General features: G+C 37.7%; 2 protein-coding genes across 6 annotated transcripts; both read right to left on the reverse strand.

Moving 5' to 3' along the window:
* Positions 1-5110: 5110 nt before the first annotated feature.
* Positions 5111-63345, reverse strand: LOC141518376 (solute carrier family 15 member 2-like). Of its 5 annotated transcripts, none has more exons than XM_074230348.1 (22): positions 56953-63345; positions 56604-56688; positions 50505-50643; positions 47537-47626; positions 47161-47260; positions 45822-45912; positions 43905-43979; positions 41816-41898; positions 41267-41353; positions 40523-40609; positions 37465-37509; positions 29471-29503; positions 28798-28886; positions 28540-28621; positions 27476-27610; positions 20356-20517; positions 20139-20185; positions 11522-11629; positions 11122-11218; positions 10866-11009; positions 10543-10647; positions 5111-8928 (listed from the first exon to the last, which is right to left on the reverse strand). In XM_074230348.1, exons 1-22 carry the CDS (start codon positions 57004-57006, stop codon positions 8839-8841), a joined length of 2028 nt encoding a protein of 675 aa, XP_074086449.1. In that variant the 5' UTR covers positions 57007-63345; the 3' UTR covers positions 5111-8838. The 5 variants fall into 5 exon arrangements, 4 of the variants coding, with proteins under 4 accessions (XP_074086449.1, XP_074086448.1, XP_074086451.1 ...); XM_074230347.1 differs by having other exon boundaries at positions 40523-40612; XM_074230349.1 differs by having other exon boundaries at positions 8844-9870; positions 40523-40612.
* A 148-nt stretch (positions 63346-63493) lies between these two features.
* Positions 63494-70580, reverse strand: EIF3F (eukaryotic translation initiation factor 3 subunit F). Its single transcript, XM_074230353.1, has 8 exons — positions 70222-70580; positions 68183-68253; positions 67843-67922; positions 66724-66861; positions 65840-65931; positions 64781-64917; positions 64481-64594; positions 63494-63746 (listed from the first exon to the last, which is right to left on the reverse strand). Exons 1-8 carry the CDS (start codon positions 70547-70549, stop codon positions 63669-63671), a joined length of 1038 nt encoding a protein of 345 aa, XP_074086454.1. The 5' UTR covers positions 70550-70580; the 3' UTR covers positions 63494-63668.
* Positions 70581-144179: the final 73599 nt, after the last annotated feature.

Here is a 144179-nt window from a genome sequence, read left to right on the forward strand (position 1 = left end):
AATGTCATTGTGATCATAATAAATTTATTTTGATATAGCAAGCATTCATATTCCCCATAATTAACAAAAAAGCACAGCAAAACCTTAAGAATGGCATTTTGAAATGAATAGTCATTGAGTTTGTAATAATAGAACTTGGAATGGGGAGGGGGGAAGTATTTTTCCCATCACCATGATTTTTTACCCTTCCTTTTCTGTTCGCCTGTTGTAGGAATAGTTACCTAGAATAAAAATGTAACTCAATACTCTTTTATAAGATTTAAATAGAAGCGTTATTGAGTGCCTTTTGTTTGTAAACCAAAAAGATTAATAAACAAATCCCTATATTTGTTGTTATAGTATTCATTGCATTTTTGCCTGTTGTAAAAGTGGTAACTCTTCTTGTACTCCTTCACTTTCCTATCGGTATATTCATTTATTTTTCTTTTCAGATTTTTGGGATTGCATATTTTTGATGAGAGCATTTCATAATGAATTAAGAGCCAACCTCTTTCCTTTCAAGGGTTCCATCATTCTTCCAGTATTCATAAACTGAGTTGTCATTGGCCATCTCCCTCCCTGAATATTCATTCATCAATTACCTTTTTTTCCCCAATTTTACTTTTTACAATTTTACTGACAATATTTTTCACAACTAGGGCAACTTTGATGGTGCAGCGGATAGAACACCAGGCCTGGAGTCAAATGTGCCCTCAGACATTTATTAGCTGTGTGACCCTGGGCAAGTCACTAAATTCTGTTTATTTGTGTTTCTTCATCTGTAAAATGTGCTGGAAAAGGAAATGGTAAAACATTCTAGTATCTTTGCCAAGAGAACCCCAAATGGGATCACGAAATTAGGTACAAATGAAATGACTGATTAATACCAAATACAACATCTTTTTCACTCACAAGACTATTTATTCTATTTTCAAATTCAAAACCAGGGCTTATGGCAATATCCTCCTAACTGATCTCATCACTTCCTGTCTTTCCCTTTTCTAGTGCATCCCACATATAGCTGCAAAAACAATTTTACAGGTTACACATCTGATACAATCCCTTGTTTAAAATTCTAAGATTTTAAGCCTCTAGGTAGTCTGTCTTTTTAAAACAATCTATTAATTTGGCTTTCCTGCCTTCTTTTAAATTACTGTTTTTAATCAAGCATTTTTTTTCTTAATTTCTACCCTCCTTCTTATACCCCACCCCAAAAAAAAACCCTGGACAAAAGTGCATAGTCAAACAAAACAAATTACCCTGTTGACCTGTGTGTATATTTAGTACTATTCAGAATTGATCCACTGGAATTGTTTATTATGGTGATCAAAATTTTTAAATAGATTTTTACAAAGTTATCCTTTACAATATTCTTCTTGTAGTTGTTTTTTTTTTTATCTTTAATTTCTGGGATTCAGCCTGTTATTTAAACCTTTTACATTCTGGCTCCTCCATTTCTAGATATAGTTCATATGACTCCCCTTTAATGCCCACTATATTTAACCAAACTGACCTTAGCTTAGCTTGCCGACTTCCACCTCTCTGTATCTGCCCAGACTTTCCTTAGGACCTCCTTTCTCCTCCTCTTTTTTAGGTATTGCCTGTAACCCAGACCTTTATCTCTCCCCAGTAGCTGATGTTCTTTCCCTCTTGTTACTTTGTCTTTGATTATCTTGACACATGTGATATGCTGCCCTTGGGCTGCCCCAGTACAGTGAAAGGTATTTAAGAATATAGATTTTTATTTTTGTCTGTCTCATATGCACATTGTAGGCACTTAATTGCCCATTTGCTGAATAATTGGATGCTCTTCAGACTCATGACATAAAATGATTATGTTGCCTTCCTGGTATTGTCATGCCTTGGTGGAATTATATTAAAAAGTCAACAGTGGTAGCAGTTCTTTTAGGTTTTTCCTTTCTAATGTTCTTAATTTTTCAGAAAGTTAGTTACATTTTTTAGTTAAAATTTTTAGAGTCAATTCCTTTGGTAGCTAAGATTTTTCAGAGTCCTTCTGAGGAAAGATGAGAATTAGCCAGAAGGATTACTGTCAAGCACCAATATGCAGAATTATGATTATTCCTTAAGCCTTGAATTTTGAACATTGCAGATATAAATTCTTAAAATCAGTGGTTAAATCTGTATTAATAACAGACATGAGTATTACTATGCCATTTAACATTTGATTTTTGTACAGTTGCTCTGAACTGCTAGTGAGTTCTCATTTGCCTTGAAAATAAAACTTACTTCTGGGGTGGCTAGGTGGCACAGTGGATAGAGCACTGGCCCCGCATTCAGGAGTACCTGAGTTGAAAATATGGCCTCAGACACTTAATAATTACCTAGCTGTGGGCTTTGGGAAAGAAAGAAAGAAAGAAAGAAAGAAAGAAAGAAAGAAAGAATTGGTTTGTAAGCACCTTTATCCTTCCCTCCCTCCTAAAAAAAATTCACTCTCATCCAGAAGGATGGAATGCTTTCTTAAGTTAATAAAATGCTTTGGAAGCATTTTATTAGGATACAGTGTTCCTCTCTTTTATATTGTTAGCCACCTTGTTAAAACAGCCTAAGGTACTAAAGTAAAAAAAACCAACCAAAAAAGATCATTAAATGATAACTGAATACTTGTCATACTAAGAAAAAATTAACTAGTATCAATTTTGACTATATTGTACCTTTTCCAAAATTTACAGCTGTAGAAAACATTTGTTGAAAGAGACTAAGAGGGAAAAGTGGTAAAACTAATAAAAGCCATCCCCACTGTGGTCAATGTCTAACTTTCAAGACTTATGCCAGTTGGTTAGAACATTGTTCTTTATTTGTCATGTCTAAAGCTCTCTTTGATTTTTGCAAATAACTTTAAGAATAGTGGTTTGAGGGCCCCTAGATAAGAGTAGTAGTTATTAAGATGAAAATTGTATTTTTATATACTCATGTTCCAAGGGTCTTACCAAGCCCCAGTCACAAGAATCTTACAAAATCATGTCTCTTTCAGTGACTGCATTAGTCATAGTTTGTAACTGTTCAGTTTGATAAGTGCCTATTGATGGGCAAGATAGTTTTTGGAGAAAGTGAATAACTGGGAGAGAAGTGTGGTGTATCATTTAGAGAGCTAGAGGCAGAAAGACCCCGGTAAAAGACTTGCCTCTAATACGCATTGCTCAGCATGTTGCCTAACCTCTCTGAAGTTAACCTAGTCAAGTTTCTTAAGCCCATAAGTTAGAGTCCTCATTTGGGAAAACAGTGACTCACAGGTCTAGCCCTTATCCTTGTCTTAAAATATTAAGTCCCTTCTTCCATTTGTTCACCATCCAACTGTGCATTTTAGCATTCAATTCCAGAAGAATTTCTACTATAAAGTCTTAACTCCTCCTTTAGATAGAGATGTCAGACCAAAGGAACAAAAATTTTCTTATGTCTGTTTAGGACTATAAGAAAATGTAAATAAAAAAGAAAATTAAAAAAGTTAATTCTCTACTCATACGTAAACTTTTATGGGTTTTCTTTATATAGATTGCTATATTCCTCAGTATTGGTTTATATATTTTATATATATCTCAAACTGAGCAGTGTGAATCAAGGCCATGATAATTGTATCTTAAAATGATTGAAAGACAGCTAAGAGGTCAAACTAGTAATGTCCACAACTAGAATATTTAAGATAATCCAGGCTATTCCCAGCTCTGTTGACTCCTCATTTTGCATATTAAGATTGTGAATCTCAGATGAGGAAATGTCCTTGTCCAAGGACATAGCTAAGATTGCCCTAAATTATAATTGTTCTCTCCAGTATCCCTAGAACATATCCATATAACTTCTGCGGAGTATCTGTGGTCTCCAAGAACTCTCTACCAGTCCCAAACCATCCATTAAACAATTACAAACATGTCCAGCATGGCTTATGTTTGCATGACTGCAGTCGATAGAATTTTTCCTTATTTTTGACCACAATTCAACTCTTTATAACTTCAGTATTTTCTTACTAGTTATGCTCTAAATCCAAGCAGAAATTTGGTTCCTCTTTTCTGTGAAACTCCTATTCACCATTCATTAAATCCTATTGTGTGCCTTGCTCTAGGCTAGAGTCTATAAGGGATACCATGATCAAAGTAAAACAGCCTCTCCCTTCAAGAGTAAGATTCCAGAGCACCAGCCCTGGAGTCGGGAGATCACGAGTTCAAATGTGAACTCAGACTCTTAATAATTACCTGTGTGGCCTTGGGCAAGCCACTTAACCCCATTGCCTTACCAAAAAAAGTAAGATTCCTGGTTTCATATCCTAATAATAATTTTAATATTTATATTAATGATGCTGGCTGTCCACAATGACTTTTAGAAAGTTTCTTATTAAAAGGTTTTAAGGAGTGCCTGAGAAGATGAGTAATGTGGCTATTTGGCCAGTCGTGATCTATTGGAAGGAGCATTTGATTTGTATAAAATGCAAGTACATTACCTGGGTGCACTTGGACAAGTTACCTCACCACTGACCTCAATTTCCTCATCCATACAAGAAAGGGACTGGACTAGCTAACCCCATAGTACATTTAGATCTCTAAATCTGTGGTCTTACGATTCTATGCCAAGAATAAATTGAGTAGAGGGAGATTGGGATTATTCAATTTGCAAAAGAATTAATATGCATAGATCAATCTCTAAGCCCTAATAAGTTGTTTTCTAGTCATAGTCCAGTTTATATTTCTGTCCAAATACTGTGCATGGTGGAGATCTTAGACCTCTGCACCATAGGGTGGAGGCGGGAGGGATAAACCTTAGAATGCTATATTCATTCTAGCAATTAATGAAGCTTTTTGTCCTATGTAACTACAAGATTCAATTTGGACCAGTATTTATGTTGCCAGCAGTACGTCTGTTTTGAAACTTGAACTCACTTGTTATGTCAGATTCCCAGTCTCTGGCAAGGTGAGGGATTCTATATTTTAGAGCTTCATCTAATTCCTTCATTAATTTACAGATGAATAACTACCTGGTGCAAGGTATAAGATTGGCTACTCTCCATCTGAGATCCTCAAGACTCCTAGAGACACCCACCCTTCACCCCCACCTACTCAGTAGTATCAAGGACTCTTCTCAGAGTCTCTGAAAGTAGAGAAAACCCTTCCTCATTCCTCATCACTCTTCCCTCAGATATGGCACTCCACAGCAACAGAGGGTCAGTTATCATCTAATAAAGGGACATTACAAGGTACAGGAAAGGAACCTGGGTTTGAAGTCAGAAGATTGGGTTTAAATCCTGGTACTGCCACTAGCTGTGTTAACTATACAGCTTAAAAAACAGTAAAGTAGCTACTATACTGTGTTTATATAAATGCTAGCTATTGTTAACTATGTTCTGAGACGATCTGAGAAGAGTGGCCATAGCATAAAAGCATAAAACTGAGTTGTTTTCCCCCCAGTTTAAAAAAAAATGAATTCCGGGAATATTGATAACACTTTAAAATAGCAGTTGCATGCAAAGGAACAGTAGGTAGAGGGAGCTCTTAGCTTTGTGTTTGGTAGCTTGGTGTTTCTAAGACAGAAGGAACATAAGCTAGAGTGAGAATCCTTAAGCTGTGGTTGGCTTAGTAAGGTCGATAATAAATTAAATTCTCTCAGGCATGGGAAAATAGAACCATAGTAGGTACTCAAAGTACGAAAGGGAGATGCTCAGGAAGTTACTGCTAATCTCTAATCTCATAAATAACTTAAACTCAACATGTTCAAAACTAAACTCATATTTCTTCCCAAGATCTCTGTCTCACTTCCCTATTCAATTCGTTTTCAAGCTGGTGCCTTTCCTCTCAACTTTATTCTACATATAGTCGTTGGGATGCTGTCTCATTAAGCCAGGGGGTTCCTTGAGGAGGATATCTTTGGCTTCCTTTGAACTCCTCACCCTTAGACAAGATCTTGATGCATAACCGGCACTTACACTAGTTGGCTGATGGACTTGTGGGGTTGCCATCTTCCTTGAAGTGGATGGCTCTCAAAAGGAAGGCATGTTCTAATGGGGGTCAGAAGTTTCCTAATGTACTTGGGTCAAGTTTTACAACTGACTTAGTGCCAAGAGTCTACCCTATAGATTGGGGGGGGGTCTTTCCTAGTCCTTGACTGGGGTTACCTCTGCCCTGCATTCTGACCACAGGTTTCAGGTAATGCTCAGGCTGGAGTTTATGCCAGACCCTGACCTGATCAGACTCTCTCCCTTAGACTAAGACTCTTTCAGGGACTACTGCACTGAACCCACATGAAAGGAATTCCCCAAGGCTGCACCCTGGGTAAGCAAGCATAGGTTTGGGTGGGGCAGCAACCCAGGCTTGGGTAGGGAATGCCAAGCTGGTCTTGGCTGGGCTGCTGCTAAGCTCAGGTAGGGTGTGATCAGATTTCCCAAAGGCTCCAGGGCAACTGTCTGAAAATTGTTAATATCCCTTGACCATTGATCATTTGGGGGATCCATATTGTTTGGAAAACTCAGTGTGGAGTACGTTTCTGTTCAAGCTAGGAGTCAGTTGTGCCTTTGCCCTGTCTGGCTTGTAGATTGTGAAAGATCTTTTAAGGCTAAAGAAGCGGATATTTGGTAAACCTGGTAAAAGGCTTTTTGCTGACTTATTTGAGGAACTTCATGAAATGTTCCGTTAGGTGACTTCAAAAGTTTTTATTGGGAGACATTTCACCCATCCATTTGGGATATGGCCAATGATGCTTGAGAATTTACTGTAAGGCACTAGGGAAACAAGTAAATGGAAGTTGCATATGACTTCTTAGAGACCCTAGAGAACCATTCTGCATTTGGGATGAGTGCTAGAAATCACCCCTGCAATCGAGGGAATTCCATTAGCAGGGACTGGAGCCAATGGCAGGACCCCTCAAATTCTCTTAAGGGTACCAGAGAATCTGAGGACAGAGTAAAAGAAAGATAACAAACTTGGCCTTCAGACAGTGAGGTCAGGGTGGTCTGTGTTATATGAGTAATGTCACTTATTTTTACTTAGGGTCACAGTGTAAGGGGGATAGGAAGCTAAGTGGTGGTGGTAGGAATACAGAGTAAAGGAAAACCAATCCTCTGCATTTGGCCAAGCTTCTATCTAAGTTTTAACACATTTTACATAATATTCAAGCTAACCACAAAGGCTGGTCAGGAACAAATTGATACACTTGAGAATGTGGACCAGCACATTCTATTGAGGTATGGGAAAAAGTCACACCCTTTTTGTGTGATGATCTACTGGGGGTGAAGTCTTTCTAGAGTTAAAAATATTTTTACTAGTCAAGAGGCACATGGTTGAGAACCATTCTTGCTTTTTCATGCTGGACAGGAGTGTCACAACCATTTCTTTCCGATTCTCAAACAATGTGATTCTATGAAAATAATCTTTCCTCTCCCTGCCCCCTCCTCTCCTTCCCCCCTGGAAGGTGCAGCATGTAGTCACAAATAACTAACCTGGCAAAAAAGGAGGAAATGGCAATGTTGGAAATGAGAGTGATTGGAGAAGGTGGAGCTTCCATGGGCAATGGCTATGGAGTTAGAGGAATCGGCAGCAAGGGTGATACCCAAGAGGCTTGAAGATGAGAAGCTAGGATGAAGGTGGAGGCATAGTAGATTGCCAGGAAAAAAAAAAAAAGAGGACTAAAAAGTTTTCCACTCAGGGTGAATTGTCCAGGGAGTGCTCCTCCCTTCATCTGGCATGGGAGTCTAGGAGATGATATCCACATTGTGTATGGGGAAGCATAATACTGATTTGCTACTATGGCCCAATATGTTAAGGTTTTAGTCATATTTAAATCACAGGATGATCTCAACCAACTAATATTGACCTTCGAGTCTCTCTAGAGTCAAATAGAATCTATGTTTGTTTTAAGTTAGCAAGTACCTGAGACAGGATATTCCAGGAATGATGGCTATATGAGATGGTCCTTTTGGTGTACCTTCATTGGGGCCATCTATGAGGGAATGAATGCATCTCAGAACAGAGATTCATACCTCTAAAGTGATGTTGATCTGGTATTGGTCATTAGAATTCTAGTCAAGGCAGAAGATGAATTGCATCATTTTGCTGTTGCTGAATGAAATGAAGACGATCTAGGAATGATATTGTGTATCAAGGAAACTTGAGGGAGTCTTTGCACCTACCCCCCTGCATAGTATTTGACCTAAATTGAGCATCTTCCCCTGCCACCTTTTTACCTTAATTCCATCCAAGTGGACAAATGTCCCCAGCCACTCATCTTGGAGAACCAAGAGTCTAGGTGACTTGTTCATGGTTGCACAAGCTAGTGTGTATTGGGGGCAAGGCATCTTTGTGACTATCCATTGGCCCCTATTTTACAGCCTCTTTTCTTTCACTTCATATATATGTGTATATATTTCCTGCCCTTCCCATCCCCAATTGCAAGTTTAAAAAAAAAATTAAGGAAGCAGAGCTTTTCAACTTAGTTTGTCTCCATGGGTTTATTGTGATGTAGGAAATAGCTCCCTTACACTGATCTTGGGAACCAATCATAGAGCCTCTTCCCCAAATATCCTCCACACATACACTATCTTTTACTAAGCTGGGCAGACATGAGTACAAGGTAACTTAATGATCACTGAAGCTTTCTCCCGATTGTCCTCATCTTGTTTCTTTTCTCTCCTTCCCTTCCTTACCCTGCCCTGCAACTTCTCAGCTCCTAGAACACACACAGTGTGACCCACAGTTAAATGAAAACAGCTGTAGCTACTATGTAGCACTACCCAAGAAAATGACCATAGGAAAGTTGAAAAGGAAATGGACTGGGTTGGGGATGATGGGCCAGGGCCAAATGTACAGTTTCTCCATCTGTTCTCTAAGCATGGTTGAAGATCTGAGTTCAGGATAAAGTCTGAATCTACAGAGTTTCTTGGTAGTAATAGCTTATGATGAGGAAACAAATGATCACAAGCAGGAGGAGGTTAGAAAGTAAGAAGTATTCAGTCCACTGTAGAAAGAAACAGACACAGAATCAGGATGGATTTTTTTTTTCCTCTGGAAATCTATAAAAGGTTTATGGAACTATAGAATCGCAGATCCATATACAACATCACATCTCTCTGCTTTTGTATACTATCCAGCATGTTGGGAAATTATGTTTCTCTTCATTGCCTCTTAGAGTCCCTAGCTTCTGTCAAAACTTAGCTCCATTTACATGAGCTTTTTTTTTTTGATACTCCCAGGGGCTAGTACCTCTCTCAAATTATTTCACTGTTGGATTTTTTCCCCTACTATTTTGCAAATGTGTAAATTTTACTTCCCCAAAAAGAATGCAAACTGATTAAAGATAGGGATTGCTTTGTTTTTTTCTTTAATGATTATTCCTAACATGTACCACAATGTCTGATTGCTAGTAACAGGTTTGGGATTTGTTTCGTGAATAAAACTGCCATTAGAAATCACAGTGTAACTCCAATTTACAGAGGAAACTGAGACCTAAAGAAAGGACTTGACCAAGGTCCTCTGACTCCCAGTCCAGTGATCTCTTTTTTCCCCATTTCTTGCCTAATCTGGAGTCAAGGAGAGGATTGTAAGGTCCTGGCTATGTGCTACTTTGACCTGAATCCAAAGGAATGAATGGAGCTTGAAGGGATAAAGATCTTTCTCTTCCAGACACCACACATGGGCAACAAGGAAAGAGTTTGGAATTCCCCATGAATAAAAGAATATAAGGACACAGGGGTCTTCCTGCTTCCTTCAGCCCTTCTTATCCAGTTATAGGTACTTGTCTCCATATAGCATGAGCCCATCCAAGTGGACAAATGTCCCCAGCCACTCATCTTGGAGAGAACCAAGAGTCTAGGTGATTCATTCATGGTTGCACAAGCTAGTGTGTATTGGGGTCAAGGCATCTTCATGACTATCCATCCTTAACTTGAAACCACCTCCTCTAGAAAAAAAAACCCCATAAAAATTACTTCTTTGAGAAGTACCCACAGATCTAGGACTAGCCTACTTTCTGTGTTTGGACGAGTGAATAAAGACAGGATGAAGACATCTGAGAGGATTCTAGCGAGACATCTCCTTGAACTTGACTGCTTTGACTCCTGCTCTAGGGGAACTCCAAGAAAACCACTTGTTTTTCATCTAAGGTTAGCCCATGTTCCAGAGGCAAAAGCAAGGGGCCTCAGGACCCCCAGTAGGTGATAACAGGATGGGGTAACTTATTAACCGCAGTGTCCCAAACTTGTCTAGGAATGGGCTCTTCTTGACCTCATTGAGACCAGCCTAAGGTTGCCTTCCTTGAGGGAAGATGAATCACAGAATTTGAGAAGTGGAGAAGACCTCAGTGACGATATCATCTAACCTATAGTGGTCTCCAACAGTAGCCAAAAGAAATAGCCCCTGCTGTAGTTACCAGTGTTTATGGTGAGATTTCTTACAGTATTTGGATTTTTTCCTTATTGAGGGTCAGTTGTGGAGGGGCGGGTATCAAGGGCTGGAATTGGGGGCAGCAGGGACTAGGAGAAGGGCAAGTCCCTAGAGAAACTAGAAAGAGGTTATGCCTGGGCTGGGGCACCTTGTCTTTCAAAGGGCAATATAAGAAGAAGGTAATCTATACCTCAGGCAGGAGGGAGATGTAGGTCACAAAAGACAGAATCAGAGAACTGCTGAAAAGGGTGCTTAGCCACAAAGCCTGCATGGTAACCTTCATGCCTCTTGGGGCCTAGGACACAAAGCTTGGCTTAGTCAATCCTCCCAAGATCCAGTTACTGGCACATTTTTGAAGTGTAAATGTAATCTCTCACTCCTTCCCACCCATTTTTCCTTATCATTTCCCCCAGCCCCCAATACACCCCCTTCATCCCTTCTCCCCACTCCTTATCTATCTTCTTCACCATTCCCCTTCCATTGTATTATCTCTGATCCTGAGCAATCTCTGACCTTGTAGTAGAAATACTCTGAGCAGGAAACAATGAGCAAATATTTTCCGAGCCCCATTATAAAGAACTGTACGAACTGCCACCCAATGGAAATGTTCTTCATTTCAAGCAGCTGTATTTTCCAGATTTCCAGTTCTGGGATGTCCTGAGGAACCAAGAAAAGACCAGAGAATATTTGGAAGTAGAGAAGGAAGAGTAGAGGTTATGATTGGGGAATAGAGATAGACATCTTGGCTGGCTCAACCTTGGTAACTTACCTGAATGATAAAAATCAGGTAAGAGGCTCCAACACTTAGCGGACCCAGGTTTATTAGATGATTCTTGTTCTCCACTTTACAAAGTAGATTTATGTTTCTGGTGAGAGTCAATTAAATGCCTACTTTGTGGGAAGCACTGTGCTTCAGTGCTGGGGATACAAGAAAGGCAAAAGACAATCCCTGCTCTCAAGGAGTTCAGGGTGTAATAGGGAAGACAACATGTAAACAACATAAAAATTTAGATTTGGAAAGGATAAATTGGAGATAATCAGAAGAGGGAAAGCATAAACATTTAGTGGGATCAGAACAGGGAAGTTTTGGGGCTTATATTAAGTGGTGGTGGGGCCCAGGTTACCCATTTCCCCAAATTGGCTATAGGGCTGATGGGGAGATAATTTACTTTTTTATCTTAACTCTTAGCTCTGGAGAAGTCCCATTGAATTTCTCGAGGTCCAAGGCTTTCAAAGACAAGATGATAAAAACATCTCTTTTCAAGGTATTGATAATCCTGTGAATAAGAACCAAGCTTGAGTCTGAGAGCCAAAGGCATGCATTGCAACTATCCCCAAGTCATAGCCTTGCTTCCAAAAGTCCTAATTCTGTTCTGCTCTTTGCAAGTATGACCCCATCTTTCCACCAAGCCTTTTGGGTGCATTGTTCTCCCTCTGTCATCTAACACAGAATACCAGATTGGAGAGGTTTTTAGGTTTCTGGCATCTAGAGATCTCTGTGTCACATCCATTGTCCTTACTACCCTGGTCAAGTGTGATGATGCCTAGGGGTATAACCTAGGCAGTCACCTTGGTGCCCCATTTATATGGCACTGGATCTAGGGAGTTATTGGGTAAGATCAATCCTTGAGGTCAAAGTGAAGATAGAACAGCAGCCACATTTTCAGATGCCAAGTCAAGACTGAAAATCCTATAAACAAAGAAAACTGTTGGGAGCCATGAATTTCTTCTGGATTTCTGTGGTGGTTACTGTCAAATGTCCATAGTAAAAAAGACAAAGAAAAGACATGCTTCATTTATTCATCTGGACTCTATAAATTTAGGTGTCTGAAGTGAGATTTAAATCCATCTTCTACTTGCAAGTCCAGTGACTTTTACGTAGGCATCAACAAAAAGGGAGTTTAGCTAAAAATAAACTACAAACTCCTGAAGAAGACAACAATGTGAAAATACAACCAAAAGCTCAAAGAAAAATGCTAATTGAATCCAAGTCCAACAAGAATTCCTGGAAGAGTTAAAGAAATACATGAGTGGTGGAGGAAAAATTAAGAAAGAAATGTGATGTGAGAAAATTAGGAAAAGAATAAAAAGTTTGGCAAAAGAGTCACAAAAACACTGAAGAAGATACCAGCTTTAAAAAGTGAATTGATATTAATGGTAAAAGAAGCACAGGATGGCGACAAGAGTGGATCAGATGGTGACAGGAGCAGATTGTGTCTTAGGCGTTCTCTCATAAATCTTTGAAACTAAAGACTAAATTTTCGAGAGACAGTACCCACAGAGGGACCCAGTGAGGCAGTTCTCCTACTCAAGGCAACCTGGAAAAGAGCAGAAAGGCTCTGCTCACTGGGGTTGGAGGGGCAGCCCACCAGAACAAAAGAACTTCAGCCTCCTGGAGGCAGACCCAGGGTGCTGGGAGCCGTGACTCACAGCAGCGAGGAAGTTTCCTGAGCTACGTCCCAGGGAGCACCAGGCACAAATTGGAGGAACAGTGGGGGACCTCTGCCAGAGCAAGCATGTGAAACCCAGCCCTCAGAGCACCATGGACACTGCAGCCCAGATCTAGGAACAGAAGCAGGCAGAACCAGTAAGCAGGAGCCCCGAGGGCATGAACCCATTGAACCTAGGGAGGGGAGTGAAGAGAGACTGTAGAGCTCTGTCCCTGGAACAGGACTCTGGGGCTCTGAACACATTCAGATCCTGATCGCAGTCTAGCCCCCCCAATAGAACAGCAAGGGCCCTCCCACATCAGCCCCGTGGCAGAGGGGGGCGCTTATGGTCATTCACAGACCAGGAGGGAGGACAGAGCCTCACACACTGAGACCATTGTGGGAGTTTCCCAAAAGCTCAGGAAGCACCCCCAAAACAGGCTTAGGCTGGAAAAATGAGCAAGCAGAGAAAAAAGAGGAACACCATTGAGAAATACATTATCTATGATCCCAAGAAGGATCAATATACTCAGTCTGAAGATGAGGAAGCACAAGCTCCTGCATCTAAAGACCCCAAGAAAAACAGAAATTGGGATCAGGCTAAGAGCTCAAAAAAAAAAAAAGACTCTGAAAATCAAATGAGGGAGCTAGAAGAAAAACTGGGAAAAGAAATGAGAGAGATGCAGGAAAAACATGAAAATGAAGTCAGCAGCTTAGTCAAGGAAATCCAAAAAAATGCTGAAGAAAATAGCATGCTAAAATCCAGCTTAGGGCAAATGGATAAAACAGTTCAAAAAGTTACTGAGGATTAAAAAGCAAAATTGGCCAGATGGAAAAAGAGATAAGAAAACTCTCTGAGGAAAACAAATCCTTCAGACAAAGAATAGAACTCAGGGAGATTGATGAATTTACGAGAAATCAGGACTCATTACTTCAAAACCAAAAAAAAAAAAAATGAAAAATTAGAAGAAAATGTGAAACATTGAAAAAAACAACTGATATGGAAAACGGACTTAGGAAAGATAATTTAAAAATTATTGGAATACCTGAAAGTCATGATTAGGAAAAGAGCCTTGACATCATTTTCAAAGAATTACTACAGGAAAATTGCCCTGATATCCTAGAAGCAGAGGGCAAAATAGAAATGGAGAGAATCCACTGATCCCCCCAAGAAAGAGATCCCAAAAAACCAACCCCTAGGAATATTATAGCCAAGTTCCAGAACTCCCAAGTCAAAGAGAAAATATTACAAGCAGCCAGAAGGACACAATTCAAATATCGTGGAGCTGCAGTCAGGATCACACATGACTTAGCAGCAACTACATTAAAAGCTCATAGGGCTTGGAATATAATATTCTGGAAGGCAAAAGAGCTTAGAATGCAACCGAGAATCAACTACCCACCAAAACTGAATGTCCTCTTCCAGGGAAAAAGATAGACTTTCAGTGAACCAGGGGAATTTCAAATGTTCCTGTTGGAATGGCCAGAGCTGAACAGAAGGTTTGATCTTCAAATGCAGGACTCGGGTGAAGCATAGAGATTGGAGAAGGGGAAAATATGAGGGACTTAATGAGGATGAACTGCATGTATTCCTATATAGAAAAATGACACTGATAATACTCATATGAATCTTCTCAGTTAATAGAGCAGGTAGAAGGAACTTTTATAGTTGAAGCACAGGAGAAAGCTGAATTTGAAGATAAAACATGGTGTGAAAATGGAGTCAATAGAAAAAAGGTAAATGTCATGGGGGAAAGAAAAAGTAGAGTGGGAATAGGCCAAGATATTTCATATAATAAGATTTTTCTTTATTACAATGAGCTATTGCAATGATATGGTAGGGGAGAAGGCAAGGAGGAATGAGGGAATCTTCCCTCTTATCAGGTGGCTAGGAGAGGAAACAGCATATATACTCAATGGGGTATAGGCATCTGGAGTAAGAAGGGGGGGGACAGGGGGAAGGGGGGGATGTGAGTGATGGAGGAGAGGATGGACCATGGGGGGAGTGTGGTTGGATATAACACATTTTCTTTTTTACTTCTTGCAAGGGGCTGGGATTGGATGGCCTGTCCGGGACCATAGGGCCAGGTGGATGCTGGGCCTAAGGGGTGGTAGGGGGGCTCGGGGCCTCTTGGCCCCAGGACCAGGGATCTGTCTCCTGTGCCACTCAGCTACTCTACAGCAGAGTCAGAGTGAAAGGAGAGAGAAAATATAGTACATGGTAGTGGAGAAATACAAAAGGAAGGAGTTGCGAGCAGCAATGGGAACAGGGGAAAAATATGGAAGTAACTTTTGCAATGGATTTATCATAAAGAATGTGATCCACCCACGACAGAGTTGTTGGTGTTGGAACAAAGACTGAAGCACATTTTTTATTATTATTAGTATTTGGGGAGGTGCAGGGCAAATGGGGCTGGTTGGCCTGCCTGGGGCCGCATAGCAGGGTGATCGTTGAGTGTTTGAGGACAGATTTGGACCCGGGTGTTCCTGGCTCAAGGGCTAATGCTCTGTCCTCCACCCAGCCACCTCTACTATTATTACTATTTTATTTTCTTTTGGGTCTTTTTTTGCCTCTTTTTTTTGGTTTTTGCAGGGCAGTGGGGTTGGGGTGGTTTGCATATCACACGACTGGGTGATTGTTGGTTGTATGGGGCCGGACATGGGCTCAGGTGCTCTTGGGTCCAGGGCTGGTGCTTTGTCCACCATGCCACCTGGCCATACCTACAATTATTACTATTATTTTTTAATTTTAATTTTTTTCTCTCTCCCCTTTACTTTATCACTCAAGCGAGTCTATATTTTTTGGGGGGAGGGGGTGTTTTGTTTACTCTTAAAGAAGAATATTTTATTAATGTATAAAAACATTATTTTACAAAATGAGAATAAATAAATATTAAATATTAAAAAAAGGAAGCACAGAACTTTGCTAAAACTGCTGAGCAAAAAAAATTGAATCCTAAACTTTGAAAAAAAAATCCTAGGAAGAAAGCAAGAGTGTGATCAAAACCAGTTTTATCATTTCAGAACTTATAGCTAAACATTTAGAGTTTTTTAGTGAAGGTGACTTTCTGAAGCCACTGAAATTCTTTGTGCTTAAAAAGTTAAAACTTTTCAGAATATTTCATTATCAGTAATTCTGTGGAAAGAATCGACAAGATTGCCACTGATAAGAGTGGAAAACAAATAAAAACGGGCAAATTTTTAATTGCAGTTTATCAAAGTATTGATATTAATGAACTGTTTAAGTAGCCTTATTTTCCCATGCAATAAAAAATATTACTATGAGTAAAGAATTATTTAATCTTATTTTTCTAAATTACACTAAATTTCTAAATTACTATATTAGAACAGGTGAGGATATTTTAAGGAAGTATATGAACTTTTAGAAAAATATAATCTTCCATTATCAGAACTAGTGACTACAAATGATGCAAATAGTAATGACAGGGAAGACAAATGAATTTGTCATTAAATTAATTGGTTAAACAGAATGAAATTGCTCCTAATGATTTCATTGTGTTCACTCCATTATACATCAGAAAATTTGTGCTCAGAAATATTGAAAATGGAACATGTGCTGGTGTTTGTTAAGAAAACAATGAGTTTTATTTATTTATGAGAATTGAATTGATGACAGTTTTACTTCTCTTGGAAATTGAAAGTGAAGAGAAAGATTTACTTGATTATACAGAAATTTGCTGGCTTCCCTGGCATGTGGTTTTGAAGAGATTTTGACAGCTTTTGCCATGAAATCAAAATGTTGAAGAAATGACAGGCATCACCAGAAAAGCTTAATAAAAAGAATTGGCTTCAGGATTTGACTTTCAATGTAAAGGTTACAGGGTATTTAAATGAGTTGAATGTAAAACAACAGGGTCGAAATCAGATTTTAAAATTTATGTACAACTGAATTAAAACATTTAAGATAAACCTTGGTCTTTGAGAATGACAGATAAAAATTTTGATTTGACTCTTTCCTACATGTAAAAATGATGAAGAGTCATTTGGATTTTGTAATTTCAACAAGTATGCCCCAAAGATCCAGGAATTACTATTTGAATTTGAAAGAAGACTTGAAGGATTCAAATTGTGTGAAAACAAATTTTTTTTTTACTATTTAGCACTCCACTTTCTTTTGATGTTGAGAGATCAAAAATTGTGAGATAGAACTTGTTCAGTGTAACAGTGCAAAAATAAAAATATACTAAGGGCTCCAAATTTTTATTTTTACTAGGCAAGAAATTTTGTTCATGTGCATGTTTGTTGCAAGAATTTTAGCAATATTTGCAAGTGCACACCCATGTGAGCATTTGTTTTCATTCCTGAAGACCATTAAAAGTTCTCATAGGGTAAGATTAACAAAAGAGCATTTATCATACATACTGAAGACTGCATTATCACAAAACCTATAGCCAACATTGATAAAAATAGGTTCTGGCAAAAGGTGCCATGTTTCTAGTAAACAATATTAATTTTGAATCTTATACTGAAATGTTTTATAATGATTTTGAATCTATTTAATATTAAAATGTAAAATTTTATGCATCTTTTTTTGCCAATAACTGGTTCCTATCTGATTTGCATGCATGAATGTATTAGATACACACATAAATACTGAAAACACATTGTCACATTTATATTTCTTTTAAATATATTAGTTATATCTAATTCTTATCTGATTTTTATGATATATTAATAGAAAGAAAGATGTGGTTTTTCTAAGTTAGTACGTGGCCCACAGGGTTTCTAATGAACAGTGAAATGGCTCCCATTTCTATTTGATTTTGACACCAGTGCTACAGAATACTTGGATCTGAGCAGAAGATGAGCATCTCAGACATTCAGTGGTTGTTTTATAAATAATAAAGATATGTGTATACATATTATATCTATGTTTTATATGTTATCTTATTATGCATTATATATTTATGTAATTAGAACATAGATATTTTTTTTCCTTCTGCTTCTATGACTAAGAATTCCATACAATTTCCTGGGCTTGTGTGAATAACTACATGAAGCCTTGAAGAGGGCCAGGTTTCCCCATGGATAGGGGCACCATGAGCCCCTGAAGTCTAGATAGGTAAAACCAAGTAGGCAAAGATTAAAGAGGTAAAGGCTACCTCCCACAAAAGATGTAAAACTACAGCAGAGACTTTACCAGACTAGTCTCCATAATCTATGGTATCAGAGGCATGGAATGGAACCAGAAGCTTATAAACAACCTTCAAATTTGTAGGCCTGGCCAGAATATGAGGTACAGAGACCCCACCCACCCACCCCCACCCGTAGGCTCTTCCATCTGTGGATTCCCCTTTCATTACAGGCTGTCCTTGATCTTTGTCTTTGATCTTACTTATTATCCTTTTTGTATTTCTTACTCTCACTTCTCTGAATGATGTAGGATTGTTTACTATCAATGATTTCTATCAAGGCAAATGTCCTTTTTACAAAACATGGTCTCTATCAAATTCAAATACTACTGATTCTTCTCAGTGAGAAGAAACCCTAATCTGCTAATCCTAAATTCTTGACTCTAGAACAAATATAGTATCATAGGTTTAGGATGAGAAGGGACTTTCAAGGCTAATGTCTTCATTTTAAAAATGAAGACACTAAGACCGATAGAGTAAGTGCTTGAGGTGAGATTTGAATAAATCCAGATCTTCTTGATTCCAAGTTAAGTGCCCAGGTGGTATCTTTGGTAGGAGGCTAAGGATTTAAGTATCAAATATAGGACCCCTCCTTGGTGTCCACATCTCACTCATGGAATTCCACTGGTGTTATCCTAGCATGCTTTAGATTTAGCCCTAGGGAGAACTACAAATATGATTTGAGGTATTATACCATGGATACTATGAAAGGTTTAGTCGAATTGAAGAGAATCACATTTTCTTAGGCTATGGACATACTTTTTCTACATCTAGGGGAAAGTCTCAAATGTGAGAGGTTAAGGGACTGTCCTGAAAGACACACAGCTAATAAACAAAACTCAACTCTAGGCCTCATGTCTCAAACTCCAGTACTCTTTCCAGTACTCTTTTTATTAAATGGTTACTGTGAGCACAGCACTGGTCCTTAGCACTGGAGTTGATGGAGACTTACTTACAATACAGACTAGAATAAAATTTGTTTATAAAATGCGGACATGTTGTCCTGTAAGGTCTGAAAATGATGTTTATGCTTGCATTAGGTAGGGCTTAGGAAGGAGTCTGCTAAATATTAACCAAAGGCATCTGGGTCTGCCTTAATTAGGGTTTCTAGACCCTAAATCTGAGCTGTACAAAAGGAAGATGGCCAGGGATCACCATGCCCAACCAGTAGAAGACAATAATGGTCCCAGAAGTAGTCCTAGAAGAAAGAGATGGCACACCTCATGGCTGCGTTTTGTTTTGTTTTTCCAGTGGCCTATTGGATAGCCTCATGTTCCCTCCAAGATCAGGAGCAAAATAGAGGGTGAGGTCAAAATTTGTTGCTAATTTTATTTATTCCTTACTATTTTCATACTAATTTAAAATTTCTTTTGTATTACTTTGATGTCATGAATTTAAATCTGGCTGACATAGGGAGGTGTCAGAAAGGAAAGTTGGGGCTTGAGTGGTGATTTTTTGAAAAAAACCTTGAGCCCAAATGGGGGGCAGGGAAGAAGTATTTCATAAATAACTTCTAACTGACTGAAGAGGGAGATGTAAACTTATGCTCAATATAAGGAAAAACTTTCTAACAATTAAGGAACTGCTTGTCAGGAGACAGTGAATCCAATCTCATTAGAAGTCTTCAAGAGAAGCTTGGATAACCACTATTTTGAAGTAGAGAATTCTTATTCCCATATAGACCAGCAAGATGGTCTCTGGCTCCTTTCCAGCCCTGAGAGTCCAGGAATGAAGGTACATACTTGAATGGTGGCAGTAGGAATAGAGAGAAGGCAGAAACCAATGTATTGGTAGTTAGAATAATTAGTTATTGATAATACTTATCACTATTATGTGAAGTTATTATGATTATATTTTTATATTTTTTCTATTTCTTTAAATCTCCTTAAAGTGTGATTTTAAAAAATTATATCACTCTTTGTCAATGTCACTCTGTTAATTTTGCAATTAATTGCTTTATCTTTATGGAAGCAATATAATTAGAGAACCATGTAAGGACAGCTCCTTTAAGGGCTCCCCATCTGAAATATGTACTTGAGATAAACAGGCAGATGAAGAGGTATGGACAAATACAATAGGCCTTCATGTGGGAAAACATAAATATTTTTCCTAAGCCCACAGGGTGTGAACATTCTCAGGATATGCTACCTTCCACCTGCCCCCCAAAGGTACCTTTCCTTGGTTGAAAACTGAATCACACATACCTCACAAAAGCATATGCATTTCTTGATTTGTCAGTTCTGTCCTGGAACTAAAGCAAAGAAAGAAATCATCATGGACAACCCTCCAGATGGCTCTAATTCTGTTCAGACAGTGTCATCTTCCTTTCTTACCTCCTTCATCCTTCTCTCGTCTCCCCACCTTTCTCTCCTTCCCACCCCCCAGAGCTGTCCTGGCTCTTCCCATCCAGTCCCCACTCACCAGCAAGACTGAGTAGAACTTTGTGGTTCCAGTCAGAATCATTGCATATGTCTTCTCCTGCTCCAGGAGAATTGTTTCTTCTTTAACCATTTTTGGGGAAAATAGGATTATCTGGAAATACTGATGGTCTGAGTCCAAGGATATTTTCATATAATCAGTTATCTTTTAGAAGAAAGCATGGGTCAATTTATGTGCCTTAAATGACTAAGAAAATGTCAAATAGGATTGCTCCTACTGCCCAGATGTTAATAATGGATCTCCCCTTTTTTAATCTGTAGTTTTAGGAATATAGCTGGGCCCTTGGCTTTTATCAGTTTCTTATTTCTAGAGATAGTACATTGCTCCTCCTTAAAGAACAAGATGAATTTTTACTCTAAGGTGAGAAATCTCAGGATAGAAATTTTGAACCACTGGAAAAATAATAGGTATGCAATTGTCTGTCTGGCTCAGCCTGGGTTTGACTTCTGACCTTAGTTCTGTTCCCAGATCAGTCCAGTTCAGCACAGTTGACCCAGTAATTTTAGCCTCAATCCTTGAAAAGGGGGGGGGGGACCCAAACAGTCCAACAAGGGCCCAATCTGCTCACTGCTCTCCCACCCCAAACTTGGTCTCTGGTCACCATACTCTACTGAGTTCTTATCTTGTTCTAGATTTTATGATTAACTGAGTTTTCTAAATTCTCACTTGGCATTATTCTATCATTTTTCTAAGCCAAAAGAGAACATCTCTTTTCTTGGATTATTTTTATTTAATATTTTTCTGCCTTTTGGCCACATCACCAACCCTAGACTACCAGCTTTATTACTGTACTATCATATGTGGACATTGCCAGAAACAGGGTAGAAGAGGCAGCACAGAATAATGGAAATGGTTCCAGATTTGGAGCCAGAGACTCTTAGGTTGAATGTTGGTTCAGGTGCTTACTACCTGTGTAACTCTGGGCAAGTAAAGGAGAGAGCTATAGTTATGCCCTTTGAAGAGAAAGTACCTACATGTTTGTCAAATACCGATGATTTGAATCCATAAGTGTCTCCATGTGAGCAATCATCCAGTAAAAGTGAGAAAGAAATTAGTCATGTGATTGGTAACCACCTGATGAAGGGTAAAGAAGCATTTGTTTGTTAACCTAATGATAATAGTAACTGGTCCAATAATGCCCAAAGGCTTGTGTTCTGGATGCAGCATTAAATCTCCCAGAATTCTCAAAAATGGTTGCATTCTGCCCTTCTCTGCTAATTCATATGGCAAAACTTGATACTGCCAAAAAGGAATCAGGAAGCATTGCTACGGATTATGAAGTTTTGGGCAAGAACCTGAAGATTTTAGGAACAGGTATTATCTCCATGATCGCTAGTGATAAAAGACGATGGTTTCAGGAGAGAAAGGTAGAGCAAAGAGATAATAATAATCTTTGAAACTGAAATTTGGATTTCTGACCCATGGCTTAAAATACAGCCATAACAAATTCCTGGCCATGGATAGAATGCTTAATAATGGATGGCAAGACTGAGCTGCCAAGAGTCTTATGATGTTTAAAAAGAGCTTCATCTGAAAAAGAAGAGGGATGAATTTATTTATGCCCAAATCCTCAAGGGCTACCAGCTTGACCCACCTAGCAATAATAGAGATTCAGACTGATACATCCATCAGCAATGTTGCTTTTGAAAGTGAATTTGATGAAGGTGAATGTTTTGTAGTAAATGCTTTATATTTGAACCATCTCTCACTCATGAACTTAGTGGTATTAGGGGAGATTGTGCACTTAGATGATTAGAGAAAATGTTTGTAATCTCTTTTCTTGCTCTGTGTTATTAGTCCCTTTCTAATACTTTTATGATAAATATTTGAGTAAAATACCTTTAAAACCTATGACAGGGCTTTCATAGTTTAAAGGATAGATGCTCCATTCCTGGATGCATCCAGGGGAATTATGCAGAGAGATTGTAGTGTGTCAACAGAAAAGTAAACTTTCTGTCCAGACCCTCCAACACTCACAGGATTGTTAGCATTGGTTCTAATTCTAGGCTTTTCAGAATTCTAGCAAGATATTGCAAACCTGAATACTTTGATTATTCCTGCTCACTGCCTAGAGGCTTACAAAATGAGAAAATTACAGGGAACTTCACAGAACCCCAAGTGTTCACCCTCTGAGCTGGATCCTGAGGGGTTTGACTTTGGGGATACCCCTACCGCACAATGAGAGTAAAAGAATAGGTTGAAGTTGAAACTCAGTAAGAGGATGTGGGTTGTTCTCGTTGCATGAAATGTACTCAGGGTGCAACCCACAGAATCCAATTCCCTGTTTGAGACCATTCAAAAAAAAAAGCTTGAAGGTTCCTAGATCTATGAAGGAAGATGTTCAAAATCTGGTTTGAAAACCAAAACTTGGTTTGGAAACCAGTTCAAAGTTAATGGCATCATCACAGAATCCATGCATCATAAAAAGAATGTGTGATGATCAAATCTTGAACAAATGGGCTAAAATAGTTTCATACACTGTGCCAGGGTGACAAGATACCTTGGATTGTCTGCTGGACAGCCCATGGTTATCTGTCTTGGACTTATGTACTGGATACTCTGAGAGTCTTTTGTAGAAGACAAGGAAAAGACTGCTTTCATCTATCCAGAGTACAAAGTGTGCACTATCAGTCCTATTCACTGCAACCACCTACTGTCCATAAGAAAAGTTACTTGGATTTTCTAATGAACAGGTGGAGAGAACTGATAGACATTTACCTAGGCAAAGACTGAGAAAAAGACATTGTCTACCAATTGCACAGACTTTCTGATCCAGTTATGGGCATTGGAAGTGTTGTATTTAGTGAAGGAGACTGCGTATTAATACAGTTCAGGAGACTAGAGTTTCCTGCCCCAAACTGCTCGAGACACTAGTAGGGTACAGATTCAATCCACAGAGCTCAAAAATACTGATGCCCAACTTGGAATGATTGCCAGCCCAGGTGCAGATGAACAAGTCTATAATGATCCTGATGGTCAGCTTATACTAACTGCTAGTTCTGAGATAGGAGCAGAGAGATCAGTCAATAACAAGAGAATTAGGCCTTTTAAACCCATAACTAGGCTAACTTATGTAGAGGTAATGAAGAAATAGACTTAGGTGACAATTCTAGAGATTATGTGATGGAATTGCATATATTTATTGCTGTATATGTAAATTGGAGCCATTGATAGAGCCCTAGGTTTAGGATTAGGAAGACCTGAGCTCAAATCTGGCCTCCGATCCTTATTACCTGTATGACCCTGACCAAATCATTTAACCCTGTTTGTCTCAGTTTCTTCATCTGTAAAAAGAGCTGGAGAAGGAAATGTTTGCTAATGCAAATTACTTCATGTTTGAGTATGTTTGTTTTTTATTTTTGATATTATGTTCACTTGACTATTTTATGTTCATCCTATAGCAATGGCTGTTTGTTAATTGTTTTACTTGTGGATTATGGTTTGTAGTTAAGTTATATTTTATGGGGAGGGCTATTGATTGTGATATTGCTATAGCTAGACAGCTTTATTGGTTCTGATTGGTTGCTCTGTATGATGGATATGCACATGCTTTTGAAATGTATACAAGCTATATTCTGGATGTAGTTAGGCATATTGTTACTGTGTTATCTAGTGCTAAATCTACTGCATGTATTCTTGGTTTTTTGGTTTGTTTTTGCAAGGCAATGGAGTTAGGTGACTTGCCCAAGGTGACAGGTAATTAATAAGTATCTGAGGCTGGATTTGAATTCAGGTCCTCCTGACTCCAGAGCTAGTGCTCTATCTACTGTTCTACCTAACTGCCCCTGCATGTATTCTTTTTTTTTTTTTTTAAATATTTTTACAAGGCAATGGGGTTAAGTGGTTTGCCCAGGGCCACACGGCTAGGTAAGTATTCAGTGTCTGAGGCCGGATTTCAACTCAGGTCCTCCTGACTCCAGGGCCAGTGCTCTATCCACTGTACTACCTAGCCACCTCTCCTGCCTGTATTCTTAATGTACATTGATTTTATTTCAATTTCAGCAGAACTGGAGTGGTCACAAGCCTTTTTGTTTTAAAGTGCTGATGCTTGTTTCATACTGTAGAGTTGTAGGTTTTAGTATTGCCCCAGATGATTGTAAAAAAGTTGGAATGGAACCAAGTCCAACAGTATAGAACTCTCTACTCAATTGGTGAAGATCAATGTCCTGTGCCTTTGAGAAGGATGGGCAGTTGATGAGAAACAGGAGGTTCCTTCTCTCCTCCTCAGTGATTAAAGCTATTTAGTCTCTTGACTTCTTCAGTTTCTTTTGTCTCTGCAGTTACTTCTGGCACCTCTGGCTTCCAGCCTTGAGAGGAAAGATGGGTGTTGAGAACTCCACTTCAGGGTTTTGGAGAACATGGAAGTCTACATTATTTCCCCATCCTCAGCTTGTTACATTACAGCCTTTGGGAAATTTCTCCTTGGGTGAGATTTGAGCCTCTCTCAATTGAGCTGAATTACCTCACTCCCAATGGGAGAGTTTCTTTACTGTGATTTCATGTATACTTCTATGTATACTTTTTCTGATTTGTTTTGTTATCTAATAGAGTAGATGGGCTTCTTTAATCACTGCTGTGTGTGGGCAGCTAGATGGTACAGTAGGTAGGTAGAACACCAGGTCTGAAGTCATGAGACTCATCTTCCTGAGTTTAAATCTGCTATCACTCACTAGCTGAGTGACGCTGGGCAAGTCACTTCACCCTATTTACTTCAGTTTCCTCATCTGTAAAATGAACTGGAGGAAGAAATGATAAACCATTCCAGTATCTCTGCCAAGAAAACCCCAAATGGGGTTACAAAGGTTGGATATGAATGAACAATGTGTTCGTTGTGGAACTAGTGGGGATTAATGGGGAGTTAAGCCTTAGATATTACATATAGGGCCTCTTTTCTTCATCAGTGGTGATGGGAAGTTAGCTTGAACCTGAAAACAGACACCCTAGATTAATATTTTTAAAAACCATATAGATATAATTTTAGCCTGGTGTCCCCTTCTCTCTCTGAGGATAGTTGAGTAGTCAAGTTTCTGACTCCAACTTCCTGCTTCCCCTCCTGGGGAATCAGGAGTAATATTGTCATTAGAGTACACTATAGGCCATTCAGATAGTAGAAGGAACTGGATTAGGAGTTTGGAAAACAAACCAGAGAAACCTGGAATAGAAGTAGCATAAAATAGTGATTCAGTTATTGCTGAATACTGCCAGAATACTGCTTTTTCCAAAATAAAACAGTATCTCAGATATATTTGTCAAATTTATCCCAGATGCCTTAAAAAGGGTAACAAGAGTTAACTTTGGTTTAGTAACTTTCTACTTTTTAATATTGAGCAAGTATTAAATAGAGATATGTTATTTGAAAGTGTCATAGAGTATTATCCAGAAGAGCCCCTATCAAAGAGGGATTTCCTGTGGATGAAGAGTTCCTCCAGATGTTCCTGTTAGTGGATGACATTGTGTTAATTCCATCAAGCCCCAGGAAATGGCAAAGTTTTTGAAATGAGACCCCATAATCATAGAGGAGAGTTTAGCCTGACTATCCACAAAGAAAAAACCTAGCAGCTGAAGAATATATTTTGTGTAGACTAGGATGTGAAGTTAGATAATATGTGGAATTTGGGATCCAGTATAAAACATTCATCAGTGTGTCACTGCACATAAACACACATACATGCATGTAATTATAACTATGTATGTGTATGCATACATATATAGTATATTGTAAAATATATATTCATATGTAAAATTGTGTGTATATGTATATAGGTAAGATTATAAACTTGGACAGACCATGAAATGGTCTTAACCTAATGGAAAGATCTTAGCCTAAACTGAACACAAAGAGAGAAGACTAGATTGTCTTTTTGGGAAATTGCAAAGTTTTCATGATCTCTATCTTCTCCCTGAAACCAAAGGCCATCTTTTCAACACCAGTGTTTTCCCAATTATGCTGTAAACTACCAAGAACTAGTTTCAGGAGAACTGGAGCTTAGGATCTAGTTTCAGGGGAATTGAAGCTTAGGATTAGCCAAAAGGCAATGGAGTGGTACAAATAAGGTGCAAAGATATAAATGAGGCATTGCATAGGAGAGGCAACATAGAGGATCAGAAAAATGACTTAGAAAAATAAAAATCCTCCCCCCCTAAAACCCAGGTTGGTCATATTCCAAGAAGGTGGAGATTCCTACAGTCAACCCTCTTTTTCACTGTCATCTAAGCAATGGCAAGAGATAGAGGAGGGCTCTTGGCATGTTAATCCTCTCTAGAAGATTGATAGGAGGGCATATGAGAAGACTCAAGCAGGTTGGGGTAAATGTGGATGGGCTATGATTCTTCTTGTAAAGACTCTCCATATTGATGAAATTACAAAGCCATTGAAACACTTAAGAAAACTGGTCTCTTAGATCCAGCTCTTCCAGCTACTGAATCTAATTCTATGACCTAGTGACCTTAATATTTTACTGTTGTCTATTGAATCCAAGATAGAAAAGAGAAATGTTAAGGCCATAACTTGTCTATCAGTCCATTTCATTCTCTCCTCTCTCTGGTCTATGCTGCTTAGTCTTGGCTGTTTAGGAATCTAATTTAGAGACTACCTATTGCCTCCAGAATAAGATACAAACTCTTCATCTTGACATTTGAAGTCCTTCACAATATAGCTCCAGACTCTTTCCAAACATTTCATAAGATTCCACTTCACTTACCCTCCATTCTAGCCTTATTAGTTCTTTACTATTCTCCCATATTGGGATCTTGAAATAGGTTGTTCTAGGCCCAGCCTAGAACAGAATCATCATACTGGATCACAAGGCTCAACTCAAGTGTCACTTGTTACCAAAAACTTTTTCCTGATCCTTCTAGGGGTTCTATGTTCTCTCCTATTCCAACTGATCTTGCATTTTTCTTGGCTGTATATATCTTGTGGTTAGATAAAAAAAAACTTCACAGGGTTTAAAAGTTACCAGATGAGACAAAGGGGCAGGTGGCCTAATCCAAGCTCAGAGTCCAGTATAGAAACACAAATGTACAAAAACACACTAGAAATGTACAAAGAATAAAGTCACTCTCAGGAATACAAATACACATACACAAGATAGATACTTACCTCAAAAGATGAGGCCATTGTGGAGTAGGCATTATGGCTTTTGTTTTGATAAAAAGTCACATTAAATGAAGAGTCAGCAACATTAATGATTCTCAATAAACTCTCCTTGGAGCCAGCCCTGAAGTTGGGAGCATTCTGAAGGAACCAAGATCAACCAGAGCTTTACTATAGCTCTACTCTGTTCCCACTGATCAACCCCCACAGCAATCTAATGTATATAAGTGTCCCTGGACCCATTTCTCCATGTCCCTACCATATATACCAAACTTCTTCACAGTTCTCATCACACCACACCCTCATATGCATGTATGAATATGTCCATGGATGATAGCATCTCCTTCCCTTTCCAAATGGCAGAATCTCTATCTGAACCCAGGTCATAGAATTCCAAATCTGGTACTCTTCCCATCAAATACCTTGGATGGGGAGGAAGAGCCTAACAGGCTACCTTTCTTCCAAGCATCCTTACTTCCACATATGCCCCGTATCCACATTCACCTCACTATGTCTCTTTTGTACACCTCTTATCCCCTCCTATCAGGGTGGAGGTGGTAATAAGATTTGGCCCTGGCCCTGAATTCTTTCGCTAAGTTAACAGCGAACCATATATGGTGAGTCAGTGGCTACAATCCTTTGGCCAATTCTGAATCCATGTAATTATGTGCTCCATTTTGTCTATAAGGATAGTATTAGGAAATGTGCTCTAATCCAAGCATTCCCCTGATTTGCCTGCCAGGAACTCCCACTTTGTCCAAAAAACATCTTTACCTTCCCACATCCCCTCCTCCTCTCTCATGCATTATCTCCCTCCAATCATTCTTCCAATTACCCTTTGACCCTTATTGATTAGGAGATCCCTTCCCAAACTTGTATTAGCCTCCAGCTATCATAATGGAAAGACTTTGCTGTGGAAAGCTCTATGAGACCTTCCATGACCTGTGTACTTGTGTCTATGGGGGGGGATGATGGCCCCCTTCATGTCTGTCACCACTGAGCACCTTCCCTGATCCCACTCAGAAAACTCCTTTAGAGATCCCTTGCTACCCTCCCCCACTCCCTTTCACCTCGATCTGTAGTTCCAGGAAGAATGATATTAGGCTTGAGAGGTAAATAAGGACCATCCCTAATAAAATTTTCTTTATTAATCTAGAAGGAGAGAGGGGAAAATAAAGTGAATTACCCAGGCAGAGGAAAGTAAGGGCCATACCTGCCATGGTGGACAGGGTGAGGTTATGAAATACATATAGAGTTTTTCACATTTAGGAACAAAGACCCCTTCCACTCTCCCCCAGGGAAGCCCAACTCAAGAGAGAGACACCTACGAGAAGTTTAATCCAGGCCTCTGTAGGAAGGGGATGAAAAACAGTTCCATTAAAATGAAGATGATTATGAGGACAGCCGAAAAAATTATCTGGAGCAGTAAAGAAAGAAGGTCAGTGCATCCCTTAGTGTTCTTCTCTCCTCACCCCCTCCACAATCCTCTTTGTCTGGATGATTGTGGCCCCTCCCCACATCAGCCTACAATGAGCGAGCATAAATATCTCTTAATAAAGAATTTACTCTTCAGGAAAGGAAGTGACTGGTGGGAGGATAAAAGGTGTAAAAGAAAAAAGAGGCAAGGAGAGGAAAGAAGCAAAAGGATAGTGGAAGAAAGGTTGATGATGAGGAAGGAGGGGAGTAAAGAGGAGGATGTATGCAGCAGGAGATGGAGGGCTGAACCTGGAGTCAGGAAGACCTGAGTTGAAATTCTGCCTCTAAGTCTGAGTAGCTGTGTGACTCTAGGCAAGTCTTTTAATGACTGTACCTCAGGTCTCTCATCTATAAAATGAGGGGTTAGATTCAAGTCCCTTCCAGTTCTGGACTTAGGATCTTATAATGCTATGTTCCTATGAACAAATGAGGGTGATGGGTATTAGGGGAGAAGGGTTGGGTAACAAAGGTAGGGTAGGGATGAGGTGAGGTAGAGGAAAGGAGATAGAGTAACATCTTTCATACCTGCAAGTCCCTAATTTCCCAAGATTTTCCAGCCTGAAACAAAATAAAAACAAAAAAAAAATAAGGATTGTAGGATAGTCATTTTTCGATTTATTAAGATCTAAGCAGGCATCTGGGACTTCTGGAAAAGATTCCAAGAATCATAGGACAAGGGACAATGATCACTGGTAGGTAGGCCTGGGGGAAACCCTAGGACTTATCCTCTAGATCCTAGAAGCAGCAAACAATGATCAAAGCCAGAGCTCTCTTAGCAGCTAGCCTTCAGAAGGAAGCAGCTAGGTGCTGTAGGGACTGGAGCATTAGTAGAGATGATCTGGGATGACAGACAAATCATATAACTTTTTGGAGTCTCAGTTTCTTCATCTATAAAAGAGTCCAATCTCTCTCTAAACCTCTAATTCTTTGTTTTAATTTTTGTTCTTTTTTCTTCTTTGTTGCTTTAACTAGCATAGAAATTATTTTTTATCTTTGCCAATTTTCTTTTTTAATTTATTTTTCTAATTATTTGTAAAGATAATTTTCAACATTAATTTTTGTAGTTTTTTTTCCTCTCCCACCCTTTCCTCCTTCTCTTGTCTCTCCTCCTTCCCTCCCCTCACCTCCCCACCCAGGATAGCAAGTAATCTGATAAAGCCTAAACCTATAATTCTTTATTTGGGGGAGGGAGGTGGAAATGTGGAAAGACCACTTTCTGCATATGTTTTTTCTCATGTGGGTCTCCAGGCCTTAACAATCTCCCTTATTCTCATCCCTGCCCAACTCGCCCTCTCTTGGTCTACTCTATCTATACCCATTCATTTAATAGCCTATTAGCTCTTTCCTTTAGGTCCTCACAAATTTGTCTCTCATGCAAACTCTTTTAACTTTCTACTATTTCCACCAATGTTATTTCATGATTGCTTCTCTTTTGATGATATCAATTCCAGGGTAGGCTATACTTTCTCCAACTCCAAGCAAATAGAGGAAGAATTTATCAACTCCAAGTTTTTCATTGCTTATTGCATACCACAGTTCCAGGACCATCACTCCTTACTGCTATTTCTTAAGTAATACATTGTGCACTTATACCACACTTTTCTACATCTTCATTGTTATATTCCAGAAAACTTTTCACATTTACTCACATGTTCCTTGATGACCTCAGGACTTGATTACTTTTTACTTCATTCCCTGCCATCAGCAATACTGACTTCAACAATCACACTAAAGACTGGGAGTGGTCTGGGAAGATGATGGACTAGGTCAGAAATTTCTAAGCTCTCCAGATTTGCTCCACAGATAGCCAAAAAGACCTCTCTGTCTTGACCATCATTATCCTCTTTCCTACTTCCATGTGACTTAGTACTCAATTCTACATGCCTCAGTTTTTTCCTTTCTAAAATGTAGTTGTTTGGGAGGAGGGGAGTTAGATAAACTTTAAGGTCTCTTCTACCTCTTAACATGATTCTATGATATCTTCTCTACTGTCTCTTTATCAGCACAACCATATCTTTGACTATATTATCTCTTACAGTTATTCTAGATGATAGATAGGTAGAGAGCTTAACAGCTAGTATTTATTATTCACTTATTGAATACTAGGGACAGGCAAACTAGACAGTCCCTGCCTCAAGAATGTCTTCCTCCATACCAATAAAGGAAGATAACACAAAAAAAGGATGTGGAAAGAAGGAGGGAGGGGGCCACCAACAGAGGATGGTGTGGAGATGGCCAGCAGTTGCATGGAAGCATAATTCCAGGCAGCAGAATATGAAAGTATCCTAGAGTCATGGTCTTACCTATCTGGTGGGGGTTGGGGATGGGAGAAATGGGGAAGATAGCTGAAGGGCAGGAGCCATAATATGGAAATACCTTGGAAGTGAGCTACCTCCAATAATTTGAACTTGTAGTTCTCATCTTTCAATAAACTCATCTTATTAGGAGGAAATTTCTTCTATTTAATTTATTCTTTGTATTCATAACCTCCATTCTTCAGTCTTCATGCTCCTAGTTCATTGTCACCTTCTGGTTTTGGCATACTATCCATTTCAAATTCTCCTTGTCTCTTATTCTAGAGTCCCATGTCTCTTGCCTTTCAGCCATGTTTAATATATGAATTTGCCATCCTGAGTTACTTCCATCATGCATTTTCTGGGTCACTAAGTTTTATGAATTCATATAATCTAATCTTATCTGAGCCCTGTCTGCTTTTCAAAAATCCTTATCTTCATCTCCAGTTCACTCCATTTTCATTCCCCAAAGAGGTTGTTCTGATCTTTTTTCATTTTTCCAAATCTAAATCCCACTTTTTTAACTTTTTGCAAGGCATAGGGTTAAGGTCACACAGCTAAGTAATTATTAAGTGTTTGAGGACAGATTTGAACTCAGATCCTTCTGAGTTCACTCAGAAACCCCACTTTTCTCACCTACTTAACTGAATTCAAGGCCATTTGATAAGAACTCCCTTAGGTTCCTTCCTCCTTATTTCAAAATTTATTCTTTCTGAATAAGAGATGAATTTCCTTCTTTCCAAAGAGAATTCAAACCTCTACTTCCCCTTGGTTTTTCTCCATCTAAAATTCTTTTTCTCTTATGTATGCTCAGCCTCTTCCTCTTCACTGTTTACTTCTCCCATCTGCCTAATATGTTCAGTTCTCCCTCAATCCTTCAAGGAAAAAAAAATAAAGAAAACTTTCCTCCAAATTTCCAGTCCTTCAAACTACTTTTTTGTCTGTTTTGCCTTTCCCTGTCAAATTTAGGGGGTGAAGAGGGGGAAGTGGTTGCTATTTGCTTCCTTCACTTTTTCACCATTCACTCATTAATTCTTTGTATTATCATTATCATCATTCACATCTGTTTTCCTAAATACAGTGGACTTTTAGTCATCCTCATTCTCCTTTGGCCTCTCTGTAGCATTGGACACTTGCTATTCTACCATTCAAACAGCTTGGAAATTTTAAGCTTGTCTTTTGATTCCTCCTTCTTCATGAACTATATATATTTCCTGACCACCAAGATCTTCACAATGCTTCTGACCTACACACATTCCTCTCTGTTTTCACCTCTACCATGCTTATTTAGGTACTTTGCAGATTTTGCTGGGACTACTCAAGTGCCCTCATAAGTAGGTGCCCAAGTCTTCAGTCTCTCTCTCTGCTTCAATTTATCTTGCATACCACAATCCAATGAGTCTTTCTAGTGAACAAAGGACTAGAAAAGACTAAGAATTCCATAATTTAAATTTACCATTTCTAAATGTAGGGCCATTGTGAAGTGATCCACAAAGAAGTACACAATTGTAGGAATGGAATAATATCAATCATGATGTTTTTACTATAAACCAAACCAGAAGACAAAGGGAGATAATAGTTAAATAAGATGATACCAAGGCTCTTCTTGGAGAGCAATATAATTGAATCTCTATATTAATGGACAGAAAATGATTCATTTTTGATATGGGGGTCATTCATGAATCAGTCTGCATAATAATAACAACAGCAATATAACTAACATTGATTTAGCACTTTAAGGTCTGCTTTTATGTATATTTATCTGATCATTACAACAATCCCATGAGGTAGGTGCCATTATTTATTCTCACTTTGTAGGTAAAGAAACTGAGACTGAAAGGTTAAATAAATTACCCAGAGTTATACAGCTAATAATTGTCTGAGGTGGGATATGAATATCTGACTTTCTGATTCCAAGTTCAGTTTGCTGTGCCAAATTATACAGTCCCACTGCTGAACTATTAAGAGATCAAAATCTTAAATCTAGAACAACAACAAAATGGGGGAAAATATGGTATTGAAATAAAAATAACTTCAAACTGGCCTGTTTAAACATTTATTGATGCTCCCAAATGGGAGATGGAGAAAAAACATCAACACTGATTATGGCAATTTTGTGCAAAACTTTAATCAATGTAAATCAATTGACATTAAAAAGATGACTTAAAAAGTCTAAAAATTAGCTAAGTCAGAAAATAGTCAATCTCCTTGCCACATAAAGACATGTGGCAGTTAAGGGCAATACTAGATTAGAATATAAAATTAGAAATGCATTTTAAAACTCTTATGAAGATGAATGGGAAAGATTATGAGTAGTATTGTTTCATGAAAGCAGCTGGGTAGCACAGTGGATAGAAGATCAGGCCTAGAGTCAAGAAGACATATCTTCCTGAATTCAAATTTTACTTATTAGCTGTGAGATCCCAGGCAAGTCACTTCCCAATTTGCTTCGGTTTCCTCATTTGTAAAATGAGTCAAGAGAAGGAAATGGTAAATCCCTTTAGTATCTTTGCCATGAAAACTCCAAATAGGTCATGAAAAAATCATATATGACTGAAACAACTAAACAACACTCATATCATGAAACAGAGAAAAGCAGAAGGAAGAAAACAGTTTAAAGAAAGCTTGGCAAGAAACCCAGCTAAGTAAAATTAGCTCCAAAAAATAGAAGAATTAATCAATCAATTAACAAGCATTTATTAACAGTGTTCCAGGACCTGAACACTGAGATGGCCTCTTACCTCAAAGAGTTACTACCTACCCACCCCCCTCCACCTTAATAGAAGATACAAGAAATTTGGAGAGAAGTATATGTATAAAATCGATGCAGAGCAATACAATAAGAGAACAAAAAACAGATGACAATGGAAAAGACCAATAAAGATGTTTATAACAAATTCTTTTCACCATGATTCAAGGACAATGAAGCCACTATATTTGAATTCTAACATTGTGATCCCCAGGAAAAAAACATGGAAATAGCCTTCAAGAAAAAAAAAACTTAGAAGGGATGTTGGAGAAAACAAAGATGAGAGAAGCAGTTTGCCTAGTCAAAGCATACACAGAGAAGGTTGGAGCTGGAGGTGACACAGTTTTGAAAGTGTTCAGGGATCGATTCTCAAAGAAAGAGAAGAAAATATTAAAGAGGTGGGAAAATATCTTAGACTAAGCTATTATTATCCTCTTTCCCTCAAAGGCTATGAACTCATAAAATCCATTTTTTCCCATCCATATTTATGTTTTATGAAAATAAGCTACATATGAATTGAGGGCATTCTTGCTGTCTAATTGGAATGAATAAATGTACATACAGGCTTACAAAAGTCTTAGTGTAATTTTAATAGTGCAGTTTTCAACTACTCTAAGACTTTTGGGACAAGCAATATTTGCCATCACTCAACTAATTGAAAGAGGAAGAGAAAACAAGAGCCCAATGTTTATTGATTATTTTTAGAAAGCATTTCCAGAGAGCAAAATGTTGTCTTCCTTCAAAATGGTGTCTCCCAAACACATGTAAGAATAATCGAAGATTCCTCAAGAGATATAACAACAGAGATGTCATTGTTCAGGGAACCTCAGATTAGTAATCTCAAATAAGGTGAAAAATGGAGGCAGATTCTTGAAAAAGTATCACTTTCATGAAGGAGATCCAGAAGAGTACATTTTGAAGAGGAATTCTTCATAGATAGATATTGAGACTGGCCAGTTAGTAATATGTACAATGACATGTGACAGAAATGGAAGAAAGTCAGCTGGAATGCTTTTGGGAAATTGTCAACACTTAAGAATAGAAGAGATTTAATAAGTTTCAAAACTTTCAATGATTCTCAAACTTCTCCTTGGAGTTATCTTTTTAAACAAAAAAGTTCTTCCTTTGAATCATGAAAGACTCTAAAGAGTCAAGTCTTGTTCTGTCTTTTCCCCAAAGGCAATGGAGAGATACAGGATGATTGTTAAGGAAGCTCCAACAAATTATGAATGATGAATTGTAAATACTGAGAAAATTACCTTGATTCTGGACCATTTTTTGTTAGTCCTGTAAACTGTCTAAGTCATAGTTCTTTGTCTCTAAATTTATTTTAGAAATTCAGCTGATGAGTAATGAGTTAAGTTTAGAAACCTATTTCTCCTACTAATCATGATTCTTCCATTCTTGCCTCAAGGAAATCTGTTGTCCTTAAGGGATACAAGTATTATCTCTAACCTTGTAGGTGGACTCAAAACAGTCAAAATATTTTAGTCACAGAAGATCAGCTATCCCTTATAACTTCAGCTCCTAAAAAACTACATGACATCTGTTTGTTATCTTTGAAGGTCTCCAGTGGATAAAGCACTGGCCTCAGAGTCAGGAGGATGGGAGTTTGAATCCAGCCTTAGACATTTACTAGCTGTGAAATCTTGGACAAGTCACTTAATCCTGATTGCCTCACTTCCAGGGTCATCTCCAGTTATCCTAATTCATATTAGGTCACTAGACCCTCATGGCTCTAGAGGAGAAAGTGAGACTGGTGACTTAACAGAGTATCCCCCTCACTCAAATCCAATTCACATGCTTCTCATGGCATCACCTCCCTGATGTTGTGGTCTTCTTTGGGAATGAAGTACAAATATTGGTCATCCTTACCTATCTTTGCTCATTTAAGGGTGAGGGGACAGAGAGGAATTTTAATTCCCTCTTAGGGGCCAAGGAGTCTGCTCTCTCTGGTCCACTATCAATAACTGCAGGATGCAAGAGGGGTTCCCATAAATCAAACATTCCTGTAAGGCAGAGAGGGTATTTACTGGCTCCACATGAGTGTTGACCCACTCTTCTTAATTTGGCCAATCGTGTCCTACCCCAAGGATGCTGTGTTGTTTTCCCCACCTTTCCAGTTCTGTTCTTTGAGCTGAATTTATATAAATAAGTTGTACTATTTCTTTGGGTCTTTTGGCCTAATTGAGGTAGCCACTTGACCCACTTTATTAACAGGTTAATGCCTTACTAATAAATCAATAGAAGTGCACAATTCTGCCCCTCAATTTACCTTTATTAACTCCTATTGAGACAACACAAACCAGTGAAAAAGACACCTGAGATAAGTATGCTTAGGAGAAGAACTGGATCCTAGAGATCCCAGACTCACAGTCCCCATGCTTCTATGGTATGTAGGTGAATACTTGAGTGGAAAGATTCTAGCACATTGGGATGCTTGTGGAGGATTTAATAGAGAACATGAACAAGGAGCCCAGAGGAGGAATGGGTGTGAATAGGTTGCGCATCAAGTTCAAAGATGGATGAGAAAGCAACAAGAATGGGAAAGTTGGGAAACTATATCATCAGAGGAATGGTTGTGGTCAGGATTGCCAGGGCAAAAGCATATACAAATCACATACACATTTAAAAAACCAAAAAACAGCTCATAGGCCAATGGGATACATTCTGTGAGAAAGTCCATTCTGGGAGGTGTTGAGAATCCCTCCATGCTTGATAGTGATGGTCTCATGCCAGCATTGAGGGAAGATCAGTGACCTCAAGGAGGCAGAGTGTAGTGAGGTAAGTTCAAAGTGTCTTTCTAGGAGAAGATCTAGGGGAGTGAAACAGGAAAAATAGTCTGAAAGAACCAACTAAGGCTATTGAAGGTCTTTTCCTTTTGGACATTTTCTTACAAAGAATATATATATATATATATATGTATATATATATATGTATATATATACATATATATATACACATTTATGAATATCCAAATGTATTAATATATGTATACACATATATGTGTGTGTGTGTGTGTGTGTGTGTGTGTGTGTGTGTGTATGTGTATGTGTGAATAGTCCCACTGTGGATTTAGCACCATAGTTTTCCCAATCTTCTATTTCCTGATATGTTTGCATTAATTGGTGGCTTCTGAAAACATCCTTAACACCACTTCTTGCCCTGGAATATCTCCAAAATCTGTTTCAATCAACCACTCCTAAAGACATTTGACTATGGATTACCTTCTTATAGCACCAAGAGTTCTCCATACTCCTAACATGCAGTGAAAAACCTTTTTTCTGTACCGTCTTTGCATTCATGTCTTTCCAGGACCTATTTCATTCCCATCCCTTTATGGTTTCTGGTTATGGGTAGGAGTGGAGATGGGAGTAGGGAGAGAGAAAACAAGGAACAAGACAAACAAGATAAATGAAAAAGATGAAAACACACAAGGGAAAGAGGAGAGAAGGACAAAGTCATTTAGTACTGACCACAGTAAGATTCATCTTCTTAGCTTGTAAATTCCAAAACATTTCCTGAGGAATAAAAAGAATGGATTTCATCATAGGCTCTTTAAGAACCATCAATTTTCCATGCTGAAGACCTCAGATTCATCTTTTATTTCTTCCTCTCCTTGCCCTCCCACATAAATCCCAGAATTCCAGAATCTCTGAAATCCAGAGTCAGAGTTTAAGAGCCCACATAGAGTTCCTTTGAGGTAGGAGCAGCAGTAGGTTTGTGGAGCTGTGACATCTCTTATGGCCACTCTGTCTAGCCATACTAGCCCTTAGCTCAGACCTGGCTGGTGTTTTCCACTTAATGAATTTCATTATAAAAAGGATTAGCCTGGAGATAGGGAAACCAACTTATTTCATGAATTCCAACTACTTACAACTTTTAATTTATTTGCTTCATGTTTATTGAATTGAATTGCCTGCTTTTGGATTATCTCTGCTATTCATTTTAACTTGATTTCACCTGGATATGAATAGAAGTGGGGAATATACAAAATGGTGGAAGAGGTTATTTACCCTTGGTCCCACCATGCCTAATGAAGCTGTAATGGCCTGATTTCATTTTCTCCAGCTTTTCTGGTTTACAGAGAAGTAGAAGTACCTAGAATTGGACTCGAAGCTCATGAATGTGCATGAATTTAAGAATTTACCATTCTTAGCTCACAGATTATACAAAAAGAAAAAAGTCAGCTGAATTTGGGTTACCTATACTTTGCTGACTTCTGGTCTAGCCCCCATCCTTTAACAATCTAATTATTTTCCAGTGATTTCCAAAACTATTTCCCAATTAGTATCCAATTTATCAAGGCCCTTCATAAAATAACTGAACACAATCTTCCCAATGAGGTCTAATGAGGGAAGAGTGAAATAGGACTCTGACTTCCCTAGGTCTACTCTGTGTCCCTCAATATAACTAGAGTCTGATTGGCATTTTTGATTGCCATGTCCCATTACTGGCTTATTTACTGCAGTCTACTAAAAACTTCAGATTTTTCAGATTAATAACTGCCTTGCCATCCCTTCACCATCTCATATTTGTGAAGTTGTTTTTGGTCCTTTTGAAATTTAATCTAATTAAATTTAGTTCAGTGTTTGAACTAAAGTATCTACTAGTATTCTGTCATTCAACATACAGCAAGCTAGCTCTCCCAGTGTCATGCCATCTGCAAATGAGATAAGTATGTCATCTATGACAATATCATGTCACAATAAACTGCCCTGAGATGATCTACTTTTAAACTGACATTGAATCATTAATTTTTACATTAATATAATTAAGGTTGAGCCCAGCCAGTCAAATGGTCTTGAAACCACCTAATCATTCTATTATAAAGCTCATGGAATCATCACTGCCCATTTTTTTTTGGATAGCTTGCAATCTAAGAATGGTTTTTACATTTAAAATACAATATAGCTTTTATTTAACAGTGAAAAAACTCGTTCTTAGCTCACAGATTATACAAAAAAAAGCCAGCCGAATATGGGTCACTTATACTTTGTTGACTTCCGGTCTAGCCCCCAACTCTCCATCCTGACTCCAAGGATAAAATGTTGATATCATTTCCTAAAATTGAGATAAACCACATCAAAAGCATTTCCCTGGTTGATCAATCTAGAAATAAGGCTTCTCTGCTATGACTAGTTATGAATGAAATTTTCCATCACCACTTCCTTTGGGAGATGTAGGCTGCCTCTTTCAAAATGCATTCTAGAGTGCTAGAGAACTTAGTCAAGTTTTAGTCTCCTCTGCAATATCTTTTAAGAGCAAGCTCCTGCAAGGCAGTCTGCTGCATTTCTCTCCTTGCATCCCCTGGGTCCCTTAAAGCACTTAGCACTTAGTAGCCACTTATTAAAGACTTAGTGAATAATCATTAGAAAATTTCCATGAGTTTAACTTCTATCTTTCCAACTTTTCCCTTCTCTAATCCTGTAGGACTTTTCCCATACAGTAACTTATTTCCTAATTGCTATTTGCCAATTCTTTCAGTGCCCTAGGATGGTGTTCTTCTGGGCCTGGTGACTTGAGTGACAGCTGAGTGTTTTCTTACTATCATCTAAACTTCTACTGAATATCAACTACCTCTTAGCCATTTTTACTTTCCATTTCATTTCAGAAGTTATTAGTTTCCGTTCTTTCTTGTCTTGTAATGTTTCCTGAATCCATTCCCTCTTCTCTATTTCCATTTCTCCCATCTTGGTTGAGGGGTTTGGACTCACTTAGGCTATTGAAAAAGTCTCCTAGCTACTTGCCTCACTTTCAGTCTCTCTCTACTCTGATATACCCTTCGTTGCCCAATTAATCTTGTCAAGCATAGCTTTGGTCTTGTCAAGTACTACCTCCCCACCTTGCTCAAAAAGTTTTGATGGCTCCCTATTACTTAATAAATCAAATCTAAACTTCTTTACATAGGCCCATAAGAGGCTGGAATAAGATTCCAGCCTTATATTCCCATTACTTCAGATCTACCCTAACATCCCACCAAACTCAGCTAACTGATCTTCCCCAAGCTTCCTGTCTCTCTACTTTTGTTCCTGCTATTCCCTTCCTCTAGTATGGCCTCTCCCAGTCTCCAGCTCTACTTGTCAAATTCCTAACCATATTTCAGGTCCTATTTCAAATGTCAGCTCTATGAAGCCTTCCCTGATACCCCCATTTGTAAGTTATTTCTCTCTACTCTGAATTAACATAGAACTAAATACTTATTTTAAGTGTACTTTCACCTTCTACTTCATGCATTTATTCATATTTGCTTTTGGGTAGGACATGAGCTTCTTGGAGAAAGTGTTATGAATGCACTTTTGGCTATACAGTGAGCTCTTTGGGGTCAGAGACTATCTCTCCTTTTCTCTCATACTGCACATATGACAGAAGCTTAATAAATATAGGCATCACATCCTCCTTCTTCCCCCAGTATCACTCTTACCCCCTATTATCCCCTTCTGCCCTTATATGGCTCTATACTGACTCCTATCTACTTTTCAACCTTATTCCCATCAGCCCATCAAACACAGCTTCACTTGTAGAATCTCCTACCTGTTTTTCAACCAAGGCCCAGAAAATTGGAAAGGGTGAGATGAAGATCAACATCCGAAAGAAAAGCTTTACTTCATGAATATGACTCTTCTGGAGGGAACCAACAACTAGTGAATAGGGTTTTAGCCACTGAAAGGGGAAAAGGTAGATCTATTCATAGAGGGTGGATAAATAGATGAGGTAAGACCACTGAATTGGTAGTTAGGCAGAAACTGTCATTGTCACCATGATGATTATTATAGAAGGAAAGATGAATGGAACAATATATAAGGGATCATGAGGCATGGATGGGGGAAGATGGGAAGATAGGGCAAAACAAGTGTGGGATGGGAAGATGAATAGGTAGGTGAGAAATAGAAGTTGTGAATAGTAGTAGGATGGGACTGGAAAGGAGATAGGGATAGGCAAAGGGATGGGGTTTATTGAAGGAGACTGAAATAAGGATAGGTATGACTTAGAAAGAGACTAGGGAGAAAAGATAAGTGAATGAGGGAAAGGCAAATTAATAGGGACAAAGGTCAGAGAATGGATAGAATGGAATGGACACAGAGTAAAAGGAAGGCAGAAGATAGGTGAAGGGGAGGATAGATGAGTGCCCTGAAAAATGGAATGCTCTTATCCAGAGCCTACACTCAGTGGAGCATATACTATACACAGAGGTGATACACAGTGGAGTATCCCTCTTTATCCCTGTCTCCATGTATCTTCTCTTGCTGGGGAAGTCTGGGGCAATTTTCCACTTACTGAGAACTTCTCTGATGCCCAGTCCAGCCAATGATCCCTCCTAGGAATCTTCCAAGAACAGTACCTTAGATGATTTTTAATTGCAAACTATATTGGAAAAATCAAGAAAAAAAAACAGGAAAACCCACTTCATGCACACTCAAATCCATCCCATCTCCCCTGCACAAACTAGATCATGTTCTAAGCTCTTCCAAACTGTTAGACTTCTCCTGCCATACCACATGGCCAGCACATGTCTGTTTTACCTCACTCCATTTCAGAGAGAGAGACAAAGAGAAACAGACAGACAGAGACAGATAGAGAGCAAGAGAGAGACAGAGACAGATAAAGAGAAAAAGGAGAGGAGAAAGCAGAAATGAAAGGGACCAAAGGAGGAAGAAGTCTTTCATAGCAGTTTCAGTTATTTTGGACAGAGGAAGCCCAGTTCCTAAGGCTTGAGGATCCTAACTCTCCATCCCAGATTCAGGTCCCATCCAGGGAGCCTTTGGGAATTCAGGGACTCATGTCCATTCACATGGTTGGATGTAGGCACAAATAAACTCCACTCACCTGGATACATTTGAGGATTTTCAATAGGCTGCTCCCTTCGGGTGTTTCTATGAAGAAGAATTTCTTGGAAAATATTAATGTCACTGAAAATAACACAGAGAATTTCAAGATTTTAATCCCATATGACCACAGAGATGTAGTGGGACCATATGGCTCTACAAATTTAAGGCTCTGCATAAATGGAAAAAAAAACCCAAACAACAAAACAAAACAGTTTCACTAAAGAGATCCTGCTCTCAGATTTCTATAAGAGGTAGTTTGTAAAGGACATGTGGTCTCTAATCTTCTCCCTCTCTGAATGCTTACCTCAATCTAGTTTTGTCATCTTGTTCATTTATTAGTTACTTGCATGCCATGGCATCACCCCCCCCCAATGTCATGGTCTTCAAGAATGAAAGACAAACCACATCCATTATAAAGAATTCAATCATCATTTTATGTTAAAGATTCTCAGATTTACTTATCTAGTTCTAACCTCTCTGCTGAACCAAGTCTTTCATCTTCAATTACTTATTAAGACATTTCAAACAGGATATTCTGTAGACTTCCAACACTCCCAAGTCACTAAGGCTCATAATCTTGGGGTCATTCTTCATTCCTCATTCTCTTACCCCCCCCAGTTCTGTTTTTTCCACTTTTTCAACATCTCTCAAATATCCCCTTTTTTTTCTCTTCTGAGGCTGCCATCATTCTATTGCCAGCCCTCATCAGCCTATTTCCCCAAGTTTCTCTCCCATCTCTAGCCCATGCTCTGCTCAGCTAACAACTCAATCTTCCTAAAATGAAGGTCTGATGCTATCTAACCTCCCTATTTAGTAAACTCTAGTGGCTCCCTATCACCTCAAGGATAAAACATAGCCAGCAAGTCACAAATTTGACAACTTTCCTGTTCTAGTGATTGTAATCAATGAGTCTTATATTGGATAAACTGAAATTAATCTTGCTTGTTCCCTGTTTCTATCAAAGTGATGCTGGGACACAAATGTATTATTAGTATGACTGGACATTTTCTATTATTATCTAGGGAAATTAATATATCATTCTCTATTCACATTTTTCACATTGTTATTAAAAATACTCTTTTAGAGTTGAGGTAAAATCAAGATGATAGTTTAGAAGTAGCGAGAACAGTTGAGTTCTTACTGATACCTCCTCCACAAAGATCAAACCAAATACTAATGGGGAAGTCCAAGGGGAAAAAATGAGAGTGGGTCATTTTTTTCCATCCCTGGTCAGTATCAGGATATAGATGTATACTGTGGATGGGGTCTGACCAAGAGCATCCCTGCCCAGGTAGAGGTGGGGTAAGGAGGAGTTCCACAGTCATCCAGAGGATCCAGGTTTGTTGTTCACTAACATAGATCCTGGGCAGACTGAGGAGGGGACCTGGGCTTAAGGGTGATGTTCCAGTAGTTTCAAGAGTTTGTTAAGCCTAAACTCTATACTGAATTAGGAAAAAGTTAAAGAACAAGGAGGTTTTCTTGAGAGTAGTGTCCTTCGAAGGAACAGAAAAGGTGATTACTGGAAGGGAGAAGGAAGGCACTTTGAGGAGCTTTCTTGAGTAATCAAAGGCCTCCAGATGACCAGGTTTGGTGGGTTGAAGGAGAACTTCAAGGCAGCTAAGTGGTGCAATGGATAGATAGAAAAGTGGTCTTGGAGTCAGCAGGATCCAAGTTCAAACCCAGTCTCAGAGAATTAACTAGCTGCATGACCCTGGGCAAGTTATTTAACTTTTGTCTAGCTCAATTTCCCTAAATCATTTTAAGTGCCTCAATAAGGGTTGTTGGGAGGATAAAATGAGATAATGATATTTGTAAAATACTTGGTAGGTGCTCTATAATTACTAGTTATTATAATTAATGTTATTATTAGTCTCATTCCATAGCATGTTATTTGTTCATGACCAAATGGAGGGAGAGCCTTAACTACCCAGAGGTAGACCAGGTGTAGGCTACTCCAGAACTTTACAATGGCATAACCCATACTTGGTTTTAGTCCATGGTCCCAGAGGCATCCCTGGCCATGTTTGCTGCCAGAGCAGTTCATATTCTCTGTTCCCTACCCTCTTATCTATGTCAGCCCAGCCTACCTAAGTTAAAAGTCACAATGCCAGCTGGGATGCCAAAGTACATCATGTAGCAGTCTCTGTAGGAACACTTTTTATCTGTGGAATGGAAGAGATGGCAAGTTACCCAGAGCTCAGACTCACTTTGGTCACCTCATTACCCCCAGGATCATCTACCTTGCTCCTCTCTCCCTGAAGGGGAGTACTTGCTTCCTGTATCACAGCACTCAAAGCACACACAGTCATTATAACAGGATCTCCTAGTGGGATGGGAGAGATAAAGAGATTTGGTTCCCACTGTCCTGTCCTGTCCATGCCATCAGTGTATGGAGTTAAGGATAAATGAATGCAGGAAGTAAGGGACTGCCATCCTTTGGGAAGAAAAACAAACTTAAGAAATAGGTGACAAGCCAGTGATCTCTGACAAGCATCCTTGATCTACCCAAAGACTCACCATTGGCTCTTTGGACACCCCTCTCTTTCCAAAAGGGAAGGAGGAGGAAAAAAGAGCAGGTGGGATGCTTCCTTAAGATATTTAGCTTTGGGATTGCAATAGATATAAAGGAGTTGGTCCTGAATTATATCAACATAAAGTAAGATAAACAGAGCTAAAAAAGATCTACTTTTAATCCCCCCTAACATCCCACGGAATACCGAAAATAATACTTTGTGAGATCTTTAAGGCTTCTTGAAATTCTACTCTTCCCCATGAATAAAAAAGGCATCCTGTCAATTTTCCCACTGGTAAGAAAATATTCTAGAAGAATCCTTAGAAAACTTTGAAGGGTGGGGTGGGTCCTTTGCAGGGACAGCAAAGGAGTGAAGAATCAAACTGTGTTTTAATTCTGTAGAAATGCAAGAGGGAATTTTGGCTGGAAGTTCCAGGAAATTGTAGCCAGTTTCCTAGGGCCGTGCCTCTTCCCTTTAGCCTTAGACTGTAGAATTTGATCACCCTTGTTGAGTCACTGCCTAGGATTCTGCTATCATCATCCCACCCCTTGTCTGAGGTTTGGCTCGTATCCCTTTATTGCTTCTTTCCTACTCTTCTACTTCTTTCTGGTAGCTGGGAGGTCAGGGGCTCTTGTTGGCCATTCTGTGGATATACTGTTTGGGAATTGGGATACCCTCTCTTCCATATATATGTATGTATATATATATACATACATACATACATACATACATATATATGTATATGTAGCTGGGTCACATGTTCTTTGGGCCCTGACCTTGTTGCATTGTTTTAGGAGTTATGGCCAGCACCTTTCCTTGGGGCATTTCTAGAAGTAAAAATCATGTTGATGCCTACAGACCTGAAGTGGGATTCTGAGACTTTGCTATTCTTCAGGTGAGCTCATCCCACCTTCAAATGAATTTGCTTTGAGTGCCAAAAATTCCTAGTTATAACACTAAAGCCACAGACAGAAATTTTAGCTTCATTTTTGTGCTTTTCTAAGCCTCAGTTTCCCAATTTGTAAATTGAGAAAGCTGGTTTAGATGTTTTCTAAGGTCCCTACCAACTATATAACACCACATGATCTTTAAAAAAGAGAAGATTCTACAGGGAGCTGACCCAGGACTGAGAAATGGAGACTAGTGACCTGCATGCATTACCCTTCTTTCTTCTGTGGTTCTTGCACACTCAAGGATCAGGTGACTAAGGAAGATGGGGAATCATTTATTCTACACACATCAAGTGGGGAAAATACCTATATAATAGAATGTAGTTCCTTTGCCATCTCTGCTTCACTTTCCAAGTCTGTAAAATGTGGGCAATCCCTACTTAACCTCCATCCTTTATGAATTGTAGTCAGACATAAATTCTTTTTACTTAAAAAATATTCATTATTTTCCAACACTGGGTGTTACATGGAAGAAAAGGAAAGAATTATAGTATGTTATTATCTGTGCCCCACCTCTACAATCCTCAGAATAACCACTGACCTAATATCGAGGGTATGGAGATGTTGGTAAAGAAGATTCCAAAGGATATAGACAGGTATAAGAAGCTGAATATCTTTCTCCTTTCCTTTACCTGAAATCAATAAAGTAAATCATGCTCAAAGACTCTAGAAAGCACTCAGTTTTCAGTAGTTTTTAATCTCACTTCCTAGAATGTTATGACAATTTCGTAGCTCAACCAGGGTTTTAGTGTATCTCCCTGCTTACAACCCTGCCAACCTTTGCTGCATTCATCTTTTTAACATCTTTGCCAAGTTAAAGGGCATATGATGAAATCTTTAAATTGTTATTTTAGTATTAGTGATTTGAAGCATTTTTTCCATACTGTTGGTTGATTGTGAGTTCTCTTTCACAAAGTATTCATTGCCTTTGACCATTTATTTACTGGGGAATGAACATATAGTCTTCTCCACTTGTGTCCATTTCTACTATCTTCAATATTAAACATTTTTTTAAGTTTTTTTTTTTTTTTTTGCAAGGCAATAGGGTTAAGTGGCTTGCCCAAGGCCCCACAGCTAGGTAATTATTAAGTGTCTGAGACTGGATTTGAACTCAGGTCCTCCTGACTCCAGGGCCAGTGCTCTATCCACTGTGCCATCTATTCGCCCGCAATATTAAACTTTTTCTGGAAGAGTTGATGCAAAGATTATTTTTCCCCCTACCCTCTGTAATTCTGTTTGACTCAAGCTAATTTAACTTGATTTAAATTCACTTCAACCTAACATTTTACAGATCATCTACCATGTGCGGAGTCCTGTGTGGTGGTGGGGGAGGCATAGAGTTTAGATAAGATGTAGATCCTACCTAATCAAGCTCACAGTCAAGAAGAGGCCTATGACCCAAACAGACAAGTATAACAGATTACCGTTAGACTACTTACAGAGTTGGTATCCTCTGAGCAGAGTCATGCAGTCAGGGGAATACTGGTTAAAGATTAAAAACTTGGGGTGGCTAGGTGGCACAGTGGATAAAGCACTGGCCCTGGAGTCAGGAGTACCTGGGTTCAAATCCAGTCTCAGACACTTCATAATTACCTAGCTGTGTGGCCTTGGGGAAGCCACTTAACCCCATTTGCCTTGTAAAAAAAAAAACAACTAAAAAAAAATAAAGATTAAAAACTCTTTGGGGCAGGTAGGTGATGGAGTGTATAAAACATCAGCCCTGGAGACAGAATGATGTATGTTCAAATGTGATCTCAGGCACTTATTAGTTATGTGACCTTGGGCAAGTCACTTAGCCCAGATTGCCTCAAAAACTCCAATCCCTTGGAAAATGGGGTGGAAGAATAAACAAGAGACATCCAACTCCTCTGCACACTTACCTGGTGCTCTGGAAACTGGTCTGCAACTAAGCACAACATACAGGGTATGTCAATACTGCTGGCAACAGTCACGACAACTATACCCAAAATGACTAAGAACCTGGAGGGAAGAAGAGGACAGAAGTGCTCATTGTGAACTCCCTCATGCGCACATTTATGCTAAAGGAACACAAAACATCCCTGCTATGGACAGACTTAAATTCAGAGATGCTATCACTGAAGAATTCCCCATCCCTGCAGATGGAGAGAGAGAGAAAAAAGGCTGAGATCCCGGCTCCCCATTCTCTCTGTCTCTAATTGACTGAAAAGCAAATTCTAGAGCTTGCTCTTCCAACTCCCACAGACCTGTGTGGACAGGTGAAGGGCGATGACTCACCTAGACAGGATCAAGTCTTCTGTTATGGTTTCTTTGATTATGACAATGATGTGGCCAACCAATAAGAGTACGGTGCTTCCGATGAAGGTACTAGAGGAAAAGAGACTCTTTAAGGGACTGACCAAAAAGAGAGTGAGCATTGAGCATGAGAGTCTAAGAGAATTCACATGAAGAACAAGGAAAGGAAAAGGGAGAAAGAAAAAGAGAAAGGGAGAACAGTGGAATCAAACAAGCCTAACCTTCTTCCCCTAAAAGAGAATATATATATATATATATATATATATATATATATATATATATATATATCATATATAATTATGTATAATGTATAATTATCACTAAGATGATTCTTATCTCATAGTTCTTTTTTGTTTATAGAGTTGGTAGAAACAGTTTGAGGAGAAGACACTATTTTAAACTTATATATTTAATCTGTGGTTGTGATTGCTTTTCCTAATTGAATAAAAATATTGGCATGTGTTAGCTCATCTTCTTTAGGATCACTGAAAGAATCCTTATGGATAACTCCTGAAGCAGATAGGACAGCAGGTGTAACATGTATCTTGTGTCATTCCCACATGATTTTTTCCCCACATGATTTTATTTGTGGTTGTTGTTATTACTATTACTATTCAAGAGTCTCATCTGATAAAATGTTTTTTAACAAGCTCTTATTCCTGCTACTCCTGTAAAGATGGTTTGTCTTCTTGTCTTTTGGTATCAAAAGAGCTGTGAATTACAGAATAACATAATCTGTAAATTGAGGCCATCTAATAGACAATAGCTAACCAAGAATTCTTTCTAAAACAAGTGGTCATATGACCTATGTGTCTGTAATGGGGGTCCACCATTAGTTTGTCTGTAGGTATAGTTCTGGGACTGAGACTGGAAGCTCAGTCCCTCTCCTTCCTTAGAAAGAAAAAGTAGGATATACCTAGACTTTGGGGATGATGAAGAGAGGAGAGGGAGAAAAAGAGAAAGGTTGTGGAAGGAAGTAAAGTATAGGAAGTCAGGAAAAGGAGGAAATGGTTAGGTTGTAAAGGACTTGGGAAAAAAGAGGGCTTTATATTTGATCCTGGAGGAAAAAGGGAGTAATGGACAGATTGAGTAAGGAGGTCACTTGAGGAAGACTATGTTGGTACAGAAGGGAGAATGGACAGTGACAGTAAGTCATGTGAGTTGAGTTAAGGAGTCATATACAGGGGCTGGTGTGAAAGTAGAAACAAGGGGCGGCTAGGTGGCACAGTGGATAGAGCACTGGCCTTGGAGTCAGGAGTACCTGGGTTCAAATCTGACCTCAGACACTTAATAATTAACCTAGCTGTATGGCCTTGGGCAAGCCACTTAACCCCATTGCCTTGAAAAATCTAAAAATAAATAAATAAATAAGAAAGTAGAAACAAGCCTGGTGACAGACTGGATATATGGGGTGAAGGAAAGTGAGGAGTCCAGGACAATCACAGTTATAGCATTGGGTGGTTGGGAGGATGATGCCCTCAACAGTAATGGTAATATTTGGAAATAGGGAGAATTTGGAGGGAATAATAATGTTTTGGACATGCTGAATTAGCAATGTTTAAAAGCAACCAGTTTGAGATGTTCAATAGGCAATTGGTGATGTGAGAGTAGAAGTCAGGAGAGATGTGAGCAATGTCAGGCCTCTGAAGGAAGGAGATGAGAGCCTCCAGAGGTCAAGCTAAAGTGGGATTGCCAACTAAGCCTGGCAGAGAGTATTAGTAAAAGAGAAGATGAGATTATAGATAGGGTGACAGGGGTGGGGAGATGGGAATAAGATTTAATACAGTTTACATCCTAGTACATAGACTGTCATTGTCTCACACCTGGACCATTGTAACAACCTCTTGCTTGGTCTCCCTGCCTTAATAGCTCTCTCCCAACTCCAATCCATTCTTTCTTCAGCTGCTAAAGACATCTTCCTAAAGTGACAACATCACCCCTTATTCAGTCACAAACCACACCTCAAAGGACTCTTCTAATCATACATTCTTGCTCTGCCATAGCTTGGTCTTGGTTTCTTTTGGCCCCACAGAAGCCCTGTAGCTTCCTGGTAGGCTTGTTTCCCTGTCTCCCTATCTTTCCGTATAGCTCTCTATCTAGATGTCCTCTCCTACACTCTGTCTTTTTTTGATATCCTTGACTGGGAATCCTGATTCAGCTGTCTGAGCAAGATTAATAAGTACTCTTGGTTTAAATATATACACACACAGAGGCTTGTGGATACACATAGAGACAGGTCCATGGAGATACAAACAAGTTCACAGACATCCTTATGGCAACTTAAAAGCATGGGATAATGAAAGACTGACTCAGCATGAACATATCCATAGTTCCCAGACACAAAGGCTTACATACTCACACAAAGAATTAAACATGTAGATACACATAAAATCTATTATAAACATATACAGAGGTTCATAAATACACATAGTTGGAGGAAACAGCTTCATCTATCATTGGTTCCTTAGCACATTAATTGTGGCTGTTTCAATAAAAAAATCTTCTCATATTCTCAATTTCACTACCCTCATCACCAAGAGAAACATATAAACATAGACCCAAACATAAGAAACTTGCATGCATGGATATACATAGAGGTTCACGGACATACATGAACAAAATGCATTATAAAGACTTACCCTCATAAAAATACACAGCCACACATAGATTTTCACATGGTCATAAATCCAGATTCACAAACACATGAAGATGCATAGTGACAGTTTCAGACCTGAATGTAGGGGTAATAATCTCAATACACTTAACTAAGTTCTATAATACACACACATGCCACAGTTTGATCATTAAACAATATGAGGCAGGGAACCAAGAGACTGAATGTTAAAATTCATATGGACCCTAAGCAATAACTTCCTCATTAGTCTAGTTTTTGATTTCTTCCTAAGAGACCCTCACCTCTAATGGGAAGAGAAGAAAATATTTTCCTTACTTGAATTTTCCAAGCCAGGAGTCTGTAATGGTGGCACTAATAAAGGCCAGGATGATGGTAAAAGTTTTGAAGATTTGATACCCCACACTTTCATGGTTGAATAAGGAAAAGCTAGAAATAAAATAAAAAATGAGGAAACCTGGGGAGAAAGAGAGAAAGAGAAAGAGAAAGAAAGTTGAGGCACTTTCATAAACTCAGTGTGGGATGTAAGTGAAAGGAGGAGAAAATACTAATGAGAAACAGCCTAAAGGGAGCAAAAAGTTCTTGGAAACTACTGTGGATATAGGGTCTTTGTCCATGGAATCAGTATGTGTATGTGGCCAAAGGACCCACAGATTGTCTATAGGGTAAGAGTGGGTATGGGAGTACATAAAGGACCTTTTGATTTCTTTTTTAGATATAATAACATAAAACAATTTTTCTGTTTTGGTTTAAAGTCCTTGGTCTCACTTGAATGAATGATCTAATAAGTCTTCCATTAAAAAAAATCCAGTCACATTCAAGGGAGACTAGGATTTTCTGAAACTAAGATTAGGGAAAGAGAATGTCCCTTTGATAATCAAGGGAGGTCTTCTTCATTTTTGTTTGATCTGGAGCCCATCTTGGCTTTTCAGGAAGTCTTCTTTCCCAGGGTAGGGGGGATACCTTACAGCATTAATATTCCCAGGATAGTTGGTGGGTAAAAACCTTAAAACTGAAATTTGCAATTCTTGTTTTATCTCACCTTGTCTTTATCTCATGACCACTGTACAATTGTAAGAAAATGTTTCTGGCAGGGACATTTTTGAAGCAGATTGCTTCTCTGTCCTTTAATATTTCTCTCTAGGTAGAGATTTTTGGATTTTAGATAATTAATTTGTCTTAGTACCCCCTCTCCTACCAATCTCTGAGCTTCTTCATCAGGAATACAAGCAAATTCACTTATTTCTGGGGCCCGCTGAGGAAACCCTTTCTTCTGTTGTGAGGACCCTGCTGAAACTCTCTACCATCTGCCCCCATAGGTGAAGAGGAAGGTGTATTTGTGGGAGTGGGGGTGGGGGCAGTGGGGGAGGTAGAGGATTGATAGTTTGCTGCTTTCTGGCTGGAGAATGGCTCTAGATTAAGAACCCTGGATTCAGAGGCTTTGGGTATAACACTTTCCTCACCTTTTCTCAGCCCTAAGAGGAAAATGCCTCTCAGGGACCAATTGTGGGAATAAAGAAAGGACTTAAACTGAATCAGGAGAAGAAAAATATGTAGGACAAGTCAAGTCAATAAACATTGATTAAGTAGCTACTATATATCTAATATGATTCAAAGAAAGGCTAACACCATCTGTTCTCGAGAGGCTTACATTCTAACAGGGAGACAACATGTGATGTTTGTCCTTCATTCTTGAATAAGACTATGACATCAGGGAGGAGATGCCATGACAAGCACATGAATTGGATATGAGTGAGGGGGTGCCAGGCTAAGTCACCAGTCTCACTTTCTCCTCGGGAGCCATCTGGGTCCAGTGACCAGGTATGGATCAGGACTACTGGAGAAGGTCTTGGAGGTGAAGCAATCAGGGTTAAGTGACTTGCCCCAAGGCCACATAGCAAGTAAGTGTCAGAGGTTGGATTCAAACTCTAAGGCCAGTTTTCCAACCACTGCACCACCTAGCTGCCCTTTCAGGGTCATCTCCAGTTGTCCTGATCCATATCTAGCCAATGAACCCAGATGGCTCTGGAGGAGAAAATAAGGGTGAGGACTTAGCATAGACCCCCTAACTCAAATCCAATTTATGGCTTGTCATGACATCACCTCCCCTGATGAAGCTAGAGACACACAAATAACTAGTAAATACAAACTATAGAAAGTTGATGAAAGGCAAACTCAGAAAAGATAAGGATAAGGTAGTTAAGTAAGAAAGGCTAAATAGAATACTTGGAGGGTTAATTAAATGGGTCAAATGATGGTTGGGTGGGGTAAATTACTGAAGGAGTGATAGGTATGGTTTGTGAAACAGTTGACTAAAAGAAAAAATACGAATGGGAGTTTCAATTTAAGAGATGGTAATTGGCTCTAAAAGTGCTTAAGGTTAAGGCATGCTATATTATAGAGCCATTTCAGTCTTGTTTGACTCTCTGTGACCCCATTTTGCAGTTTTCTTGGCAAAAATAATAGAGTGGTCTGCCATCTTCTCTAGTTCATTTTACAAATGAGGATTTGTTCATATTCATATCTGAGCCACAGTCTTGGTCCCAGTCTCACAGAAAGGAGCAGAAACACAACACAGCTTATTGCCACAGTGAAGCAGGGACCCTCCTCACATTTCCAGGGCAGAAAGGTGTCCTTGTGGTCACCCGCAGACTAGAGCACAGGCCAGGAGAGAGGTACAAACCTCTCCTTAGATAATAAGACCTTGGAGAAATTAAAAACTTATAGATCCCTGAAAGTAGCAGCAAAAATCCCCAAAAGCTTGGTACAGGACACTCCTCACACTGGAAGCAGAACCCCACCTTAACAAAGAGTTAAAATCAAGTTATGTCTGAGGGAAATAAGCAAACAGCAGAAGAAAACAAATCTGACCACAGTTACTATGGTAATGAGGAAACAAAATACACACTTAGAAGAAGATAACAAAATCAAAGCTTCTATAATCTAAAACCTCCAAAAAGATATAAAATAATCTTAGGCCATGGCAGAGTTCAAAAAGGATTTTGAAAATCAAGTAAGGTATGTTGAGGAAAAATTGGGAAATGAGAATGATTCAGGAAAATCATGAAAGTCAAGTCAGCAACTTAGTGAAGGAGATACAAAAAAAATACTGAAGAAAATAAAATCTTAAAAACCAGAGTAGGCCAAATGGAAAAAGAGGTCCAAAAAAACCAATGAGGAAAAGAATACTTTAAAAAGCAGAATTATCCAAATGGAAAAGAAGATACTAAAGCTCACTGAAGAAAATAATTCCTTAAAATGCACAACTGAGCAAAGGGAAGGTGATGACTTTGTGAGAAATCAAGAAACAATATAACAAAACCAAAAGAATGAAAAATTAGAAGAAAATGTGAAATATCTTATCGAAAAAAAACAACTGACCTGGAAAATAGATCCAGAAGAGATAACTTAAAAATTTTTGGACTAAGGGGCAGTAAGGTGCACAGTGAATACAGCACTGGCCCTGAAGTCAGGAGGACCTGAGTTCAAATTCAGCCTCAGATGCTTAATAGTTACCAAGCTTTATGACTTTGGGCAAGTCTCTTAAACCCTATTGCCTTGCAAAAAACCAAAAAAAAAATTATTGGACTATCTGAAAGCCAGGTTCAAAAAAAGAGCCTAGACATAATCTTTCAAGAAATTATCAAGGAAAACTGCTCTGATATTCTAAAAGCAGAGGGTAAAATAGCAATTAAAAGATCTACTGATTACCTCCTGAAAGAGATCCCCAAATGAGAACTATCAGGAATATTATAGTCAAATTTCAGAGCTCCTAAGTCAAGGAGAAAATATTACAAGTAACCAGAAAGAAACAATTCAAATATCTTGGGGCCACAATCAAGATAACACAAGATTTAGGGGCAGCTAGGTGGCACAGTGGTCCTGGAGTCAGGAGTACCTGAGTTCAAATCTAACCTCAGACATTTAATAATTACCTAGTTGTGTGTCCTTGGGCTAGCCACTTAACCCCATTGCCTTGCAAAAACCTTAAAAAAAAAAACTCCACAAGATTTATCAGCTTCTACATTAAGAGATCATAGGGCTCAAAATATAATATTCTGGTAGGCAAAAGAGCTTGGATTACAACAAAGAATTATCCAACAAATTAATTATCCAACAAATTATCCAACAAATCAATTATCCATACTCTTTCAGGGGAAAAGATGGCCATTCAATAAAATAGTAGATGTTCAAACTTTTCTGATGAAAAGACCAGAGCAGAACAGAAAATTCTGTCTTCAAAAATGAGACTTAAGTGAAGCATCGAAAGGTAAATAGGAAAGGCAAAATCATAAGAAATTTAATGATTTTTCCTACATGGGAAGATGATACTCATAACTCATATAAACTTTTTCAGTTATTTGAAATGATTCATTTATTTTCATTTATTATTATTATTATTATTATTATTAGAAGGGGAATATATAAACAAAGTACAGGTGGGAGTTGAATATGAATGGATAATATATTTAAAAAGATGGAGTTAAGGGTGAGAGAGAGGAGGGAGAATGGGAAAGAGGGGAATAAGAATGGGATAAGTTATTTTACTAAAAAAGGTAAGGAAAAAGCTTTTTCAGTGGAGTGGGGGGGGAGTTGAGGGTGAGTGAGCAAACTTTACTCTCATTGAATATAATTCAGAGACAGAATAACATACACACTTGGGTATAGAAGTCTGTCTTACCCTAGAAGAAAGTAGAAGAAGATGATGGGAAAAGGGGGGGAATGATGGATGGGAGAAGATAATAGGAGGGAGTAAGATGTAAAACACTTTTGAGGAGGGCCAGTATGAAAAAAAATAAACTTAATTTAAAAAAAGAGGGACAGTATATAAAATAAATGGGGATGGAAGAAATAAGATGGAGGGAAATACAGTTAGAAATAGTAGCTATGGATGAAAATATTGAAGCAATTTTTCAGATAAAGATCTCATTTCTCAAATACAGAGAACTGAGTCAAATTTATAAAAAATAAGAGCCATTGCTCAATTGATAATGGTCAAAAGATATGAACAGTTTTCAGATGAGGTTATCATTGATATCTATGGTCATATTTTAAAAAAATATCCTAATATTTGAAGGGATGTAGGGAAAATTAGACATTAATACATTATTGGAGAAGATGTGGAATGATTCCACAGTTCTTTAGAGCAATTTAGAATTATACCCAAAGGGCTTTACAACCATACCTACCCTTTGACCTAGCAATGCCACTACCAGGTCTATATTCCAGAAGAGAGGAAAAATAAGGAAGGAAAAGGACTTATATGTATGTATAAGGATATTTATAGCAGCTCTTTTCTAGGTGGTAAAATAAACTGGAAATTGGGGGATACTCATCAATTGGGGAAATGGATGAAATAATGTCCTAATATAAGAAATGATGATCAGGATGTTTTAGCAAAACTTGGAAAGACTCACATGAACAGATACTATGGGAAATGTGTGATATTCAAAATAACAGCAATATTGCAGGATGATCAGCTGTAAAGGACTTTCCTTTTCCCAGCAATGCTGTGACCCAAGACATCTCTGAGGGACCTATGATAATGAATACTATCATCCCCAAATGATGGATGTCTGATGGTGTCTGACTACAGATTAAAGCATACTTTTTTTTAACCTTATTTTTCTTGAGGTTCCTCTTTTGGGGGGGGGGGTTCCTGTTTTCTTTCACATCATGATTATTATGATATTGTTTTGTATGACTACACATTTTTAACACTTACCATATAACTTGCTTTTCAATGAGGGGGAGTGGGTTGGGAAGAAGAGAGAGAATTTGGGAATTCAAAGTTTAAAAGATGAATGGTAAAACTTGTTTTTAACATGTAATTGGGGGAAAATAAAATGAAGTATAAAGAAAAAATGAGAATACCTAATCACTTCTTGATTTGCCTTAGTGATAATTTCATCCAATGTGGACAACTCATCAAAGGTGGAAATTCTATTCTGGAACCCACTAAAGGAGAATTGGTTACTAGGTGTGTTGGGATTGAAATTACAGTAAACTGAGCTTTAAAGGACTGAGCAAATTCAATTTATTGATAAAACTAAGACCATGCAATGGGTCCAACAACACTTTTTATGGTTTTTAGAAAGCACAGAGAAAAAAAAAGAATTGGGGAAGTAGGAAGACAATGAGATTCCTTAACAGGTAGAGAGTTATGGGGGTGGGGACAAAATTGGGTGCACCAAGTAAAGTGGACTAGAATCCAAGTGGGACTACTACTTTCCTTTATCATTAAGGATTGCTGATTAATTTATGGGATCCATTTGTATTTAAAGACATCTAGAAAGGATTGTTAAGGAGATAACAGCTTAATGGTGCAAGGACAATTTAGAATAATATAATCTTAGAGCTTGCTTCAGGATTTAGAGATAAGTCTTGGTAGGAGAAGTGGAGTTGGGCAGTACATACCATGTATTCCACTAAAACTGACACCTTCTATCCACTTTAGGATCAGCATGATTACCACAGATACTGGATACTTATTTCTGGTCTTCTGTGGGGACCAAGGTTTCAATGAGAGATGAAAAATATGCTTGGAGTCAGTTCAGGGAGAATGATTTGGAGAAGGGATATTCAGGGGTTGGGGTAGGTTGCATAATTTAGAAGAATGAAATAAGGAGAACAATTTGGGGAGCTGGTAAAATTTGTAATGGGAAATATGGTTTAAGATGTTGGTCTGGGGTAAAGACCTGGGAGGGTAGTTGGGGGATGGTCATGGGAATGGGAACCTTACTGCAAGGTGGGAAATCCATCATACCTTGAGCTTTAATAAGTCATCATCTTTACATTTCTCATCACATGAAATTTCCATTTTAGTTATAACTCCCAACGACCTTCAATAGAACCCTGACCTCCAGAGGTCATGGAATCCAGGTAAAGTTCTAGGGGTCATTCCCTCCATCTTGGCTAGGTAGTATGTTGGTCTCTAGTTCTCATACCTTCATCTTGTATTTTATTCTTCTCATTCTAGCTGAGTAAGGACAAGTAGTGTTGACTTCAAAGAAATAATTCTAATAACTGTCAATAGTGCTACCTATACTCTCTCCCCTACCCAACTGAATCTGAACACTATTGTATTAATCTTCCTGTATCATATCACTGCTCTACTGAGGAACTTATAACCATCCCTTTCCCACTTTCAGGTGAAAGCTCTCAGCCTTCAAATCCCAGTCCCATTCTAGCTATTGAACTCTAACTTCCACTGCTTTGGGACATAGATTTCCTTTAGTTTCTTCCATTTCTCCCAATATCAGGGACACTTTTCCTCACTTTTCCCACAATCCAAATGCTTTCTCCCAATCACTATCTAAATCCTGTCCATCCTTTAAGAAAGCTCAGCCAAACACCTATAACTCTTCTGTGTAGCTTTTTCCACCTACTTCAGTTTAATTTCCCCACATCGTAGTCAAAACTGTCTTGTTATTCTCTTGTGTATATAAAGTTGACTTTAAGCCACTTGAGCAGGGGCTCTATCTCTTGTGCCAGTCTTTAGAGGCTTTTATGCACAAAGGTTTTTGCTCCTGGAGTTGTGTGGAAGTCAAAATCTATTGCCAAAGTGTTCTCTTGGAAATCAGAAATAACATCTAAGCTGCAAGTAACAATGAGATGTGCCAAATGAAGGGAAACATCGCTTTCCATGCCAGAGTAGCTCATGGTTTTTGTTTTTTGTTAAAAAGCCGCATTTCTGGGGTGGCTAGGTGATGCAGTGGATAGAGCACCGGTCCTGGAGTCAGGAGTACTTGAGTTCAAATCTGACCTCAGACACTTAATAATTATCTAGCTGTGTGGCCTTGGGCAAGCCACTTAACCCCATTGCCTTGCAAAAACTAAAAAAAAAAAAAAAAAAGCCATATTTATACGGTTTTCCTTAGATTATGCCTCTATTTTTAGAAAACTTTTGAATTAGAATGGTGATTTATAGCATTGACCTCACATTTGTCCTACTTTATCTCCATTTCACAACTACCATCCCTAAAAATTGACCCTTTTGTTGGTCAGAGAAGTTGTAAATGTGTAAAAGGAGGACTGCCCTCAAATTGTCTGCTAGAGAATCCCTACAATAACACATCTGATAAGTGTCCATTCACTAATCTGAAGACTTCTAGGGAGGGGAGAGCCCACTACTTCTGAAGGTAATCAATTCCCCTTTTGTACAACTCTGAGTAAGACTTAGAAAAATAACTAACAAAGCACATAAGAATTTGTCTACCCCTTTCTGCAATAGTGGACCTAATTAAACAGTTTGAATTGACAACGTGGTATGTGTTCTTTCGGTTGCCCTTCCTTGGCGAGTGTCAAGGGAATTGCAGTGGTTGTGACTCTTTACCATTATTATTTTGGGTCATGTTGTGCTCAGCCTGGGAGCTGATGCTTTTTTGAAGATTGATCAGAAGTGATTGGTTCAACACATCCTTCCTGCCTAAAAAAAATATGCTTTGGGCCCTTCCCCACCACCCTCCCCAGAGGCTTGTATCTTGGTTGGCTACTGGTCCTTTCAAGGCTTAAATTCTAGGGCACCAGCTTTGGCTTCAGTCCTTGTCCATGATAGTTGTTGCCTCTGCCAGCCAAAAGGTCAAGCCACCTGTATCATTAGAATGGCATCATATGGTCTCGTCTCTGGCAGCTTTCACTCATCTCTAAACTGACCAGTCTTATGCCTCTGCCTTGGAGGGCACTATGGCTAGCCCCTGAGCACTAAAGGAAGATCCTATGATGGACGACAAGTTTTCCTGCCATAGGAAACACAACATGCCACTGAAATTCTAGAGGGACAGATCATGCCCGATACTTGTGTCCAATAAGGGAAGACTTCATAAAACTGCATCTTGAAGGTGAGTTGGAGAAGGTAAGTAGTGAACAGGCCAGTTTGGCTGAATGATGGGGTCCAGGGAAGGAACTGGGAGTAAGACTAGAAAGGTCATGGGATCACTGGCTAGACTTCCCCTAAAATAGCTTTTTCATTCCCTGGACCAGAATCTACAAGGGTTCCTTAAGGACTGCCTCCTGGTTGAAGGCTACTGGTCAGAGGCTTTGTCCAACATCCTCTATGCTTTTATTCCCAAACAAAGCAGCCTGGTAGTGGAGGGTTGGACTTATTGCTAACAAGACTTGGGCTCCAATCTCACGTGTTATACTTAGGATACACCAAGCCACCTACCTCCTCAGTTTGTTTCTCAAGGGTAGATGGGGAAGTGCCCTGCTCCCAAGGGCTGTTCCGAGGCTCCAGTAGAATGATGTATGTAAAGTAGCTCTCAAATAAAGTGAAGTGATGCTAGTGTAGGAGCCACCATGCTAAGCACCTTTTTAAGAGACAATGAGGACCTTCAGGGCTATGAAAATAGGACCCACATGAAGATGCAGCTTCTTGCCTAAATGAAATGGCTAGTGCAGAAGTGAGGAAAGAATACTTGAAAAGTAGCCTGGCATCCTGGTGGCTAGAATACCAGGCCCAAGTTAAAAGAACCATATTTAAATCCTAACTCACTTTGGGAATGTCACAATTCTGAGACCCTTTTCTCATGTTAGATCACAGAGTCATCATAAGCCTAAAGGAGACTACTGACGGCACTTTTCAGATGTGCTAGATAAGAGTGATTATTCCTTTCCTCTGCCCTATCTCTAGGTTCTCTAGATTGTATTCCTATCAGCATCATGTATCCTCATCAAAGGGGTGGATAATTCAGTAGAATTCACACAGAATCAGGATATTCTTGAGGACAAAATAGAATTTGTTCACAAGGGATTCTTAATGGATGGTAAAATTCTGCATACTCCTGTCTGTATAGGTACATTGCTCATAGCACTAAGTCTTAAAATACTGCTCAACCTTCTGGAAGAGATGTCATAGCCCAAAAGCAGATGAGAAGAATGGGTACTGCCTACAAACTGGACTGACAATTGGGTCTAATTTGAGAAGATTGGCCATCTGCATCTGGAAGAAGCATAAGAGGTTCAATGGCCTTCAGAAAAATGCAATGACCCCAAACTTCTTTTAGGAACAATGGTCCATCTTTTTAAGAATATTCTACTAGTAGTATTGGATGGTTAAGAGAACTTAGAACAGTCAAGAAGGACCCAAAATGAATCACTGAGGGCAATGGGAGATGACTTCATGGTCAATGGGAGAAGGCTGAAACAAAGAACCAATGAAGACTATAAGATTTCATCAGGGAAATGTATGACCGAAAATAAAGGTGGGCTGGTCATGGAATAAAGGACAACAGAGAGATGGCATTCCACTAGTCTCCTCCACACAATGTAAACACCTAAAGCATCCTGCATGAATGTTCTGTAGTCTATTGGGATGGGCAGGTGGGAAAAAGATCAAGTCAAGGAGACTAAGAGATCCACTAGAGTACCAGCTTTACAACAGCAATCTAACTCTGAGAATAATTTGGACAAATTCCTGAGGTCATAAAAAATTACCCATGCTTTAAAGTCTCAGAAATAGGCAAAAATTCCTTTAGTAGTTGGACACTTGAATCAGGACAATGCAGAGATACTAGATAGAAGGAAACAATGGTTACATTTTAAATGTACTTAAAATTCATCTTCCATTTAATCTTCATAATCCTGTCACATATGCAGGCCATTTTTATACTTTAATATTTCCAATCTGGTGACAAGCCTCTCTGATTAAACTAGGCTGGTCCTCAAATAATAAAGATGCATATGAGAACCAGGAGCTTTCTCAGACCACCAGATCTTAGAATAAAAACTTAAAGGAGGTAAACATTTTTTCTGCTTGTAAGAGGTGAGAAGCTAAGGTAGAAAAGACTTGCTTAAGCTAGTAAATGATTTAAACTCAGATCTTCTAAACTCCAAAACCAAATAAACCTTCAAAAGATCAGAGAAAAAAAAGGTGACAAACAAGTAGATTCCATTATTCCAAAAGCCCCAGGTCCAACTTATCCAATTCTAAAACCAGCTCACCATAGCAGAGTTCAGAATTCTCTTTTGTTCACAAGAATATCCTGATTGTCAAATATCTTTCTGAAATTCAGGTATAAATTTAAGAGAACTTTCGTGCTGTCAATCACATAGCAGGCCTTGTTTTCAGAGGCACACATTTCCTTCAAATTTTGTGTCATTTGCTCTTTCTGGGGCTGTTTTTCTATCTAAAATAAGGGAGCTGGAAACTAAAAAAAATCCCCTCAATTTAAATCCTTGATTGCCCTGTTCACCCTAAAACAACTATGAACCTCAAACTCAACGGTATCTCAGATTCACCCTTTTTGAAAACCAGGATATTTGCTCATCTCCATTCAATCCTGTAGGATCTTTCCTATGCTCCCAATAATCCTATATTTCAGAGACCAGTTAGAATCACAACTCTCCAACCTCTCAATTGTTAGAATTTTTATGAGAGAATCCCCAACTAGATTTTTAAGCTCCTTGGGGACAGGAATCAGCCATCATTGCATTTTTATTTGGAGGTTAGGACAGTGCTTTACGCACTTGTAGACATTTACAGGATTAGAGTTGAAAAGGCCCAGAGGTCACTGAGTGTCCCCTTCATTTTACATGTGAGGAAATTGGTGCCAAAAGAGGAAGGTTCTGCCCAAAGTTAAAATGTAGTTAATGGTGGACCTAGGATTTCAATATAACTGCTACCATTTAACATAAAATTTACTAAAATTATTTCTAAAAGATCAGATTACCTGTATTTGTTAATAATTTTAACTAGATTGAATAGGCTTCTTTATGATGGACTAAATTCCTTTCCATAGTAAGGTTTAAGTAAGACAATCTTAAGAGACCTATTACAATTCTAATTCCCTCCATGATCCTTTTATTTTAAGGTTTTTGCAAGGCAAATGGGGTTAAGTGGCTTGCCCAAGACCACACAACTAGGTAATTATTAAGTGTCTGAGACCGGATTTGAACCTAGGTACTCCTGACTCCAGAGCCAGTGCTCTATCCACTGTGCCACCTAGCTGCCCTCTCCATATCTTGCCACCAATGTAACTTTTTTTTTGCCCAATACTATTGATCCTTTAAGGTTTAACTCTACATACTTACTACATTATACATTACAATATGTACTAAGTGTCATCTGGACACTAAGTTCTATTGATGTCTTTTTTTGGGGGGGGGGTCTATTCCATGCACATGGTTCACAAGCTTGTAGAATTCCTTATCTTCCCTCTCTCCAACAGAAATGAAATATATGCCCAAGGAACGGGAGAGGACACAACCATCTGAACTTTCCTTCTCTCTCAGCATCTACTGCAGACTTCCATCTCACTTCAGTATTAGATACTTCATGTACAAGTATACTGCTGGTCTAGATCTGAGACCCTGAAAAACCTCAACTCTGGAACTAGCTTGTGAAATGTTAGAGAACAGCAAGTGCCAGAATCACAAGCCTGGTCTTGGCATAATGTTTTTTAAAATGATTCTTTATGTACATCAATGGTTTTGTTTCTGCTTTTGTGTCCCTAGCATCTAGGAGAGTGCCTTTGTAAACAGTGAGAACTTAAAGGAATTTCATCTAATTCACTCAACACCCACCACAACGCTTTATATAAAGAAGTTAGTTAATACATGCTTGGTGTAGGTGGGCAGGATCTGCTCAGGAAGAACACGCTTTATAAAGACCTTTTCTGAAAAACACTATTGTTACTTAATGGTCGCTAAGACCCAAAAAGAAAAAAGAAAAGGAAGCCTCTGATTGAAGCAGAGATTTCCTAGTCTACATAAGAAGATCTCCAAGGAGTTAACAGGGACAAACCTTCAGCAACAAATACAAGGAAAGGTACACTTATGACCTGTGAGACCCTTGGATGATTCATTCAGCCTCTGTTTGCTCATCTTAAAAATAAGGTTGGGAAGCTGATTTAAGAGATCAGTGTCGCCAGTATTGTCTAATCTTCCTTACTTGTCCTGAAGGATGGATAAGAATGCGGTCAAAGGCAAGGAGGTAGCATATATGTGGCAATGGATCCTACCAGTGGCAGGAGAATCAGAAGTGGAAAGATTGCTGTGGTTCTCTGATTTTACTCATCTCTATAACATCAACGAGGCAATGATATTAACAGGCTGCTTTGGCAGACCAACTCAGCCCTCAACTAAATGATGTTGGCTGAACATGGTTTGGGGTGGGGGTAGGGGATGGGAGGAAGAGATATGACTTCCCCAGCAGGGGGAGATCAGGATTTTGAAGAGCTTCCCAGGGTCCAGAAAATCCTTCTTTGCTCAATACTTCCAAAAGTACTCCAACTTGATTTTAAGACAGTCTCTAAGTTAGTATCTCCCTCCCCCAAGGGAAAGGTCAAAATCAATCCCTTACCCAGGGGGAAAAGGGATGTCTGTGGTTTATTTGGAGTTATAAACAGCTCATCTACAGAAACAGGTCACTTAAAGATGATAATTAAAGAAGAATCCACTTTTCTTCTGCTCTACCTCACATGTTGGGCCCAGGGAGACCCACACAAGGTAGAGTTGCTGGCTGTAGCTGCTCATTGACTTTCCTCACAGGCTCACAAGTTTCTCATTGAGAGCAATTTGTGACTGGGTTAGGTTGGCAAGATACGTCACCATCAACAGGTCCTAGTGAGGAAAGACAATGTAATTAGAAGGAAGAAAAAAAGCAAACAGGGCGCAAATATATTCTTTATGAAATGATGTGCATTAACCACTGTGCATGTGAGATGATGAGGGGGAGCTGGGCTAAGAAGCACTCTCTGGTGGGGAAGGAGCCAAAGGGACTGAATGAAGAATAATCTGGACCAAGAGAATCAGCTTCTGGTTCAGCTCATGGGACTGGAAACATTCAATGACATTGATTAAGGTTAATAATAGGAATGTTGGGGTAGCTAGATGGTAGAGTGGACAGAACACTATGGAGTCAGGAGGACCTGAGTTCAAATCCGACCTCAGGCAATTAAGAATTACCTGATTGTATGACCTTAGGCAAATCCCTTAATCCCATTGCCTTAAAAAAATAAAATTATAAAAAAATACGAATGTTTCCAAAGTCACACCACCTTCTTTGGACCCTAATTGCCTGCCTTGATAAACTGCTTTCTTAGCTATCCTAATGGTCTGAGAACAGAAAGGAGACTTAATTAAGGACAGTCATATTTCATATTGTGTTTAAAGGTCTGAAGTCTTATTTTGGCTTATAGGGTTGGTTCAGGACTTTACTCTTTACCCTGCATCCTCAAGGGTGGCAGAAGCTATTCTCATTGTCACTCCTTAAGCAACCACCTCTGGCCCATTAGAAACATCCCTTCCAATGTGACTAAGGACAGGTAGTTCACAAGACTTAGGGATGCTCTTACATTGATGTTACTGTTCAGCATGGTCTCGAAGTCCTCAGGGGCAATTTTGGGAACTTGGTTAACCAGGCCCATCAGGAAGCGGCCCACAGTGTTGTCAGCTGACACTTTCCCAGACTGCATACCAAAATGAGATTTCATTATAACAGAAAACATGTAGTTTTTTAACTATGAAAAGCAGGAATAACTCAGAGGGTCTGGTCTCCTTCACCCTGGCTGCCCCCCACCGCCCTCTCCTACCCACGCTACTCTCCTGGGATCTGCCTCCCAACTTCACCATGCATTTTGTCCTCTCCTCCTTACCAGCACATCCTCAGCGTATTGCAACACTGTGCTGAGAGCATCCTGTATCCGAGCTGATGCTCCACCAACTTGTTGTAGATCACTTGAAAGGCCAATCACACGGTTGGGGCTGAAACATGTCTTCATAATCAGGTCAACTGTGCGTTGGGGGAAGGAAATGTTGACCTAGATATGGTCACCTCTGTGGCTACTAAAAGTCCTAAAAGGCTTTTCTACTTGTCCTTCCAGCTAGGTCCCTCACAATGTCCTACAGGAAAATAGCACAGAAATCCAGCCTCCATGAAAACATACAGTTAATTGCAAAACTCAAAGACTAGAAAAGGAGGACAGAGGGCAACAGAAAGGCCAATGAGGACAAAAGCAAAGAGGGCTCACTGCCTTCTACCTCCCTCTGACAGTCAACCACCCCAAACTAGTGGGGAGTCAACTGCTAACTAGACAAACAAGCCCAGATATGCTCAGCACTTATGTCTGACTGGTTTATATTTCTATTCCTTTAGTGTGATCTAAAGGAGGATCACAGTTAGGGAATGTTAAGGAAAGGATAAAGTGAGGAAGACTAAATTAAAGAGGAAAAAATAGGGACACAAAGGCTTCTCAGTAGAGTTTGGTGTCAGAAAGCTTTTCCCTTCAGCATAGTCTACTTCCACAATAATGGAATAGCTGCAGCAGAACTGCCAAATACATGAAATTACAACACAGATGCTTTACTCAGGGGCTGTCTACTCAGATTTAGATCAGGGGTGACCAATCTTTTAGCCCTTTTGGGACATAGCCATATGCAGAATTCACTACCCCACACCAAGAAGCACAACAACAAATTGATTACTACTGCCCCTTGGTTTAGATGGAGCCACTGTGGTTCTTATTCAAGGAAACAGCTGCCAATGCATTCTCTAGTACATCAGACAACAATCCCCAATAATGCTGGGTGGTCAGCTCAAGGTTCCACTGACACACCACAGAAAGGCACAGCCAGATCGAATGTCTGGGTCTGTTACAAACCCTGTGTCCACACACTCAAGGGCTCTACAGGGAGAGAGAAGGAAAGTTACTCACTTCCAATTCGCTCAGTATCATAATAGACATATTTCACTGTCAGTGGAGTGAACATCACACCCATTGTTTTTCCAGGAACACCCATGGAAGCACTGGGAAGAGAAAATATCAATATTTTCAATATACCCACTGAACTGAGTTCAATCAAGTAGACTCTGGATAGGGGTTCCCACAACTACAATATGATCCTGGGGCAACCAGCAACACCAGAGTAATGGAGAAGTTGGGGTAGGAATGGCATCAAGGTTTAAGCAAGCCTGCAGTAGCAGTCAAGCTTTCCCTGCCAAGACTCAAAGAAGTTTTTGGACTTGTTTTAACACACCAAACCTGTTATAACGATTTTTGGTAGCAATGATCTTCCCTTTGAGACTATGTTGATATGTACAGTCATTCATGATCTTCCTGGGCAGGGCAAGGAAGTATATCTTCCCCATCTCTTTCCTTTTAGCCTTCACTAGTTTCTAGGATGCCCAAATGTAAAGTAATACATCTGCTCAAACTAGGATGAGCTGGGACTCATCACCAGCAGACCTTATTTTCTGTCCTGCTCCATGCCCTCTACAACCCTGGGAGCTGTCATTTAACCTGTCCTTTCCCTCCATCTCAAGGTGGGAGCTCCTAGACCCAAGGCTGTCTGGCTTTGCCTATTTGTATTTTCAGCATTTAGCATAGTGCTTAGTACACTCATTCAAGAAGCTGTTTGTTAAATCTGGGGAGCAGATTTCAATGGCCAGAAGGATCAAGAACCCATGTGGCTCTGCCAACAACTGTGTGAGCAAGTTAAAGAGCAGATGCATGCTCGTCCAGCTGATGCATACTGTCTATGCCTGTGGTCATCGTTTAATAGTACGTTGTCAGGACTATCATCCTTCCACGGATCACACCTGACATAGGCTTTGATGCTCATTCGTCCATTCTGGAGGCTGGTGTCCACTGTGAGATGAATGGGGCTATGGGCCTCCCGGCTGTAATACTCGTGAATCAGCACCGAGTGTTCTGTGATGTCATGGCCTGTGGCATACCTAGAAAACACAAGACAAGACTGAATAATTCAACAAGCGCATGTGGCACCTGTGATGGGCCAGACACTAGGGGATAAATATAATTAAAAAACCAAAAACATACTGAGGGTTGGAAGGAACTTCAGCTGCCCACCCTGAAATCTATGGAGGAACAACTTGCAGAGAGAAATCAAGTGACTGGCCTAAGGCCAAAAAGGTAGGAAATAATCCTTTTTAAAGAATGGATACTGAGCATAGACGTGCAGTATAACTTTTGTTTTGCTAATCCTCCAGTGGAATTTTATCTCTGCTGTGGCCACCATTGAGAAACTCTAAAGTAACTAGATTCTCTTGACCTGTTGGTATTTCCAGATATGTCTAAAGTTCATTTTGTGTTTAACACCATTCATCTTCAGTCCAATTTTGCCAGCCTCTTCCACAACTGTGCCCAAACAGAACCTACCCTCAATGATACAAAGAAACTAGAACCATTCCAAGTTGGAGGTTCTGTGAGGACAGGCTGGATGAGAGATGACTCTTACCTACACAATCATTAGTATTTCAAAGGAACTCTCAAAGTGGAATCCACAGAACTTTGGGAGGTTATTGAGACTTCAGGAGGTCTGACAAGTCAAGAGTATTTTTATAATGCTACTAAGACATTATTTGCTTATGAAAATACTCTCCCCTTTCCCTACAACTTATCTTGGCACAACTGGCTTTTCTTCATATCCAAAACAATATACCATAAGACACTGAATGCAAAAGTAGATATGAAAAATTCAAAAATTTTCTATTAAGTCTGTATTAAAGAAATTTACTAAAAAAAAGTAAAAATGCTACTCTTCTAAGTTTTTTGTTTAAGAAAAACCATTTTTCATAAAGTTAACATGTAATGAGTTTTTTACTTTTAAATGAATATTATAAAAATGTATACTTTTGATTTCAAATGAGGAAAATATCAAAAGCTATAACCCACCAAAGTTGTCTGGCCTCACTTACCAGCCCAGAATAAGCTCATTTGGAGAGACTTTCTTGTGTAATTCATACATATTCTTAGCAAATTCCATGTCCACAGCAACCTATAGAGGAGAACATAAAATTCATGAACATAAATTCAAGCAACTGATCCCTGGATGATGAAACTTGGAAGACAGGAGAATAAAGGACATTGAGATAATCTTTATTCCATACATGGTAATATTGGATTCATGACTAAAATTCTAGCAGTTCTAATCTTGTGTCCTGTTACAGGGAAGGTAAAGGTACCAGCTTCCTGTGGGCATCCTGGTTAAAGACCAGACAATCTCTCGTACACAATACTTCCAAAACACCCACTCACCTCATCCTCAGACTCATTATGTGGTACTGAAAAGCAGTTGGTGACTTCTACTGAGTGTTTGTCAACTGTTCCTACAAGAGAAATAAAAACAGCAACATGTCAAAACAATTATTTAAAAGGCCTATTATGCAGATGTCCACAGACTTCATCTCCATGGGGCAAAGGATCAATGGAGCATCTGCTACACTATGTTAAGTATCAGGAGGGGGAAGGATCATGAATCATTATCCTGGCCCCAAGGAGTTTATGGTCTATTTGAGAAGAGGAAGCCAAAATAAAAATCACTAGTTTTACAAGGCATTTTAAGGTCCTTTACTTAGGCTATCTCATTTTATTCTCATAGCCCTTGAAAAGGAGCTATTATTATCTCAATTTAGAGATGAAAAACTGAAGCTGAGAAAAGTTAATCAACTGCCTAGGATCACAGAACAAATAAGTACTTAAGGTATCATGTTAAAAGAATCAGCAGTTATGGAAGCAAGTTATCCAAACTGAAGGTGCTTCAATTCTTGCAGAACTGTACCCTACTGAAGGGGGCAGTTTAATGAATAAGTGGGTGAAACTCCTATTCAGATTTTTCTGGATCTTGACTCCACTGCTTATTACAACAGCTTTCAAATGATTGTGAAACTTTTTCAAGAATTTATTTCTGGGGTGGCTAGGTGGCGCAGTAGATAAAGAGTGCTGGCCCTGGAGTCAGGAGGAACTGAATTCAAATTTGACCTCAGACACTTAATAATTACTTAGCTGTGTGGCCTTGGGTAGCCACTTAACCCCACTGCCTTGCAAAAAGAAAAAGTCATATGAAAGAAGGATCAGAGAGAAAAGGGATAAAGCAGGGTGGCCAATTAGGCTATTGCATTAGTTTAAAGGTGGTGGCTGGGAGGATGTGGAAATAAAAGTGACAAGATATGGCAACTACCTGAATAAAGGGATGAGGCTGAAGACGACACTGAGATATTGATAACTGGACAGATAGTGGTATCTGTGTGACAGTAATAGTAATTTGGAAGAGGGATGGGTTTAGGGGTAAAGACAATACATTGAGACCTGTGAGCTGTCACAACTCATTCATACCTGCTCATCCCCTAGGAGAAATTAAGAGCCTCCCCCCACCCACCCAGGAGCTTGCTAGAGTTGCGAGGTGATGAGGGCGGGCCAGGGACTGGTGTGTGGAATTTTCTCAATAGTATCTCTGTGCCTGTCCAAACTGTCCTGTGAACAGAGGAGGAGGTAGAGTGATTGTACTTGCACAGGCCACTCTTGAACTGAGTTGACTGATCATAAATTTCTTGGATCAGGTTCCCATTTTGGAAATCACCGACGTAATGCTGTCTTCCTCAAATTTGTATCACACAGGGAACTTAATAAATAAGCCATCTCTGCCTTTACTACATCCCTGGGGGAAAAATAAAATCAAACTCACGGACAAGAGGGGGAACTTCTGAGATCCTCCCCTGGAGCTTGAGCTTCCAATTTGACAATGAATCATTCGTTAATAATTATTCTTTGGATTTAGTCATTCAACAAAAAGTTTCAAATTTTATCCCACAAAAAAAAAAACCTGTCAAAAACTCGAATAGGGCCATCCAAATTCAAGCGAGGATTTATTAAGCAGCTGCCATAGACGTGTGAAGACTCCTCTCAATAAGCTTGAGATGTACACAACCAAATCCAAGAAAAAAGAAAGAAAATTGATTCAACCCAGTTATCAGTGGAGCCATTCTTTTTTTCCCACCTCTACACTGAGTCTTTTTTTTTTGCAAGGCAATGGGGTTAAGTGGCTTGCCCAAGGCCACACAGCTAGGTCATCATTAAGTGTCTGAGTCCGCATTTGAACCCAGGTCCTCCTGACTCCAGGGCCGGTGCTCTATCCACTGCGCCACCCTAGCCGCACCTACACTGAGTCTTCTAATCGGCTCAGACGCTGCGCTTTGCCATTCAGGCTGAGCCACGTCTCGGGGAGCCCCTGGCCGCAGCCGGGGGAGGGGGCGCGCGCTCGGGAAGGGGAGCTCCGAAGGGGGGCTCCGGCCGCTTACCCAGCAGCGTGCCGATGACGCGGCCCGCGCCCTCGTTGCGGCGCTCGTAGCTGTCCACGATGGAGGCGAGGATGACCGGGTGCAGCCGGACCACGCGGCCTCCGGGGAACGGCCCGGGAAGCCCAGGCCCGAGAGGGGCCGGCGCCGGCGCCGGGGTCGGGGCGGCCGGAGGAGGCGCCGGCGCCGGGGCCTGCCCCTGGGCCTGCGGCGGGGCCGGAGCGGCGGCTGGGGCGGAGGCCGGCGCGGGATCCGGGGCGGACGCCGGGGCAGGGGTCGGGGCCGGGGTCGGAGGCGGGGAAGAGCCCGAGGCGGCCGTCACAGCCGCCATGTTGCCGAAGCGTGAAAGGAAGGAAGAAGAGGCGGAAGTAAAGAAGGAAGGCGGGGCTAGGGAAGGGGGGCCTCGCTATAGGTCCAGCCTTAGGCGCGAAACTTCCTTCTCGGCGTTTATTGGCTACCGGTCGGTCTCGGGAAATGGGGGACGGGCCTGGGGCACGGGAACTTCCGGTTTTCTCCTCAATTCCGTCGAGAACTTGCGCTGCCGCACAGGAAGTTCCGGTGCACAAAGGACCGGGAGTCTCCAAAATGTAACCCCATAGGCTTGTTCTCTTGACAGACAAAGCTTAGCAGTGGGGAGTTCTGCAAGACCCATATCTGACCCTTACATTGAAATATTTCCCCCCAAAGGGATGAAAGTTCACAAACTTTTGCTTGCATTCACAAACCAGACATATATTAAGAACCCACTCTTATATACTATGAAATAATACAGAAGTGGAGTCAACAAAGCATACTATTTTCACTTTATTAAATTTGTTTTTTTCTCCTGCTTTTCCCTGTTTGTTCTGATTCTTCTTTAACAACATGACTAATATGGAAATTGTGCACGAATAAGCTATATCAGATCACTTGCTCTGTCTTGGGGGGGAGGAAGGGAGAAAAATTAGGAATTCAAAATCTTACAAAAAAAAGGAATTATCTTTACATGTCATTGGAAAAATTAACTGGGGGGGACTTCACTGACTGGTAAAAATTAACTGGGAGAGGGGAGAAGGAGTCAGAGCAAGTATGGACTTCACATGGAGACACTGGGGTTTGCCTGCTTGACCTTGTAAGAATGAATTCACATTGCTGAGGAGTGAGGATCTGCAAGGAAGAGTTAGGGTGCAATTCAGAAAGTGAAGGAAGAGAAATTCAAAAAGGACAACGATTTGAAATGATGATTTCAGGGACATATCAGCTATGGGAGTGAGTGGGATATTCCTTCTTAAGAGTTAATATTCCTATTGAAGTCCTCTCAGGGCTAAAAATCATTAAAACAAGGACAGACTATTACTCTTAGACTATTCTTAGAAGAGAGAGGGAGAGAGACCTTGCATTCCCAGCCAGTCACCCTCCCTACTTTGTTGGAGGGGGAAACAGTGGACTATTTCCAGTGAGAACTTGCATTTTTAGTTAGTCACCTATTTGATGATAAAACTTTTTTTTTTGTTTTTGTTTTTTTTAGGATTTTGGAAGGCAAATGGGTCTAAGTGGCTTACCCAAGGCCATACAGCTAGGCACTAAATAGGTGTCTGAAGCTGGATTTGAACTCAGGTACTCCTGACTTCAGGACAGGTACTCTTTCCACTGTGCCACCTAGCCGCCCCATGATAAAACTGTCTTAACTGGGAGAACAGTAGACTGTTCCCATGAGAAAAATCTTGCATTCCAACGAAGCTCATAGATGATGATAAGTAGACTATTCTAGACAAGTTACATTACTTCAATAAAATAGTTACAATTCTGAAGGTTAGTCTCACCATCTGGATGGGGGGGTATACTATTTTATGAAAACATTTCATTCTTTTCTTTGTTGCTGGGGTAGATTTTCACAAGTAGAATGTAACTCTGAAGACTAACCAATAAATAGAGAGGGAAGATAGGAAGGAGGAGGGAATCACATTAGGCCAAGTAATCTTGCTTGACTGTCAATTTGGGGCAGCTCCTTGATCTTTACTACCTTTGTGAGACTTGGAGAGTGCCCTTTTCTTGAGAAAAGCCAAAATAAACTTTTTTTTTTTGCTCAGGAGTCTCTATATTTTTTTTAAGTGGATTTTTATCCCACACAGGAGTATCCAGCAATATAAATAAATGAACAAGCCTTAGCCCATCAATTGATTATATGTAAGCAGAAGATTAGGATAGTTGTACAGAAAACAATGCAATCCCCTAGTGAGTTCTGGGAATTAGGGAAAAGGTAGAGAACCTGCCACCCTATTGTTAGGCAAAGGACTGATCAATTTATCCTAGGAATCTTTATGCATTCCTTCTCCCTTTCTATTCCCTCCACACCTGGGCTTGATAAGAAAGCTTGGCTGTTTCCTGTCATCATTCCTAACTTTTCAATGTGGTGGAACAGATAAACTAAACCTAGTCTAAACTGGATGACACTTAATTCCCATCCTGGGCCATCTCCAATTAATGACCTGATTCCTATCTGGACACTGGACCCAGATGGCTCTGGAGGAGAAAGTGAGGCTGGTGATTTCGCACTGTACTCCCTCACTCATCCAATTCATGTGCTTGTCATGGCATTGAAAATGAAGAATAAATATTATTAACAGTTTGGGATTATTGACCTCACCATTTTCACCCCCCCCCCCGAACTCTATTAGAAAGACTTCAGATTTGTTCTCTGTCCAGAAAGACTTCAAATTCTGGGATTAAGAATTTTGTAAATTTTGAATCTTATTTCTTAATATATGAGTAGGTTCTTAATATATATCTGTTCTGTGAATGTAAGCAAAAGTGAGTTCCTTTCACTTAGAAAAGAGACTAGGATATGCCAACTATGCATCCAAGGTTATTTGGATTCTTCCTCATCTTGTCATGTTTTGGTGAGCCAAGAAATGAAGGAGGTTTCTTTTCCTGAAATACCACCTACCTTGATGACATTATGTTGATTGGGCCAGAAGAGTTTTAGTGAGAATAAGTTTCAATCTTAATAAGAGAATAGGTATAGACTTTTCAACTTTACACAACTAATTCCATTTTGTTTGAAGTTTCTATTTTGTGATTGAGGTGTTTTGAGTAACTTGTTTTTCTGTAAGTTGTTTTTTCAATAATAAGCACATATATGGTATGATGTAGTAAACAACATGTATATTCTTAAACAGTTAATAAACAAAAATATGGACCCTGTGATAAAACAGATTATTAATGAAAAATTATAAACAGCATTATCAATTATTTATGTAGAAAACTACCAATCAAATTATATGGCAACCAGCTGAGGAATACCCATATTAGAACTATATGTATTTTTTTAAAAAAACCGTTAAACTATTGGAGGTCATAACCAATCAGCTGAGTCCTAGAACTGACTTCTGCATTTCCTGGACTTGAGATACAAGGATCTGCATGTTCTTTGTGAGGAGATTTGTTCCTCTAATTGATTGGAGACTTGATAAATTACCTGGGAAGAAGACACTCCTAGACAGGGAAGGAACTTTTAAATTACCTGGGAAGAAGACACATAGCTTCTCCTAGACAGGGAAGGAACTTTGTCATGGTCCAATATAAAAGAAGCTTGCTGGATTTCTGGATCATGTGGGCAACAAGACTGTAGACTAGACATTTTCTCCATTCCCCACAATCTCCTAAAAATAGAAATTATGTGCCAAAGATAAAGTAACTTCAACCGTTTCCATGATCGAGGTTATCCAGTATCCAAAAGAAGGTTAAGCTGTTCCTCCTGTACCTCAGAGACTCACTGACCCTGAGCTCACTCAGCATCACCTCTCATGCTATGGGTAGCAAAGCAGCTTTACCATAGCCCTTCAGGAACAAAATTCTATACAGTGGAAACCTCCCAACAATTCTATCTTAATTGGGAGAACAGTAGACTGTTTCCATGAGAAAACCTTGCATTCCAATGAAGCTCATAAATGATGGTTTTGGAGGTTGGGCACTGTCTTCCAGACATGACTCCAGGATCCAAGGAAATCTCATTGCATATTCTCACAGTCTTCTCTGTCCAGAAAGACTTCAAATTCTAGGATGGAGACCTTATAAATCTTGAAAACAAAATAAAACCCTCTGGTTCTTTGACATAAAGCTTTGCAGGTATTTCAATCATATTGTTTGAAATCTTCTCAGCCTTAATTATCTCATACATTCATTCTTTGCAAGTTGGGAAATGGCAAGAAGCACAGAGTGCTGAAAACTCTTTTAGAGCCTTGATGCTTTTTAGAAATCTCTTTGCTGGAAAATTGAAGAAGAGATAAAGAAAAGCATATTAACTAAGAACTATGTACCTTCTTATTCCTTGGACCTCCTTCATACTCCTTGACTTTGGGATTCTTCTCTAAAGACATCTATTATTGCATACTACAAGAAGCATGATATCTAATTGGTTTCTGAATCTCCTTACCATAAGGTATACAAAAGACCATTGAAGACAAATGAATATTTTGTGACTCAGAGGATAACTAATCAGACTAGATGCTACTGAGGCTCAGAGACTTGTGGCATGTTCACATCAATTCTTAATCTTCAAATCACAGAGAACAATAAATTTTGGGAGGTCATTGTATTTTCATCATAAACAAGTACAATATTTGTAAGTCATCCTCCTCAAATATGCTTGCTTCATTAAGTAATCTAATCAAAATTTATATGCCCAAGTGTCAAGGGTAACTGCAGGATCTTCTGGTGCAAATCCTTCAGCTCAATAGGATCTATGTGCCATAGCCTTGAAACTAGGTTCACATATTTACAAGCTCATTCCAGAACTAAGGAACAACTTCATCTGAGTGTTCTAGGTACTTGAACCAAGATTAAAATTCAAGCATGTTGGGTGTGAGAGTACCAATGGTATCCTGATGAATCTTCCCCCACCCAGCTACAGCTTCTCTCTCCCATGCAACCGGATTGGCCCCAAATATAATCCAAAGGCTAAATTTATTGAAAAGGAGCCATTCTGACTTGGTGGTTGGTTGTCCTCTGTGCTCAAAAAGGATCAAAATGACATCTCTATGTTGGAATCTAGTTACAGCAGTCCAACTGTGACTGATCAGACTAATATAAGTTTGGAAGGTTCTATTGCAGTAAGGTAAAAATAGTCCATTTGAACAACTGACGTGGAGATGTGTCTAAATTTGGACATCTCATGCTTCTTTTGAGTTATTGCAATTTTGCTTTGTTCATTGAGCACAGCACCTTCTTTGAGGGGACATACTATATTGGATGGTCCTGTGCCAGTATCTTCCCTGTCTTACAATGGACTCCAAAGTTCTTTAGGGAGCCCTTGAAAGTGTCCTTGTATTGCTTCTTCTGACTACTTCTTGTGACTCTGTTAGGCAAGCATATGGTTGGCATTTAAGCAAGGTGGCCAACCTATAAGAGTTATATTTTCTACAGAAGAGTTTGGATGCTTGCCAGTTCAACTCTAGGAAGGGTCTTAGTGTTTCATACCTTATCTTGCCAGATGATCTTCAGAACATTCCTAAGATAATTCAAACAGAAGCGATTCAGTTTCCTGGCATGCTGCTGGTTGACTGTTCAGTTTTCACAGGCATACAGCAATGGGATCAGAACAACACATCTGTGGACCTTTAGTCTCAGGCACCCTAATAAACCTCTTCTTTCCCACTTTCCTTGGGAGCCTTCCAAACATTAAGCTAGCTTTGGCAATGCTTGTTTCAACTCATCAATAATTAGATCCTTGGAAGGTAGTTTTGTTGTCGTTCAGTTATTTTTCAGTTTTATCTGACTCTTTGTGACCTCATTTGGGGAATTCTTTGAAAAGATATGACATTGGTTTGATGCTTTCCCTTTACAGATTAGAAAAATGAGGCAAACAGAAATAAATGACTTGAAGATGAGTCTTCCTAATTCCAGATCTGGTGCTCTATCCACTTTCTACCCATCTTCCCTCCTGTATAGTATACTGCCAAGGTAAGTGAACTTATCCTCTGCATTCACCATTTCTCCATTTGCTGCAGCTGATGGTTCCTTATGTGTATGGCATGGCACTGGCTGGTGGAGAACTTTTGTTTTCTTAGTGGTATTTGTTAGTTCAAAATAAGCACTTTGAAGCAGAGAGTTGCTCCAATTTTTGCTTGCTGCAGAGGCATTGAATGCACAGTTATTTGCAAATAAAAAGTCACAAACCAGTCTACCTCCACCCTGATTGCTTTTTCAAGTGAAACAATTTATTGTCAGTGGGATAGTTGACCTTGAAGCTGCTTTCCTCCTTATTGAAGGCATCTGACAACATCATTGAAAACATCTTGCTAAAAAGTATTGGGAACAAGAACACAAACCTGCTTTATTAGAGTATCATCCACAATCCAAAACCTATGCAAACATGCCATATTGGAATTAGTGAATAATCTGATGAACTTCTTGGGCAATCAAATTCTACTATAATTTTCTACAAACCCTCATTACTGACAAGTTCAAAGGCCTTAGTTAGATCAACAATTGTATGCTTCTGTTCTCAGCATTTCTCCTAGAGTTGATGGTAAAAACATATTAGCCATTCCTCAGTCATTTCTGAAACCCCTTGGTTCTTAGGTAAGTGATTATCATTTAGGTGAAGGATTAGCTTATTAAGGAGGACTCATACAAGAATCTTGTCAGCAATGACAGAGAGAGAGAGAGAGAGAGAGAGAGAGAGACCCTTCCTCACCTCACCCCAACCCCCATGATTGTCACAGGACAATCCATTTCCCTTTCCTTTATAGAGATGGACAATAGAAGCATGCTTGAATTCCTTGGGGATAGCTTCCTCTTGCCATATAACTTAGATTATTTCAGGCAGTTTTTGTATGAGCAGTGGACTCCTTACCTTGTAAATAAATTTCTGTTGGAATAGAATCAGTATCAGGGGCTTGGCTAAATTTGAGGAGCCAAGTGGCATTCAAAACCTCTTCATTTGGAAGATGGAGAAGAAATGACTTCAGCCTGATGTTTAAGGTCAATGACTTCGGCATTGATTGATGACAGTCTATTGAAAATACTATGAAAGTGTAGCAACCTATATCTCAAATTGTCAATGTGGTTAGCTCTTGTCCTTTATTATTGAAGATCAAAATGACTTCACTGTGTTTGAGACAAATGATAGTGTGTCCCACTGTAGCTGCTCAGACCAATATGAGCTCAGAATGCTCTACCACAGATTGGGCATAAATAGTCCATGTGAACATCTGGGGTGGGTATTCTAAACTTATGTTTGTCATGTTTCCTTTTGAATTGCTTCAATTCTGTCTTCCTCAAAGAGTGTAACACCCACTTTGTTGAGGGCACCCCATGCTGAATAGTTCTGTGCCAGTGTCTCTCATACTGTACAATCAATTCCAAAGTTCTTAAAGGGAGAACTTAAGGATGCCCCTGGTATTGCCTCTTTTTACCCCCTTGTAAATGCTTGCCCTACATGAGTTCTCCATAAAATTGTCTTTTTGACAAGCATGCTTTTGGCATTCTAACAGCATGCCCAACACATTGTAGTTTTACTTTCTGTAGTAATGTTGGAATGTTTGGCAATTCAGTTTGAGAAAGGACCTCAGTGTCTGGTATCTTCTTTTGCCAGGTGATCTTCAGAATCTTCCCAAGACAATTTAAATGGCAGTGATTCAATTTCCTGATCTGGCACTGGCAGACTGTCTAGGTTTCGCAGGCATATAGCAGTGAAGTCAGCACAATGGCTCCATAGACCCTCAGTTTGTTAATAAGTCTAATACCTCTTCTTTCCCACACTTTCTTTTGGAAATTTTCAAATACTGAGTTGGCTCTGGCAATGCATATGTCAATCTCATTTTTAATGTGTCCCTCCCTTGAAAGGATACTACCAAGGTAAGTGAACTTGTCCACAGTACCCAAAATTCTCCATTTGCTATAATTAATAGTTCCAATAAGGATGGTGTGGTGCTGGCTGATGAAGCACCTATGTTTTCTTGGTATTAAGTGTTAGGGCAAAATTAGCACAATCAGCAGAGAATTGAGATTGCTTCAGAACAGAGACTTCAGACTTCATTGAGTGCACAATCATTTGCAAACAGAAGATCATGTACCAACTCTCCCTGTACTTTGGACTTGGCTTGTATCCTTTTCAAATTGGAGAACTTATCATCTGTGTGGTAGCTAACCTTGATGCTGTGTTCATCTTAAGTGAAGGCATTTGTTAACATGCCTGAAAACATGTTGGTGAAAAGTATAGGATCAAAGACACATCCTTGTTTCACTCCATTGGTGACTGGGAAATCTTGTGAGCATCGTACACTATCCCGAAACTGGAAATGCACCCTGTCATGGAATTGAAGTACTTCTTCAGACAACCAAATTTTGACATAATTTTCCATAAGCCCTCATGACTGACAGTTTCACAGGCCTTGGTGAGATCTATAAACATTGTATACAGATCTCTGTTTTTCTCTTGGCATTTTTCCTGGAGTTGTCTGGCAGCAAACTCCATATTGACTATTCCTTTACCCATTCTGAAGCCATACTGGTCCTTAGGGAAGTGACCATTTTCCAGGTGAAGGATCAACCTATTGAGAAGGACTCTGGAAAGAATCTTACCAGGAATGACTAAAAGAGAAACATCTTGTGATTGTCACAGGACAATCTATTCCCTTTACCTTTATAGAGATGGACAATTTGAATTCTTGGGGATAATCTCTTCATGTCATAAAAATCTGGAAAATTTCAGTCAACGTTTGGATAAGCAATGGATCCCTCACCTTGTGGATCTCAGCTGGAATAGAATCACCAACAGGTACTTTGTCACTTGAAAGAGCCTAATGGCATTCAAAACTTCTTCAATTGGAACATCAGCTAGGGACAGATTAACTTCAACTTGAGGTAAGCGGTCAATGACTTCTGCTTGATTGATGATGGTCTTTTAAGAATACTATGGAAGTGTTCAGCCTTTCTCTCTGGGATCATGTTCCTATCATTAATCAATGTGGATCCATCAGCACTGAGTAGTTAAGATGCACCTGTAAATAGCTTTCAGGCATCATAAAAGCACTTTGAATTGTTACTATCTGCATAAAACAGAATTTTATCTGCCTTCTTGAGACTTCATGTGGGTTTATGGAAATTTATGTCAGAATTTGGTTGCCTGAGAAGTTCATCAATATGATACATCAATTTCATGATGGTGTGCATGCCCGGGTTCTGGATACTGGATGATGCTTCTGAGATTTCACTGTCACCAATGGAGTGAAACAAGAATGTATCCTTGCTCCCATACTTTTTAGCATGATATTTTAAGCCATGTTATCAAACACTGTCACTGAGGATGAACATGACCTCAAGGTTAGCTACCACACTGATGGCAAATTCTTCAACTTGTAAGTCAAGACCAAAGTGGAGGGAGTGTTGGTGCATGATCTTCTATTTGCAGATGACAGTGTTTCAATGCAACCTCTGAAGCTGAGTTGCAACAAAAGATGGATCTATATTTTCTGCTGCTTGTACTCATTTTGGTCTAACAATGAACACCATGAAAACATTAGAGGCACCACACCATCCATATGTGAAACCATCAGTGCAACAAATGGAGAAGTTTGGAATATTGTGGACATTACTTTGGCAATGTTCATTCTAAGGGCTCCACAGCATCTGCTTCTGTTGCTTTATAGTCTATTGGAAGAAATTGTTCAGAACTATTTTGCTGGGGGGGAGTTTCACATGCCTGGGGTAGATACCCCCATAACTTATTAATAGTTTTTTTAGGTTTTTTGCAAGGCAAATGGGGTTAAGTGGCTTGCCCAAGGCCACACAGCTAGGTAATTATTAAATGTCTGATACTGGATTTGAACCCAGGTACTCCTGACTCCAGGGCTGGTGCTTATCCACTGCTCTTCCCCTATTAATAGGTTTTGAGATCCCTCTGTACCCTCAAACTAATTTACTCTGTCTGTTGAAATAGTTTAACAGCATGTGGCTACTATACATGCTACAGCTTCTTAGAGCCACAGGTGAGAATTGGGTCAGGTGAATATCAAAGGTTGATTAGTAGCCCTGAAAAGGCTAAGCAAGTCCTCACACCATAGGACAACCCAAAGATGATTCATTGCTTCTGAGAAATAGCCCAAATTCCTGTAAAGGTTTTAGACATAGAATTGGTGATATCTTCTATTGGAAAGCTATACTTCCCTTTGAGATGGATCAGAATGATGGAGAAAGTCTCATCATCTGGGATTTGGTCACTTTTTGTCTTCAGGGTTCTGTAAGAAGCATCTCCTATTAAGATTGATATCTTTCTCCCCCTTTAACTGCACAGTATTGAGTTCATACCTTAATAAAGAGATGATTCAGAAATTCAGATGATCTGAAGGCCCAAATTTGAAGGATTCAGTCTGACACTGAAAAAATTTTGAGCCAGACATAATAAAGATTTTTAGCATTTGACCCATTAAGTTAATGATAAATCCATTCAAATGTCACTCTCAAGATGAGTCCAACACCAAATAATTTCTTGATATTTTTATTCTCCTCTCCCCTCACCTCTCATTTAACAACTGACAAATTGTGTGTGTTAACTATCTTTCCTCTAGTTATATTTAATCAAATGGCATTTCTTTAAGATACAGATTTCAAATTGAGTAGAACTGATGGTGTTTGCAAATTCAATATAGCTACACTGAAATTATGGAAAATTAGGAGAGAAATATAAATACTTAAATGGTGATAGGAACAGTTAAGAGGAATATAAATATACATTTCCATTGGATTTGAAAAAAAGGGACTCAAGGACGAAAGTCTAGAACAAGCTTGAGAACTTGAGTTCCTTGAATGAAGATTGTTTTTTCCCCTAGGACAAAATCTTCCTGGGGAAGTGAGAGAGAATAATTATTATAAGATCATCCCACTGACAACTTGTACACATACCTTTGTAACCTGCACTTCTGTGGCCTTCAGTAATAGAGGATGTATGAGAGCTGATGTTGACCTCTTAGTTTAGGATCATCAAGCAAAAAAAAAAAGCTATGTTCTTGAAATAAAGGGGCAGAATTGTGGGTGGAGTTGTGAACTGAACCAATCAGTCTTGAGAGAAATATGAAATTTTGCCCAAAGAACAATAAAACTGATCATACCATTTGACCCAGCAGTTCCATTGTCTATATCCAAAAGAAATTAAAAAAATGGGAAAAGTCCCGCATGTTAAAAAAATATGTAATAGCAGCTCTTTTTGTAGTGACAAAGAATTGGAAATTGAGGGGATGCTCATCAATTGGGGGGATGACTGGACAAATTGTGGTAAATGAATTATGGAATACTATGGTGCTATAGGAAACCATGAATGATTGGACTTTAGAGAAGCATGGAAAAATTACACAATCTGATCCTGAGTGAGAAGAGCAGAATCAAGATCATTGTACACATTAACAACAACAGTGTGGGTTAACTAACTATGATGGATGAACTATGTCCAACAATGAAGGACAACTCTGGGGGACCTGTTATGGACAATACCATCCTCATTCAGAGAAAAAACAAATAAACCAAAAAACCCCATAGAATCTGAATGGATACTATATTCACTTAAAAACCCCCCAAAACTTCTCTTATGTTTTTCCTTCCTAACCCATGGTGGTCTTCTTTCCTTTTCTTTAATCTTAATTCCTCATACACAAAATTACTAATGTGTAAACATGTTAAAAACAAATGTATATGTACAATTTTTACTCAACTCTTTGCTGCTGAGGGAAAAGGGGTTGGGAAGGGAAGTGGTAGAAAATTATGTAACACAAATATGCAAATGAATGAATGTTGAAAAACTTTTACAACATGTAACTGGAAAGAATAAAAAAAGGTTTTAAAAAAAGAAATGAAGGGACCAAAGCAGTGCTGGGAAGAGGGAAGAAAAGGAGTCTCTTGCTCTTCATTCCAAAGAAATGATGCCATGAAAAACTCAAACACTTAGGATCATTTCAACTCCAGAATAACTGACTGGGTAAAACGGGTCCTCCAAATAATGGTTATAGAAATTGCAGATACATCAGGTTTCTTCAACCTGTCCTCTATCTCCAGAGTGAGTGAAAAAAAGGACTAGTTCAGATTAGCAGCACCCTAGGCTGAATGAGGTTCATGCAAACTCTATGCTTTCTAATTTCCTTACTCCATAATCCAATCTGAACTTTGCATTTTTCTTCCATCACTGTGACTGAGAGCCTTTTTCCTTTTCTCCTCCATGCTTGTGGTCTTGTAACATTACACACTTCTACCTTTTATGTAATACCAGTGGAAGCTTATTCAAAAAGCAAGAAGGGCTCTCAAAAGGCAGTCACTGAATATAGGGTATCATACTTTCAAGATAAGAGACATCCTTATAAGGCAGAGTTCTCTCAAGCCCGATTATCTCTTGACATATTATAGTATCTGCTAAATTGTTTCACATTAGCAGGTAAGCTTTTTCACCTAGACATTTTGTCACATCAACCTCTTAGGACCTATCTATGAGGTAGTCAAGGCTTTTACACATTTTTCTAACTTAACTCACGAATTCACAAGGCTTTGAGGACCAAGTTTACTTACATGGACATTTTTTCTTAAGGGCCATTCCTCACATTTCTTCTTTTTTTGCTTTTTGCTTACTAAAGCACTATTTAATCTGCCAAAAATGAGTATTCAAGTCATTCAACCAATACTCTAATGATTTGTTATAGACAAGAGAATCAACCTTATGATTCTCTCAGAGTTGTACTTGGTATTGGCCACGTGGGGAATGTGAGAATATAGGGAAAGTAAAGGTATTATATCCTTCAAAAAAGGAGACTTGGAACAGCTAGGTAACACAGTGGAATGCTAGGCTTGGAGTCAGGAAGACTGGTCTTCCAGAATTCAAAGCTGACCTCAGACATTTTCCAGCTATGTGACTCTGAATGAGTCACTTAACTCATTTGTTTGTCTTAGTTTTCTCTTCTGTAAAATGATCTGGAGAGTGAAATGGCAAAGCACTCCTATATCTTTGTCAAGGAAACCACAAATTGGGTCATGAAGAGTCAGACTTGACTCAAATACAAACTATTGAACATTGCACAAGCTTTCATTTACATTGCTCATTAATGGCATCTAAATCTTTGCATCTATTTCCTTAAGTTAAAGTCTCCATCATCAGAAAATAAAGCCCTGCTGAGTTCAAACCAGTGATTTCATCAGCTACATCAGAATTCTGAGGTGTAAAGATAGAGGAATTAACATAAAATCCTGAGCACAATCACATAGTAGGATGGCCTGAATTGGAGTCAAATCTACTTAAGTTGAAAAAATCTTGACTTGGTCATAGTGGATATATTGATTTCTGTTAAAATTCTCACCAAGAATTTTCAGCTAGTGCTCTGAGAACTCATTTTTTCTCATTTTTTTTCTTGTTTTATACCTAAGTTCCCTCATATTGTCTTGCTTTCTCTTTCCTTCCTCATTTCAAAATTTTTCCGAAGAGGTAGGTTGGAAAGAGGGAATCTGGAGAATAGTCATGAAGAGTAAGGTGATTAGATCAAAACAAATGAGTCTCAGATGAAGTTCCTACTCCCCTAGATTGTGCTGAGCCATAAATAGAACCTATTTTAAATGAGGACACATATGTTTCCCCCAAGGAACTCATCATAATCTTAGTCTTTCTGATTACTAGCATCCTGAAATTGTGTAATTGTGAAATTGTGTAATTCTGCTACAGTTTCAGGAATTAAACATAAGGGAAACAAAACAAAACCAGAACAAAAAAACCTTTTTTTATTCAATTCAAATTATATTACGCTTCTCAATGATAAAGCCACACTCCTCTCAGGTTCTACCATATTCATTATGTTTTTTGACAAACTGAATTTCTACAAGAAATCAGTATGGGAAATTTCCCTGAATTTTGGTTTCTTCTTGCAGGGTAGAAGAAGAGGGCTATATTTACTAGTTTGGATTACCTGAAATTGGGAAGAGAGACATGAAAGGATATCCCCACATTTTGGAAATGCACATTATATGAATGTATATAAAGGACTTATGAGGAAAAGACAAACCTAATTATTTGGAAGGTTTTGGAAATTTTCAAGATTTTGATGAAGATAAAAAGTTCCAAAATGAAGACTATTAAGTAAAGTTAACTTTGGATCAGTAACTTAGCAATTTAAAGCAAGTACCTTAGAAGTACCTCTTTCCACTGATAAAAATTTGCATTAGAGACAGAAACCCTCAGTTCAATCTCTCCTCTGACACTTATGTGTCACTCAGACAATTCTCTAAGTTAGATAAGACTAGAGGTTATAGAGACAAAATTAATAAATTAAATAACTTATAATCATTAATAAATAAGATCAGAAGTTGAAAAATTAATAAGACTAAAAGTTAAAGAGAAGGTGTTTATTGGCATTGGTGCAGGAAGGCCACTTTGCACCAAAGAAATAACAGTTCCAATTAAAAAGTAAATGAGAAAAATTAAAACTATAGTAACACTCTCAGATTAACTGTCTTAAACCCAGATTATAACTTGACAATTACTAACACATAAACATCCAGAGAATTCTGGATAAGAACACTGTTGACCAAGCTTAGTATCAAGGGTCACCATGAATTAGTAAGTTGTTTTAAATAATATGCCAGAATGACAATTTCCAAATGTAATGTTTATAGTGGCCTTGTCCTTGTTTGTACTCACTTCCTAATTTTACTTTAATTCTTCTTCTTTTATACATGTCTTAAAAATTCCATTTGATTGGACAGCAGAAAGTAAAATAAAACTTGTATTACAACCCCAGTTCTCACTAGAGATTTCTAATCTTGTGTGTTCCTTCACATAGCCTCAGCTTTGGGTTCTAACCATTTGGAGTCCTTTTAAAGAATCAGGCAACATCTTAACAGCTATAGAAACTTAGTAATTAAGGAAATAAGTTCTTTATAAAGGTTTCTCCTTTATGACTTCTATTAACAAAAAGTTAAACTTTAAATTCCATTTACCTTTTAAAGATATTTAAATAGGTGTAAAGTGTTTCCTCCTGTCTTCACAACTTCTCTAATACTGGGTGACACACCCAATAGGGATACCCAATATAGATATTTGGAAATATTCCTTACTTATTTTACTTCAGAATGCTCAGTTTTACCTTACTACAAAATGTCCCAATCCATCCCTGCCCAAGTAGTAACTTGTTCCCTATGTTAAAAAAAACCCAACTAAGAATTGGAAGTAAATTTCCTTTGTTAAAAAAAATCATGAATTTAACAAATTTGACTAGAAGCAAGTATTTTCATAAATAAAGAATAAGAAAAAGATGGATTATATAAAGTAGCTATTCAGGTGAATGAAACATCCAATAAACTCTCGCTATGAACCAGAGACTGGAACCACATGCTATGTATACAAATATAAACAATATCTATTCTCAAGGTGCTTATATTCTAATGGAGGAAAATGATATATAAAGAAGAGATGGAAAGCAAGAGTTTAAAAGGGGGAGGAAAGGAAATACAATTCTGAAAGTTGGTGTGAGTGAGGAAGAACATGGTTGGGGTAATTCTTAAAATGGTGGTCTTTGGGTGAGAGTCCTTAATTGGGATAGGGGGGCAGGGAGTTCTTATTAAACCATGAAATTCTATTAAATATTTTCCCCCCCCAAAACCACTATGTATTTGACATGACAGTACCAACTCTACACTGGTTGGCTTTGCCTCATTTTAATGTCTACTTTCTAATATTTCTATTAAAATGCCCATTTTAAAGTCTATTTTAATTTCTACTATTTTCTATGCCTTTATCAAATGATTAACTGACATTCTTTTCTTTTTTGACTGGTTACTGTCAGCACTTGTCTGATTTGCCTAATTATGACTCCATCTCCTCAAAAAAACAAAGCAAAACAAAACCACTAAAAAACCAATCAAACAAAAAACTTTCCCTTTTTAACAAATAAGTATGACTATTGATTCTCTGACAAGAGAAGGTAGTTGGCAATACTTCATCATCAGTCTTCTTGATGGGGGGATACCAATAAATAAGTCCCCTCCCCAACATTCAGATCTGCTCTGAGTGTCCTTCTTGGGTCCTTGATAGAAGTGGAATCCTAGTGATGACTTATTTACTGATTCTGCTGCTTCTGCCTCTTCCTCTGTCTCCCCCCAAGGTCCCTCTGCTTTTGCCCAAGGCCACTTTGTCTTCAGGTTGCCCACAAAGAGTGCCCACTACTCTTGGTCTGCTTTGGGTTATCTTTACTCTTTTACTTTTTGAGATTGGGAGTCTGCCTAGAGACTTAATTACTTATTATTAGCATCTGGGGTTTTCTTTGGTATCCAGATGTTCTCCTTAACAAGGAATTATAACTTAATTATAAGTTCTGTCCTTTCTAATTGTCCCTTGGTGGCACTATTCTGTTTCTTGGGAACAATTTTTGACATCTAGAGTCTTATAAAAGAACATTTTTTTTCTCTCTACTCCTTTTTGCTCTGCCCTTTATAAATTAGCTTGTATCAGATTTTTCTTCTCTAGAATATCTCCCAACTTAACCCAAAGTGCCATCATAGTGTCCAATAAAATGCCTGCTTGCCTGAGAGAGCCCTCATTTCATGAATTCTTTCTCATATATGTAGGGCATTAAGTGATAATGGAATCAATGTTAATATATAAAAACACCCAGATTCTAATGGATTTTCTTTAAGATTCTTCAGCCTGTTATTGTCAATGATTATATTAAGTACAGGATCTAGAAAAATATATAACTAACAAGGGGGTATTTAAAAACTGAAGTTCTCTGATGTTTCAATTGAGTTATGAGCTCCTCATTTAATGATTTTAAAGTATTTAATTTTTAATTTATGGAATAAAACAAGCATTTCTATAATAGTATAATAAAAAGATGATTATATGTGAAAATACAACTAGCTTCTCCTTTTAAATGTATATTAAATTTATCATGTAAGTTTCTTTTTTTTCTTCCTTTCTCCTTGCTATGCCTTAGAGATGGCTACTATTGAACAAAAATAGGTGTGTATGTGTGTGTGTGTGTGTGTGTGTGTGTGTGTGTGTGTGTGTGTGTGTAGTGTTATTCTATAATCTATCAGTTCTTTCTCTGAATGCGGACAGCATCTTTCTTCGCATGTCCTTTATTTTTAATTTGTACATTTATAATAGTCAAAATAATTTAATCACTTAAGGTCATTTTTAAATATAAATGTTCTAAATGTCTTAAAGATCTGTTTTGTTAAAGAGACTCTAGAAGGAAAACCAAGGATCTTCAAGCAACATAGAACTAGAGAATTAAATCAAATCAGAGCTTCCATGAAACAACTATGTGAATCATCTGAAGATTCAAGATGAAATGTGCTGATAAAATGGAGATTTAGAGTGAATCACTCCCAGTCTATAGCCCCTTGGAAATTTTTGCATTCCTGGTTCAGAGGTTTCTTCTGTGACAAGGTTGAGTCTCACCCCTCTCACTCTTGGGGGATCAGAGACCTTTTTAGTTGTCTTTACTTTTTGACCTTGAAGATGTTATCTGTATTAACTTTTTTTTGCCCAGGGACTTCTTGCTGCCCCTGTATGTACCTTGTTCTTAATTTTGGGAATCCAATATTGCCTACATGTTCTTCCCATTGAGGTTTGTGTCACTAATACTGGCATGGGCTCAGCAACACCTGGAACAGATACAAAGTCTCATAGTTCTAGGGTATGCTAATTTTTGTTGCCTTTTGGGCACAGTTCCAGACTGCTCTCCAGAAAGGTTTGATGAGTTCACAGCTCTACCAACAATGTTTAAATATCCCAGATTGCCCATATCCCTTCCAGCAATGAACATTGCCCTTTCTGGTTGCATTGGCTTTTCTGAGAGGTGTGAGGTGGTACCTCAGAGCTGCTTTAATTTGCATTTCTTTAATCAGTAATGATTTAGAGCAATTTTTTATATGACTACGGTAACTTTGATTTCCTCATCTGTAAATTGCCTTGGCATATCCTTTGACCTCTTGTTAATTGGGGAATGACTTTTTTTTTGTAAATTTGACTTGGTTCTCATATTTTATAAATGCATCCCTTTTCAGAAATACTAATTGTAAAAATTGTTTCCTACTTTACTACATTTCTTTTAATTATGGTTTTGTTCGTATAAAAGCTTTTTAATTTAATGCAAAAAATTATCTAGTTTGTTTTAAATGATTTTCTCCATTCATAAACTGCTTCCTTTTCCATAGATCTGACAGGTAAACAATTCCTTGATCTCCTAGTTTATTTATAATATTGTCTTTTATGTCTAAATCCTGTATCCACCTTATCTTGGTATAGGGTGTGAGGTGTAGGTCTAATCCAGGTTTCTGTCATACTAACTTCCAATTTTCCCAACAGTTTTTATCAAAAAGAGAGATCTTATTCCAGATCTTATTCTTTGGGTTTATCAAATAGCAGATTACTATAATCATTTCCTGCTGTCTCTTTTTCACCTAATCTATTCCACTGATACACCACTCTTTTTCTTAGCCAATACCAGATAATTTGGTGACTGATGTTTTATAGTATAATTTTAGATCTGGTAAGGTTAGGGCATCTTCTTTTGTACTTTTTTCCAATTAATCTTTTGCCAGAATGAAATGGTAACATTTTAACTTCAGGAATTTATCAATATAGACTCTTATAATGTTAGTTATTACAGAAAATTATGAATCAAGTGAGGATTTAAGAAAAGAAGATTCCACTCCCCCCCCCCCCCCCCCCCACAGCCCAGAAAAGACTTAGGACTGTTCCCTTAATAAGGAGCTATTTAATTTACTCTATTTGAAGAATGGGGGCAGGGTATATTTCAATTAGGCTGAGGGAGTTTTGAATGACTATTTGCCTTCTTGAAAATTATACCAGTTAAAAATCTAGAAGTTTTAAATATTAATACCTTTGTATGGAATAATATATTATGATCAATGGAATGTTCTTTGAATTTTCTCTAGTGTGAGAAGTTAGAGGTTTCCCTGCAGTTTGGGGGCCTCTCTAGTTTGAAGCGCTCTGACTCTGTTTATGTGTTTTATATGTATTTGTTTTAAAATACAAGCAGAAGTAAACTCTTAGCTGTCTCTGCAAGTTCAGGCCTGCTGTCATGTCTCTGTGTTCTGATTGGCCAATTCTCTTTCCTTTCTCTTTTTCCAAATTGGATCTTTTTCGTTTTTCAAAAACTCATGATTTGGCACCACAGGAGATTTTCCTGAAATCATATTGTTTTGGGGGGGAGAAGGGGTTCTATTATTCTCTCTTGTTTTTCTATTGTTTCTTTTCTGGTCTGATTGTCCAATGGGTTTTACTTACTGATTTGGCAAATGGTACTTATAAGGGACTTAGCAGAAATTGAAATTGTCCCTAAAATTATTTTTCTTTACTGGTATTAATAAAAGAATTTATGGAAAAGAATAATGAAACAGTATATTAAGGGATAATGTCAGTAATTCAGTCTGAGTAATGGGTTCTGTAAGAACTGGGGTTTTTGAGCCATTTGGGAAGTATGGAAGTTGGTTTAAGCCTGTAAAAAGTAAGCAAGAGCAGGTTTGACTGTATAAATAAAAGATGAATTTTGGGAATGTTGAAAGGTAATTTACAAATCAATGTAAGAATTCATGTGACCAGCCTGGAAAATAATTTGAATTCATATGACCATCCCCGAATATAATGATACTCAAGGAATCTGGGGAAAAGGTTAGGAATCACCTTAATGGATTATTTGAAAATTCTACTGTGTCTTTTGATATTGATTTGTATAAGTTGGCTAAAGACATCCAGGAAGCCTTCCAGTGAGGCTTGACTCCTGAAAAGACAGCCAAAAAGATAACTGAGTGATTTCAATATCTGACCCTCTTCAGGCATTGGGCCCAGAGCATTATACAATTGTGTCTTATATTGATTCTCTTGGTGCTTCTCCTTTGCTTCTTGCCAAGTTTAATCAAAGTATTTTATTCTGTAACCAAAGCTATTATATATGCTATCAAGAGTCCAGAATTGTGTAACCCAGGTTGAATGCCAGGTTAGGCAATTGTGAGTTTATTGTGTAAACAGAAAAGGGGGGAATGTTGTAGAGCTATAAGTCTGGGTGAAAGGTCAGTTTATGACTAATATTGTGGTTCTCTGCTTAGGTGACCCTCAAGCTAAAGGCTCTCTATGGAACTATTGTGATAATACAACTGCGTCATCCAGTGATCTCACTTGGTGATAGCCCTGTAATGGAACTTCTTGACCTAGATTATATCCCACTAGGTTACATCCTGTGCAGTTTGAGTAACATTGTTTTATCTTATTTGCTAATTTTGTGGTTCTGTGCTATAAAGAACTATCTGACACTGTGAATAAATGGCTCTACCACTTGGTGCATACATATTTGCTTCAGTGCCTATGGTATCTTTTAAGAGGACTTGGTTCCCTTTCTTATCTCTTTTAATGAGATCTATTTTAACACTGCTTTGTCTGTGATAAAGATTGATACTCCTACCTTTTTCACTTCAGCTGAAGCAAACTATATTCTGCTCTAACCATTTACCTTCGCTCTATATGTATCTCTCTGCTTCAAATGAGTTTCTTGTAAGCAGCATATTTTAGGTTTCTGTTTTTTTTTAATCTACTCTGCTATTCGCTTATATTTTATGGGAGAGTTCATCCCATTCACATTCAAATTTATAATTACTAACTCTTTATTGCCCTCTATGTTATCTTCCTTCTGTTTGTATTTTTTCTTCTTTTTTAAAATTTTATCCATATTCCCCAATTTTACTTCTGAATATTACCTCCTTCAGTGTATTTGCTCCCTTATATCCACCCCTCCCTTATCTTTCCCCTTTCCCTTTGGCCTTTCCTTCCTTCTATTAGTTCCTTTTTTTTCCTCCCCCTCCTCCTTTCCCCTTTTAATATTTGAAAGGATAATAAGTTTCTTAACTGAGTACGTGTATGTTAATCCTTCTTTGAGTCAAATCTGATGAGAGGAAGATTCAGGTGGTTTTCACCTCCTCCCTTCTTCCCTTCTATTACAATAAGTTCTTTGTACCTCTTCATGTAATGTGATTTACCCCATCCAGTCTCTTCTAATCTCCAGTCTCTTTATTGCTCCCCCCTTTTAAGGAGATATTGTTTTTAAATCATTCTGAGTCATAGACAAGTCATGAGTGTCCATTACTTCTGGCTAAGTATATTCTCTCTAATAGAGTTACAATTCTCAAGAATTATGAGAATCTTTCTCCCAGGTGGGGTTATAGCCAGTTTCATCTTATTGGATTGCAATTTTTTTCTTTTCTTTTTTTTCCCTTTTCATATTTCTCTTGAGTCTCCTGTTTTTAAGTTCACATTTTCTATTTATCTTTGGTCTTTTCATCAGGAAAAGTTGGAAGACTTCTATTTCATTAAATGTCCACCTTTTCCCTTAGAAGAGAATGCTCAGTTCTGTAGCATAGTGAATTCTTGGCAGCATTCCCTTGCTCTTCAGAATATTGTATTCTAGGCCATTCAATTCCTTGATATTGATGCAGCCAGGTCCTGTGCAATCCTTACTATGTTTCCTTGGTATCTAAATTGTTTCTTTCTGACTGCTTGAAGAATTTTCTCTTTTATCTGATAGTTCTGAAATTTGGCCACAATATTCTTTGGTGTTTTCATTTTTGGGATCCCTTTCAGGGGGGATCTATCTATATATTCTCTTTTTGTAAAAATTTATTTACTTATTGTTGAATTTTACAAATTTCCCCCTAATCTCACTTCCCTCTTCTCCTCCCCACAGAAGGCAGTCTGTTAGTCTTTACATTGTTTCCATACTATACATTGATCTAAATTGAATCTATGTATTCTTTCAATAACTATTTGGCACCCATGATATCAGGGCAATTTTCCTTCAAAAGATCCTGAAATATCAAGTCCAGACCTTTTTTTTTTATCCTCAATGGGTTCAAGAAGCCCAATGATTCTTAAGTTGTCTCTTCTGGATTTATTCTTTAGGTCAGTAATTTTGCCAATGAGGTATTTTACATTTTCTTCTATTTTTTTCAATCTTTTGGTTTTGCTTATCATATTCTTATTGTCTCATGAAGTCATTAGTTTCCATGGATTTCATTCTTTTTCTTAAATTAAATTAAATTTTATTTGTTTAGTTTGTGCAAGGCAATGGGGTTAAGTAGCTTGCCCAAGGCCACACAGCTAGGTCATTATTAAGTATCTGAGGCCAAATTTGAACTCAGGTACTCCTGACTCCAGGACCGGTACTCTATCCACTGTGCTACCTAGCCCCCCCCCCATTCTTTTTTTTAGAGAAGAATATTCTTCATTTACCTTTTCTAGCTCCTTTTTAGAGGGAGTTTTCCATTTTCCCAATTGTGATTTTGAGAGAATTATTTTCTCTTTGCACTTGTCCAGTTGTATTTTCCAAAGGATTTTCTTCTTGTTGTAAGGTGTTCATTTTCTCTTCCAAGGTGTTCATTTTCCCTTGGATTTCTTTTCTCAATTTTTCCAATTGAATTTTAAACTGCTTCCTGATCTCTAAGAAGTCTTTCTGGTCTGAAGACCAATTTATATTCTCCTCAGAAGTTCTAGCTCTCTCTGGGTTAGGGTCTTTGTCCTCGAGGTAATTTTCAATGCATCTCCCTTTTTTTGGTCCATCTTCATTTTACTAGGATCTTGTGTTGGGTGAGAAGCTGGTTCACAGACCTTTGGTTTTGAAAACCCTAGAGGCTTTGCTAACTGGGTTTAGTAACTCCAAGTGGGCAGGCCAGTAAGGGGTACTAGAGGCTTTCTCTGGAGTGTCTGTAACCTTGATTTGTTGTCCATTCCCTAGGCCTGGGGGGTGGGTTGGAGGAAACAACAGGATCTGAATTTTTCTTGAACAATGTGGTTTGGGCCCTCAGGCTATATAGGTAATCTTATTATTCACTTAGTCCTGAGAGAGATCTACTGCCCATACCTGAGCCTGGGGCCATGGAGAGGTCCTTACTATGTTTATTCTGGAAAGAGTTCCTTTCTCTCATGAGGATGGGGAGAGGGGTGCTCAGCTGGTAAAGCAGGGACTCCACTGAAAATACAGGCAGTGGACTGGGTCTTCCAGGTCAGTAGAGCTAATTGGATTGATGTCTAGGTATGTGCTGAAGCTCTCCTTCCTGCTGTGCTGCAACTCTCCCTCCAACCTTGTACTAGCTTGCAATCTTCATCATTTGGCAATGCTATAGCTTTGCATTTTGGATCGTCATTGTAGGAACTTTCCGGTGAAATCAAGTTCATGGAGATTATATCTTTGATACAACATCTATTCCTATATTGGAAAGCTCTTTTTCCTTCCTGGCAACCCACCCCTACTTTAGCTAAAGAGGCCACTATACTTTGTTGGTGTTAATTAGGACACATTTCCTCTCAATTGATTGGTAAATTGAATTTGAATTCTTGAACACTGAATTAGAGATAAATTAGCACCGCAATTTTTACAATGCTTCAAGATGAATTATATGGTTTCCTTGATAAAAAATAGTGATTTTATGCTTATTAAAATTTTTTAATAAGTCATCCTATTTAGGCACATTAATCCAATGAGATATCTAGATAGCAAAGTCTTGAGATTATTTTCAACAGTTCAAGCATGTGGTCTGTAAAGAAATTTACTGATAACTTCACCAATCATTTATATTTTAAGCCTGAAGTTATTTTGAACATCTCCTTGGACTATGATATTCACACTCACTTTAATGGCCAGAGTCTCCTACCAAGTTTTATTCTAAATTTCTCATTTTTTTCCTCAATATTTCCTAGGAACTCATTTCTTTTTCAATCCATTCACATATAATTTGCATTTATTTTATGATATCATTTTGAACTCTTAAAAATACATTTCTTCCAGCAATTCTAGTTGACCATGTGGACAAACTATGTTTTGACTTTAAACTTTACCTTTTTTTTTGGTGTTTTGTAATTATTATATTGGGGGGAAGGGAAATATATCTATAATGACCTTGGCTTCATTTTATATCTTGATTTTTGATGTCCTTCTCTTTATATTTCAGCTTCAGTCTCTGAATTAGGATTGTGTTAGGGCTAGGATAGTATATTTCTGTAGGGGATATTAAGGTTTTCTTATAGTCTTGATATGTATTATCTGGGGTCCAGATGCTACATTGTTCCAATACTGAAAGCTGAAGGATTTCAGTGATGACTGAGATGGTTTATAACTATATGGGTTCTCTGAGGTCTAGTTACTACATTGTTCCAATATTGAATGATGAAGAATTTCAGAGATGGATGAGGATAGAGAACTTTCAGAAGGTTCTTCAGTGATTCGTTTAGGGCATGTTCTGATTACTGTCTTCCTCTTCTAAACCCTGTTTTGGTCTGGATGATACAACTACAGACTTGCTCTTAGTTGTAGCTCTAGTAGACAACTGCAGTTTCTACTCTCTGTCAACCAACTGGGAGGCTTTGTATGTTTTGAGATAGAGATCTACAGGACTGATAGACTTCAGTCCTTAAACTAGATACTGCAGTGTTTCGTACAGACCTGTGCTTTATTAACCTACTTCAGGATAACTTTGTAATTTGGCATTAGTCATTCATATGTGAACTAATTCTATGGTTTTTCTTTAAGAGTGAAAGAGATATGAGCCCACTTCTAGTAGCAGTTCCTCCCCTAGCCTTTGGGGCGAATCCCTGATACTGAGCTGAGAAAAGGCTCCCCTATTGTTTCCTCTTGAATTTCCCATAACTAACTTGTCTTGTGCTGCTCCTTGATCTTTTTTAGAATACTTGTGGAAAAGAACAGAACTGGTTTTTTTTATTGTTTTTTAAATTATTTTTATTCTAAATGTAAATACTAGGAAAGAGTATTTCAAGATACAGTGCAGAACACAAAAAGGAGAATTGCCTATGAAATTGCCTATTTCATTATGTATAGTTGTTTTAGCAAACTTACAGTTCTACATTTTCCTTCCAAAACCATCCTGCTAGTCTATAATTCCTTCTGAATATTCTTCTATTTTTTTCTTCTATACATTTCAAATGTATTTCAACGGCTTCCATTTAGAATCATTACTGCTAACTTTCTTTCATTTAATACCTTATTTTAAAAACTAGAGAAAATAAAGCTTGAGCAAATAAGTATAGTCAAGTGAAATGAAAATATAGAGGTCATTTTTCAAAAAGTTCTTTTTTTTTCATTTTGAATCAGTTCTCTACTAGAAAGTAGATAACATGCTCATCTGATAGGTGTTTTCCCATCATGTCTCAAAGTAATGACATGGTTAGTCATTTTATTGATCAGATTTAAGTTTATCATTTCCTAAGGCAAAATAATTTTTAATTAGTCATATAACATAATTGGTTCAGCTATTTTTCAAATGATTTAATTTTTCACCATCATGACAAGAGATATTATAGATATTTTTTGTCCATATAGCTACTCTCTCTCTTCCTCTGATTTCTTTAGGATATAGCCTTAACAATGATATCACTAGGCCAAATGTCCATATAGTTTAATAGACTTACTGACACAGCTGTAAATTTCTGTTCATAATGGCTGGACCAGGTAATAGCAACTCTAGGCATTAGTTTTTCCCTACAATATTTGTCTCTTTCTTTCCTTCTTTCTTTCTCTCTTCCTTCCTTCCTTTTTTTTTTAAATAGTGAATTTTTGCCCCAAGAAAGCTGAGATCTTTGGGTAAATAAAAAATAAGCTACTGCCTTGGTACTTGTTTCATTTTTATTGTGCACCTAACCTGTTCCATTGATCACCATATTTATTAAACAGTATGAAATTATTTTGATAATTATTATTTTATAATTTGATATCTGGTATTACTTCCTACTTTCCTTTCATCATTTCCCCTTTATTCTTGATTTTTGTTTCTTATTTCTTTTCATTTTGTTACTAGAGGTCACATTTTAATCACAGTATTGAATAGTACGTGATAATGAACATTATTGCTTTATTCCATTCTTATTGGAAAGAGTTTTTAACTTATCCTTATTCTCTATGTTCTGGCTCTTGGTTCATGATTTTAAGATTAGAAATACTTATTTCTGTGCTTTTTGATGTTTTTATGTAACTCATCAAAAGTTTTTTTGACAATTGAAACAGCAGTATGATTTGTTTTTTTATTAATAAATTCAATTATCTTTATCATTTTTAAGTCGATCCCGCATCTCTGCAGTAATCAAAAGCCTTGTCACATTTGATCCTTATTACTTGTTGTTAGTTTTTAATATTTTATTGAAATTTTCTACATCAATAGTAATTAGGGTATTGGACTATAGTTTGCTTACTCTGTTTTGATTCTGTCTGCTTTAAATATCAAGATTATAGAGACAACTGGTGTGGCATTGGAAATAGTTGATCTTTAAATTAAATGTTTTGTAGAAATTGCTTGTAAATCCATCTGATCCTGATGTTTTTGATTTTTGCTTTGGGAGTTGGATTCTATTATTTAAATATTCTTATTTCCTATTTTCCTAATATAGAAACAATAGTTTTGTGTGTATCTATTTTATTTGTCAATTTTGTTGATATAAAGTAGGATTGAATAAATTCACCTTTTCATTTTTGACATTTTGTTTTCTTTTTAAAATGAAGCTACTGGTGACTTATCTATTTTATTTTTTTCAAAAACAAAACAAAACTGAAGAGGCAGTTTTAAATAAAAATATTTAAAGTACAATAGTCATGAAGATGCCACAAATAACGAATTAGAGAAATGCAAATAAATTCAGTTTATATTTACAAAAATTCTGTAATACTATAAATATCCTTTTACAGATATGGATACATACATGCATACATACAAACATACATATCTGCAGATAAAATCTTGAATTTAGCTCTTTTTTTAAATCAAGGTTTCTTAATCTTGGGTCCATACATAAAAAAAAAAACTTGGATAACTGTTTCAACATAATTGGATTTCTTTGTGATCATTTCTATTTTATTTATTGCATTTAAAAAAATCACTCTGAGAGTCTACAGGTCCATCACACACACACTTACACACAGTTAAAGAAACCTTGATTTAAGTCTGGGACTATTTCTAATGCACCATTAGCACCAGGACATGGCATTTTTCCTGGCAGACTTTGCTTAAATTAAAATCATCACTATAATTAATATTCCATAGATTTTCTAGTAGATGCTTGGAGGACATGGTAAGACAAAGAGTAGATAGAAGTTGCAGGTGGCCACTTTGGTCTCAAGATTTAGATTTTCTATTTTGATGGATCATATCCTGTACAGTGTCTTCCTGTGGGAGGGAAAGATGAGAAATTTCCATCTTCTTACCACAAGAGATAATGTTCATACCGCATAATGTTATAGATAGTGAGATTACTGAGAGGAATAGAATAGGGAAATTGAAAATCATAAATCTGCTCTTTTTTCTGTACACATACACACAGACATTTTTGGAGAAAGCTCAATTTTGACAATAATTAATTATAAAAGAATAAAATAAATTTTCTTGGAGCCAGAGTTGATGGTGATAGTGAGAAGACTACAGAATACACAGAATAAGCCATAGAGAGATCTGCTTACACAAATGGGGATGTTCAAGCTGGAGAAGAGAAAAATGCATGGCAACAGCCTTCAAATATTTATTAGTTGACACGAGACCATAATCTCAAGGATCATCTCTCATCTGAATACATCTGAGAGAACTCCACAATAGTTGGTCTTTTTGGTTCACTTTAGATTCTGATATATCCAAGAAAAAAAAGAAAAGAGCAACTATACTTTCAGTTTTAAACACTAGAATAATTTCTGGCTCCATCAGTCACAATGTCAAACTATCATAGATACTCACATTGAAGTTTGCTTGTCTGATTTATATTTCCTAGGATGAGACATTTTTAATAGGAGTGGGTAGGTGATTGAGAAAATATACTTACCATATTTTTAACCACTTCTAAGAGATATTGCACAGTCATTTGAAAAGATTCTTCCTTTTTTCTTTTGGCAAACATTTCATCCTTCAATATAAATAATAATATAGCATGCCATTACAATGAGAGAACATTTTTATCTTGAAGGATTTGTTAAATGAAATGTTTGAGGTAATATTTGGAAATTAAGAAAAATTGTAGTACTTTACTATTTACTTCACAATATTTAAGAAGGAAAAAGTGGGCACATGTGATGATTTGCCAGAAAACCTAGGGACCAAGGTATGAAAATTAATTTATCTTTGTAGTCTTACTGAAACCGACATTCCAAGAATTCTTGGTCATTTTGTTTCATGATTTCATGATTTTGTGATTTATGATTCCATTCACTCTTTATGGTTAGAATTGCTATGGGAAAATTATTTTGGATTGAGTGGGTCCAAAAAACAGTGGAATTGTTTACTTTTACCTCATCATTACTTTTCTTCTTCCTTTTCATTTCCACCTTTTGTTTTTTTGATTGCTTATTGGATGGGCCACTTTGTGGAGATGGCAGAATTTCAAGATGATAGTTAGGGTGTGATAGATTTTTTTGTGCTATGAATGAGAAAGAAAACAGCAAAACATTAATTTCTATTTAATTAACAAAATGTACCTACTCGAGTGCATTGTACTAGAAATTCTACCATGTTCAAAAGCAGTGATCTCTAGGAAAAATATGAACTTGGTAGGAATTTTAAATCAATAGCACATGACTGAATATCTGCTTCTATGTGGAGTTAAAAAGAGAAGAGGGAAATAAACAAATGTAGTAGGACATCAAAACATGAGTAAGCTTAGGAAGAAAGTTACTTCTTAAAAGTATTTGACATTAATTTGAATTCTGGGTTCAAGTTTTGTTTGTTTTGACTTCTTTTAGGTTAAAATTTTGTGGGAAATAAGCAAGGATTTCCCCTCCAATTTTCTGTTTGCTATCCATGGATATCAATAGATCATGTGGATGATGGATGTGGTCTTGAATTTCCTGGGTGAGAAGATAATATGTTGTTTCCCTTCACTTTGAGGAAAACCTTTCCCATAGCCAGCCACTAGATAACAATGAATGTCTAAATCCTGAGTATCTTATATGTGATTCCAGAAAAGATTTGAGGAAAAAGGAGGAATGGGAAAACTAGGGAAATCCAGAGATATCTCTAAAGGATTAGTTTTGAACTGGTGGACTACAGAGAATTAGGTAATAGCTTTGGTGACAAGTTTTAAATAGTGAGTGTTCATGCTAATTAATGAGATCTTTCCAGAAATCATGCAAAAATGTGTATTTACTTATGATTGCTATTTCAAAAAATGACTTCTGAACATCATTCATTTATTTCATTATTAATCATTTAATAATAAGTAAGAGCTACTTTCTTTAATTATTTTAATTCTACTTTATGTTCCATAATGGACTAAAACTGAATTATGTTATTTCACATTCAATTATATTCATTACTCCATTTTCATTTTTCCCCCCTCTTTCTTTTGTAAGTTTCCAAATGACAGTTTTTTCAAAGAACATCTAAATAAGTGAAAGCAAAATAAAGCATATCTCTTCTATTCTTTATTGACAATGCATATTCCTAAACAGTCTTATTTCTAATTTTCCCCAAAGAAGAACAAAGAAACAACAAAAATGATCAATCTTAAAATTTCATAAAAGGATGTGGATCAACACTCACCTATCAACTCTTTCTGATCCTGTTCTTTTGCCTCTGGAAATTTAGTCACGAGGTCATGTTGGGTGATCATTGGATCTTGGAGGTGACTGGTAGTCTGAAGTTCCTGATTTTTAGGTTGGTTTAAATTCTCCCTCTTGGACTTACTTTTCCTAGCAGTATCATTGTCACAAACCTCTTCCATACCCTCTTTTGAGGCACCCTTGCCTTGGGAAATAAATTATTAATTCATCAGAATTGATATTAGAATAAGGAAAGAAAAATGGTAGGTATGAAATCTACTAGGCCATAGACTTCAAAACATTCTTTGCATTCCAGAAAAATGTAGAGACAACAATGTAATTCAAAAGAAGAAAAATAAAAAATCTCATGAAAAAGCAGCTAAAGAGAAAAGAATAAAGAAAGAGAAAGGATACAGTTCATTATTGGACCAAGGCAAAAAAATCTCTAATCAAAATTTTTTTGGAGACTTTAACATCCAAACCTCAGAAGCCATATTCTTTCAAGAATAGGAGTTTCTATAGAATTAATTCCTCATTTCGTAGTTTTGTCCTTTGTTCAAAACCTTTTAGAAAATTTTTTGGAATTGCTTATGGATCCATTTCAGAACAGAAGAGAAAATGTTAATTATAGAATCACTCTTATTTTTAATATAAATTGTATCTTTACTCATTTTTTCTTCCCTTTTTTGCCTTATCTTAAAATAAAATATACTGCTCATGAATGAAGAATTTATCTTTGTCATAATTGAAGACTAAATAAGTGAAGTCTCTTCCTGTGACCAAATTCTGGGGATTTGATAAACACTTTCCCATTCATTTTGGTTCCTGATCTCTAAGCAACTTTAGTGATGTCAAAGAGTGAATTTTCAGGAAGGGAAGAAAATATTATCATTGTCCTCAATTTTCCTCAAATTCTGGGCTGTCCTGTGCCACTGTCTCCCATTATGTACAATCAAACTCAAATTTCTTAAGAGACTTCCAGAACATCTCTGTATAGCTTCTTCTGACCCCTCTTTGAGAATTTATCCTACGTGAGTTCTCCATAAAAGTCTTTCTGGCAATCATATGTTTTGTATTCAAACAACATGGTTAGTTAAGTTCAAGAAAGGACCTCAGTATCTGGTATATTATCCTGCCAGCTGATCTTCAGGATCTTCCTAAGACAATTTAAATGGAAATGATTCAGTTTCCTGACCTGGCTTGGTAAACTGTTCATGTTTCATAGGCATATAGCAATGAGGTAGCACAATGAGATAGATGCTTTCAGCATTGGATGCCCTCATCAGAGAGGGTCCTGTGTTCTGTAACAAGGCAGAATGAAAACAATTCAAAGAAAAGATGAGATGCATAAATTTGGAGTGCAACCCTCAGGTGTTCACATGGACTATTTGTGCCCAATCTATGGTAGAAGAATAAGAACCAGTGTTTTCTTTTTCAGATGATCTCTAATCCAACTTTATATGACTTAGAGAGAACATGTTTGTTTGCAATATTGTCTTCCTCATCTTCTTCCCATCTCATTTTCTCCTTATCCTCTTTCTCTCCGTTTCTTTCCTCAAATTTCAAAATAAAATTCATTTTAAAGAATGAAATTGAATACAAGGAAAAGAGTCTTGATTTTAGAATTGGAAAACATGAGTCAAATACTGCTCATTTTGTGATTGTAGACAAGTCACTTAAGTTCCCTGAGTCTTAGGCTTTCAACTGGTGGAAGAGGGATTTTGACTAGAGGGAATCCAAGGTCTTTTTCAACATCAAAACTATGAATCTTTGATTTTTCTTTTCAATTCAAAGAAAAGTAGTAAAATAGTTTCCTGCCATATCTTGGCACATTTATCATCTCCCCTCAGTTATTTCCACACATCCACATTTAAACATGTTAACAAATTGAAGAGGAAAAATATATTATGGAAAAATCACCAAAATTCATCCCTTTCAATAAATGAAAAATAAAACCCAAGTTCAAGACTCACCAGTCCCTTGGTTGTGATTCAGTTCATTTTTCTCATCACCTTGACCTAATTTGGCAAGGAGAGAATCTAGAACATCAAATGAGTTTGGGTTATGACTGATAGACTGTGATGCTCTTTCTTTTTCCTCATCTTGAAGTTCACTGGATGTTTGTGCCTTATCTTGGATGCTTCCACCAGTTTCACTGGAGTATGTTTCCTGCTCACCTTTATCCATCATGGTTTTTTCTGCAGAATGTGAAGTGATGAAATCTAAATAGAAATTGGGGTATGCTTAAGCCTTTGTGCAACTGAGAATATTTAAGACTTTCCTATTTACTTCCTAGAAGATCTCTCTCTCTCTTTCTCTCTCCCCTCCTCCCTCCCTGCATAGATCAGAATAAATGTAAATTTGTAACAGAATGTATATATACCTACACATTTATGCATATTTACATATATATATATATATATACATATATATGTAACAGGGGTGTGGGGATGAGGAGGGGGACAAGATAAAGAAAAAACCATGGAAATAGAAAATGAAAATAAACACATTTACCTCTGTTTTTGGAGTTTCCCTGGCCTAATTATTGAATCTTTTGATCCCTTGCTGGTTCCAATAAAATAAGGCATCTCTTATTAAACATTTCCAAAACTATCCATTGCCTCCCTCTCTCATCCCCTCATTTCCTTCACACCTCTTTAGATATAGAATACTTTTCCTTTGATTTCTCAGTTATCAAGACTGAAATTCAGTTGGTCACCTGTAAACAGAGCTCCAGAATTTTAATTCCAATGGAAGAAGTGGTGCTCTTTTTCTTAACTTTTAGGCTACATTTCTACTACAAGAAGGAATGTGCTACCACTATCTACTTCACAAGGGTATTAATGTTTATTGAATGTGTAATATTGAACTCAGGTTGATCATAGACAGATTCACTGTACCTTGGGTGTCCACTCTGGCCCACTATCTTTTGTGGTAGGAAAGATGGTTTAGTAATATTTCTGCTTGGTAATTAAGATTTACTTTGATCTTAGCCAAATGACGTGACCATTCACAAATTGATTTCAATCTCCCTCTAGATCTCTAGTTCCATGGACCTGGAAAGAACTTCAACTTCATTTGTTACAACCTTTAACCCTGTTCAGTAAGCTCTTTTGTCTCATTCTGATAGCCTGTCATCATACTGAAGTATAGAATTTTAGTTTGAAGAAACCTAAGTGCCCATATTATATCAGATACACAAAAGGAAGCCCTACTGTAGCATACCTTACAAGAGAGTGTAAAGATCCTTGCTTAAGATTTCCAAGAATTGGAATTCTGATATCTTCTAAGGCAGCCCATTGCACTTCTGAGCAGCTCTAATTTTAAGGAAGGTTTTCTGACAGTAAAACAAATTTGCCTCTTTGCCACTTCCACCCATTGTTCCTTCATATTGTCTTACGCACAGCTGACCTGAGCCACCATGTCTTAGGTAGAACTAAGTTCAAATTCATCCTCAGACTCTTCATTAACTGGGTGCTTTGGGAAGGCCATTTAATCTCTATCTGCCTTACTTTCTTCAACCATAAAATAATAATAATTGATATAACAGGGTAGTTGTTAGGATCAAATAAGATTTTTTTTTTACAGTGCTTAGCCCAGTGTTTGGAATGTTGTAGGCATTTAATAAGTACTTGGTCCCTTTCTTTTCCTTCCTCTTATTCTTGCAATGTGAAGTTGGTGCTTCAGCTAAATTCTACCAGGGTCCCACAAACAAATATTTTCTATTGCCCTTCACTCTCCCATAGTTTAAAAACTATCAGCTCTAAAAAAGATTCATTAATTTTTGGATCTGCCTTGAGCAAATTCTGATCATAGTTATCCCTCTTCCCTTTGCTCCCTTACCTGGCAGTAAAAAGTTGATTCCTTATTCAAACCAGCAAGCCCAAAGTCCAGTTTCCCTATTATCTGGAACTGAACTGAGGGAGTCTCTTATATCTTCCTGGAGTGTCAGCCATCAAACTCAACAATAAAAGAGTTCACCCTTTCAAGGCTCTGATTAGATTTAGTCCACCATGCTTAACACTTACCCTGAATGGCTACTTGAAACATTATTCCCTAGTTTGCATAAATCTGTCACAACCAATCAAGCCATTCTAAACTACCAATAGCAATGTCTATTTCCAAAGTATGTACCAATAAAGAATAAAAGAGGAAGGAATTTGGAATAAAAGTGTAAGAAGGTTTAGACATTTTAATATTTCAGTAGACTTTAAAGCTCTTGAGAATAATGATTGTCTCCTTTTGTTATTCTGATCTCAAATACCAAGTTTGTTTTGAAAACAAAACTCTTGATTGATTGATTGGCTACTACTAGGTGCTAAGGCACTGGGAGTGTAAGGATAGGAAGTGTAAACTTGAACCAAGTAATTACTTGCTTGGGGAAAGTTCATAGAAGGAAAGATCGGTGCTTCCCCAATTCCCAGCTCAAGCACAATACTCTCAAAGCATCACCATTTAGAGTCAAATAGGGCTCAAGTTGGATTAGAAGAAACAGTGAAGCATTTGGAGTCAGGAAAATCTGAGTTCAAATTCTACCTCAGACACTAGCAGTCTTGTCAAGTCACTTTACCTGCCTCAAATGAGATACCACACTTAAGACTTTTTATCAAATTTTAAGACTCTTTGATGAGCAATCATTATTGTTATATGTTCACCTACTGCTAGAACTGGAAGGCATTTTAGAGATGGTTTTTTTTCCATTACCTCATTTAAATAAAAATGATAGGTTATATTTAAATAGAGCTTTGTTTTGCAGAGCTTTTTATGAGTATTATCTCATATTATTCACACCATAATTTAAATCAGAGGAAACAAAGTTTCAGAATTAGAGATTGGAACCCATTTTGTATCAGCCACATCTTTGCAATTTGACCTCCATAGGAACACAAAGATAAAGGCCAGAAAAGAGGTCCTATCTGAATGGTGGGAAAAGTCCTGAAAACAGAGATTCAGAATTGCAAGAAAATAGTTATTCCTCTCACTTCCTATGAAAAAACCAAGCAACTTTTTCTGTTGTGTATATATATATATATATATATATATATATATATATATATATATACACACACACATATACACATTTGTAGGCATGTACATAAATACATTAGAAAACACAGATAAACATGTGAATATTTGAATTCATGTATTCATAAATATATAGCAATGGAGGAGCAAAAAAGGAATTGACAACTTTCTTTTTCTGTTTTTTAAAAAATTTTATTCATTTAAAGCAATGGGGTTAAGTGAGTTGCCCAAGGTCACACAGCTAGGCAATTATTAAGTGTCTGAGGCATGATTTGAACTCAAGTTCTCTTGACTCCAAGATCAGTGCTCTATCCACCTAGAATCCCCCCCCCCCCCAGGGTTGACAGTTTTCCAAGATTCAATGTAGTACACTGGACTTATGCAATGGTCAGAACACTTGCAAATATCAAGATCAGTATGATGAAAATGATGGGGAAATTCAAAAACTGCTAAATAAAAAATGAGAGCTCCATCAAAAGTAAAGCACAAGTGAAGTTTAGAGAAATGGAGGATTTTGGGCTCAGCAAGTAGGAAGATAAAATTTAGTTTTTCACTGATAGTTACAATCCACAGCTTTTTTGTGAGGCTAAAAATCTATGGGGTATCTCAGCTATCCAATGCTGATTATTGATTATCATGTAATAATCCTGGAGTGATGAACTGAATATATTCATAGTGTTCTCAACAGACCATCATCAATCAATGCTGAAGCTATTGGAGTCAATCCTTCTCTAGTCAAATCTGCAACTGAAGAGAAATGCCATTGGGCTCCTCTCCTATGGGAAATTACCTTTTCTGATTCAATAGTAGCTGAGATTAATAAGGTCCATTACTCATTCAAAGGCAGATTGAAATCTTTTGTGTTAGATGAGAAAAGGAGGTTATCCCCCAGGAATTCGAGCATACTTCCATTGTCAATCTCCTTACCTCACCATCACAGTTCAGACCTTTAATTCTTCCTGTATAATTCCCTTGATTAGAATTGCTATCATAGGAGAAGAATGACAATTATTTTTCCATCTCTAGGAACAATTTTGTTCTCAAAGAGGACTGATAACATCCCAAGGGTAACGTCTTGACTTGTGTGTAAGCTTGACTTAAATGAGGCAGAGTTGTGCAAAATGGCTGACCTTACTTTGTCCACCAGAAACCTGAAAGCCTAGTGGAAGGATAAAAATCAAATGACTTGGCAATGGCCTAGGATGAGATGACCTTGACCTTGCAAAATCAAGGTCTTTTCCAGGTCTCAGGTTGCCTTAGACAATGGCCATTCAACCAACAGGTCAAGGAAGAATTGAAACAGAAGATGGGCCAATTTGCTATCACAAAATTATCAATTTGGGAGAGGAAGATGCTTATAAGTTCTCACCAGACTAGAAAAAAAATTACAATATACATTCATTCTAAAACGTCAAAACCTAAGCAAAGAGCCAAGGAGGCTTAGGTGGAGAGCTATTATTAGCCATTCAATGAAAACCAGAATGATTTGGCCTTAAAGGCAAAGGCATGTAGTTTCATTGAACACAGTGAATTTTTTAACAGCCTGTTTTTTTCAGAGCTATATTTCAAGGAATCCTAAATGAAAACTACCTAGAACAAAAAGTAATCATGCCAACTTTTAAAAATCAATTAATTAAATTAAAAAAATCTAGCCCCCAAACTTCCACATGTCTCATAAAATCTAAAAACAATATTTCTATGGAATGAGTAACTACATATAAAGAAGAAAGCAGTATTCCCTAGCTTCTGTTAAAATGGCAGTTCAGGTGCCCCAAAAGCAGCTACTTTATAAATGTTCTACTAAAAAATCTGATTCACTCTTTCCTCCCCAAAAACACACCAGGGGAGGAGTAGACTTAAACTTATAATAAAATTGTAGTGAGGTGCCTATGTAAGAAATATATGTGACAAAGATTTAACTCACAACAACCACTGTGGAAGTGCTTCTTTCTGTGTAGAGAGCACATGCAGAACCTTTTGTTGTTATAGGTTTTAGTCCTTTCTTCTTGTTGAAGAATTGGATAGCCTGATTGAAATGGATGAATATTTACAAAAATACAAACTGCCCAGATTAACAGAAGAGGAAATAACATACTTACAGAACCCCATTTCAGAAAAAAAATCGAAGAAACCATCAATAAACTCCCTAAGAAAAAGTCTCCAGATTCAGATGGATTTATGAGTGAATTCTACCAAACATTTAAGGAACAATTAATTCCTATTCTACATTAACTATTTTAAAAACTAGGAGAGGAAAGAATTTTGCCAAACTCCTTTTATGATGCCAACATGGTGTTGATACCTAAACCAGGAAGAACCAAAACAAAGAAAATTATAGACCAATCTCTCCAATGATATTGATGCAAAAATCTTACATAAAATTTTAGCAATGAGATTACAGCAAGTAATTACTAGGATAATACACCATGATCAGGTAGGATTTATACCAGGTAGACAGGGATGGTTCAACATTAGGAAAACACTCAACATCATATCAATAGCAAAACCAACAGAAATCAAGTGATTATCTCAATAGATACTGACAAAGGCTTTGATAGAATACAATATCCATTCCCATTAAAAACCTTAGAAAGTTTAGGAAAAACAAAATAAAACAAAACACACGAAAAAACAACCCTTCAGAATCTGATGAACACTTTATAAAAATTATGTCTTTTGTATCTCTTTCCCTTATTCCTAACTCCTCATACTGAAAATTACCAATTTGTAAACATGTTTATCAAAAGATGTCTGTACAATGCTAACCTGTTAGCCACTGAGTGGAGGTGGGGTGGAAAGGGAGGATGGAAGGAAATTTTGTAACTTAAAAATATGCATGTGCATATGGATGAAAATAAATAAATAAATTATAAAAAAAGATGATAGGGAAATACAGAAGCTGCTAAATGAAAAATGAGAACTCTACACGGTTTACCAGTAGGATAATTCATCTATTTCTATTTTTTAGAAATATTTAATTTAACATTTAATCCCATCAAAAGTAACATATAAATGAAGCTTAGAGAGATGCAGAGCTCTTGGCTCAGCAAGAAGTCAAATGAAATTCAATTTTATGCAGATAGTAACAAACCAAAATGCTTTTATGATGTCATGAAAGCTATTTATGGGCCAAAGACATATGGTGCATCTCAGTTAACTCACTGCTGATGGATCCACATTGATTAATGATAGGGACATGATCCTAGAGAGATAGACTGAACACTTTCATAGTATTCTTGATAGACCATCAGCAAACAATGCAAAAGTCATTGATTGTTCTCCTTGAGTAGAAGTCAATCAGTTCCTAGCTGAAATTCCAAGGAAGAAGTGGTTTTGAATTCCTTTTAAACATCTTTCAAGTGGCAAAGCACATAGTGCTGATTCTATTCCAGCTAAGATCTACAAGGTGTGGGGGTCCATTCATTACTCATCCAAAAACTGACTGAAATTTTCCAGGTTATATGGCATGAAGAGGTTATCCCCAAGAATTGAAGGATGCCTCCTTTGTACATCTCTACAAAAGTAAAGGGAATAGATTGTCCTGGGACAATTGCAGTACTATTTCTCTTTTAGTCATTGTTGGTAAGATTCTTGCTAGAGTCCTTCCCAATAGACTGATTCTTCACCTGGAAGATGCTCACCTCCCTGAGAACCAATGTGGCTTCAGAAAGGGTTGAAGAACAGTCAATATAGTATTTGCTGCCTGATAATTCCAGGAAAAATGCCAGGAATAGAATAGAAGTCTGTATATAACATTCATAGATCTGACCAAGGCCTTTGATGCCATCAATCTTGAGGGTTTATGGAAAATTATGTCAAAATTTGCTTGCTGGAGAAGTTCATCAATATTGTACGACAGTTCCATGGCATCATGGTTGCCCAGGTTCCAGATAGCAAACAATACTCTCGAGATTTCCCAGTCACCAGTGGAGTGAAACAAGGAGGCATCCTTGTTCCCGTACTTTTTAGGATGATGTTTTCCACCATGTTATCAAATGCCTTCACTGAGGATGAACATGGCCTTAAGGTCAGCTACTGCACTAAAGGCAAATGCTTCAACTTGAAAGGGCTACAAGCCAAGACCAAAGTAGAGTGAGTGTTGGTGCATGATCTTCTGTTTGCAGATGATTGTGCACTCAGTGTAACCTCTGAAACTGAGATGCAATAAAGTATAGCTCTATTCTCTGCTGCTTTTGCTAATTTTTGTCTAAAAATAACAACAGATGCTCTATCAACTGGCACCACACCATCCACATGTGGAACCATTAATTACAGTAAATGGGGAAGTTTTGAATAATGTGGGTGAGTTCATTTATCTTGGCAGTGTCCTTTCCAAGGAGGTACATGTTAACAATGAAGTTGTTACTAGCATTGCCAGAGCTAGCTCAGTATTTGGGAGACTCCAAAAGAAAGTGTGAGAGAGAAGAGGTATTAGATTGAGAACCAAACTGAAGGTTTGCATAGATGTTGAACTGACCTTATTGCCCCATGCCTGTGAAACTTGGACAATCTACCACTGCTATGTTAGGAAACTGAATCACTTTTCGTTTAAATTGTCATAGGGAGATTCTGAAGATCACTTGGCAGGAGAAGATAACAGGCATTTAGTTCCTTTCTTAAACTAAACTTCCTAACATTCTAACATTACTATGATGTGCAACTATGATGGGCTGGATATGGTATTAAAATACCAGATGAATGCTTGCCAAAAAAACCTATTTTGTGGTGAACTCACACAGGGCAAATGCTCACTAGGGTGTCAGTAGATACAATACTAAGACACCCTGAAGGTCTCTTTGAAGAACTTTAGAATTGATTGTACAGCATGGGAGACACTGGCACAGGACCACCCAGCATGGCATGCCTTCATCAGTGAAGGTGCTGACCTCTATGAAGAAGGCAGAATTGAAGCAGCTCAAAGAACATGTGACATATATAAGTTTAGGGTACCCACCTCAAGTATTCACATGGGCTATTTGTGCCCAATCTGGTAGAGCATTCCGAGCTCATATTGATCAGACCAACCAGAGTTGGAAGAATTATAATTTGTCTCAAACACAGTGATGTCATTTTAGTCTTCTATAAAAAAGGACAAGAATCAACCAACCAAGAACCTAGTTTTCTCACATTCCCTCCAATATTTATCATTCCCCTTTTCTGTCATATTAGCCAATTTGATTAGGTGTGAGAATATATCTCAGAACTGTTTTCATTCGCATTCTCTAAATAATAGTGACTTAGAACATTCTTCCCAAGACTATAGCTAACTTTAATTTCTTCATCTGAAAACTGCCTGTTCATATCCACTGACAACTTATCATTTGCAAAATGACTTGCATTCTTATAAATTTGACTCAGTTCTCTACATAGTTTAGAAATGAGGCTTTCATCAGAATTTCTGTAAAAATTATTTCTCAGCTTTCTGTTTTCCAATTTTGTTATATTGGTTTTGTTGGTGCAAAAACCTTTTCAATTTAATGTAATCAAAATCATCCATTTGCATTTCATAATGTTTTCTATCTTTTCTTTGGTCATAAATTTGCTTTTCCCCCAAAATCTGACAGATAAATGATTCAGTGTTCTTCTAATTGGCTTATGGTGTCATCCTTTATGCCTAACTCATGTATCCATTTTGATTTTATTTTGGTATAGGGTGTGAGATATTATTCTGATCATCTGCTGTACTATTTTCTGGCTTTCTCAAGCAGTGTTTGTCAAATAGTGAGTTCTTATCCCAGAAGTCTGAATCTTTGAGTTTATCAATGGTAGATTACTATCATTTCTTTTGTACTTAATCTATTCCACTGATCTACTTTTATATTTTTTTGAAATATATTTTTATATTTCTTATCCAATACCAAATAGTTTTGATAACAAATACTTTAAAATAAAGCTTTAGATCAGATTTGGCTAAGCCACCTTCCTTTTCAAGGACTATTCCCTTTTCATTTTTTTTTCATTAATTCTCTTGACATTTTCAATCTCTTGTTTTTCCAGATACTTTTTTTTATTAGTTTTGTCTAGCTCTAAAAAATAATTTTTAGAAAGTTTGATCAGTAAGACACTGAATAAGTAGATTACTTTCTGTATAGTTATCATTTTTGTTATATTAGCTCATAAGTGATATTTTTCAGTTGTTTACATATGAAAAGTATTTCTCTGAAAAGTATATTGCAACTGTATTCATACAATATCTGGGTTTGTCTTGGTAGTTAGACTCCCTAATATTTTATGTTGTCTACAGTTGTTTTGAATGGAATATCTCTTTATATCTCTTGCTGTTGGGCTTTGTTGGTAATAGGGAGAGAGGAAAGTTGAGGGAAAGACAAGACATTGAGACTTAGAGTGCTAGGGGAGAGAGGAAGAGAGAGAGGGGCGGGGGAGAGAGGGGAGAGAGAGAGAGAGAGAGAGAGAGAGAGAGAGAGAGAGAGAGAGAGAGAGAGAGAGAGAGAGAGAGAGAGAGAGAGAGAGACAGGGAAAGACAGAGGGACAGAGAAGTCAATAACTTACACCAGAAAGCAGACTGAGAGAACTTCAACTGCTCCATGAACTAGAAACTGGAAGAATTAACCCCAGGTACAATATTGGGAAGCAAATGCCCATTACTGGGTCAAGGCAAGAGACAGACAGAAGTGCATTTCCTGCTTCACTCAAGACTCTCTCTCTCTCTCTCTCTCTCTCTCTCTCTCTCTCCCAACTTTCCTCCCCCAACTCTCTCTCCATTACCAACAAAGCCCAGCAGCAAGAGAATCACTGGACTGCACAGCCCAACCAGAAAGAGGCTTGGAATTGCATATGTGTGTGTGTGTGTGTGTGTGTGTGTGTGTGTGTGTGTATGTGTGAGATATCACTCTTTACTAGATTATACAGTAACAACAGTTATTAGCATTATCTATCCTTTGTCCCACTCCATACTCCTACTATATTTACCTGTACAAAGCAGTAGAATCATTATTTTTAAATTTTATTGAAGTTTACTGGTAATGATATCCATGATGTTGGTTCTGTATCTCAATTAGTAAATGTCTTTTATAGTTTGACATCAAGTCATTCTAAAAGCATTTATTCAGACTTTCTTTGAGCTAGACACTATGCTAAGCACTGGAAATGCAAATACTGAAAAAGACAGATCATCCCTTAAGATGCCTATATTGGAATGGAAGAAGACAACACATAAAATGATGCTAAGGGGAGGAGGAGGCAGACTTGTGAAACTGAAAAGGCTTGAGCATCCTGAGCCAAAGGAGAGCTCCTTGACTGATAGGGCTTGAAATCTTGTCCACCCATTCTGTACTATGTTCATTAAATGATTCAACTGTAGGAGTGACTCAAAAGGTGAAAGAATCTTATTTCATGAAGTGACAAACACTAAAATGCTGAAATTAAGTGACAAACATTAAGTCAGACCATATTGGGTCATTGAAACCATAGTAAATTTTCCTTTTGGTGAAGTAACACTAAAAATGTATTTGGATCCTACAAAAATAAAGGACTGGTTCTTAAAGGAATATGGGATTCCAAAGCAGGTGAACTTGAAACAAAATAATAGATTTACTCAATGGAAAGCAATAGAGGTGCTTAATAAATATTTATTTATTGATTGAGGATTGATCTCTTGGTCATCATAGGAGTAAGAAGGGGGTATTCAGTGATGATCTTTTGAGAGACTATCCTTCGTATTGCATACTTTTTGATCTTTATACTATCAATAAACCATGTGGATAGTGATGATTTGTTCTTTATAGTTTCCATGTCAGAGAACCTCAGAGTGGCCAAAATTTTCATCTGAGATGGAAAATAATAGTTACTGTCTTCCTAAATCAAACATCATAGCTAAGGGAATTATTCAAGAAAGTTAAATGTATGGTTCCTTTTTCTGACATTCTAAACTATCAAAAACCCAGCACAAAGTGACAGAGGGGTGAGGAGAGGGAAAGATGAATAGCATTCCAGGTATAGCCAGTTTAAATGTATAGCTTCTGGAGATAGAATATCCCTGTGTGAAGAAGAGTAATTTAGCTAGTGTAGCTATACTGGAGCATTTATGAAAAGCAGTAAATTTTAAGCAGACTGGAAAGATGAAGAAGTTAAATTATAGATAATTTGAGTACCAAAAAAAAAAGATGATTTTATATTTGATCTGGAAAACAATAGAATCTCAGTGGTATTTGTTTCACACAACCATAGTCTGATCATGAGTGTATGTATACATACACATGTGTATATATGTATGTGTGTATTTGTATTATTTATATGGAGAAAGAGAAAGGGAAATATGCATTTTCATCATTTGCATCATTTAATTGTTTATTTCATCATTCTTTGTGTCATTCTTTCTGGGCCTTCTAGAATGACTCAACCATTTCACACTTCCTTGATAAGAGAATTAAGGTATCTATATTAAAATTCCCACATTTCTCAATATATTAAGGAAACTTTTTAGGACTTAATAATGTACTAGCAAATAAAGAAATTATAATCAAATGTTAAAATGTTGAAATAATGAATGAGCCATTAATATGTAATCTGTAATACTTTTTAATATTGCAGAGTCATTAAACAAACTTGACATTTAATATTAATTATTTTCAGATTGATGATACTATTTTTTTAGGTTTTTTTAGATTTTTGCAAGGCAAATGGGGTTAAGTGGCTTGCTCAGGGCTATACAGCTAGGAAATTATTATGTGTCTGAGGCCTGATTTGAACTCAGGTCCTCCTGACTCAAGGGCCAGTGCACCTCCAGAAGCACCTCCAGTGCTCTATCCACTGCACCACCTAGCCGCCCTTGATGATTGACTATTGACAAAACATATTCAGAAATTGTTCATTTAAAGCACAGGAGCCACTTGCATGTATTGACTGAGAAGTACCGAGAGGCTAAGTTCATAGAAGAATGAGTATTCCTCTTGCATTATGATGATCATGGAGTGAAGAAATAGCAGCAATCATGGGAATATGGAACATGGGATTAGAGAAAACAGCTCCTGCGCATCTGACAACCTAAATGAGAGGAAAAAAATATTACTTTCTTTAATAATGAATTTCTGAAGACCTGGGATTGTAAACCTAATTTCCACTTTCTTTAGCTTCAGAGAGAATAAAATCAGCTTGGATAGAAGCATATAGGGCAGTCAAGAAAGATAATGAAAATCTTTTAAGGGCTCGTTGGAAAGGAATTAACCTTGAAGTTCAGGAAATGACAAACAAAGCAGGAAAGCTCCTCCAATTCAAGGACATTTGTTGGAAAGGTCTGACAATTAGTAGAAAATAATTTACTTAAAAGGGAATTAAGGACATCACTCAATGTAAAATCATTCCTTCCTGCATCAAAGTCTTTCACTTCTACTTCCCAGCAATAATGAGTCAAGGATTAGGTCACTCATAAGCAAAGAGAAATGTAATTGGAAAAGATCATTCTAGTTAGGAACTGTTATCAATGACATGCTGCTGTTTCCTTTTCCCATAAACTTCTCTGGGTATTTCTTTTTCCTTTCACTTTCAATTCCTGACAGCCAAACTTCTGATAATCTGAGATAGCATCTTGACTGTAGGGCCCCCACCCCTGCATGTCCTTATCAAATAGCTTGTAGACTTTTGCTCCTGTGATGCCTCTGCATTTCTGTCCAACTTGTGGAACAATATGCTTGATGCTATGCCCTCAACATGAGGACTTTCTTTAATACATGCTTCAATATTTTCAGAACTGTCATGACCTCTCAATTCCCAAAGCTTTTAAATTCTCATAGACTATCTTCACCCTAGAGAAATACAGGTATTCTCAAAAACTCAGTTTTAGCAATAGTTCCATCTCCATTTTCCAGAACTTCAATTTTTTTTCTCTGGAATCAAATCTCTCATGCTTTTGAGTTATAATTTTTTTTATTATCAATCAATCAGCCACACCATATCTAAAAAATCTTTCTTGATTATCACCATTCTCTCCTTTTGCTCAGGCTCTGGCAAAAATTTTGCATTCTCTAGGTCATATTAGTAAATGTTCCATAACTGATTCTCATATGAGTGATTATAATATATCTAGACATGAAAATAACTATATATACTTCAAGTCAAATTGCTGTATTTAATCTGTATTTGTCAGTTATTGTATATTCATAGTGTGACAGTCAACAAACTAACATCTACTAGTAAACATCTTCTATGCATAGCCTGTACTAGGCTGAGTGTTGAACTTGGTGTGACCATGGAAGGTCTGTCTGCCTCCCTCAACCAACTAAAGACATTTTCCCTAGGATTGACAGGAAGTCTGTTCTTGTTCCCTCTTCTAGAGGAAAATGGCTCAAAGAAAAGCAGGGTATTGTTTCTGACAGCAGAGAGGCTATTGTATTCTCTACAAAATCTGAAGACAAATTAATTTGGGAAAAATTACACAGAGTTCTGAATTAGAACTGTCAGTCTCCCTGCCTAACCTCTGAAAGAAGAGGGTAACTTCATAAATTTTCCAGATCAAAAGGATTTTGGAATTTCTGTCTTTGCATTAGCCCCAGCACTATCCACTATCAGGATACAATGGGAGACTTTGTAAAGTCAAAACTTTACAGAGTTCTAAGCAAAAAATGCTATACCATACCCAAGGAAAATAAATATTCTCAGAACTCAAGAAAAAGGACTCCCAGGAGCTGTGAGTTAACCTTTCCCTTTTGTCCAGACTTCACCTGACCTTCCACTGGATTCCTACAGCACTGGAGAAAGTCTTCATCACATAACTATTTTTTATATTCCCTTGAGTGAGACTCATTTTGAAAAAGTTAGTATCTGGCTGAATCATTGATGTTCAACCTATGTCATAGAGGTAAGCACACTGGTGGAAGTTTATGAGCTATATAGCATTATAAAATAAACTATCTCCTCTTCAAGGTAACACTAATGTCCAACAGGACATGGAACAGTCTTGATCTCGAGCCCCAAGATGTCAGTTGAAGTGAGCCTTGGAAATTAATGCTAATGTCTATATAGGTGACACATTTATTGATTTTCCAGACAATCTGAAGTTCATAAGGGATTAGTCATTTTGAAATTTCTGAAGTATGAAAAATTCACGATATTAAAACTTTTTATTTTCTAAAATTATCACTTTCCTTAGATTTACTATAAATGTATAGTATGAGTCAAAACAGGGATGTGAACCCAACAATTTGTGAATCTGTGACCAACTTAATTAAAACAACTCAATTCTACCTCTTTGCTTTTGAACTTTTGAAATCTACTTACTTCCATAGTTCACATTCCATTGGATAAGCCCATACATTTCCTCTTCTTTGCTCTCTGGTTACCAAACCAGAATTTGATCTGCAGGAAATATGAAAGTTGTACAATTTTGTTCTAATGCAGTTTTGAATAGTTCTATTCGAGTAGATTCTCTTTGACAAATATGAATATTCTTAGGTTAGTCAGAAGGAAAGAATATGCTCTTAGTATATTGGAAATTTGTACACCCAATTAGGATTTAATTCATTTACAGACAAAAAGAGATTTAAAAGTTAATTATCCCAAAGGAGACATTTTAAAGAGGAAGAAATTGAGGTTCAAAATGATAAATGATCTCAAGACTCCATGGTCAATTAATGACAGAAGGTCAATTAAGTCTGAGTCTTCTGACTGGCTACAAGCTCAATGTTCTTTCTGCTATTCAGTCTACAGTCCCATTCTCAACATTACCAAAACTTCACAGTTTAAGTATCATAATTGTTTTTTGTTTACAAAAAAAACAGAAAATAGAGGAAATGATGGTAGTAAGAAAACAAAACTAAAGAAAAGTATTACTAAGGACAGAGTATTCCAGAAACATCAGGAAGAAGGAGAAGGATTAGTCCACTACCCTCAGATGCATCTAAGTGATGCAGTAGATAGAGTGCCAGCTCTGGAGTCAGAAGAACCCAAGTTCAAATCCAGCTTCAGACACTTACTAGCTATGTGATGCTAGGCAAGTCACTCCAACCTTATTGTCTCCAAAAAATTTAAAAGGGAACACATTTCTGAGCATTTCTGTTTTTAAGATTAAACATACCTGTTGAGGAGTCAGGCTCAACATGTTAGAAAGCACCTTGACTTCATTAGGCTTTATATATTCATCTTTTTGAAAATATTCTTTGAGTGTCCTTAATTGATATCCTGAAAGCTTGTGGTGTTTTTTCATTACTTTTTGATTATCAGATGCTTCTGTATTTTCAGACTTGTTTTCTTCATTCTCATTTTTGAATCTGGTCAAAGCTGGAGTTTGGGGCAAGAAATATGAGGAGCCACCTAGATAAGACAAGAGTAAGTTTTTTAAAAGATGAGTTAAATGAAATTAGACCAAACTTCCTAAAATCCATAATTAGAAGATGCTATCACCCAATGATGGTTATTGGGTCAACCAGGCTGCAAGTTTGGTAAGAGACAGAAAACATAGGAGTGGCTGAATGAGACCTGGACAAACTCTCTGTCACCAAGGATACATCTCACAGTGATGCGAATAGGATACTCAGATTCACACCTCCATACTGACATATCTGATTAGAAGCAACTTTTTTTTTTTAGGTTTTTGCAAGGCAAATGGGGTTAAGTGGCTTGCCCAGGGCCATACAGCTAGGCAATTATTAAATGTCTGAGGCTGGATTTGAACTCAGGTACTCCTGACTCCATGGCTGGTGCTCTATCCGCTGCGCCACCTAGCTGTCCCTAGAAGCAACTTTTACTCATTTTCTACTCCACTGCCATCTTCTGACATAGAGGTGAAACTTAATTTCTTGTTGACTATTCTTCTAGTATGTAAGCTATAACACATCCTTCTAGGTTGAAACGTTTATAATTTGGGATTAAATGTACTATCTGAAACCCAGTCTCATTCATTTGGGAAGGATTATCACCAGATTGACCAGAAGGGCCATTTACATTTGTTCAGGAATTATATCCTAAAGATGGTAGTGGAGCAGGCTATATCAATGAAATTATGAATCCCAGAATAATCAGAGCTGATAATGTAGATTCATCAAAAAAAATACTCTGAGCCATGAGTAAAAGAAATATCAGCTTGTTTAGAAAAAAAGAGCACTGCTATTTACTCCTTTCTTACCCTTTTCCTCAGGATTCAGGATCCCATTTTGTTTTCTTAATTCTTTGTTCCCATCAACTCTTTCCAAGTTCTGGAATGTTTCTTTCCAAGGAGAGGAATTGTTTATACTTCTGGTTGGGATTTCATTAGCTGCCTGTGGGTATAAATGACCTTGGGTTATTCAGATCCCTGACTTCGGTATCACAGAAAAATTTGAAATTCTTTATCTGTTGTGATTCACAGATAACTTTCCATCTCTCCCTTTGCACCACTAGAAAGAAAGTTGTCTTCTATTTTTTTCAAAAATAAAGCTAATCAGATGCAGATTAGAATTCCCTGGTTTTGATTCCTCATTAATATATTTATATGCATAATATGTATTCAAACATATTATGCATATAAATATACATGCATGTGTGTATAAACTTCCCCTTAGAATCATGGTTTTGGAAGCCAAAGATGGTTTGTTAATTCTCATTATAGCCCCAGCATGTTACACAGTGTTTTGAGCAATGATATTTGGTCCATACCTAAAAAGAGATATCTTGAAATGGTAAAACACCAAATATTAATGCAGATTTTCACCCACTTGGGAATTTAGAGTCTTAGGAAGTTGACTGAGACAATGAGATGTATTATGTGTTATCCAGGGTCAAACAAATGCAATATGTGTTAGAAGTGGAACTCAATGATTTACTTCAAGACCAACTCTCTATATGCTATATGCCTATACACATGCATGCCTTTACCTTGTAGGCAGATGCTATAATGTTGACCTATATTTGGCAATGTTAAATACTTTTTGGATTACATTTTAAAAATCGACTTACATGAATATAGGATTCTCCTTTTAATGAACCAGCACATTTATTCCTTTTGGATCTTTGATTACGAAACCAGTGTTGGATCTGTAGGAAATAAAGAAGTTTATGATATGATGTTTGTTGAATAATCCTATTGCAGATACAAAAATTATCTTCCAGAGACATATTCTTTTGTGAAGGAAATAATCATCTTGAAGAAATGTAGATACTCTGGGCTGGGCTAAAACTTGGAAAAGAGTGGGAAACTTTAAATAAAATCTAACACAATATTAATATTTTAAAGAAGAAACAAATTCAAGATGGGTTTCCCAAGGATTCTTAGGCTTTATGGAAAAGTATTTCAGTTTAGATCTTCTCTAATCCAACTCAGGACTCTTTTTGCTAAATGAATCAGATCTTTACACATTGCTAAGAACTTGAGTTTGGCAACTTTCTTTTGACCCCAAGTTATGATATTTTGAGGGAAAAACAAAATAAATTCTGGAGAGACAAAACAAAAACATCATCAGCTATCCAAGAAGCACCAAGAATAAAAGTAAGAGAAGAATGAGGACATCACCCTGTTCATTTTTACTCAGGAGATGAAACATACCTGTTGAGGACTCAGGTTCAGTGTGTTAGAAAGCACCTGGACTTCATCAGGTCTTAAATATTCATTTCTATGAAGATATTCATGGAGAATCTGTAATTGATATCCTGAAAATTTGTGTCGTACTTTCTTTCCTTTTGAATCAACAGATGCCTCTGTGTTTTCTGCATTTTGTTCTTCACTCTTGTTTATTGGTCCATTCAAAACTGGAGGATCGGGCAAGAAATCTGAGGAACCACCAAGAAAGGACAAATGAAATGCAGAATAAATGAGCTAAGAAGAGTTACAGCTATCTTCTTAAGATCACCAAGGTGAATATGGTGTCACAATCAGGCTCTGATAGACAATTCATGTGATATATTAGAGACATTATGACAGTAGTTAAACTTGCTCACTCTCCAATATGGAACATCCAGCAATGTTTAATACAGGAGCCACAGGTAATATATCCACCCTTATACAATTGAAGCCCATAAATGAACTCCCATCAATGTCCTACTGGGTTACCATCTTGTAGCATAGGGATGACACTGGTTTCTTGAGAGCTATGTTGGTAGTGTTCCAATTGCAGCACATCCTTCTAGCTTCTAGGGTTTCTAGGACATGTTATGTATACTGTCTGAAGGCCAACCTTGTCCACTTGGGGAAGCTTATCACCGGGTTTGACCAAATGTGATGATTTCCACTTATATCTCAAATTTGATCTCCTGAATTCTAGAGGATCTGCAATCTAGTGTGAAGGAGTGACCCACACCAAAGAAACAGATTCCTGAAATATAGTTGATTGCTTGGAATTGAAGTAATGCATTCTGGCTCTCGTGTATGAGAATCACTACCCTGTCTGGAAATAAATGAGTAGTATTTTATATATTACTGTGTATTACATACACTTTACTTACCAGTCTCATTGATCTTCAGTTTAAATTCTCCCCTCATCAGAGCATCAAATTTGTCACTCCCTCCCAGGTTCTGGAAGATTTCTTTAAATGGTGAAGAGTTATTTGTGCCCAGGATTGGAGTGTCATCAGCTGGCTATGGAAGTAAAGTTAATCTAGGGTTATTCAAGTCTCTGAACCTGGAATGGCAAATATGTACATTTCATCTCTATGTAATCGGAACCAAAAGATTCTTTCCCATCTCCCACTTGCCAAATAAGTCAAAGTCTTATTTGTAGTCAACAGAATAGAGATTGCATCTACTGAAAGAGACATTCAACTGAGAATTGATAAATGCCCAAATGAATATTTGTACCAAAGCAAAGAAAATCAGACCCAAAATAGAATTCCTCCTTACTGGTAATTCCTCTAGTAGAATGATAAAATTGTCATTGAGGCAAATCAAGGAGATATCAACTGCTCAACTTTTGCCAAGTAGTCAGTAAACATTTATTAAGAGTTGATTTTGTGCTAGACCCTCTGCTCAGTGCTAGGGATATGAAAAAAATCAAGAATCTTTTCTCCACCTCAAGGATCTTGCTTTCTAATGAAGGAGAGAAATCTGTAAATATCTAGGTAAACACAAGCTTTATCTAGTGTATATGGAAGATAAATCTCAGAGGGAAGGCACAGACAATTGAGGAACAGGAAAGGACTCTTGAAGAAGGTGAAATTGTGTTGGGGCTTGAAAGAAACGGGGAAACCAGAAGACAGAGCTCAGAAGAAAGTCTTTCAGGAATGCAGATAAACCAATGATAAGTCTTGAAATGAGGGTAGAGTATTATTTTGGAGGAACAACAAATAGGCAAGTGTAACTATAGAGGACATACTTGGATGAGACTCATGTAAAGGAAAACCAGAAATAGTGCAAGGGACTAGCATTATAATTTGTCAAAACTCTTCATTAATGAAAACTTATGAATGGCATTTGAAAATACTTTGGAAAATAATAGTTTTGCTTAGGTTTTTCATATTAATATAGTCCAAAATATGTTGTAACTCTAACATATTAGACAGGCATAAATGGACACTATGAGCATTTGCCATTGAATCTGGAAAAAATATAAATGTAGAAAATTATACTTTTTGTCTGATTCTGGTACTCCCTGAGTTTTGGAAGGGAGAATATTTGTATCTAATGTCTTTTGACTTCTTTCCTAATGTTACCTAAATGCAGTTAGAAACTGGTTTCTCTTAACTCAATGATTGATCTTTTAATGATTAAAAAAACTTCTGGAGTTTTTGATCTTAGATTGTAATAGGGGCAAATGTTAGCTTACCTCATCCATTTCTTCCTTCTCCTTAATTTGTGGTTGTATCCTTGGCTTTTTTATCTGTTCTTCAGGTAGTTTCACAAGAGTTGAATCATTTGTGGGGTGAAGAGGGTTACAAAATAGAGGCATATCCATGGATTCTGTTTTTGGGGGGGGAGAAAAAGAATTCCATCACATTTCTTTTTATTCAGACAATTGAATGAATTGTTTTCTATTCAGAATCCCTCAGTCCAGATAAGCTATAAGTTCTCAGTGAGCATAGTAAAGTAAGAGGAAAAGGCAAACTTCAAAGAAAGGAAAAAATATGGTACAATTAAGGACATTCTCACTAGAAAGCAGGAGAATTGAAGCAATTTCAAGTTAGCAAAAAATTTTTCAAAGGCAAAAACAGACATAGGTAAGGACAAAATGGTGTGTCATCTTAAAACACCTTCTTTTCCATTAGTGAGGACGACAAAGAAAATGAATGTGTAAAAGATAGTGGGTGAGGGGGAAAAAGTGTGAAAGTTGGAAAATATAGTGTCAGAAATACTGGGGAACCTTAAATGTTATATTTGACTGTAGTATTCCTGAATTACATGTGTTTTCTGCCTGACTGGTTCAAGAAGATTCAGAGCTTCTTGGTTTCTTTCCCTCTGGGCTAAGTTCCTTTTGAAAACTTGGATGGACTTTTTCTTCAATTTCTGTTCCTCATTTATGACAAAGAATAAAGGTTATAATTATAATCATGAATTTCCTGGAGGATAGACATATGCTCACTAATACCTCCTTTCAGTTTTAGGACAGATCACCCCATGAGAGGACCCAAAGGGATATTGGATAAAAACCTGAGTATGTGATATAAAAAAAAAGGTTTTGAAATAAAGAGTTCTTTGAAAAAGATGAGAAATTTTGGAATAACTGATAAGGTAATCCTTGAAATCATCAAAAGTATTTCTCCTTTTTTAAGACCTGGCTACTATATAGTATCATGTCTCAGAGGTTTGGTGATGGTCCTGAGCTAAAACAAACTTTTTGGAATCTCATGAAAGAATATGCATTTCTATATGATGGATGACTCCAAAATATCTACTTTGGGCAATTACTAATTTTTTATTTTAATCATCTGCTGTTGTGGGTACAATATGTAGGAACCTCCTTCTCAAAAATTACTTTTAGTTACACATCCAGAGACAGAACAGGATGATGGTAATTTCAATACCAAGTCCCATTTCCCAAGAAAAGTGTTGTCCCTTGTGCAATCATCTTCTTTTTAAAAATAAAAAAGATTGTTCCTTTCTTTAGACTCTGGTTCCAACTAGTTTCAAACAACCTGCTCTGCCAAGGAAAGAATTTTTTTTCCCTTTGATCTAATTAACTGCAAAAGAAATCTCTTCTTTTCCCATTAATTATGCCCCACATAACCAAGTGAGTCATCTCCAAATGAGAGCACAAATGGAAGGAAGATGAGAAGATATGAATGATCGCCCTCTCTTCCATTACAATGAAATGGACCAGGAGCAGATAGGTTGAGTGGCTAGAGAATTGGGCTTGGAGTCAGAAGGACCAGACATGTAATACTTACTAAGCTGTGTGACCTTGGGGAAGTCACTCAATCCCATTGCCTTGCCCCCCCCCCCCCAATAAAAACAAGCCGAAAAAACCCAATGAAATGGGCCAGAGTTTACCTGTCAGCTGGCTCTTTTCTTTGTTTTCTTCATGATCTGACATCAAAATAGAATCTAAAGTTCTAAATGGTTTTGGAGAATGGTTGTTAGCGTGAAATGTTTCCCCATTTTCTTCGTTTTCAGATTGACTATAATTCTCCTGTATATTTTTGCTCATTCCACCAGGGATTTTGTCACTCTCCTTTTCTGAGATGTCTTTACCTTGAATGTTGAGAAAAGCTACATATGAACAAAAAAGAGAAATGGTTGGAATTAATACATTTGGAATTGACTTTTACCTGATAAATATTTTGTAATTTCCTTTCTACACAAAATCAGGAAAAAAGCAAGGAGAGAATGTTTAGTAGAACAGAAGAGGCAGAAAAAGGAAGAAATGCAAGTGAAATGTGAATGTCTATAGGGTGGGGAAATAGTGGGAAAAAGTCTTACCTATATTTTTGGAGATATTCATATCCATGTCTGGGAATTCATTTTTCCTAGGACGTTTCTGCAAAATATGAGAGACATGCAATATCTAATGGATAGGTCATTACCTATTGCTCTGTTCCTCCACTTCATGATACCAATGATTATCATTCTATTTCTAGGGTTTGGTATTTCTTTTCTTCTCTGATCTCTCCTTTTTGTACCAAATCACAAAAAACTCTATACATTTCCTACTCAAAGTTTTGTAGTGTTTACAGACACTCATCATTTTCAATTCCCCCAAAAAAGAATTTTTAAAGGAGTGAGAAGAGCAGTTAAAAATAGTTCTCTAAACTCTATTCCTAATTTTTTTTTGCATAAATAGTTTTATTTCTTCTTGAAATTCCAGGCTCTGATCCTGAAAATCCTTAATATAATGGCAAAGTGACTAGAGGGAACAGTGGATAGAGTACAGGTCCTGGAGGATCTGATTTCAAATCCTCACTCACTTATTAGCTATGTGACCCTGGAAAAGTCACTTAAACCTAATTGCCTCACAAGAAGCAATTCCCCCTTCCCCAAATATGGCAGATTAATGAATATGTATCCATCTTCAATAAAACATTTCATTGAAAATCTTTAGACATTTATTTAATAAAATTTTTCAGAAAAAAATATTTTGTCCATTTTTTTCCTTAACAGTCTTTCCAATTACATATAACCATTAGCATCTGTCATTGAATCTTAGCATCCCTAGATATGTAATTAAATGCCAGATCCTGATGTCTCTTGTGATCTGGTATGACGCAGACTCATGGCTTACAGAATATATTTTGTTTTTCTGATTTCAGATACTTGACTGCAGTTTAAAACCAGCCTGTAGGATCCACATGATTGGTCTGAGTACATTAAATCTCTTTGGTCTCAAATTGCAATGGAATGTGATAGTCCTAATTTACCTGGCCCTTTGGTGTCTTCTTCATCTTTCCCAATTCTGCTTTTTGCTCTTTTGTCTGGTCTTCTGGGACTGCAGTAGAAGTCCTTGAGGGTTGGCCAGGATTCTGTGAGAGCAGTAGGGAAGATTCTATAGGGGAAGAGAGCCACCTGTTAGGACTTTTTGTTCAATTAACTCAGTGAATGATACTTTCCTATCTGAGTGCTCAGCTCAACAAATGTTATTGGATTCCATAGCAAAACAAACAAACAAAAGGCAACAAGAAAGGAAAGGTTTTGAAGAAAAGTGATAACATAGCAGAAGGGAAGAGGATATTTATTCATTCATTATTTAATGAGAATGCAAATGGATTGAAGAGATTTCAAGGGAAGAAAAATTTCTTAAGAAGAAAAACAGATACAGACAAGGCCAAGATGGTTTCTCTTTTTTTGCAATATGCTTTTCATTAATGAGGATGGCAAACAAAATGGATCTCTATAAGAGAAAAAAGATGGAAAGCTGACAGCATAGAAATACCAACAGTCTTACCTGGTAAAATTGCTCCTGAGCTACATGTGTTTTTGGTTAAGTTGTTCTCAGAGCTTTTGGTTTTCTCTTCTTCTGAATTAAGTTCCTCTGGAAAGCATGGATTGACTTTTACATCAGTTTTCTCTTGCTCATCTGTGGTGCTGATTGATGATGAAGTTATAAACTCTGAATTTTCTGGGGAGGGAGGAAGAACATAGACTAATCAATATCATCCTTCAGTTTTGGGATTATCCTATAGAAGAACTCTAAGCAGCAATGGAAGAAATAAAAATGGTAAGTGCTCATAATTTTAAATGCACTATCAAGGAAAAATGTTTTTTAAAAAGATGCATCCTCAGGAAAAAATGAGAAACAGAAATAATTGATAAGAAAAAGTTAAAGTCACAGTGAGTATTTCACTATAGCTAAGGTCTGGCTACCATATATCATCTTCTCTCAGAACTTTGGACTCAGAATATTGGACTTAGAGATGGATCAAGCTTACCTGCTACCTGACTCTGATTCTCTTTGATTGTTTCAAGATATTTTACCAAGAGGGAATCTAAAATATCAAGTGAGTTTGAGTTTCTTTCCTGGTTCTCTAATTGACTGAATTTCTGTTCCATACATTTTCTTCTTTCACCAGAGTCATTCCCACTATTTCTCCTCTTCATGACTTTTCTGTGATGTCTTGGTCTCAAGTGCTGGAAATCACTAGATTTGAATCAAAAAGAGAAATGGTTAGAATTAATATATTAAGTTGTTATTAATATTTCATGATACATTGTGTTTCCTTCTCCAGATGTCATGAAGGAAACAAAGAGAAAAAACAAATATTTAGTAGAAAAGAAGGTGAAAAGAAAGGAAGATATAAAAGGTGGATGATCATTATATATATACTATGGTGTCAAAATCTTAGTAACTTCTTTGCAAATGACCAAATTAGCACCCAAATGCATCCAAATCTTGGAATTAATTTTCTCTAAGAATATTTAGGAAGATGTAATATCTATATTTTAAGTCAATACATAACATTATGTCACTCCCCATCATTCTTTTGGTTTTTTTTTTTGTCATTTGGGAGTTTTAGATTTCTTTCATTTTTGATCTCTTCTTTTTTTCCATAAAGAGAAATCCTTATTTTCTATGAAACTTTTGCACACAGGACTTTCTGATATTCACAATCCAAATTCTAATCCTTCAAATGAAAGACTAAGTGAATAAGAGAGAGGGGTGGCAAAAAGAAGTATTTTCCCAAATTCTGACTCTTCCTAAGGTTTTCAAAAAATCTTCTTTAAAATGTAATGTAATCTCCTTTGTGGGGAGATTTTTGAGTTCAAGTCTGGAATTTCATGAAAGATTCATAAAAATAGTTATGTATTTGATTAAATTCATAAGAATCTATCATTCCCTTTCCCTTCATTTTAGCAAATCCTTCATATTTTTCTGGGATTGAGAATGAGTCCCCTCTGTTGCCTCATACTCACCAGTTTGTTTGTTTGTTTGTTTGTTTGTTTGTTTTTTAGATTTTCTAAGGCAATGGGGTTAAGTGGCTTGCCCAAGGCCACCAGGCTAGGTAATTATTAAGTGTCTGAGGTCTGATTTGAACTCAGGTACTCCTGACTCCAAGGCCAGTGCTCTATCCACTGTGCCACCTAGCTAACCCTCACCAGTTCTGCTTCAAAGAAAAATGATCCGTCCAGTGTCAATGCTTCTGCTTTTCCTCCTGTTGAACCAAAATGAAAGAGACATTGGATTTCATTATTTTAGGCCACAATTTTCTCAACAAAACCCTCTAAGAAGGATATATTATTTCCCTTTTCCACAAGGCCACCCTAGGAGTAGTTAAATAATATTGACTCATACTTGGTTCTGAAAAGGATGATGCACAAAATCCCAAGTTTTTTTTTGAAATAGCCGCAGGCTTGTCCTTTTGAAGACTGATTCACAAGCAGTAAGGAAAAAATGTAATTTCATATTATAGGCATGAGAATGAAACTCAACCTTTCACTAAGAGCTCACAAAATTAGTAACTAAATCAAATGAAGCTCACTTCCTTGGAAGGAAGGGGTTTGATATCTATAAAAATTAAGTAGTAGTGATGACACCAGAGCAAAGGATCATGCTCTGGTGTGACTGAGGAAAATGAGGAGATGAAAGTTACAGGAGTACTTATAGCCATCTTTATGAAGGTGTTAACCAGGAAGTCTGGTGGGTCAGGGATTGGAGTTCACACATCAAGCATCTCCTCAAGTCAAATCATGTGATTCTTCAAGATATTGATTTCATCCTTCCTCAACCTCTTTAGTTTTTCATCCACTAATCTCTCTCTGGCCTTTTTTTTTGTTTATTTATTACTTGTGTATTGAAAGGAATTTCAACTCCTGTTTATCTTTCAGGTTATGAAGATTTCTCCTTTCCAAAATCATAGAAATGTCTTCCTTATTCCTGCATTCATTCATCCATCTATCCATCAATTCATTCATGTTCTTTCCTTTATTCATGAATTCTTTCCTTCAAGCATTCCTTCACATGACCAAAATCTTTCATAGGTTAAAAACAGAAATAGTATTTTGACCAGAAATTTTAAAAGCTGATACTGCAATGAAGGGTTCATGTTAACTCAAAAATCTAAATGATGTCATTACTGAGGTGTGAACTCAAGGTTGTGACTTTTGGACTTTTTCCTAACAGTTTTTGTTTAATAGCAAACTCTTTTACTGCTCTTTCCTTTGCAGCTATCCTAATCCACTGGTCCATTACTCTATGTCTTAATGAGTACCAGGCAATTTTGATGACTGCCACTTTATAGTATAGTTTTAGATCTGGTACAGCAAGGTCACCTTCTTTTGCATTTTTTTCATCAGTTTGATATTCTTGACCTTTTGATGCTGCACATAAATTTTGTTACTGCTTTTTTAGTTCAGTAAAATATTTGGTAGTTTGGTGTGGAACTAAATAAGTAATTAGTAATAAGTAATTTATAAATAATTAAATAACTAATTTGGGTAGAATTATCATTTTTATTATATTAGCTCAACCTTTCCATGAACAATTGACATTTTCCCAGTTGTTTAGATTTGACTTTATTTGTATGAAAAGTGTTTTGTAATTATGTCCATAAAGTTTCTGAGTTTGTCTTAGAAAGTAGATTTCCAAATATTTAATGTTGTTTATAGTAACTTTAAATGAAATTTCTCTTTCTATCTCTTGCCCTTGGACTTTGTTGTTCATCTATAGAAATGCTGATGATTTATGTAGGTTTATTTTATATCCTGCTACTTTGCTGAATTTATTAATTGTTTCAAGTAGGATTTTTTTTTAGGATTTTTTCAAGGCAAATGGGGTTAAGTGGCTTGCCCAAGGCCATGCAGCTAGGTAATTATTGTCTGAGGCTGGGTTTGAACTCAGGTACTCCTGACTCCAGGGCCGGTGCTCTATCCACTGAGCCACCTAGCCACCCCCTCAAGTTGTTTTTAACATGATTTTCTAGGGCGCTCTAAATATACCATCATATCATCTATAAAGAGTGAAAGTCTTGCTTCCTCATTGCCAATTCTAATTCCTTCCATTTCTTCTTCTCTTATTACTAAAGCTAACATTTCTAATGACATATTGAATAGTATTGGTGATAATGGGCATCCTTTTATCACCCTTGATCTTAGTGGAAATTCTCCTAATTTATCCCTATTACATATAATATTCATTGATAGTTTTAGACAGATGCTTATTATTTTATTCTTATACTCTCTAGTGTTTTTTTTTAATATAAATGGATGTTGTATTTTGTTAAAGGCTTTTTCAACATCTTTTGAGATAATCATATGATTTCTGTTGGTTTTGCTCTTGATATGTTCAGTTTTGTTCAATGTTTTCCTGATATTGAACCATTCCTTCAGACTCTTTCTGACCTTTCAAGCTGTGAACTTGATTGAGAGTGTTACCAAAAATGTTATTCAGAGGAAAATGCAGTCTCTTAAAGAAGAGAAATTCACACCTGTCCAGTTGGATGGCCCCTATAAAAGACAACATATTTAAAAGTTAGCCATTTTGAAGTAAAACTGAGAGATAGGAAAACTGAACTCCTGAGGGAAGCAAACCCCAAAGAAAAGGAGGTGTGACACCAGAAAATTTCAGGAGGAGAATCTCTAGATTCCTCATAAAACAGCATAGTGTCCTGAGAAATGATCAACCTTAACTAGAGATTCTATCTACTTTGGTGTGGATAGAGAGTGAGGTTATGTGGTCTTTTAGGTTGTCTGTACTTTGAGGTCAAATTGGCAGATGAATTATTGGAGGTTTTGTTTGTCACAATACAAAAATTTATTTCCTACAACTCACCCAAGAAGAGTAGATGAATAAGTAATAACTTCAAGCCCTTACATAAATGATAATTTGGTGTTACTTCTGTAAAGTTCTAGGTTAATTTCTGGTTAGTATAGAATTGATTTATTTTGATCAATGATGTTTCCCAAAAACTAGTGAAGTATTTCCTAATGCTTACTACACTCCCCTAGGAAGAGCTCCTGGTTTTTGGTTTCTAGCACTAGAAATACCACATTCATTCAGGATATAGAGGAGGAAAGTGATCAACCTGTAATAGTGAGACTTTTCTTTGCGAAATAACAGGCAACAGAAATGACCACTGCTAGGATGTTTGGGGTATCTCTTTAAAGCAATTCTCTCTTTTCCAGAGGTCTCCCATAGAGTTATCAGACAGCTTCTAAGAATTTTTGCTATCTTGTCTTAACACTTTTTAAAGAGTACCTACTGGTAATGAGACTGTTCTAGTATTACAGGGAACTCCAGTTGCATTACGTTTTGTAGCTAAAATAATTGCAATCGAGGTGGGAGAATGTGATTGATATTATTGTAGTACAATCTATATGACCAGGAAGTCATAGATAAAGACTGAGGAAATAAGATCTCAGTAATTCTATTTATTAACCAGATTAGCAGTTGAACCAAATGCCCATCAATAGGCACAAGGCATAAAATAACAGATAAGAAAGCTTTCATAAGCTAAAAATGAGGAGCAAGCAAAGTTGCATAATCTGGAGCAACAAGTATATTTCTTATTTTTGATTGGCCAAAGCATGACAAAATTAAATTACAAGTTGTAACATAATCCAAGATCATTTTATAGTTAGAATGCTCTGATTTCCCTGAAATGATATGAACAAAAGTTTTTACAGGGATACAGAACTTCTAAGACACAAAACAGATGCTCCTCACACAAGGAATTGATTGGGTAACTTCAAATCTCCACCCTTATCCTTGAGGAACCTGTTCCCCATGGATCCCCTATCCAATGCAATTTGCATAAGGTTCATTGCATATTCAGGATTGATGTTTTGATCAATCATCAGATTATTATAATACATATAATAATACAATATATAACACAAAACTAAAAAATAATTCACTAGATCTGAATTCACTAGATGTAAGGCATAGGATTATAAGAGCCTATTTGATTATGATAGTCAATATGTATCTTCCTGTTAACTAAGAGAATGGTTAAGAACACCTGAAGAGGGGTCTTTCCAAGGGGTATTTGAATCTTGTTCAGGCAAATGTGTCTGCTATAATTTGTTGCATTTTATGGAGGATTGTCACAATTTTAATTTCACAATTGATTGGTTAATGGAGGGACAACAAGTTTAATTGATAATGTGCAGACCTCTTCCTGCAAAGTAGTTATAAGATCTAACAAAATACGTTTTTACATGACCATCTAGGATAAAGAATCTACCTCAATTTGAAGGGAGATGGTGGTTTCACTTGTGGACTGGGTCAACTTCTCAATCTCAAGAGAGAGATTGCTAATTGATTTCTCTAAGGTGGCAATCTCAGTGCATAAAATTTTGAAGCAGAGAAAACTTTTGTACTTTTGTCTTTAGTAGATTTCTGATACTTTTAGCCTCATTTTCTCATTTTTGCCATGATACCTGTTTCCCCAACAATCTAATAGAATGATTGAAAACTGATAGAGGGGTTAAGAGAATAGATAAGTGAACCTACATGTTTCAAATCAGATTAGGGGAAGAATAGTATAATCTCTTTCCACACAGATTTAAAAACAGACCAGAAACCCAAAATTGCCATGTGACATTTGAAGATGAGGGTTGTTATAAATTTGCAGATTATAAATTGTGCAAAATTAATAAATTTGTTGTAATTTACCTCTTCTATTTTCTTGTAAATGAATGATCTTGTGCAAATAAATTATCTCTGGCTTGCAAAGGGAGGATATTGTCTTCACCCTTAAAACGTTGTCAGATGGTACCACCTCACACCTCTCAGATTGGCCAATATGACCAGGAAGGTTAATGATCATTGTTGGAAGGGTTGTGGGAAATCTGGGACACTACTACACTGTTGGTGGAGCTGTGAACTCATCCAACCCTTCTGGAGAGCTATTTGGAACTATGCTCAAAGGGCAACAAAAATGTGCATGCCCTTTGACCCAGCAATACCACTACTGGGTCTATACCCTGAAGAGATGATGAAAAAGGGTAAAAACATTACTTGTACAAAAATATTTATAGCAGCCCTGTTTGTGGTGGCAAAGAATTGGAAATTCAGTAAATGTCCTTCAATTGGGGAATGGTTTAGCAAACTGTGGTATATGTATGTCATGGATCACTGTTGATCTGTTAGAAACCAGGAGGGACGGGATTTCAGGGAAATCTGGAGGGATTTGCATGAACTGATGCTGAGTGAGATGAGCAGAACCAGAAAAACACTGTACACCCTAACAGCAACATGGGAGTGATGTTCAAGCTTGAAGGACTTGTTCATTCCATCAGTGCAACAATCGGGAACAATTTTGGGCTGTCTGCAAAGGAGAGTACCATCTGTATCCAGATAAGGAGCTATGGAGTATGAACAAAGTACAAGGACTATTCCCTTTAATTCGGAAAAAAAACCCCAGATGTCTTATGGTTTGATCTGGTTACCTCTGAGAATTCTGTTCTCTTTAAGGATATGATTTCTCTCTCATCACACCCAATTTGGATCAAGGTACAACATGGAAACAAAGTAAAGACTGATAGAGTGCTTTCCGTGGGGGGTGAGGTAGGGGGAGGGAAGCAAGATTGGGGGGAAATTGTAAAACTCAATATCTTTAATAAAAATAAATTTAAAAAAGTTGTCAAATTTGATGAATTGCTGGAAGTATATATAGAAAGAAAAATTTGAAAGAGTACCTACCAGTAATGAGATTGTTCTAGTATTACAATTACAGGGAACTTAAGTTTCATTAAGTTTTGTAGCTAAAATAATTGCAATCAAGTTGGGAGAAAGCAATTGACATTATTGTAGTACAATCTATAAACCTATTGGGATCATATAAATGACACAAAACCAGTATAAATGGTCCAAAGGAACCAATAAATTCCTTTGGTGTTGTTTTGTCCAACTAAGAATCATTTGGAAAAGCAGAGAAAGCCATCCAAGGATGAGATTCACCTTGATGAATATGTTGATATATCTAGCATCCATGAGACTCAGTTATTTTAAGATGACAAAAATCATGAGGGGTGGCTAGGTGGTGCAGTGAATAGATTACTAGCCCTGGAGTCAGGAGTACCTGAGTTCAAATCCAGCCTCAGACATTTAATAATTACCTAGCTGTGTGGCCTTGGGCAAGCCACTTAACCCCATTGCCTTGCAAAAAAAAATCATGAGCTATTTCACCAGGAAGTTTACTAACAGTTTTATAGATTTTCCAATCCTCCTGCGAGGAGTGCATCTGATTGGAAAGTGCAACTGGTAATAACATTAGAATTAAACAGCAGCAAGGAAATGTGAGAGATGTATAACATATGGCAAGCATTATTGTGAGGCAGAAGGAATATGGTGGGGTAAAAAGTATCCATTTTTAATAGTTCACAATCTTTCATTTCCAGGACTGCCATTAGACTTTTTTTCCTTCTAGGGTTCTCTACTTAACTGGAGAAAGAGAAATACTACATGATCATATTAAGGTAAAGCAAAAGAAAAATATTATTGCACATAAAGCTCTCTCATGAAGCAGCATGGTCACAATGTAAACAACAGTCTTTTTCTCTGATCTTAATTGAAGTTCGAGTGGACAGCAATGTTTGAAGTGCACCTTTCCAGAATTCTTCTGGTCCTCTGGAAATTCTTGATGTAAATGTTATCTGCAGGGTGAAAGTATTTAGCAAAATGTCCAGTCTGTATTGCAATTCCTGTTTTGTGGATTTCCTTCTCACTATTTTGTAATTCCTGATAAAATAAGTAATAGACATCTCCTTCCAATAGTGATGTAAAGATGGGATTGGATGGGGAGGAGGTGAGGGGGAGAGAAGAAAAGGGTTTTACTTTTATGTGAAGGTGACCAAACAATATTCAAAAAAAGAGAGATGTAATTCCTCCCTTAGTTTGCTTCATAAACAAAATAAAGGCAGTCAAAATACACCAGACCATTTAAGTGAGTTTCAGATTATACTTTTCAAATAAGAGTTTTAAATTCTTTCTTCATATGTTTCAGCTGAACTGGACCTTGAAGAAGATAAGGAGTGTGAAATTTAAGAGTGATCCTAAAACATTAGGCAATTTATGACAGTATTGAGTCAGTGAATTATGACCCCTATCTGAAGTTATAAATGGTGGTAGACCTTTCCCTGTTTATAATCTCCTTAAGAGGGATTTTAGGAACAAAGTAAGCTATAGCTTTATGAACTGGAAATCAAATCCCGACAACTGAATTTGTCTTCATTCACCCTTCTTAAAATCCCCGCCCCCCCCCAAAAAAAAACCTCCCCCTCTATCCAACTTTGCTGATCATGGGACTTGCAGCAGCCTCTTCCCACTCACCTTGTCTTACAACCTCACTGTCATCCTCTATTATCAGTCTTAGTCCCACAACCTCAGCCCAAACATTCAACCCCTGGTAACAAATTGTCATTTCTACTTCCAAATCACCGACACCTCTGGGTTTAGGTTGCCTTCTCTCTGACACAGATACTGCTGGAGCTTCACCTGGACTGTTGCAAGAGCCTTCTGGTGGACCTTTCCACCTTAAAATGTCTTCTTCCTCCAATCCGCCATCTCCTCCATTGATAGTACAATTTTTCTCCAACATTTGGACTGATCAGAGAATCCTCTAATGGACCAACAGTGTGAGGGAAAGGGCTTTGTTCCACTTATCCAGAAAAAATACATATTCCTTTCTTTGTCCTCTCCAACCTACCACAGTCTGGCTGTCTCCACTCTTTCCAGTTTTCTGGGATTTGATTCTATCCACCCCCATGCACTAGCATGCAGCAGTTTCCACTCCCTGGAAACTCTGCTCCTTGATTCACTCTGCCTCATGTATGGATTCCTATCCTTTTTTCCCCTTCCTCTTTTAACTCCACTATCACTTTGTGTGGAGTTCTTGACAACTGGTCCCCACTTCCATGGTCAGAGAAGAAGTTGAGACATTCAAATGTCCCTGGATCATTCTCTGGATTAGATAGACTTGCCTTAGGATGAGAATGACAATTGTCCTTTCATCTCTAAGAAACATCTTTTCCATTCCCATACAGAACCACTGGAGAGGGATAATGACCAGGGCATCCCATTCTTGTGACTAGTAGCTGTGTTGAAGGCATGATCATCTAAATACTTGAAGTCTAAATGTTGAAGGACCATTAGTGAGCATTATTCCTTCTCCTGTGTCAGCCAGAAGCTGTCAGTCATGCAGAACTCGCTGGATATGCCTACCAGTGCTTCAAACCTTCCTCTGTCCTCTGTCCCAAACTCCACATTTTTTGCCCAGCTTTGCTTAGATCCCCAACCCCTGTATGTCTTCTTTCCTGGCATGTAAATTAGGAAGATTAAAATGTACTACTTTTCCTTCATCAGATAATTATCTGACTTAATCTTTCTTCCAATGACCCTATTCCCACAGCTTTTCTTCCCCTTCTCTTGATCCAGGTTTCCATGTCTCAGCTCTTTGCCTGGATTATTTCTCTTATTAATTCCTTGATGTGCTTTTTATCTTAAGAAAGGTAATGATCTCCCTCCTTTCCTCCTTTTCTTCTCCCAGCTTACTAAATTAGTCCTTTCCTTTCAATTTCTTTTTTTTCTGATATTTTTAAGACACCCTCTCAAAAAATACCCCAAGATTAAACAATGTTCTTTTTATTAAGTGACTTCTCTTTTCATTTAGTGTGATCTTTTATTTTTTCCCTACATGATCTCTGTTCCTTCTGTAGGTTTTATGTGATGCTCATGGGATGAAAACAATTTTCATCTCTTCTTCTAAGTAGTTTTGATCTTATTGCCTTATAGAACTTGTCTTCCCTACCCTCAATCAAAACAATTTCCTTTGGGATATATAGAGCTCAGAGATGTTAGTCCCTCAAATTCTTCAGTGTCCCCAACCATGAAGTTCATTTCTTCCCCACTCTCACTTGCTTTTCACCCAATGAAGCCTGTCCACTGTAGAATCTCACCTTTGATTGATCCATGCCTTTCCACCCTTTTGAAGTCTGATTACCTTCTAGAGCTACAATTTCTTTTATTCAGAGAAATGATGATGTTCTTTGAGGTATGAGTCCTTTAAGGGAAAAACTCTCTGAGAACCCCTATTTTTCATGACTAAATCATTTACGAATAATCCCCAGGTTCATAAAGCAAATAAAATAGAGCCAGATTATCAGATAAACACATTTATTGTCTGAGAAAAAGACTTGTAGAGGACATAAAATTCTGCAAGGGAATAGAGAGGTAGAGACAGTTAGCAACTCAAAAGTGAGTAGGAAAAAAGTGAGATAATAGAGTTTCTAGAGGTTTTTTAGATGGAAGTAGAGGTTAAGGGAGAAGACATTTGTAGACACAATAAGTCAGGCAGGGTGTTTTGAAAGTCTTGAGCGATATTGAGTGTGCAGCTTCTGCTCAAGGTTGCCCTTGAGGTGATCAAGACTGGTTCTTTGGTTTCTGGCGGCCTCAGTCATCTCCCAATAGGGCTAGAGGACACTGCAAAGTGTCACATACACTGTTATGTACAGCAAATCTAAGCCTCAGAGATCCTGCCACTGACTAGTTGTTTGTTGAAGATCTCCCTCGTTCTGACCTTTGGTGAAGAAAGGAAGTTCTAAGATATCATAGAGTCATTATAGAGTTCATGTATGTTCACATTTGCTGGTTCCCCTGGATTCCCCTGAGAGTTTCCCATGTCTTTTGGGATTGCCAGAGTTTAGTAGCCTATAGAGAAAAGGACACAATGATAAGTTCAGGGATTCTAAAGCAACAGGACAAGCATTAACAAGGAAGAGATGGCTATGTTGGCAAAGTTACCAAGAGACTCAGTGAGCAAATGTCATGAAGCAATAGCCCAAAGAAATATGAGAATCTGATAAAAATGGCAGCCTGGTTCAATTTTCCAGCACAGTTCCATTTGCCCCTGCAGTTGTCTGGTTCCTGGAGGTAACTTTTCTTGGGGGCAGCCTGGAAAATATCATGTCCTGGAAACAATGTAAGGATTATCAGACTGCCTTCTGTGGGGGAGGGGGGAGGGGAGGGAAAGGGGTGGGAATGTATAAAATTCAAAATCTTACCAAAAAAAGAAGATAGGTAGAATCTACTATTATACATAATTGCAAAACAAAAACATTATATATATATATATATATATGTGTATTACACATATGTGAAAATATCATGTACTCAGGGTCACAACTTTCATAGATTGGCTTCTCTGACTCCAAGTAATTTGTAGATGTAGTGGCTAAAACCTTTTGTAAGACAGATTTCAATGCAAATTTCAATACTATTTGGGTTCTAAATACCCATTCTGTGCCTGACAGCAATATTGTTAAGAAAAAACTATAGGATTATTGAATCATGGATATGTGTCAGACATTCAAATCCAGGCTAAATATTTGTAAAACTCAAAGAAGGCATCAGTCTTCAACCCTTCCAAATTACATATGTATTCAGTCGATCTTGATGGTTTCTCATATTTTTCATTCAATTGTTTTAAGAATTTTCATTTTAACTATTGATTATTTAGAACCTTAAATTTTAATGTCAGCAAATTTAAATGAATTTCAATTCAATTCAGTTATTTAATGACCTCTTTAAAAGGAGCTGAGACAAAGAGGGACCTAATCCACCTCCAAAAGCCTAAGTTACACAACACTTTTTATTTATTTTATTTTTGATTTTTGTAAGGCAATGGAGTTAAGTGACTTGCCCAAGGTCACACAGCTAGATAATTATTAAGTGTCTGAGGTTGGATTTGAACTCAGGTCTGCCTGATTCTAGGGCCAATGCTCTACCCATTGCTCCACCTAGCTGCCCCAACCCTTTTTATTAGATGATGATTTAGGATACACAAATGAATGTACCTAACATTTAACACATTAGTTTTAATTCTAGCAAAAGACTTGAGATGAAAAGTAATTAATTTCAAATCAGTGCAGATCAAATACTTTATTTTAACAAAACATCTTAGTGCCACAGAATGTCCTCTAAAAACAGGTGTTATTTCCCCATTAAATAATACAAAGAAAACGGACTTTTCCATTGATGTAATCCCAGATAATTCAGAAATGACCCTCTTCTAAGAAAATAGTTTGCATGAAGTGTTTTTTCATCAAGACCAAACTGAAGATGATTCTGGTTTAATTTTAATATTGAATTAGAATGACAGCTTGGTCCCCAAATCTGTCACACTATTTTTCCAATGAGAAACATCATTTGTAAACATTTAAGGACCCTATTTCATCCAGAAATAAAGATCTGATTAGGACAAATATTCATTTACCTAGTAGTTTGGGATATGGAATGATTCCATATTCAGATGGAAAACTGTAAGATCTTTCATAATTGTATTGTCATTTCTCCTCCAGAACATTTACTCTAATGATAGAAACATGCTATCAAAGAAAAAAAGCAGAGACATCATTACAGATCATCAAAGTACTCCTTGATGATTCAAAACCTATAGGCAGCAGAATAAAACATCCTTTGCCATTTTTGACTTTCACCTATACTATGGCAAGAGCCTTCTGGTGGACCTTTCCTTCCACTTCAAATTCTCTTCCTCCTCCATTCCACAATCTTCTCTCCATCATCAGGATGACCAGAGTATGCCTCTACTGGATCAGTATTGTAAAGGGAAGGGCTCCCTCTCACCTTTGGGATCAAACAAATTCCTTTTTTATTACCACAAACCTACCATGATCTAGCCATCTCCCATCTTTCCAATCTTCTGGGATTTTACTCTGTCCGTCCTCATGCACTAGAATGCAGCTACTACTCAAAGGAAATTCCACTCCTGGAAACTTTTGAGAACTGTATTTCTCTTAGGATAGCTAAAAGAAGTTTATTTAAAGAGACAATATGGGTATAGAGTAATTATGAAGGTGATGCTGCTTTAGTTGATATTTTAGCTTATGAGGGAGCTATATATAGTTGGAGGGAGTGTACTTAGAAGATAGGGTTATAAATGAATCATTAAGTGATTTTGCTAAAGAAAATGAGGATTATATTTCTATAGAGGGTACTTGGAAAGGGGGTGTGGTATAAACTGATTATAATTTGATGATGCTTATAGTTCTAATAGTACAGTTGAGGTGAATGTACTTACAAAGAGGCTGTGGGTATGAGGTGACTTTGAGGTAATGATGTTTATCAATAAAACAAACAATGAACCCTTAAGAACTTTGTTTTTAGAGATGAAAAACAAGAAGGAAAAGAACCTTTATGTATAAGGTTATTTGTAGCAGCTTTTTTTTCTGGTGACAAGTAATTAAAAATTGAGGGGATACCTATTAGTGGAGGAATGACCAAATAAATTGTAGTATGTGGTTATGATAGAATGCTATTCTGCTCTAAGAAATGATGAGCAGGGTGCTCTCAGTAAAACCTGAAAAGGCTTACATGAGCAGATGCATTGGGAAATGTGCTATTTACAAAGTAACAGCAATATTGTAGGAAGATTAGCTGAGAATGACTTAGCTTTTCTCAGTATTGCTGTGACACAAGACAAACACTGAAGCATTTATGATAAAGAATGCTGTTCATCCCAAAATCAGAACTGATGTGTTTGAAAACAAGATTGAAGTGTATTTTTTTACTTTATTTTTCTTGAGGTTTTTTGGGGTGTGGTTTATCTTTACTTTCACAACATGTCTATTGTAGAAATGGGGAGGGGAGTAGGAAGAAAGGAGAGAATTCAGAATGGAAAATATTGAAAATGAATGTTTTATAGCAGCCCTGTTTGTGGTGGCACAGAATTGGAAATCAAGTAAATGTCCTTCATTTGGGGAATGGTTTAGCAAACTGTGGTATATGTATGTCATGGGATATTATTGTTCTATTAGAAACCAGGAGGGAGGGGATTTCAGGGAAGCCTGGATGGATTTTCATGAACTGATGCTGAGTGAGATGAGCAGAACCAGAAAAACACTCTATACCCTAACAGCAACATGGGAGTGATGATCAACCTTGAAGGACTTGCTCATTCCATCAGTGCAACAATCAGGAGCAATTTTAGGCTGTCTGCAAAGGAGAGTGCCACCTGTATCCAGTTAAGGAGCTGTGGAATTTGAACAAAGTTCAAGGACTATTCCCTTTAATTTAGAAAAAAAAAAACCAGATATCTTATTGTCTGATCTTGTTACCTCTTAGAATTCTTGTCTCTTCTCTAAGGATATGAGTTCCCACTCATCACACCCAATTTGGATCAAGGTACAACATGGAAACGAAGTAAAGACTGACAGATTGCTTTCCGTGGGGGTGGGGGTGGGGGTGGGGGAGGGAAGTAAGATGGGGGGAAATTGTAAAACTCAAATAATATCTTTAATAAAAATTAATAAAAAAGATTAAGTGTTGAAAGCTATCTTTGCATATCATTGGAAAAATAAGATGATATTTTTTAAAAGGAAAAAAGAAAATGAATGTTAAAACTTGTTTTTACAAGGAAAAATAAAAATAAAATAAAATGCCTTGTATACAAAACAAACAAAAACAAAACAAAACAAACAAAAATTGTACTTCCATCAAAACAGAGGAAAGGAGTATATCTTTTTTTGAATTTATTTTTTTATTCTCATTTTGTACAAATGTTTTTTTTACATTAATAAAATATTCTTGTTTAAAAGTACACAAAATACCCCTCCTCTCCCATGAATATAGATAGACTTGCTTGGGTGAAAAAAGTAAAGGGGAGAGAAAAAAATTAAAATTAAAAATAAAAGTAATAGTAATAATTGTAGGTATGGCCAGGTGGCACAATGGACGAAGCACCAGCCCTGGAGCTATGAGCACCCGAGCCCATATCCAGCCTCATAAACCCAACAATCACCCAGCTGTGTGACATGCAAGCCATCCGATACCCACTACCCTGCAAAAAGCAGAAAGAAGGAAAAAAAAGACCCAAAATAAAATAAAATAGTTATAATAGTAGGGGTGGCTGGGTGGCAGAGCATTGGCCCTTGAGCCAGGAGCACCTGGGTCCAAATCCGGCCCCAGACACCCATAGATCACCCTGCTATGTGGCCCCAGGCAGGCCACCCAGCCCCACTTGCCCTGCACCCTCCCCCAAATAATAATAACAAAAAATGTGCTTGAGTCTTTGTTCCAACACCAACAACTCTGTCATGGGTGGATCTCATTCTTTATGATAAATCCATCACAAAAGTTACTTCCATATATTTCCAATGTTGCCATTGCTGATCGCAACTCCCTCCTTTCTTATTTCTCCACTACCATGTACTCTATTTTCTCGCTCCTTTCACTCTGACTCTGCTGTAGGGTCATTGACTGGCTCAGCAGACAGATCCCTGGTCCTGGGGCCAAGAAGCCCTGAGCCCCCATACCACCCGTTAGGCCCAGAATCCACCTGGCCCTATGGTCCTGGGCAGGCCTTCCAATCCCAGTCCCTTGAAAGAAGTAAGAAAGAAAATGTGTTATATCTGACCACCATCCCCACCCCTTCCCCCTCCTTCCCCCTCCTTACTCCAGATGTCTATACCCCATGAGTATATATGCTGTTTCCTCTCCTAGCCATCTCTGATGAGAGCAGATTCCCTCATTCCCCCTTGCCTCCCCCCTTCCATATCATTGCAATAGCTCATTGTAATAAAAAAAATCTTATGTGAAATATCTTGGACTATTCACCCTTTCCTTTTTCTTTCCCTCATTCCATTTCCCTTTTTTTCTATTGACTCCATTTTTATACCATATTTTATCTTCGAATTCAACTTTCTCCTGTGTTTCAACTATTAAAAGCTCTCTCTACCTGTTCTATTAACTGAGAAGGTTCATATGAGTATTATCAGTGTCATTTTTCTATGCAGGAATGCATGCAGTTCATCTTCATTAAGTCCCTCATATTTCCCCCCTCTCCTCCAATCTCCATGCTTCACCTGAGTCCTGTATCTGAAGATCAAACCTTCTGTTCAGCTCTGGCCATTCCAAAAGGAACATTTGAAATTCTCCTGGTTCATTGAAAGTCCATCTTTTTCCCTGGAAGAGGACATTCAGCCTTGCTGGGTAGTTCATTCTTGGCTGCATTCTAAGCTCTTTTGCCTTCTGGTATATAGTATTCCAAGCCCTACGAGCTTCCGATGTAGTTGCTGCTAAGTCCTGTGTGATCCTGACTGCAGCTCCATGATATTTAAACTGTGTCCTTCTGGCTGCTTGTAATATTTTCTCTTTGACTTGGGAGTTCTGGAACTTGGCTATAATATTCCTAGGGGTTGGTTTTTTGGGATCTCTTTCTCTGGGGGATCGGTGGATTCTCTCCATTGCTATTTTGCCCTCTACTTCTAGAATATCAGGGCAATTTTCCTGTAGTAATTCTTTGAAAATGATGTCAAGGCTCTTTTTCTGATCATGACTTTCAGGTATTCCAATAATTTTCAAATTATCTTTCCTAAGTCTGTTTTCCATATCAGTTGTTTTTTCAATGAGATATTTCACATTTTCTTCTAATTTTTCATTTTTTTGGTTTTGAAGTATCGATTCCTGATTTCTGGTAAATTCATCCATCTCCCTGAATTCTATTCTTTGTCTGAAGGAATTGTTCTCCTCAGAGAGCTTTCTTATCTCTTTTTCCATCTGGCCAATTTTGCTTTTTAAAGCATTCTTCTCCTCAATAACTTTTTGAACTGTTTTATCCATTTGACCTAAGCTGTTTTTTAGCATGCTATTTTCTTCAGCATTTTTTTGGATTTCCTTGACTAAGCTGCTGACTTCATTTTCATGTTTTTCCTGCATCTCTCTCCATTCTTTTCCCAGTTTTTCTTCTAACTCCCTCATTTGATTTTCAAAGTCTTTTTTGAGCTCTATCATAGCCTGAACCCAATTTCTGTTTTTCTTGGAGTCTTTAGATGCAGGAGCTTGTGCTTCCTCATCTTCAGACTGAGTATTTTGATCCTTCTTGGGCTCATTTGCAGAATATTTCTCAATGGTCTTCCTCTTGTTCCTTTGTTCATTTTCCCAGCCTAAGCCTGATTTTTTGGGGTGCTTCCTGAGCTTTTGGGACACTCCCACAAGGGTCTCAGTGTGTGAGGTTCTGTTCTCCCTCCCGTCTGTGAATGACCATAAGCGCCCCCCTCTGCCACGGGGCTGAGGTGGGGTGGGGGGGCCCTGCTGTTCTGTGGTGGGGCCTAGACTGCGATCAGGATCTGAATGTGGTCAGAGCTCCGGAGTCCTGTTCCAGGGGCAGAGGACAGAGCTCTGCAGTCTCTCTCTCTCTTCACTCCCCTCCCTCAGCTCAATGGACTCATGCCCTGGGGGCTCCTGCTTACAGGCTCTGCCTGCTTCTGTTTCCGGATCTGGGCTGCAGTAAGACCAAGCTGCTGGCTGTGTGTCCTGAGGGCTGGGCTCCATGTGCTTGCTCTGGCAGAGGTCCTCCGCTGTTCCCCCACTTTGTGCCTGGTGCTCCCCGGGGTGCAGCTCAGGAGACTCCCCCCCTGCTGTGAGCTGAGACTCCCAGTGCCCTGGGGCTGCCTGTGGGAGGCTGAAGTTCTTTGGCTCTGGAGGGCCACCCCTCTGGAGGGCCGCCTCTTCCATCCAGGGGAGCAGAGCTTTTGTGCTCTTTTCCAGGTTACCTTGAGTAGGAGAACTGCCTCACTGGGTCCCTTTGTGGGTTCTGTCTCTCAAAAGTTTAGTTAGAGTCCTTAGCTGATGAGTTTTATCAGAGAGCTCCTAAGACTCGATCCCTTCTTGTTGCCATCTTGGCTCCACCCCCCAAAAGGAGTATATCTTGACAGAGGTTGTGGGTACAATACAGGTTTAAAACAAAATGACAGGTTTATACTAGGAAAAATCAAAACATCAGAGGATAAAAAACACCATAAGAAGACACACAAAAATCTATTATAGAAGAGGGAAAGAAGGGATGGTGTGAGTGCTGAGTAAATCTTACTCTCAATAGATTTGGCCCAAAGAAGGAATAACATACATTCCCAATAGGGTTTAAAAATTCATCCAACTCCATAGGGAAGTAGGAGATGAAAGGGGAAAGAAAAGGGAAGAAGGGAATGATAAAAGGGAGGATGAAAGGTTTCAAACAGTTTTGTCAGTCTGACTGCAGTTGGCTACTTAAGAAGTAGCACATTGGGGCAGCTAGGTGGTGCAGTGGATAGAGCACTGGTCCTGGAGTCAGGAGGACCTGAGTTCAAATTCAGCCTTAGATACTTAATAATTACCTAGCTGTGTGACTTGGACAAGTCACTTAACCCCAATACCTTGCAAAAAAAAAAGGAAGTAGCATGCTGCATCCTGTTATCTCTTGGTACATATTTCAACAGTGCCAGCTGGTTATAAGTGCGCTCATTGCAGGGAATCAGTTGTTGAGCCTGGAGGTACTTTCTCAAAATTGTTAGTGCTGCTGGTTTTCTCATGGTACCTGGTCAGGTCTCCTAGGAAAATCATAGATTTCTAGGCGCAGGACAAGATTGACTTCAAAGGTTTCTCTAATGGCTTGTTGCCAAGGCTAAATCCCTCCAGATGGTCCACCAGCTGAAACCAGAATCACCCCAAGAATTGCTCAAGTAAACACTCAGAGAAGGCAGTGCTATGGTCCAAGATTGCTATGTCTATGGTGAATATGCTCTGAGTTTATAGTATTTTGATCTGAAGGAAGCTGGTGTGATTCAAAGTCTTCTGCTCCACTATTTCTCCAGTAATGTCTTGAGGATTCTAAGCATGTCCA

The sequence above is a fragment of the Macrotis lagotis genome, chromosome 3, assembly GCF_037893015.1.
Source record: "Macrotis lagotis isolate mMagLag1 chromosome 3, bilby.v1.9.chrom.fasta, whole genome shotgun sequence".
NCBI classification, from domain to species: domain Eukaryota; kingdom Metazoa; phylum Chordata; class Mammalia; order Peramelemorphia; family Peramelidae; genus Macrotis; species Macrotis lagotis.

Bases quoted from the DNA above. Each gene is read 5' to 3' on its own strand.
- LOC141518376 (XM_074230347.1), bottom strand. From the start codon at position 57,006: ATGGAAATTTCATGTGATGAGAAATGTAAAGATGATGACTTATTAAAG. The intron at 47,627-50,504 runs GTAAGGAAAATA...CTTTTCCTCTAG, and splicing joins TCCTGGCTTGGAAAATTCAA to TACCTTCATCGGAAGCACCG. The intron at 11,010-11,121 runs GTAAGTTACCAA...TTGGTTCCTCAG, and splicing joins ACCTGATTTTTATCATTCAG to GACATCCCAGAACTGGAAAT.
- EIF3F (XM_074230353.1), bottom strand. From the start codon at position 70,549: ATGGCGGCTGTGACGGCCGCCTCGGGCTCTTCCCCGCCTCCGACCCCG. The intron at 66,862-67,842 runs GTAAGTGAGGCC...TGTGTTTTCTAG, and splicing joins AATGAGCTTATTCTGGGCTG to GTATGCCACAGGCCATGACA. The intron at 64,918-65,839 runs GTGAGTAACTTT...CCCAACGCACAG, and splicing joins TGATACTGAGCGAATTGGAA to TTGACCTGATTATGAAGACA.